The sequence below is a fragment of the Sarcophilus harrisii genome, chromosome X, assembly GCF_902635505.1.
Source record: "Sarcophilus harrisii chromosome X, mSarHar1.11, whole genome shotgun sequence".
NCBI classification, from domain to species: domain Eukaryota; kingdom Metazoa; phylum Chordata; class Mammalia; order Dasyuromorphia; family Dasyuridae; genus Sarcophilus; species Sarcophilus harrisii.
In genome coordinates, this window is record NC_045432.1 from 53,056,137 (window position 1) to 53,199,852 (window position 143,716).

A 143,716-nucleotide genomic window follows, 5' to 3' on the forward strand; every position below is an offset into this window, starting at 1 on the left:
CTGCAGACAAGCCAATTAGTTTTAATGCCCTTTACATTTCTTCTCCTCTCCCCTCCCAGGAGTTCCAAATGAATGCTACTCCTCTGGAGACAGAGCTGTTCGAAGCGGCATTTTGGAGGCCCGGGAACCCTGCTGGGGAGATGAATGCTAGACAGTCTTTCTGCCCATGACAGGCCAAGAGAGCCACAGTGGAGTGCCTTGCAAAGGCTCCCGACCTCATTAATTAGGCGGCCCTAGACAAATGACTTGATCTCTCTGAGCCCGAGTTGTTGTTTTTTTAATATGTAAAATGGGGGTAATAGAGTTTGCACCAAGAGACAGTATGGCATAGTGAATGAATAGAGATCTGGATTCAAGACCCGCCTTTGATCCTGAATGTGTGACTCTAAGCAAGCCACAAGACTACACACTAAACTGTAAATTGCAGAGCAGATATAAGTCTGCACTGGCAGAGGGCACTTCCTCACCGGAAATTCCCACCACCCAGGAAGTCACAGGGCCAGGGTCAAGATAAAATCACTTGCATCCCTTTCATCCTGGGGCTGACTGGATGAAAGTACTGAGCAGGCCCTGAAGACTTCTAAGAATGTACACCCCTAGAGTGTAGCAGAGAGAGGGCTGGATTTTGGGTCGGGGAACCCGGGTTCAAATTTGACTTTTGAGGCCCCCACCAGCTCTGAATTGATGATCCCCTGCAGAATCCTATACTCTAAACCTCCATGATCTCAGAACCTGAATCTGCCACCTCATCGATAAAGAGCAAGAAGCTCTCTGCCCTGCCCAGAGTCCCGGAATGCCCAGATCTGAGGCTGCTTGCCATCAGGACCAGCTTGTAATAGCTTTAAACCACACAAAGACTTTTGGGACACCCGTTCATATCCAGCCCCAGCCTGTTTTAATCTCCAAGCGTCCAGCAACGACCGTGCTTACACATCAGCTCCTGGGGGTCCCACGGGCATCCAAAATCCAATCCAATATGCCCATGCTCCAGCTTTCCATGTTTCCATCAAAGATTCCACCATCCTTCTTGTCAGCCGGGCTTGTAACACTGGAGTCATGCCCACTCCTCTTTCTCCTTCATCTTCCCCTCCATCCAACCATTGCCACATCATAGGAATTCTACCTCAACAGCAACCACTTTCTCCACCACCCTAATTCAGACCCATGCTACCTCTTATCTGAACTATGGCAATAGCCTCTGAATTGACTTGCTTGCTTCTACTTTCTCCCCTCTCCAATCTAGCCTCCATACATTTATAAAAACAATCTTGCTAAAAATCACAGGTCTGATGCTGCTCCTTCTCCTAGAATAGTCAGTGGCTCCCCCTTGCCTCTGGGATAAAATACAAATGTCTCAGCTTAACATTTTTAAAGCCCTTCACGGTTTCCCTACAGCTTATATTCAGACCGATTTCTCATTGCTTCCCTTCATATGCTCTCTTTCAAACTGAACCAAGCTCAGCATATTCCATCTCCTACCTCCATGCTTTTGCACAATATCCCTTGTGGAATACTCTCCCTCCTCATTTCTGCCTCTCCCGATCCCCTTAGTTCTTAAGCCTAAGCAACATGCCACAGGGGGACCTTACTTTTTGCCTTTGCCGTCGCCATCTTTGTCACCTTTGCCATCGCCCTGCTGAGTGGTCACAGTTTGGAGCTCGGGCCCACGGAACCTCTCAAGGAATGAATCAGGTCTTGGCTCTTCCTCTCGGAAATTCTTATTGGCCCAGTCTCTCAAGACTCTGACCAGTCGAACAATCCTAAAGGAGGAAAAAAGAGCCAGTGGTCAAAGTGGGCAGGAAATCCTGGGAGTGAAGGCCTCTGTAGAAAAAGCAAACTACATAGCTTTGTGCCTCACATCCTGAGTCTGCTATCAACTTACCTATGGGCCCTAAACAAACTGGGCTCTGGCCTAAGAGGATGCTCAGGCAGGATAGGGATTCTCTAGAGCCTTTGTTTCCTTGGAGAATGGAAACCCAGGGAAGTGGGTGGGGTTCCTGCTCATCTAACTTGTCCCAAAAGCAGCCCCAGCAAAAGTTCCACATACAGCATTTGGAGGGCTCCTTCTTTCATTACTGTGGGTAGGTCACAAATCCAAGGAGATAGTGGCCAAACTCCAGGCTCATGTAGGCCTACACTTCCATTTGGGCAGGGGAAGGGAGGGACCCGGGACCTGTGATCACAGAGAAAGCAGTCTCTGCAATAGCCTGCTCAGTATACCCAGGAAAACCAAGGGAAATCATACATGCCTTTTGGCATAGGTTTGGGGAAAGACAACTCTAACAGGGCAGCAGAAAATCATGGGCTTTTAATCTTCCAAAGTGAAGACATGGGATCATGGCCAGATGAGCAGCGAGCTTTTGATTTGACCTTCTCTCCCTTCCCACAATGTTTTAAGTCACTTGAGTCTGCAAATTAATCCAATTCTTGTTTCTTTATTTCATATCAAACCTTGCACACTTGTAACTTGTTCAGATGTTCACGGTGGGTGGGAGAAGGGCAGGGATTACCATAGAATGGGAAGCTGAGGACAAAAAAGCTTAGTGAAAGGGTATTCTCTTTCTCAAGAGATTAAAAACCAGTGGATGAGCTGGAAGTTCTAGGGTCTTGGTGCCCAGGGAGTCCTAGATCTCCCTTTTTACAGGAAGTTGCACTCTAAGCTTGACCATACCTTCGAAACCCCCCTCTACCCTGTTGGGGATTGTCCAACGCCGCCAGCCTCTGCAGCTCCGAGGAGGTGTCGTCGTCAGCTGCCGACTGCGGCCTGAGGAGGGAAAAGGGGTCAGCTTGGCAGCAGTGGGCTCCCGAGTCCCACCCAAATGCCAACAGCGGCTGCTTTCAGGGCCTGGACTCGAACCACAAGCAATCTCAGCAGGAGTATCTGCACAAGGCTCCTGGGACACAGATGTTTCAGGGCAAGAAGAGGAGAAAGGATTCTTCTTGCCATGGGTCCCTCTAAACCCCATTCCCTCTACTTCCCTCTTACCATTGCCATCTCACTGTACAACAAGCTGGGGTGGACAGAGGACCCATATTATATGTCCTTATGCCCTCTCCCAGCATGAGTCACCGGCAGAATAGGATGGAGTCATTGCTTTACACTTCCATCCTTTCAACAAGAAGTATCAGGGCCAAGATTATAGCCCCTCCCTGGACAGTTCCCTATGTAGTACCCAGGGAATCAAACCCTTGCCTGATCCCTGGACCAGGATACATGGGAGTTCCCTTTCCTAATTCCATTCATCCCAGAATTTTCTCCAGCTGACCTCTCCAAGTGATCTCAATATTCTGTTAGGATCCTTTGGGCCAGAAGTGGGTATGACTTGCCTGGGTCAGCCTACTTTCTCATAAGACCAGCCAGAGGAAAGATAACAAGCTTCCACAGAACGTGACCTCTCTGGGCCCGACTCCTGGATGACCATTGGTCTCTGTCCATCCTCTTAGACTTCAGAGTATTTTTTATCCAGTATTCCTAAGGAATGGGCCAGAATGGGCTTCCCTCCTCCTTCTCCCTGGAATCCTTCTAGGTGTCTCATTTTGCCCACTTCGACCTCATAATCACTAGCCAGACACCTCCCTCACTGTGACCATGCAGGCTCATCCGGCTGCTGACCTGCTGGTCCTATGTTCGGGCTCATCCTTGCCATTGGCTTTGACCGACGGGGGCGGGTGATGGTTGTGGTTATTGGCCGGAGAGCTCTTCACGCCATTCGTTTTTTCCGACATCCTCCATGTAAGGAACTCCAAGAAGTAGCAGACAGCAAAGAAGTACATCATCAATAGTCATCGATAACATTAAGGTCAAGCAAAAGGAGAAGAGCTGGGGATGGAGGAGTCCTGGAAGAGCAATACTAGTCAGGAACGGGGAGCTGTCCAGCTCCTGCCTAGAGCTCTTGGCCATTCCTCCTAGCATACCGGCCCTTCCATGGGATAATGGATCATGTGATTCATAGAAATGTCACAGGGGCTGGGGGGCAGGGAGAAAGAAATGGAAGACCCTTTATTAACCCCCAACTTGCCCCTTCCATGGGGTCCTTCTGCCCTGCTATGCTCCCTGCCTTCCCTACCCCAGCCCATTCCTGGCACAGAGAGTGTAGGGATCCTTCTCCAGCTAACTGTGGTTGCTGACATCGTTCCCATGGTGACCACAGGTTCCCCAGGCCCTGCTGAAGCCACAAGCTCCAGGGTAGCTACCACTCATTGCTCTCAGTGGGGCTGTGACACCTGGATAGCAATAAGAGACCCCAGGGGAAAAGAGTAGTTTGTTCCCAAACCCCCTCCCTCCTAAGGCTCCCAGAGGAGCGAGGGCTTGGCTTCTTGTCATGGAAACCAGGCAATGAAAACAAACCTAAACTCAAGTGTACCTGATCGCTCCGGGCCAGGCAATTCCATTGGCCTGGGCCTGACTGGCTTGCCTAGTTCTCCTCATCTCCTCCTAACCAACCCCTCAGCTACCCCTACATACCTTTCAACTATCTCAAACTCAATTCGACTATTACCACAGTTGAGACCTAACTTGAGATGAGGCTCATATGGGTTATGTCCTCACCGGGCCCTTCTTCCCCTTGGGGACAGATCCCTCTCTAGGGGCATCTGTACTCTGCCCCCCTCCCCCAGACCAGGCCATCCTCCTCCTTTTTCCCCTCCTCCAGACATATCCAAAGGTGGCCTTTCAGAGATGAGATCCTTGGGACACAGTATGATAAAGGGTTTAGAGTTCTGGACATGGAACCAGGAACATCTGGGTCCAAATATCACTTCGAGTATTTAATAGTTGTGTGACCTTGGGCAACTCACTTCACCTCTTCAGGCCTCAATTTCCCCTTGTGGAAAATGATCAAGCTGTACTTTGAGACCTCTTCCAGCTCTAAAGTCTATTATCCTATGAAGTGGAGAAAAGTCTCTTTTCAAGCATTCTCCCTCCTTTTCAACTACCCTTCAGGTTTGAGACCTAGAAACGGAGACCCGGATGACTGGGGCACGTACCAAGCTTAGTTGACATCCATATTAGCGTTTCCTTAAACGATTCCCCCTCCATGCCAGATGTCTCTCTTCTCTGCAGCCTTTCTGTACCCCTGTATGATATCCAGCTACATTCACTCACACAGTGCTTTGCCAAGATTTGAAACACAGAAATACAGAGCTGCAAAGGACCTTAGAGATAATATAATCTAGGGATGAGAGGTTTCTTTTTTTAATTGAGCATCAAATACCCACAGAAAATGTGCCCTTAATGACTATTTTCTTAATTTAAATGAAAGAAAAGATGGGGGGAAGCTTCTCCCTCCAGATCTAGTCCAACCTATATATTATACAGAAAAAAAAAGTGAGACCCTCAGAGAGACAGAGTCACTTGCCTGAGGTCATCTAACAAGTTAAAACCAGCCTAGACCTCGAATCTGTTCCTCCCAGACCAGTGCTCTTTCCTCCCTATGGCATGGGTGACCCCAAGAAAGAGGCATGGGAGCTCGGGAATTAGTGCTGCCAAATGCAAAAGACTTCAAAACCCGAACAAGAGACAAGAATAGATCAAGGAAGGGGCATATTTACCTGTGATGTGTATAGAGATCACTTCTGTGAGAGTTACAATGAGAATATTAAACTAGAGAGATAAAGGGGAAGGGAGAGAAGGAAATGATCACAGCCTATTTAATCATGAAAGGCAACTGGAATTAGCACAGATTTGGTCAGATACTCCAGCAATGGGAGAAAGAACAGGCATTCCCTGAGGCTAGAAAGAGGTGGGTTTAGATCAAATAAAAAGAAGTCCGCTATTACACTCTGGGAATCAACTTTGGCACTCATGGTCCCGGAAAAGCGGCAAAGGGGGGGGGGAGGGGAACAAAGCCATGTGAGGGAGTTTCAGAGTTAAGCCATGGCTGATCTACCACGATGAATCATTCTTAAGAAGAACTGGGGATGTCTGGGACGTGCTCCGAGGTTGCCATTGAGGAAGGTGGGCCTGCTAGCCTATGCTCGACTGCTTGGTCTGTCAAGGCCAGAGCTACTTGAGCTGGACCGGGAATCTGTAGTGATGCAGCTTTTAAGATTAGGCTTTGCTGAACACGGGCATTAGACTCTGCCCTTTCTGCTGCAGTGTCTGAGGAAATCGGAAGATCTAAATGGTAGCCTTTGGAGATGAAGGGGATATCCCATAAGGAAAGGGTTACTGGTTAACTGGGGTTGCAATATGGTGGAGGGTGGGAGGAGTTTCCCTTCCAAAAGCAAGACAGGAAGGGCATGGGTGGAAGGGGGGGGGGTGATCAGAGAACAGGCAAATATAGGAAGACCGAATCCAGGACTAACCAGGGGCAATTTAGCTTCATCCTTTTGGAACACTGAAATTTCCAACTGAAGCTCTATCCACGGTGCTGCCTTTATATAAAAAGTCAGGCTGCAGGTGGGGGTGGGAGCGGGGGAATCCTCTTCCTCTCAAGTAAGAAGTTTGGACATTAATAAGTAAAGCTAAATCTGGGGCGAGACCAAGCGCAGGCATTCAGTTGCTGGGATGCATTTCCTTGCTACTTCTGAGGGTGGGATTTGTTCTGCAATTTGCTACCAAATGCCATTTTCAAAGCCCTTTACTCTGGAAGCCCAAGGGGCTCCCAGTACCACTGGACTAGGGGCATCCCGCCAACACCAACCCCGTGGCCCAGTCAGCCCAAGAACCTTGCCGCCATGGGTGGGGAGGATCCCAAGAAGGTGGTTTTGGGGCCATTTGCCCTCCATTTGATGGGAGGCCGCTAACAAAGCCTTCATCAACTTCCTCCCGGATACAGTGAGAGAACAGAAAGCTGGGGAAAGGAGGATTAGAAGGAGGGATTAAGAAATCCAAGAGGGAAAAGAAATCAAGAAACAAAAGGAAAAGGAAACCAAATATCCTTGATGGTCCAGTACCAAAACTCTGAGCCCAAAATGACAGCACCCTGGGGGAAGAGATATCCATCTCCAGATTTGCTACACTTATTGGACTGAGAAGGCGGCTCTAGCTCTGCACATTTTGCTCACAGAAATGCAAATCTATACCGGGTAGATCAAAACACTCCCGAAATGTTACGGCTCCCTCACGAAATTTCTGTCTCATCCTGGGCCCTCCCTTCTTCCTGACCTGCTTCTATATACTTTCTGGAGATGCAGGCTCCCTCAGGAGATGACTTCTAGTGGTAGCACTGCTCTTAACTTGATGTGAGTCTTTCTCTTCTCTGGGACTCAGTTTCCCTCTTTGTAAAATGGGGAGGTTAGCCTGGAGTAAGAGTTCTTGATGGTTGTTTTGTGAGTCCAAGACCTCTTTGCCAATCTGATGAAATCCATGGACCTCTTCTTTTAAATGCACAAAACCAAATTCATGAAATTAAAAAGGAAGCCAATTATATTAAAATTCTAAAAATTAAAATATATGGATATATTTTCAACAAGATCATGAACCCCAAGTGAAGAGCCTTGAGACCAGATAGTACCTAAGGCTCCTTTTCTGGCCCTGGCACGGTGCAACGCCTTCACTTCCGGTCTTCTGCGTAGGGGAGGCAGAGGAGTCAACCGCTGACCCAAACTTGACTCAAATAGAATTGGGAAATGTTTGACAAAATAAATAAAAATACAGTATAACATAGATGATGTTAACATGGATTTCTAAGTCAATATGTGACCCACAGGGACTCTTAATATATGATTTAGTGTCCTCACCATTGGTCTAAAGTGTCTGGAGTTTAAATGGCTTTGAATAATTTATAATTCACTCCCTAAGGAACTATTAGAACCGTGGAACTCCAAAGGGTTGAGGGATTTTAGGGATTATCGAATTGAACACACACAATTTACGGAAGCAGAACTGTGACCTAGAGGTCACTGAGGTCGCCTCGTGCAGAACTGGGACTTTTAAGCCCAGGGCTCACGACTTCAAGACCGCCGCCTATTTTCCTTTGGAACCACATCATGCTGCTCCTCCACCTTGATTTTTTGCCATATGTGTGATGAGGGAGCCTCTGGGAATGAGCCCGGAGGGGACGGGGGTCTACTTGGTAGGAGAAAAAACAAAAAAGTGCTCAGTGCTGAATCCCTACCAAAGCAACGGTGCAGGAGATTTGCTTCCAGCCCAGCAAATTATATATTCAATCGAACTAATCACACTAATTGACTAATCACATCCCAAGCACTAGAATATAAATGACCCTGAAATAGTTCAATCGAGGCCCCCGTCACCGGGCAGCGGCCAGGGCTTGCTCTTCTATGGGCACAGCAGACGAGGAATATCTGCCTGGAGCGGCGAGCTATAGAAGGAAGTAAGGGGGGAAGCAGAGGGTCCAGAATATGAGGAGACCATCAAAAGGAAACTGTAGAAGCTTTGGGGAGGTTTGCAGCTCTGGTCAAATACAACAGAGCCAAACAGGAAGGAGGTGCTTACAGAAATCTTTCTGGATCTCAAATGTTTCTCTCTGTGTCTCTTTCCATCTCTATCCTATTGACTCTGTATCTCTTTCTCTCTGTATGTCTGTCTCTCTATCTCTCTCCTCTGTCTGTCTCTGTCACTGTCTCTCTGTCTCCCTTTCTGTCTCTGTGTATGTCTCTGTCTCTCCCTCTTTCTGTCTCTCTTCTCTGTCTGTCACCCTATGTCTGTCTCACTCCCTCTCTTTCTGTTTCTCTCTCTCTATTTCTGCCTGCCTCTGTCTCTGTCTCTGTGTCTCTCTCCTTCTCTTTCTCTGTCCTCTGTCTCTCTGTGTGTTTCTTTGTCTCCTCTTTGTGTCTCTCTATCACTGTCTTTCTCTGTCTCTGTCACTGTCTCTGTGTCTCCCTTTCTGTCTCTCTCTGTGTCCCTGTCTTTCTGTGTGTCTTTCCCTCTTTTTCTGTCTGGGTCTCTCTGTTTCTGCCTGTCTCTGTCTCTGTCTCTGTCTCTGTGTCTCTCTCCCTCTCTTTCTCTGTCCTCTGTCTCTCTGTGTGTTTCTTTGTCTCCTCTTTCTGTCCCTCTGTCACTGTCTCTTTCTGTCTCTCTCTCTGTCTTATGTCTTCCTTTCTGTCTCTCTGTCTCTGTGTCTCTCTCTCCCTCTCTTTCTGTCTGTCTCTCTGTGTGTTTCTTTGTCTCCTCTTTCTGTCTCTCTGTCACTGTCTCTCTGTCTTTCTATCATTGTCTCTCTCTCTGTCACTGGTTCTGTCTCTGTGTCACTGTCTCTCTCGCTGTCTCTTTATCTGTCTCTGTCTCTGTGTGTCACTGTTTCTCTGTCTCTGTCCCTCTCTTTCTATGTTTCTCTGTCCCTACATAGACACACACTCACACACACATGAAAATGACTTGATTTGGCCTAGGATTCTAACATTCAGACCCGGAAGGGAGCTCAGAGATCTCCTAGTGCCAGTTCTCACACTTTATTGTGTTCTAGACCCCTTGGTGTGGCAGCAGGTGGCACATCAGAGCACTGGGCCTGAAGTCAGGAAGACCCGAGTTCAAATTTGATCTCAGACACTTACTAGCTATGTGACCCTTGGCAAGTCATTTTGCCCTCCTGTTTGCCTCAGTTTCCTTAGCTGGCAAATGAGTTACATCAGGAAATAGCAAACCACTCCAGAATCTCTCAGACATGACGGAAAATTATTAATCACCAAAAGGATTCTTTGACCACTGTCTAGAGAACTCTGGGAAATCTCTTCTCGGAATTGTGGGTTTAAATTCATAAAAAGAAAAAAAAACTACACTGAAATAGAAAAGTCATAGACCTCAGGTCAAGAATCCCTAGAGTAATCTAACACTTCTCCCTTCATTTGAAAGGAAGAAGAGTGAGAAGGGACCAGCTCAGGGTCACACGGTAAACAGCAGAGTCCATTCAAGTATAGGCAGTGTGGCTTCAGTTCAGGTTTCAGAACGTTCGATCACCATGTCGTGCCTCATTGAACGGGAATGCTAACCTCGGCGGGCATGGGTGGAGAACTCATGGGACCCTGGGAGCGGGTACATGGGGTCATCATCAACCACATTCAGAGCACGTCCCCACTCCTTTGCTGTATATCCACTGACTTCAAGTGGCCCTTGGAACTTACTGAACTAAGAAAGCTTTGAATGGTACGGTGTCCCCAGGTCTGGGATAGCAGGAGTTTGTGGAAAGAAGCAGGAGAGGGACAGAAAGCCTCCCCGTCCCCACTGAACGCAGTTCAATTTCCCAGGGAAATGATGCTGTTCTTTCGTACCACCTGGGAATGGCTCTGAGAAGCTCCCTGCCTTGGAAATGACTTGTATGATAAGAGACTCGGAGGTCCTGATCTCACCTTAAGGCCCTTTCTCTTAAGTTAAGGGCACACTTGTACCTAGATACCCTGTCCATACACAGCTTGTTCGAGGTGGGCTAAGGGGAGAGATGGGAGCCACTGGAGAAGAGCACATATTCCTAAATACACACAGCATAATTCCATCTAGGTCCTTGTGGAACCTGCTTTCACAAAACAAATTCTCTGTCTGAAGGAAGTGGTCATCAAAAGCCAGTGTGGGGTACTTGAGAACAAGACAGACCCGGCCATCCTGTAGAGAGGCCTTCTCAGTATTGATGAATGAGATTTCCCACAAACCCCACTCCCTGCCTGCTCCTGGTCAGTAAGCCAGTCTTACTTTGGTACCACATTCGATCCCCTTGAGCAAATTACGAGGTCCATCCCTCAGCATCTCGGGCTCTGGGGGACAGTTACCTGGTTCCGTTGTCCCTGACTAATGAAGGCTCTCCCAGGCACCGTCATCAGGACATGGTCAGGTCATGAACTACCAGATACTTCTCACTTTGTGTCTTCTACTCAGGGCACGTCATCCCCAAATGGAAAAAAGGAGGCATCCCTTCTAGAGGTGATATTCCATGGTTCTATGACCTCTAAGGCCTTCTCTAGCTCTAATATATTAAGACCCATGGATTTCCTGAAAAGCCCCCCCCCCCCCATTCCCCAAGATGCTTACCTCTTCCTTAGCAGTCAGATAACCGTGGGAAATGAAGTATTATGTAGCCCTGACCAATATGCAAGTAGCCCTAAGGCGGGTAAGATCTTCACGGGGCACAGAACTGAGAAGGTCCTTGATGTCGAACCCTTGCTCCAGGCACCCCGGCCCTGATCCCGTGTCTTGGACACCCACCTCACCGTATCAGCACGTCTCCCGGACTTTCCTGCTGCCCTTTAAAATGGTAATGTTGGGGAGCAGCACGGAGGAACTCATTGTGGGAACGGCGCAGTTCACCAGGAAGATCTGAGGTCTGACCACTGCTGGGCGAAGCCACCAGGGAGGGGGCACGGCCTGAGCCCCGCCACGGGGACGGTTGTTGCCACTGGGGTGGCCCAGGACCCCTAGTGAGCTTCCTGACCCACCCAGAGTCAGTAGGGCAAACAGGCAGAGAGCTGGATAGCTTTCTGCTCTGTGCTGGCTGGCTGTGAGGGAGGCCCCTCCCGCCCTCCTGGGAGCTCTCAGTAGGTAGACTTCACAGGAGCTAATCATGCCCAGCTTTTTGTCTGGGGAATCAAAGGCAGGGGAGGTAACTAGTCTACACAAAGGGGCCGCTCGCTCCAAGGAAACTAGGACCACTGCCTCTGTTCTGCCCCCTAGTGCTTACTGGGCCAGGAAAAGGGATGGGGGTGGGCAAAAGAAACAGTCCACTTCCTTCTCTCCTTAGTGAACAACCAAGAAGAAGAGACTGGAAATGGAAGAGTGGCCCACAACCCAGGAGCGCCACCCCTGCCAGGGAACAAGGAAAATGATGGGCGTACTAGACGTGGTTTCTCCTCTTCTCCAGAGCTAAGGGAAACTACAGAAGTCACAGTTGGCCCCTGACCACACTACCCCTCCCCATCTTTATTTCAGCCACATTCCCTAGCCTTGTTTCTGGGACAATCTATAAAGAACCGGGAGGGGGGGGAGAAGGAAGTTTTTTTTTTTACAAGAACCTTTTGAAAGAAGGCAATTATTTTAAAGGATTTTAGAATAAGGTATGTCTTGAAGAACCTACCTATGATCTGAGTTACTCTTTTTAACAGCATGGGGTTTGTGCTGAGGAAACCGAGTCACTGCAATGGAAGGGTACAGGGACCATCAAGGGTCAGTTCCAGGAGAAAAGTGGCAGATTGGGGACGAAAAACAAGCCAGGAGTTTCTCCATTTCCTTCCTGAGGCACCAAAGTCCCAGACTATCAGGAAGTAGGCAAGAACTCAGTTTTTTTATTGTCCCAGAGTGTGGAGGACTTCAGTCGGCAACGCTCGCTGGCGGACAACATTTCTGAGGAGCTAGCTAGCTTCTTCCTCTTCCTGTCTGATCCAGAAGGAACAGCTGTACCTCTGGCTCTCTTCAGCTGAAACCCACTGAGGTAATTCATGGATTTGAGAGGGAGTGAAGAAGGCAGCCTCCCTCCCAAGCTCCACCTGACTGGGTCTGCCTGCTCCCTCCTTGAGATGGGAAGTGGCTGACCTGGCCCAGGATATTGGGTCCCTGAAAGACCTTAAGGAACAGGGAAGAGAGGCAGCTAGATGGAAGTCAGGAAGACCCGAGTTCAAATCCAGCCTCAGACATTTAATACGTATTAGTTGTATGATCCTGAGCAAGTCACTTAACCCCAATTGCCTCAAAAAAGGATAGGGAAGAAGCCATAGGAAAGCCCAGACAGTTAGCAAGTCCCTGCCTGTAGCTGGCCCAAGTCACAGGAGTACTTTCTCTAGGGCCACGAAGCACCTGTTTGTTTGCCTGTGTTTGGTTCCCAGCTAAATTGTTCCCCAGGGTGCATTGATGTTTCACAACATATTTTCAACTAGACTTTTCCTACACACACACACACACACACACACACACGCACACGCACACGCACATCAGCACATATACCCCAGGCAGCTTCCTCAGGAGACGAGGGGAGAAGGGTCAGGTTTGGGGACAGATGTATAAGCAGCAGCAACCCAAATCTCAAGGGAAGGGAAGGGAAGTTAAGCCAAGGGAGAAGCCGACTGACTAAAGGCCGATGGTCCTAATTTGGCTGCTTGCTACTGCCCTGGAGTGTTGTGTGATTTGGGGGATGGCCCAAGAGAAACCCACAAGCTAGATACACCTCCTCCTTTGGGTCCAGGAGTCTAAACCTGCAATGAACCACCTTCTCTGCTGCATTGATCCAAAGGGCCCTCTTCATCAGAAGGAGCCAACACACTAAATTCATGTGTGGAAAGGTGAAGAACTTAGAGATTAAGCACATATTGATCAGATTGTTCACTAAAGTAGCTCAGGCCCATAGGCCCCAGTCACGTGATTTTAGATGAGTCCTGGACTGCATTCCATTGTCCAAAGAGGGGCTTATGCGGCCGAAGCCGTACATCACCTTTGTCACTGCATTCCACTGACCGACTAGGGGAATAAAGGTTTATGTGACCAATCACACAGAGGGTGGGATTTGGGGGGTTCTTTGAAGCTGTAGACATTTTCAAGGGAGTGGCTCTCTCCTGCTGTGAATTTGGCTCCCAGACCAGAATGGGGTCCACTTCTCGAGATTCTAATAAATAATTCTGCTTTCTATGAGTGATCTCTGTAGTAGTCACTTTGGGTAGGTCTTTTTGTCCCAAACAGTTGGGTGCTCTCTGGGATGGGATCTTTAGGGGAGATGGCTGTGTGCACCCCGAACAGGGACAGGCATCCACAGAGCAGGGGCATCAAAGAGGAGACTCATTTGAGACAAGGGGAAACTGCTTTGCAGATGAGGAGGCAAAATGGGCTGGAGAAGAGGAATCTGTAAGTATGGAGGAAATGATGGTACTAATTCTGGCATTTCTGTTTCCAATGCCTCCACCTTCCCTTACCCCAGAAGAGAAGCAGGAAATGCAAAGCCTTGGTGCTCAGGAGGATAAAGGGGGCACTGGCTCCTCCCTGACTGCAGGGAGGTACTGACCACAGCAGGTATGAGACATGTGCTCCCACATTTACATCCGGGCAATCACTGGGGTGTCTGAGACCTGTGTGATGCAGTGCTAAGTTAGTGGCACCGGCCTGTACACAACAGCAGGCAACTGGCCAGTGGGTGTCCTGTTTGTCAGAGGACTAATAGGGCGGCCCAGTGACAAGTCCAAAAGGGAGGAAGGCCCCCTGGTATCAGGCCTTTCCAAAGCATTCAGGTGGACTTTACCGAGCTGCCATCAGTGGGGCATCTCAAATACCTGTTGGTCCTAGTGGACCATCTGACCTCTTGGTTGGAAGCCTCCACCCCCCTTGCCTGGGCAACTGCCTCAGCAGTCGTAAAAGTCCTCCCTGAGCATGTCACTCCAGGATATGGGTTGGTGGAGCAGGTAGATTCGGACCAAGGCCCCTGTTTCACAGCTAAGATCCTCCTATCTGTGGCCCAAGTGCTAGAAATATCCTGGGACTCACACACCCCATGGCATCCACCCTCATCAGGTAAAGTGGAAAGGACGGATAAGGAAATTAAACAGCAACTGACTAAATTGGGGTTAGAGACACAATTGCCCTGGACCAAGTGCCCTCCCCTTGCCTTATTAAGAACAGAACAAAACCCTGAAGGGATGTGGGATTATTACTTTATGAATTATGTATGGTCACCCTTATCCAAAATGGATTCAAAATTCTTCCTTGGATCCAATATTTGAGACCAAGGATGTATTTTTAAGGAAATATGTCATGTCTGTACTGCAACATTTGAAAACTTTATAACTAAAAGGACTCATTGCTCAGACTCCTCCCTTAGGATTCACAGGGCATAAGTTCTAGTCAGGAGACTGGGTCCTGGTTTGGATATGGAAGGAGGGCAAGCTGACCCTGAGCTGGGAAGGACTGTTCCAGATCCTGTTGACTTCAGACACAGTGATACGCACCAAAGAGATACGCACACATCATACTCGAGTCAAAGATCCCGTGGATGCACCAAAGAAGTGGGCAGTAGACACTGATCCAGGAACCTTGAAAGTGCGGCTGAAATTACAAGAAGCCTAGAAAAGACTGATGAATTGTGCATGTAAAATCTTTTTGACTTGTCTCATTTGGGGAACTTTCTTGGGATTTTGTTGGTACTAGATATTACATTTTGTTGAACTGTATTGTCAGGATTAGGGGTATTATATACTATTAGGAAGAATGGGGTGTGAACCAAACCCAAAGGGTTGGAGACTGTGCCTTGTCTATGCACGTATGATTTTATGTGGGTACTCCTTTTGTACTGGTACCTCGAGAGCAGTGGGGTATGAAAATACCTTTCAAACCCTGATCCAAACAATAGCCACTAGCTTTAGATGGACTGACTTGGATACGTGGGGGACCTGATCAACTTACACAGTGGCCCTGGGGTCCTGTTCCCTTGTCTCCGGCCTGGATATTGAGCAACAGGTCAGTGATACACAATGGAGCAGGTTTCTGCTCAGCAGAAGAAAAGCACCACTGGACTCTGACCAGTACAGTTTTAGGGAGATATTGCCTGAATCAGACTGGCACAGGGCCATGGATGGGAGAAAGTGAATGGACATGGACTCGCAGGCCAGAGAAGGGAGCTGCCATAGACTGCAGTAGGTACATGAATAGACGGAACCAAACCAGTATAACTTGTTATGATGGGTCAGTGCTTCGCTGTATCCAACATTCTAATAATAGTGAGGGGTGTGTGAGGAAAATGCCACCTGCCTGTTTAATCCCTGATCCAGAGGGACCCCAGATGTGGATTATGTGTAACCTTGAATAGCACAGCACCAGATTCAACTTACACTTCGATGGAGTGGAAATGGGAGAATAGACAACGCCCTGTTAGGAAAATGTTTAATAATTTCTGGAGCCACCAGGATCTAACTGGGGAAAATGATTGCACCTGCCAATGGGTAGTTGAAAATCATCTTTGGAGATGTAATTCTAATACGGGAGGAGAGTCTTAGGTCCCTAGGATGTCAGGTATTTTCCACCTTCAAGTGAACCCTTTATATTTTGATATGATGATAATCCTGCCCTGAAGGGGCATTATTGGATCTGTGGTGAGAGGGCTTATACCCATTTACCCCAAAATGGGACTGGGGCTTGTTATATAGGTATAATTAGACCTAATTTTTTCTTTCTCTCATCAATTGGGGATATGGTTATACGAAGATTTGGAAAGTGAAACACAAAGTGCCGACTGCTCCCTAACCCACATTGATACTTCTTTGACCCAGACAAATGATGCCAATGGGTGGGGACATGCCTGGCCTCCGGAGAGAATCATAAAGGAGTATGGACCGGCAACAAGGGCCCAGGATGGTAGTTGGGGGTACTGAACGCCAATATATGTGTTAAATCGGTTGATTAGGCTACAGGCAGTCCTAGAGATAATAACCAACCAAACCGCTCAAACCTTAGACTTACTGGCCGATCAGGCAACTCGGACAAGGGAAGCAGTGTTACAACATGGTCTAGTCTTAGACTATTTGCTAGTAGAGGAAGGAGAGGTCTGTGGGAAACTGAATTTGTCCATTTGCTGTATGCAAATTGATGATAATGGGCAAATTGTTAAGAAAATCACCAAGAACATCCCTAAGATTGCACGTGTACCTGTGTACAGGTTTGGAAATCTCCCTTTACAAATGACTGGTGGTCTTGGTTTGATAGTGGCTGGTGGAAACATTGCAATCAGTGGTATTATTCGGTTGCCACTATGTTTACCCTGTATGATTACATTAGTAACAAAAATAGTTCGGAGGTCACTGTCAAGAATCTGACAGACAGAGGATGCCATTAAAATGATGATTTTACAGAAGGAGGGATGGGAGGCGGTAGCAGGGGACGATCCAGATGAGGAGATCAACAAGCAATGTGTAGAGATGTTAATTGAATTTAACTACAATGTTAGTTCATCAGGAGGAAATATATATGAGTAACAGGGGGGATTGTGTGGAAAGGTGAAGAACTTACAGATTAAGCACATATTCATCAGAGACTGTTCACTAAAGTAGCTCAGGCCCATAGGCCCCAGTCACGTGATTTTAGGTAAGGCCTGGACTGCATGCCATCGTCCAAAGAGGGGCTTATGTGGCCGAAGCCGTACATCACCTTGTCTACTGCATTCCACTGACTGACTAGGGAATAAAGGTTTATGTGACCAATCACAACCTAGAGAGGGTGGGATTTGGGGGGTTCTTTGTCTGAAATGTATAGATATTGTGAACATTTTCAAGGCAGTGGCCCTCTCCTGCTGTGAATTTGGCTCCCAGACCAGGATGGGGTCCGCCTCTCGAGATTCTAATAAATAATTCTGCTTTCTAGGAGTGAGCTCTATAGTAGTCACTTTGGGTAGGTCTTTTTGTCCCAAACATTCATATCCCTGAACAATGATTCAGAAGAGCAGTCAGAGGGGCTGTTGCCGCAATGCTCTGAGAGGCAATGTTTGCTTAGGTCTCTTGTGGTGGTCTTTCCCTACTCCTGCCCCAAACAGGACAAGGTATCATCTCCCTTCCGACCCCCTTGAACACCATCACTGCCCACAATAAGACCAGTACAATTTGTGTCTTGAAATTATTTTAAAGGTAGCTTTTTCCATGGAACTTCTAGAGGTCAAAGGATCAATCTATGTTTGCTAATACAGTTTACAAGAACGTTTCCCCAATAGTCTTCCACCATTCATGCCCTCTAGGCATTCTGAGGGGCCAACTGCTTTATCTTCTCATCCAGAGCCATGTGTTAATAACACAGGCTGAGAGCAGGGCAGAATAGAGAATGAACTCCTTCTGCCGCCAACCGGTACACTTTGCCTCCAGGGCCTGCAGTCTCCCAGAGATCTTATGAAGCTGCAAAGAGAGAGAGAGAGAGTGAGTGAGAGAGACACAGAGACACAGACAGACAGACAGACATCACAGAGGGGTCAGTCAGGCCTGAAGCTGGGAGCTGCCAAGGGGGAGGGAGAAGGCCTGGGGGAGATCCCAATGGGGCTTCTGTGGCCAAAGGCCGGAAAATTAATATTCAAATCACCGTGACACAGGGGAAGCTGAAAGGAGACACTTGGGCACACAAAAGGAAAAGTGTACGGGAGCAAATACCAACAGAAAGTGGATCCCCTCTGGAGAGGGAGGAGAGGGATTCTTCCCAAGAACTTCCGGGAAACTCCAACTTCTTCAAGACCTAGCACTAGAGTTCCACCCCCTCCCCCCCCCCGCCCGGCATACCACAGGCTACCAGAAACTTAAGGAAACTGAGCCAACTTCCCTAAACCAGTCAGGTGGATCATCTGTGAGGTCTGCTTTTGCCCCACTCCCACCCTCACTCTTCCGCTCCCTAAATACCTAGCGACAGGAATTTTGGAACTCAGAGCAGCTAAAGGAGATTCAAATGTCATTGGGAAATATTTAACAAAATCAATCCAAAAACAATAGAACAGGGAGAACATTAAGTTTTCAAATGAAGTCGTGTGGCCCATGGGGATCCTTGTGGAAGGGATTAATGCCCCCCCATGTGAGTTGAATATCACTGATCTTGTTCAAGCCCCTCACTTTATAAATAGGGAAACTGGATTCATTTGCCCAGGTCATCAGATTAGTGATAGGCAGTACGGCTAAGTTGTGACCTCAGGGCCTCTGACTCCAAACCTAGTACTCTTCTCACTATAGCACATCACGTCCCAGGCAAAAAAGATAGGCCTTGCCTTGTTTTTGTTATGTTGAATGATGTCATCTTCTCTCAGGGAGCTATTGGAAGCAGATTTCAGGGAAATATAAGGAAGAACTTCCTAAAAATGAGAACTGTGCAACAATAGACCAGGCTGTTTCTTGAGATGGTAAGTTTTCCATCTCTGGAAATCTTTAAGTGGAGGGTACTTAGAATGGTTGAGAGAGAATTTTATTGTATGGAAGGATAGCTTAGGTCCCAGCTTCTTAAACTGTGCTATGAGACCCCATGTGGTGTCTTCTACCTGAATGTGGGGGGTTGTGAAATCATGATTTATATTAGTAAATGTTAGATTTGTGTATCTATTTCATATACATGTATACCCTGGGTAGCATAAACATTTCACAGGAGAAAAGGAGTCTTGAGTGGAAAAAATTTAAGCAGCTCTGGTCTTAGTGACCCCTGAGATCCCTGAACTTTCAGTGTTCTGCGTGTCTCATGAGGGGCTCCAGACTCCCCTTCCTGAGGTCATGAGTCCAATACGAAGCAGTAGGTCCAACCTGAGGCTATAGTAGCTTGATTTCCTCAAGGATCTCACCTGCTTTTTCATGGCAGTGATCTCCATCCCACTCATGTCCTCTAGGGCACCCTCAACAGCCAATCCTCTATCACGGGAACTGAGGAAATGACATAAAGACAAGATTGGGCAACTGTTTTCTTGGAACACAAGTAGTTCTGCGTGGGTGCAGGCCAAGTCTAGTTGCACCAAGCCAGGTGGCAGTGGGGAAAGGGGCTCGCTTCTTCAGCCCAGCTACAATTTACCAACTTCTGCAGCCCAGCTACGATTTACCAACAGCACACACTTCCTCAGTCAGTATGTGCTCATCAACAGAGAGGTGCCAGTTGTCATAAAAGCTATTGGTTTCTGGACTTAGACTTCAGCTCGCTTTCATTGTTGTGGAGAGCTACCCATTACTGAGATCATACCCAGAACATGCAAGCGATGGCCCCTGCCAGGAGGGATATGGGAACTGAAAGGGTGATTAGAATGCTTCCAGGAGCCCAGCTCATCACTAGGCCAGAAGTCCCCAGGCATGAAGAGTGAGTAACTCTCTCAGGCCAGGAAGTCAATCAGTACTGCGCTGATACAGGGCATGGAATCATCCATGGGGATTTCACTCCTCCTCTGAACAACACTTCTGTCAGGGAAGGGATTAGATGTTAGGCAGACTCTGATCCATTCACATCCTTTTGTCCGCCTCCCTCCCCTTATTGAACATGTGCGACTAGCATGGGCACTCTTGTTTATAATCCTAGATGGCAATATCTACCCATCCCAGCATTCTCCGCTGATACAAACGCTGATTCGACACCTTGAATCTTCTGCAGTGATACCTGGGAAGCGTCTCCCTGTTGGGCCTTTCATTGCTGAAAGGAATGCTTGGAAGGGAATCCATCATTGCAAGTAGATATGTTGACTTCCTGAACTAGAGGGCCCAGAACTTCTACTGTTGCTCTATGACCCCCTTGGCCTAAAGATGCTGTCTCTTCAGAAGCCTACTGAACAAGCCCCACTGACACCTTAACTCTGACCCTCCCCAGGGAGGAAAGGGCTTGCTTGGTACATAGATGAGTCCTAGAGAGCCTCAAGGAGCCCTCTGCATAGGGTCAAAGAAGAAGGCATCAGATGAGAATAGAGGAGCGGGTAGGGGGGGGGCGGGTAGAGACCTTATATAGAGGTTTTTAGAATCACACCAACCAAGGCAGGAATTTGCTAAAGACAAAATGCAAAGTTCATGGTGGGTGCGGATTTGAGCAGGGCTCCAGTCTCTGAAATCCACAGAGCCATTGGCAGTCATAACATGCAAGGTATTCCAAAAGTCTTACTGAAGTCTGAAGCTTTAATAGTTGTATGTAATATATATATATATATATATATATATATATATTCATTCTATTCTATTAATTCTTATATTGTTGTATTTATCTTAATTAATGTTTAATTACCACATTTATTATCTTAATATAGCATAATGTTTGTTCTATATTAAAATAATAAACATTAATCATCTTAATATGGAATAATAGTTATTATATATTTTCTATATTCTACATAATATATTATATGCAATAGCTATTAAAGCTTAAGACTTTTGGAACACCCCGTATGGGCATATCTAGGGGCATACCATTATCATTACCCCTAGGGTGTGAAGGAGTTGAAAACGACCTAATGAATGAGTGGGAAAACACCTGGAAAAGTCATAAGTACTGTGGTTTCTACTACTATCTGGTGCAACTTAAAAATTCATGTTCCTTTAAGCAAAATATATGAACTTTTCCATGTAAGTGAGTAGTATCCCCCCAAGAGGTCACACAGTGATTCTGATGATGCCCCGACTACGCCAGGAATCTCTTTGGGAACTGTCACCTTCAAAGCCAGTGTAAGAGGGACCCAGATGAAAATCTCTCCCACCACTTCTGACCCAACACTTGGGACCTGAGACCAAATGCTCCAGTGTGCTTGCCCACCTGAATCACCACACTTGCCTCTGAACATGTTTTGATTGGTCACCTTTAGGGGACAGAGATGGCTTGCTCCCCACACACTGAGTATGGCTAAAGAATCGTTCCTAAGGAGCTATCAGGGCCCCCTGGGGAGTGAAAATCGGGAGCCTCCTTGACACCAAGGAAGCCCTAATGAGGGGACACCACTCAATGCATGCCACTGTATAGGATCTGATATACTTGGTCTTAACAGCCTCTTTACCTGAGGGCCACGCCTCTGATTAAGCGATGGTTTCTAAGGTGAGCATTTCCCAAGTAGGTCCAGTTACCCAGAGGGCGGGAACAAGGGTTTACTGGTGGAACCAGTGCAGTCTTGACAACTTGACGATTCTTGCATTGTTGTAAGACCCTCCCCCCTGCCAAAGGAACACTAAAATGCACCTCCTGGCGAGAAAGCAGGACCCTGCATCCCAGCAGGGTCTGTCTGGACCCCACCTATCCCGTAGGACACTGCGGGGCTAGGTAAGGGAATAGACCAGCACTGAGATAGGAACTAGCACACAAAAGGGGGCCTTGGGCCTCTTTTCATCCAGCTGCTATTAGGAGGTGAGATGAGAAGTCTCAAAGGGGGTTTCTCCGCCCCTCTCGATTCCATAGTCATCAGTGTGGACAAGGAAACCAACCCAAGCAGAAATGGTTGACTTCAGGGAGCTGGGCTCAAGGGCCAGGAGCTATTGCTGTTAGCAAGCAGAAAGCTTGTTAGTGACATTATAAGGGACCCAGACTGGTCACAGTTGTATAAGCAATCTCTGAGCCTACTTGGGCTTAAAGGAAAACATTCTTTTGTTTCTCCTCTCCATCTTCCTGAATTCTCAAGACTGAGCAGTGATCCTAGTTGTCAAGAAGTAACAGGTAACAGGAAGGTGGCAGAGGATGCTAAAATTAAAGAAACCCCAGGTTCCAGGCCCCTGCTGGATTGGAGCACATGGTCCTGTGGCCTACCTCAAATAGAATGGTGGATACAGGCCGCAGCCATGCACAAAGCACACGAACACACATGTATGTGTGTTGAGTGTCAGCCAGAAATAACTAAGGGCCCAGGTCACCTGGGCTGCCCAAGGGGCTAGGAGATCCTCTGAAGACGGTGACAGAGCAAGAGCCCCAGGAACCACACTGTCTGGAAGACATTGTGCAGGCAACAGCTCCTGCCTCCCTGTGTGAAGGCAGGGAAGAATTCCCTCTTGTCTCTGACCTGTAGAACATACACATATACACACATACACGCACAAATACACAAATTGAAATTATTTTTCCAGAGGTACAAGGGACGTTTGCTCATTCTCTCTCTCTCTCTCTCTCTCTCTCTCTCTCTCTCTCTCTCTCTCTCTCTCTCCAGTCTCTCTGTCACTGTCCACTGTCTCTCTCTGTCTCTGTCACAGTCTGCTGTCTCTGTCTGTCTCTCGCTCTCACTCTTGCTCGCTCTCACTCTTGCTCACTCTCGCTTGCTCTCACTCTCACTCATTCTTTCTCTCCCCTTCCCCTGGCAGCATCAGATGCCAGGGTGGGCCAATGAAGTGTGGGCAGCAGAGGTCTCTCTACTGGCCACAATCCTACCACCCTCAGCGTGGCTGCTCCAGGTTCCTCAAAGGCAGGATCAGGCCCAGCCGGGGCCAACTTCCAGGAATGATAGGTTTAGCAGAGCTGGCCTTTGTGACGAGGAAAGCAAAACTCAGGGATGAGAAGAGAACAGCACAATAAAGCCTATGGAGCAGACTTAGAGACCAGCTGTAAGAAAACCTCCCAGTGTGGGCACCAGAACAGGAGTGGAGATAAAGAAAACCCTTTGGAAGCCAGGATGCAGTGCTGTTGGGAAAAGGTGCTTCCTCATGGACTCTTTCATTGGAACTCAGCTAGGTGGATGCCCCTCCTCCTCCACCTCCACCCAGTGAAATATTTGTAAAGCACTTCACACTGCTCCTGGCACATAGTAGGTGCTATATGCAAGCTGATTCACTTCCCTCCCTCCCTTCCCTCCATTCTACAAATGAAGAAACTGACCATGGGAGAGATTACAGGGTCATAAAGCTAAAGACAATATAGCTTAGACTCTTATGTCCTGACCTGCATCCCCCTAGTCCTTCCGCCACCATATTATGAACAATTCCTACCTGACCGGAAGATACATAGCCAAGGATTAGAAGGAACACTCCATTAGAATTGGGTCCACAAGCCTAAAATCCAAGTATGCTTCAGATCACCTGAGAGGCAAGCACAAAAGGGGACCCCCTACTATCCTGACTCTGGGATGGAGAGGGCAAGTCTTCATTCCCAGCCTCAGGGAAGTAAGGGCAGCTGAAATACACAACTCACTGTTCTCAGAGAATCTTGAAGCAAGTACCCGCAACCTTCTCCTTCGGAACGGTGCCTCAGCTGAATAGCTGCACAGTGGAGCAGCTGCCTGGCTTCAGGTAGGCGAATCTGAAACAATCTCAAACAGTCCTGTCTGGAGATGGGGTATGGCCTAGATAAACTCCCAGGCTTCCCCCAACCCAGTTTTTGGATTACAGGAATTTGATCCCATCACCCCCGAGAAAGAATAAAGATGCACATTGTTGTCTCCCTGGGTTAATTCTAATTAGAACAGTAACTATGTAACAAAGGGGAGGTCCTGTGATTTCAGCACACCAGAAACTCCTGCTTCACCAGGCCCGGTCCAGATAGAACCCGGAAGCAGTGAGAGCTCATGAGTCACAGAATGAGCTCTCTCAGCACCACTGACACACAATCATGGCTCAAAGCCCAAATTCCGCAAGTCTTGCAAAAGGGCGTAAGTCCCAGTGTCCTGCAGAAACACCAATGGGAGAGAGAACAGGGAGGCTTTTGTATGGGGCTGGGGTAGGGAGGAAGGAGGGAGTGACTGGGAAAAAGAGGCCCCTTTTCCACCAACAGGAACTAGAGTGACATGTCTCCCTGTGAGTAGTAATACACACACACACACACACACACACACACACACACACACACAATGCAGTGGTCAATCAAAAGGCAGTGGCCATTGACACAATTTATTTCCTGCTTGATTTCTCATGAATATTGAGTTTGGGGCTAACAGATGATCAGCCTGGAATGCAATATCCACACAGCCGAAAGTTTAAGCACAATTGTTTTTTATGTTGTTAGATGAAATCCACAAATGAAAAAAAAATTTGGTCCATTTCAGACACTGGGGCACAAGTTTGTTCAAACTTCTTTGCTGTCATTCAAGTTTCTCCAGATTCAAGGGGCTCCCCCCAACCTTTCTATCCTTATGTCACACTACCCTGCTCCCATATTCCCTACACTCCAAGCAGGATCTCCTGGTCTCTTTGGGCATCCCTCTCCACAGTCTTCCTCAGACACTTGATTCTCATTGTGTTTTCCAAATTTCAGTCTTGAGAGCACCTGCTCCTGCCAGGCCTGACTTCCCCTATAGAATTTTAGGCCAGGGAACCGACTTTCCTTTCTTGGGAAATCTGCCAAACCCAGTATGCTGGACAACTTAAAACCCACTTTCTTCTCCTTCTTTATCACAGTCTACCATGAAGCAGCCCCTTCCCTCAAAGGTTCCCGCCATCTCCACACCGACAACCACTTCGGCTTTAGTCAAAATCAGGTCCCAGAGACTAGTCTCCTCGTTAACTTCTCCCACTTCGGAAAGAGGAATTTGAGACAGAAGAACAGGAATTAGAGAGGAGCTGCTCTGAGCTGGGCACAGGGAACGTTCTGGCATATGGAGAAGCCCCCATCACTTAGGTACCACTTTCCCCAGCCTCCCCAATTCCAGCTCTTCTCATAATTCCACCTCTCTTGCCACCAAGTCTGCAGGAGAGGCTTCACCTAAGTGTCTTCATGAACAATCCCACTCTAGCTCCTCCTAGAAACATGTATTTGGGGACTGTGTAGTACCACGCCATCATGTAAATATATCTTATCTTTATGGATATTGTGCGTTATATGCATATTAGGCATGTGTCTATAGCTAGATATTTCCACTGTCTGTCTGTCCATCTGTCTCTGTCTCTCTGTTTCTCTCTCTCTCTCTCTCACACACACACACACACATATACTGACACACACACAACTACCACCCAATTTCCCACATATATGTGTGGGTGTCAGTATATATGTCTATGTACCATTTATATATATTGCATATGATACCCATATTTACATACCATTTCCACCCAGATATGTATGTATGTATGTATCTATCCATCTATATATGTGTATGTTCATGCCAGTGCATTTCCTCCTTATATATGTATTATGCATATGTCTATGTAGAATCAGTGTGCATATGTTCATGTACAGTGACACTCTCTCCCAAATATATATGTGTGCATATACATATGTATAGACATTTATTTACATAATACCACTCTATCTTCACCATAAATATGTATGTGTGTATATACCCTGACTTTGCCCATATATTTGTAAACATATATATGATGTCACTCTACCTTCCTTATATTTGTATTATGCATATGTGTATATGTACACAATGCTATTCTATCTCCCATGTGTGTATGTATATATCTACAAATGGCAGTCCAACCCCCGATGTGTATAAAACCACATGTGGATATATATGTATGTGTATATACAATGCTACTTGATCTCCCTCTTATATATGTGTATGTGATGTCTCTATATCTTTCCTATATATGGATACAATGATAGTGTATTTTCTTCATATATGTGTGTAAATATATACACACACAATGCCATCTTCCTTATATGTGTGTGTGTGTGTGTGTGTGTGTATATATATATATATATATATATATATATATATATACTTATTTCTATATATGTATATATACTAGAGTCCATCTCCCTTACACTTATTTACATATACATATATAATACTACTCTATGCTTCCAATATCTGTTTCTAAATATATACATGTCTATGTGTATGTGTCTGTATATACACATATAATACATATTCACAGAATGACAGTCCATCTCCCCCATATATATTTGTGTGCATGTGTATATAATGTGACTTTATATCCGCTTCACATGTGTGTGTCTGCATATAACCACAATGCCCCTCTTTTCCCTCATATGTGTGTATGTATGTGTGTGCATACAATGCCCCTCTATCTCTCCCGTATCTATTTTAGGTACATCTCTGTGTGTATATACACAATATCAGTCTATCTTCCCCATATATGCATGTTTATGTGCATATATAATGACAGTCTATCACCACATGTATGTGTGCATATATGTTGAGATCGGTAGATAATGGTACTATCTTCCCCGTGTTTGTGTATATGTACACATATACATACACATATACACACAATGCTGTTTATCTTCTCCACGTGAGAAGATCTATGAATATACATGTCAATTATGCAGGGATATATACAATACCAGTCCATCTTCCCCGTTACCAATTTTAAGTAAATATGTGTGCATACTCTATCTTCTCCATCTCTATTTTCATGTATATATGTGTGTATAATGCCAATCCATTTTCCCCATGCATATATGTATATGTGTGTGTGTATATATATATATAAAATGATAACCTTTGTCTCTCCAGATCTATTTTATGTATATGTCTATTGTGTATCCCTATACATGAGACAGCACAGTGAATAGAGTGCTAGGCCCAAATTCAGCAATACTCACCTTTTGGGGTTCAAATGTGCTCCCAGCTCCCAGCCCACCAGGCCTCAATCATGCTGAGGTGGTCAATGCATGAGGCCCTACATGGCAGTCGCGGTCACAGTCTTTCCTACGTGTACTCTGGTGCAGACACCGAAGGCCTCGAGTTTTATCACTTGGGCATTTTTCTCCTTTGCTCATGTTGTTATTGCCTTTCCCACCCACCTGATTCCCTGCCTGTTGAATCCAGTCCTTCCAGCTAGTAACAGCCTCCAATTTTTCCTAGACTTCACACCAGACTTTTCTTATACTTCAGGCCTGAGCTTACAATAATAACTAAAACTGCTTAGCACAGTGCCTTGTATGCTGGTACACAGTAAGCATTTAATAAATGTTCATTGGGCTACTTGACACTTTTCAAACTGTTTTGCAGCCTCACGACAACTCATCGAGGCAGGTATTATTTAACTTTTTATCCACATTTTAAGTTCAGAGAGGTGGTCACTTTCCCATGGTCACAAAGCAAGCAATTATCAGAGACAATTTTTTAACCCACGTCTTCTTGACTCCAAATCCAAAGCTTTCTCTATCCAGCCATACTATCACCAAAATATTATTTTATAGCTTATCTGTTTTTATATCATTATCTTTTTTGAAACTTATCTTTCTGAATGGGTCATCAATCAATCAAATTTACTAAGTACCTACTACGTGCCAGACATTGAGCTAAGGGCTGGGGATGCTAAAAAAAAAAGGCAAAACACCCCCAAAAACAAAAAATCCAGTCCCAGTCCTCAAGGAGCTTACAATCTAATGGGGGGAGAAGACAAGCAAACAAGTATATACAGTGCACAAGATAAATGACAAATAATGAACAGTGGAAAGGCACTGGAATTAAGAGGGGTTGGGAAGACTTCCAGTAGGAGATGCGATTTTAGCTGGGCCTTAAAAGAATCCAGAAAGATTATCCCAAGCATGAGGGACAGCCAAATAAAATATCTAGGGCAGAAGGGAGTGTCTTGTTCATAGAACAGCCAGGAGATCAGTGGCACTACATTGAAGAGTCATGCAAGGAATAAGGTACAAGAAAGAAGACTAGCAAGGTTGGAAGAGGTTAGGTCATGTCCCCCTATCAAACTGAAAGCTCTTTAAAGACGGGTACTATATCTCCTGGTATCTGTACTTTGTGCTATACAAAGTAGATGCTCATGAAATGTTTGCTGAATTGAAAACACTCCTTGGTATTTAATTTAGGATCACGGCAAGACAAACTTGGAGATTCAGCCTCCAACCTCCTATACCTGGGTCCCATCAACCTCAGTGGCAATGGTAGTAAGCTCAAAGCATGTCAAAATCCAGGTGGGCAGCAGGGGCCTACCCAGAGTACCTCATTGCCTTCAAGGATCAAAACAGAAATAATAGTTGGAAAAACATCAAATCAAAAAATAACTGTTCAGGTATTTGAAAAGAGAATTATGGAGATGGAGTGTTTTCAAAGAACACTAGATGAAACATTCTGAACAACCACCTCTCTCATAGATGGTGAGCTACTCTCTCAATTCATGATGGTGGGAATTAGCTTAGGACACCTGGAGAATCTAATTCCTAGAGAAAAGGACTTTATCTTAAAGGTCACTATACCCAAAAAGAATTGTACTAATGTATTCATCGCCTTCCTTATGTGCAACCACCAGGGCTATCTTCCACTCATGGTAAACTCCCCGAGAGTAGAGTTGTACTTTACGAACTTTTGCTGCTATTGTAATTCTATGTAATTCTACTCACTTCCCAGGAAAGCAGGCATACCATTCTCAAAAAATCATGTGTCAGCTCCTGAAGGCCAAGATCAAGGTTCTTGATCAACACAGCTTTGCGGCCTCAGGGTCAGCAAGTCAAAGTTCATCCCTGGAAGTTGTGAGTACAGAGGCCAGAAACAAGGGTTTCATTCCACTTACCCTTCATCTGGATACACTGAGCCTTCATTTGCCATAGGGATATTCTTACCACTGGATTTATTCTTCAGGTATCCTTTGGTTACCAGAGAGAGCTAGGGTCCAAAGAAATTTAATGAATGAGCAAGAGACCATGTTTTAGTGATTCCCACCTGCCCTTCTTCCTACAACAAGAGCATGTGGGAAAGCAGCCTTTCCCATCCACCCCCAGCCCCCATGGTTAGGGCTGGTGCTCCAACATAACCTTCCTCTTTATCCCAAATATATCAGCTATATACACCATTGTTTGCATGTGGTCTTCTTCAGTGGAATTTTTACTCTTTGAGGGAGAGGACCCTATTTTTGCCTTATTTTTGCTTAGCGCAATCTGGGACACAGATTAACAGATGTTTATTGGCTGACTGATGATCATTTCTCCCATTGTCCAGATCTACATGTAAGGGAATCGTTGATGGCTTGAGTCTTAGGCCCTTTTGTGAGGGCTATACTACATGTGTGTGCATACATGCACAGTTAATAATCTAGCAGAATATAGTAGTAGTAATAATTCAGTAGAATATAGACTACATGAGAGAACAGTCTGTGAATTAAGACTTGAAAAATCAATCGAAGCCAGATCGTGGAAGGCCTCAAAAGTCGGACTAAGAAGTTTATGTTTCGGCCTAGGGGCTAGAAAGAGGCCCTGAAGATTTCTGAGCAAAATGTTGTATATCTTGGACAGATTTGAGTGTCTGTGGGAAGGATGACATGGAGAAGCAATGAGATCAATTAGGAGGCTCCAGCCTCCAGTCCAGTGTCTGAGTTAAGGTGGCAGCTGTATACAAATGTTCCTAGATACTGCCACTGATACCTGGAGAAAAGGAAATATCCCTGAACTATTGTGTAGTTAGAAAGGATAAGATCTGGCAACCAAGCGAATATGAGAAGGAAGAAGAAAGGGAAAGGTCCATGGTTGACCTACATGAAAAAGGAGTGTGCCCTGGAGGCCACCAGTGGTAAGGCTCACAATTGAGTGGGAGCCTTACCAAGGAGGCCCTGTCTCCAGAGGGATTTCTTGCTCTTTGCTCCATTGTTCCCTTTTACTTTGTTTGAGGAATAGCAATAACAGTAATAGCTAAAGTTTATATAGTACTTATTATATGTCAGGCACTATGCTAAGAGCTTTACAATTATTTACCGCATCGAATTTTCACAACAACCCTGGGATGTAGGGGCTATCATTATGCCCATTTTACAGATGGAGAAACCAAAGTGGACAGAAGTTGTGTGTTGCCCAAGGTGAGAAAGCTAGTGTCAAATTTGAATTCAGATCTCCCTGCCTCCAGGCCCTGCGCTGTACCACCTCTTTCCCTAGCAACTTTTTCCATTCTTTTTTGGCCTTCTTCAGCCTCATTCTACTGTTTTTCCCAACTACTTTCTGAAGCAGGTCAGCCAGAACTGGTTGCCAAGTAATCTGACCAAGCTGTTCGTATGTATTAATTAGTCCACAAAGGTGGGCCTCAGCTCTGGCTCACCTTTCTATTTCCTTAGTAACCCCACAGAGGGTCCCAACACATCCTAAGCTGTGAATACATTCTTTCTTAAGGGAATGAAAGGCACAATGGTATGTAATGAGTGAAAAAATGGGCAGATTCCATAGAGCAAATATGGAGCAAGATTCAGGCAAAAACACCAATTTTCTATCAGTACAAATTGATTATATTTAGAAATCTTTACAAGGGGCCAACCCCCAAGTAACACACACATACACACACACACACACACACACACACACACACACACGCTTCATCGCTACATATACTTGCTGGTAACATCCATTTGGTAGAGCATTCCAAGGGCTGTGGGTCAAAGAACACAACAGACTTACATGATGTGTGACATAGGGAAGAATTTCTCAATAACCCAGGATTTCTCAGGTTGCTTTTGTCTTGTAAAGACCCTGAGGGAGGAGACATATTGGAGTCATCATGGGGACATTTTTTCCTAAGGTACCCTCTTCCTTAATTTCCTCCAATTCTTCCTCCACTTTCTAAATTGCCAAGTATTTTAATGCCAGGGCCTTTTAGAATGGGTCACTGAGCCAAAATGGTATCATTTCAGAAATGAGGTTGACTTCTATACCACAGGAACCCTATACCCAACCATCCTTTTGTAGAATGAACTCTAAGGTCCCTTTGAGTTCTAAATCAACGAACCTATGAACTACAGACTGGTGCCTTGGGCTTGGTGCCAAGGCCTTGTTCTCACTGAGCTGTCAGAGGGATATCTAGTCTGTGTTCCAGGGCCAATGATGCACTGATAAGATTTCCCACCTAGATTTCCCATCCAGTGCCATTGGAAGAAAAGACCCCACTTAATTCTACAGGTGTCCAATCCCAGATGTTAGAAACAGATATGGCATTATTGTATCTGGGGACTCTATGGTTTCTAGAACCCAGGAAATAGCTAAGGTTTTAGTACAATGGGAGTTCCTGAGACCATGGGTTGTTGCTCTGTGTGTATGGGTTTGTGTGTGTGTGTGTGTGTGTGTGTGATAGCCCCATTGTCTAGCAATGTTTTTCACATATTGGATATAAAAAGTATTTGTAGAATAGAAACTTTACCAGTTTTCTTGTCCTGATATTACTAAAGACAGTTGAGAGAGGACTGTTAACAATGTCCAGGTAAGAAGCAGGAACCAGGATGTTGGATGTGTAGGTTAAGTTCCGTTGCAGCTTGTTACTCCAAATGAGTCTTGCTTCATCTCCACACTCTAGGGAGAAGAGAGAAGGGTTCATTCATTCGTGTTGCTGTTTGGTCCCAGTCTCAATAGGGCATCAGGGGGTCCCAACTGAAACTCTAAGAGCAGTGGTTCCACTGTGGCTTACACAGTAATCACAATGACTTGTCAGTATAAGGCACAAAAGCAATCTGTTGGGTTTCTTCTGCCCATACCTAGGCTGATCAACAAAATCCCAGAAATCCCAGCTGGGTTCTTTCCCCCTATATCTAGAAGCTACTTATTGGCCTTTGCAATCAGCCCTTGCCATGACCAGAGCTATTCGGAACACATCTGGGCCTATCTCACTGCTCACATGGTTTGGAAGGGATGGGAGTCACCAAGTTGATTTACCGAGGTGGAAAACCATAAGACTTACCAATTATTCCCCTTGTCTCTCTTCCCTACAAACCCCTGCTGTCATCTGAACTGCTGACTTTAGCTAAGGACCCCTGCCTAGATTGGGCCAACTGCCCCTCCCCAGAACCTTTAAGTCTTTCAGGTCTTTCCATGTACCCTATATTTTATATGCTGTCTTCCCAACTTAGAGCATGGGTTCCTTAAGAATAGGGGCTGTCTTGTTCTGTTTTGCTCCCTGAAGCCTAGCACCATGCTTGACAACTAGAAGTATTTAAAAATGTTTTTTTTTAATTCATTCATTCATTTAGTGCCTCAATTTGACAACTCCACCCTGCATTGGCAAAATTGGAATGATATAGAAGCTCAGTCATAGACTGACTCAGGCACAGTTTAGGGACTGGCAGACAAACTGAGGCCTCAAATGAAGAAGGTTCAGATGGAAAGTTATATTTAGATAGGGAGACATCTCGAGAAACATGACACCTTTGCCATTGAAATCTCTAACATCCCCATGTAAAAGGGCAGGAAGCACCACTTGGGGCAACTGGATTTTGACCAGGAAAACTTGGGTCTCAATCAGGGCTCTGGAACTTACTAGCCACATGTCCTTGGACAAGTTAATTTACATCTCTCACAACTCTGTTGATAGTTTTTTGTTTTTTGGGCTTTTTTTTTTTTTGTAAAATTACGATAATATTGTGTTCAGAAATGACCTGTAGAGATGCAAGAATGATGTGGCTATGAGAAGGAAGATCTTGGAGTAAGGAATAGGGAATTCTGCTCATGATGTCTAACAATTGACCCAGCTAAATCAGGGCCCTTACCCTTACATCTAAGTGACTGTGGGGAAGTTATTTAACTGCTAAAGTATCTCAGGTAACTTGCTCAGACTAAGTGATAGGCAACTACTATTCTGCATTAGGGGATGTAGTTGACACTCCAGGAGTGCTGAGCACCCACAAAACCACAGTTTCTTAAAGAGAAAGAAAGAAAAAAAAGGCTATCAACTAATCTGCTGGGATTTTCATAAACTCAAGTAAGACCAAATAAAAAGTGTCACGGCTTAATATCATTAGGTTACCTCAGTCTCGAGGCCCTGAGAGACAACAGCTGCAAAGCACCACAAAATGGCCGCCCAGGAAACCTGGCAACATTATCTCCACCCAGCCCTCTTCAGCCCACAGCCAGGTCCAGTCCCTTGCCTCTATTGGGCCTTCTCTGATCTCTTGACTCAGAAGTCACGTTCCTGGGCATTCCCACGGTGAGCCTTTGAATGGCCTGGGGGAAGGGGGAGCATAACCAGGGGAGCCACCCTGGTTATGCTGTCCACCTCAGCTAGAGCCCCTCTGTTGGCTCAGTCCAGCTGTCCGGCAGATGCTGCAGACTGCTTCTCCTGAACCAAATACCCAGTGATTACAAGGCAGCAGCCACAACACCCCTGAATCCCCAGCACTTCTTGCTGGGGGGGGGGGGCTAGCAGAACTATTCTAAGCTGCACCCTCCTCAATTCCCCCCGCCCCTGCCCCCCCCAATTTCTCTCCGCGTAGCTTGGAGGCCACAGGGGAGGGGAGGGTGGTTGGGGAGGGGGCAGAAGCATGACTCTGTCTGGCCACTGGGGATCTCATTATAGCTCAGGGAGAGACGTCCGAGGATACTGAATGGCAACACTGCCACCAAGAGGCCAGTTAGCCTATTGCTAGGAGTGCTGCTCAGAAGGCTTCCTGGGCCTGCCTCAGGCTCCCTCTCATCTGCTGCTTCTGCCTTCAGGCTCCTGGCAAAGACACTGAGATGGAAGGTGTTAGGTTCAGGGATCTTCGTTGCTTAGAGCTGGACACCTGGGTTTTGCAGAACTGGCAGGAGAACAGAGGGCTTCTTCTTTTCCCTTACCAGCCCCTGGGCTCAAGGCCTGTGGGTAGATCTAATAGGAAAGGAAAGAACCAGCAGTATTATCCCCATTCCTCATGGCTCCCCACAATGAAAGGAGCTTAAGTTTCTCTCGCTCTCTCTCTCTCTCTCTCTCTCTCTCTCTCTCTCTCTCTCTCTCGTGAGTGCACATGTGCCCACACACACACACGGAGCTGGGGGATTTTCTGTACTCTTACCTCCCATCAGAATGCGATCAGAAATACTCATGGAGAAAGACAAAGGCAGATTGTCGGATATTCTCCTGGCCTCCTCATTATAGAGCCCACCAGTCCCCTTCAGAAGGCTGAGGATTTGTCCATTTTGATTGCTGCTTTCTGTGAACTTCAGATCTCCCCAAAGGCGAGATGAGCCCAGAGGCCAGGATGAGGTGAACATATCTCCTCCTGAGAAGAGGGAGCATATAAGGAAGCCTTTCCCATCACCTTCCTACATGATGATGTGAAGATTAGGGTAAGGGATCAGCACACTTCTTGAGCCAGAAAACCACTTTCAGCTCTAAGTGCAATCTACTCAGCTAAAGGGTTGCTGGAAAGGGATGGGAGGACCCTGTAGGCCCTCCCCCAAATCACCCAGAGAAGAAGAGCTGTGTCCAGCTCATGTTCTGGAAAAGTCAGAGCTTACCTAGTAAAAAGCAAAGAAGAAACAGATGTATGCCATTGGTTCCATGGGTTCTTTCATTGGATAGAAAAAGGAGAGAAATGAGATATCCTTCCTGGTCATAACTATCCATTTTATCTGGTTAGGGCCTGCTTCTTTCCCTCCAATCAACTCACTCCTTCCTCGTTAAGGCCCAAATTACAAGCGTGAATTCTGGAGTACAAGCAAGCCTAGATATAGGCCCAGACTTGAGCCTCTCTCACTGCTTAAACAGAATTAGATGGGGCTCAGCCTATAACAAGACTGCGCCTAAGCCAAGAAGTTCACATATCCAATAACATGTTCAGAAAGAGAAATTTTTTTTCTAGTCAAAACGTAGCACCCCGCCTGCCCCTCCAAAAACTACTCCAACCTTAGTTGAGGGGGTTGAGGATCCAAAAACTCATCTTTGAGGAGCTTAGACTAGGGCCTCCCTCCCCCTTCCCCTTCCTCCTACTCCAAAATGGGAAATAAATTCCATACCTCACAATATTTTTCCTTAGAAGTCTAGAGCGGAACTTCCCCCTCTCCTTCCTGCCTCCAATTTCCTACCCTAAATATTCTCTCCCACCCCCAACAACCTTTCCTCAAGAAACAGGATTGGGAGCCCCTCTTCTTGCTTTCTGTCGGAGAAACAAATGTACCCCAAGTGTTTTTATGAGGAAACCCAACTACAGAATCTCCTTTCCCCCTTCTTTCTTTCTTCCTGCCCCAAACAGGGAAAAAATACCCTCTAAGGATTTTTATGAAAACTTATTATCATAACTATCACCTACCCTAAAGTAAGGAGCAAATGCTCCCCCAAATGGTCGTTTTTTTCTCCCAGGAAATACCGAAGCAAGATCTTCCCCCATCTTGTTCCTCATGTCTTTTCTCAAAATGGAGAACAGATGAGCTGCAATAGTCTTTTTTCAAAAGATTATACTAAGGCCCCGTTTTTTCACTATTCCCTGCCTCCTGCCCTAGAATGGGAAATAATAATCCCCCAAATATCTTTCCTGAGAGGACTGGAGATATCCCCTACTTTTCTCTCTTTCTTGTTTCCAATCCCAACATGGGAAACAAAATCTTCCCAAGAGCTTTTCCTGAGGAGACAAGACTGGGATCTATTTCTAACTGGTCCGCTCCCTGCTTCTAATCAGCTGCCTCAAAATGGAGAGCAAATCTCATTGTTCCCTGAAAAAACTGTTACAAAGGCTTTTTTGTCCCTTTAATTCTATCTCCTTCCACTGGGCAGCAGACAAGTTGGTGCTGCCCAAGTGCCTTTTCTGAAGGTGACTTGAATTGAGACTTTTTTACTCTGTGGCAGATGGTGGTACAGTGGATAGCACCCTTAGCCTGGAGTCAGGTAAACCTGAATTCACACATAGCCTCAGACACTTCCCAGCCCCTTGTGACTCTGAGCAACTGACTTCACCTCAGTTTCTTCATCTGTAAAATGGAGACCAAAACACCTACCTCTTAGAGATGTAGTGAGGATCAAATGAGACGAAATACATAAACCACTTAGTATGTTACCTGACACATAATTAAACACTTAATAAATACTTATTTCCTCCCTCAGTTTTTGCTGTTCTGTCTCTAGAACAGCAAATAAAGACCCAAGCATATTTTTGAGGACACGAAAGCAGAATTCCTTCTCCTCTTCCTCCCCATCCCTCCCCTTTCTAATTTCCTACTGCCTACTAAAATGAAAACAAATATTTATTCATTCTCTTCTAAGTGAGGGGTATAAACCCCTTCCCCTCCTTCATCTTACCATTATTTTTTGAGGAGACTGAACGGGGGATGCTCACACTCCCTTACTGCTGCCTCAATCTAGCACTAAGATAAAAAATAAGCCCCCCATCACATTTAGACTACAATCTCTTCTCAGAAGACTGGAACTACCCCTAAAAACACATCTCTCCTGCCAATTCTTGTCTCCTGCTCTAAGACTGGGGGGGGGGGAAAGAAATGTTTCCTTCCACAGCCTTTTCAGAGGAAACAAGACACTCTATCATCCCCATTCGCTGCTTCCTGTCCCATTGCTAGGATGAAAATTCCTGCCAAATATAATTATCTGAGGAAACCAGATGAACTAGGATCATACTCAATGCCACTGATTCCCTTATCTTTTATGATCTACCTCAAAAAGGAGAATAAATGTTGAAGTCTATACTAAAGAGATAAGGTCAAGTCTCATTTCTTTGCTTCCTTCTCTCCCATGCCAGAATGCCTCCTAATGATATCAGAACATTTCTTCCTACTCCAAAACGGGGAGAGAATATCACTAAGAGGCTTTACTGAGGAGATAAGGTCAAGTATCATTTTTTGACCCTTTTCATTCACCACAGAGTGCCTCCTAATAATAAGAAAAGCCCTCTCTCCGCTCCCAAATGGGGAGCAAATATCACCAATAATATTGTCTGATGACTCAAGGTCAGGTCAAGTAACATTTCTTTAACTTCTTTTTTCCACAACAGGGAGACTCCAAATGATATTAGAACACCTTTCACCAAACCCAAATGGGGAACAAATATCTTCAACAATCTTTCTAAGGTGACCAGGTCAGGTCAACTCTCATTTTTTATCCCATTTTCTCCCACCCCAGGATGCCTCCTTATGAGATTAGAACCCCTCTCCCCACTTCCAAATTGGGAGCAAATATCACCAACAGACTTTTCTGAGATCATATCAGGGCTACTCTGATTTTTTATCCCCTCTTCTTCCAAGCTAGGGTGAATTATAATGATGTTAGAACCTATCTCCCCAGTTGCAAATTCAGAGCAAATATCACCAATAATGTTTTCTGAGAAGACCAGGTAAAGTTTCATTTTTCTCCCATCCCAGAGTACCTCCTAATTATATTAAAACCTCTCTCCCCACTCCAAAAGTGGGGAGCAAATATTACCAACAGTCTTTTTGAGGTGATCAGGTGAGGATAAGTATAATTTTTGTATCCCCCCTTTTCCCCCACTCCAGGTTGTTTCCCAATGATATTAGAACCCCTCTCCCCATTAGCAATTTATTGAAAGATAGTCAAGTCTCATTTCTTTGCCCATAATTCTCACACCTCAGGTAGCCTTCTCATGATATCAGGACCCTGCTCACCAATTCCATCTCTGCTTGGAGCAATCTACCTCAAGATGGAGAAGAAATCCTCCTCTGAGGAAACTGGACTAAGAACTTTTTCAACTCAAACACATTTTCTTGCCCCAAAATGGAGAGCAAAATTCCCACATACACACACACAGACACACACAGACACACACACACACACACAGACACACACACACACACACACACACACACACACACACACACACACACCAGTCTTTTCCTGACGACACTAGGAGCTTTACACCCTCAATAGTGTTTACTAAGGAGACTGAACTGGACCTTACCTCATATTAGTCTCTGGCCTCAAGATGAGAAATAAAGGTGCCAAACAATGCATGAATTTAGGCCCGGCCCCAACCTTATCATAGCAATGCCTGTTATCTGCTTAAAATGGAGAGCAAACGTGCCCCAAACAGGCCTTGTCTGAGAAAGAAAGGACTGAGAACTTACCGCCTCAACTTTGTTCTCTGAGGAGACTAGACTACTCCTCCTATTTCTTCCTCAGCTGCTATCTTCTCCCTCAGAATGGAGGGAAATGTCCTTCAAGTCATTCCTGAGGAGAAAAGACAAAGATGCAATTTTTACTTCTTCCTCTCAACTTGCAACTCGAGAATATTCTCCCCACTGACATATTTTGAGATTGACTCATGATCATCATTTCTAACTCCCAAGGCTTTTCTCAGGTGACAAGACTAAAGGCCTTCTCCCTCCTTCCCTCTTTCATACCTTCTGACTCAAATTGGAGGGGATATATTCAACAATCATTTCTGAGGAGAATGAACCACAAACCTCTTTTGTCATCCCCACCATGTATACTGGCTCTCCCCAGTAACATACTGAGATTGACTTGGGACCCTCATTGCTTACACCAAAGTCTTTAATCAGGTGATAAAACGACCTCCCTTCTCCCTCTTTCCCTCTTATTTTCTAAATGAAAATAGAGGCACAATGTTCAACCAACACTTTGGAGGAGAAGAAAATATAAACCTCCATTTTCCTCCAAACCTTGTGTACGATTTCTTGAACCTTCTCCCCACTAACATGTTCTGAGGTTGACTTCTGACTCTCACTTCTCACTCCCAAGGCTTATCTCAAGTGACAGGACAAACACCTTTCTCCCTCTGTCGCTCTTTCATGTCTTCTGACTCAAAATGAAACAAAATGTCCTTCAAGTCATTTCTGAGAAGCATAAATTTCAAACCTCTTTTCCTCGCCCAGTGTATGGTTTGGAGAACCTTCTCCCCAGTACCATATTTGGAGACTTGCATCTAACTCTAACTGTGGGTCTCCCAAGGCTTTTCTCATTTTATAAGAATAATGCTCTTTTCCCACCATCCATTTTCCTATCTTCAGACTCAAAATGGAGGGAAAATGTTCAACAATCATTTCTAAGGTGAGCAAATTTCAACCTGCTTTTCTCCTCTTCATATGTACTGTATCTAGAACCTTCTCTTCATGAACATATTCGGAGATTAACGTCTGAGCATCATTACTGGACTCCCAAGGATTTTCTCACGTCACAAGACAAAAGGCCTTCCCCCTCTTTCCTATCTTCTGATTCAAAATGGAGGGAAAAATCCTTTAAGTCATTGCTTTGGAGAATAAATTTCACTTCTCTCTTCTTCTTCTCACCACCTACGGATTCTGCCTCAAGAAACTTCTTTTTAGTGACATACTGTGAGACTTACTTCTTACCCTCACTGCATGACCCCTAGACTTTCATAAGGTGACAAGAATAACACCCTTCTTTCTGTTGCCTTATTTCTTTTTTTTTTTTGCTGAAAATGGAGAGAAATGTCTTTGAACTCATTTCTGAGGAAAATAAACTACAAACATCTATTCTTCTCCTCATCATGTACTGTACTATGCCTCAAGAACTTTCCTCCAACTGACATATTCTGAGATTGACTCAAAACCCCAACTGCTAACTCCCAGGGCATATCCCAGGAGACAAGGGAAAAGTTCTTGCCCCTCTTTCCGACCTTCTGAGTCGAGATGAAGGGAAAATGTTTAACAAAATCTTCTGAGGAGAATAAACCACAACACTCTTCTCTTCTCGTCACCATGTGGACTGCTTGGAGAAGCTTCTCCTCAGACCCATATTCGGAGGGTGAAATCTCAGACTAAAGGGTGGCCTCCCAAGGCTTTTCTCAGGTGAGAAGACTGAGGCCATTCTCCCTCCTTCCATTGTGAATATCTTTAGGGCCAAAATGGAGGGAAAATGTTCAACAATCATTTCTGAAGAGAATAAACAACAAACCACTTTTCTTTTCAGCCCATGTGTACAGTTTCTCTGATTTTCTTCTCAATGACATATTTTGAGATTGACTTCTGACCATCATTGTTGGTTTCGCAAAGTCTTTATCAAGTGACAAGCATTGCAACCTTCTCCCTCCTTCTGTATTTCATATCTTCTGTATTAAAATGAAGAGAAATGGCCAAGTGGCTTCTTCTTAGAATAAACGGCAAAACTTATTTCTTCTGTGCACCAAGAGTACTGTTTGGAAAATCATCTCCTAATACCATATTCTGAGATGGGGATGTAACTGTAACTGCGGGCCTACCAAGGCTTTTCTCATTTTATGGGAATAATGCCCTTCTCCCTCTTTCCATCTTTCCCATCTTCTGAATGAAAATGGAGGGAAAAAGTTCAACAATCATTCCTAAAGTGAGTAAATGTCCAACCTCTGTTCTTCTCATCACGTGTACACTATCGAGCACCTTCTCCTAAAAGACATATTCAGAGATTGACTTTGACCATCATTGCAGGCCTAAAAAAGCTTTTCTCATTGTGAAAATTACATTCCAGATTGGCATCTAAGTCTAACTCCAGGCCTCTACTGCTGATCAGAGAGACATATTCTCAAAGAAGCGAAAACTAAAATTGTAATGGAAATAAATCAATTTCTGGAAGGCATGCCAAGCAGCACTCACTCTCTTAATTAGGTAACATTTAAGCTCTTAATTCTGTCAAGCATGTCATCAAGAATGCAAATCCTGAAAGAAATAGCTAATGTGTAATATAGTGAGAAAGTCTTTCCTGGGATCCTAGACTTTGTTAAGAGTTATAAGGGACCTCGGTAGCCATTGAGTCTAATCCACAACCCAAAAGAAACCCTACAACAATCTATCTCGTTAGTGATCACCTAACCCCTGCTTGAAGACCTCCAGTGAAGAGGGACCCACCACCTTCCAAAGTAGCCCATTATATCAATGGACAGGAAGCCTTTCTTGACATTAAGCACAAATAAGCCTCTCTGTTACTTCCATCCATTCTCCTAGTTCTGCCCTATTAAATTTTGTCTTAGAAACAGCCAGGATCTCTTTGGAGACCACCCAGCTTTGTGTCATTGGCAAATTTGATAAGCACGGCCTTTATGCCTTTTTCCAATCATTGATAAAAATGTGAAACAGTAAAAGGCCCAGCACAGATCCCTGGGGGCCTTCCACTGTAGATCTCCTTCCAATTTGATGTGAAAGCCTTAATTATAAATAGGATTTGAGCCCGGGGTTCTTTTGATCACAAGCCTGGCTCTCTTTCCACAACTACACCACACTAGCTCAGACTATCTTACATAATACCTTGGGAGATGGTGGAGGACAGAAGGGACTGGTATGCAATGATCTATGGGGTCAAGACATTACTGAATAACTACAACATAACATAAGACTACTTCTATCTTGGTATCTTTCTCCTTAGACTTCTCTACACTTTGGAGAAGCAAGAGCCCCTCTTTAAGCCTCCACTTTCTCTGATTTGCATCTTTGCCAGGCCAGCGGGAGCTGCAGGGGATAGATTCCTGGAATCAGGAAGACACGAGTTCAAATACCATCTGAGACACTTACTAGCTGTGTGATGCCGAGCAAGTCGCCTCACCCTAATTGTCCAGTTTCCTCACCTGTAAAATGAGCTGGAGATGGCAAACCACTCCAGTATCTTTGCCAGGGAAACCCCAAATGGATAGTGAAGAGTCGGACAGGACTGGAATGTACAATGAAATAGCCCATGCAAAACTTGCTCCCCCCATCCATCCCTTTACTAAGAAATTTACTGTTTTAAGTGGAATTAACACTCCTCAGTTGGAGCCCCCACCTACCTCCCCAGCTTTGTTTTCTTCTGCCCCAACAAGCAAATGATTTTCTAGTCACCATACGTGGGCTAGACTTGCCTCGGTACCTTTGTTGAGACAGTTCTGGCAGCTTGAAATGTTCCCCAGCTCCACCTTAGTTTTGGTGACCCAGGTTAAATGGTGTCTTGGCCCTCAAACCTCCTCTGATCTCCCTAGATGTCTGCTATTGGGATTGGTGCCCTAATATTACTGTCTTTCTTCTTTTCTTGACTTGATAATGTCTCTGGGGTCAGGAGCTGGACCTTATTCGTCTCTATCCTTCCCTCCCACCCCCACCTTCTGGACCCCTTCCCTGTGGCACGCAGCAAAGGGTCCTGCCCCATAGAACGAATGCAAAGACACCAGGCAGCAGGTACAGTACTATGAACTTTATTTAGAAGCAAAACCACAGCAGAAAATTTCACTCAAAAGCGCGTTGTTCCAAGTATCCCACCAATGAGTAGAAAAGGATGAGTGATGTCATGTAATGGCTCCCTCCTCCACCAACGCCTCGTGGGGCATAGCGGTGTGTTCGACCCTAGGGTCTCAAAGGCTGTGGCCGGGGTGGGGGTGGGGGGAAAGAGGGGGAACAGAGCCTGAGCTCAAGTAGGCTTAGCAGGCTGGAAAGGCTCAGAGGCTGGGCCCAGGTATATAGACTGGGCATCTTTTCTCTGAGGGGCTTAGCTCCATAAGGTAAGCCACTAGGGAATGCATTCTTTGTTGGCCACAGCGACTCACGGAAACCATATCCTAAGGCATAAAAAGGCTTCAATCTGCACTGGTAGACGGGAAGAGGGTTACTCCTCGCAGAACACAGAATGGAGCTCTTCCCCTCACTAGGTAACAGAAATAATTTACACGCGGATTGCACTTTACAAAGTACCGTCACATGTCATTTGATATGAACCTCACAACAAACCCTGTGAAGGAGATAGGGCGAATGGGATCTTCCCCATTTTATAGATGTAGAAATCGAGGTTCACAGAAGGGAAGCAATTTGCTCACGATCACACAACTAGGTGCCAGGTGAACACAAAGTGGAGAGGGGGCAAGGGAGCACAAAATGGAGGTCAGGGGCTAGAGCATAAAATCGGGGTGGCATGTATGCCCAGAAAGCACAAAATGGGGGCTGGTTGTCAGAGAACACAAAATTGAAGTAGGGTGATCAGAGCACAAAATAGCAGTAGGGGTAGATGTCAGAGAGCACAAATTGGCAGTGGGGGTGGGTGTCCGAGAACACGAAATGCGGGTGATAAAGGAAGGCAGGGATCACAAAATGAGGCTGGGGGAGATCAGAGAACGCAGAACTGGAGTAGTGGGAGAGGTCAGAGAGCACAGAATGGGGGTAGTGGGAGAGGTCGGAGAGCACAGAATACGGGTAGTGAGGGTGGTCAGCGAGCACAAAATGGGGGTAATTCGAAAGGTCAGGGAGCACAGAATGGGCATCGTGGGAGTGGTCAGGTAGTACAAAATGAGAATAATCAGAGACATCCGAGAACAAAGAATGGGGGTGGTGGGAGAGGTCGGAAAGCACGGAATGGGCATGGTAGTCGGAGAACACAGACTGCGGATAGTAGTCCGAGAACACCGAATCGGGGTGACGTGGGAGCTCCGACAGCCCGGATGGGGGCTGATACTCTGAGAACACCGAATCAGGGTGTCGTGGGAGCTCAGAAAGCCCAGATGGGGGCTGGTAGTCTGAGAACACCGAGTCGGGGTGACGCGGGAGCTCGGAAAGCCCAGTAGGGGGGTGATAGTCCGAGAACACCGAATCGGGGTGACGCGGGAGCTCCGAGAGCCCAGATGGGGGCTGGTAGTCCGAGAACACCGAATCGGGGTGTCGTGGGAGCTCAGAAAGCCCGGATGGGGGCTGGTAGTCTGAGAACACCGAATCGGGGTGCCGCGGGAGCTCCGAGAGCCCGGAGGGGGGCTGATAGTCCGAGAACACCGAATCGGGGTGCCGCGGGAGCTCCGAGAGCCCGGATGGGGGCTGATAGTCCGAGAATACCGAATCGGGGTGTCGCGGGAGCTCCGAGAGCCCGGTAGGGGGGTGGTAGTCCGAGAACACCGAATCGGGGTGTCGTGGGAGCTCCGAGAGCCCGGTAGGGGGGTGGTAATCCGAGAACACCGAATCGGGGTGACGGGGCAGCTCTGAGAGCCCGGTCGGGGGGTGGTAGTCTGCGAATACTGAATGGGAGTGGAGGGAAAGGTCAGAGATCACAGAATGGGGGTGGTAGTCCGAGAACACCGAATGGGGGTGGCGGGGGAGCTCCGAGAGCACAGAATGGGGCTGATAATCCGAGAACACGGAATGGGGGTGGCGGGGGAGGTCCGAGAGCACAGAGTGCGAGTGGTGGGGCATGTCAGAGAGTACAGAATACGGATGGTACAGGAAGTCGGAGAGTACAAAATGGAGGTGGTGTGGGTGGTCAGAACACAAAATTGAGGCAGGGATGGGTGTCAGATAGCACAAAATGGGGGGGTCAGTGGAGGCCAAAGAGCCTAGAATGACAGTAATGGGGGAGGCTAGTGAATCCAGGATGGTGGTGGGGGAGGTCACAGAACGGTAATAAGGATGTGAACGCGTGATGGGGCGGTCAGAATGCAAATAACGTTGAAGGTGGGCCCAAACGACAGCAAAATGGAGGGAAGGGGTAATAGGAAAACAGAAAGCTGTCACCGTGGTCAGGGCGAGGGGGAGGTGGAATTGGCAGCTGCCTTATCTGAAGGAAATACAAAGGGGGCTGGTTCTTACAAAGGTCAATACTGTTCCTTCCCTCCCCCCAAGCAGTACCGTTCAGAATAAGGCATCAGAAGTTCTACCCTTTTGCCAAAGAGAAGAGGCCCCGGTCCAAGAGAAACCTGTTTTTAGTAGCAGAGGCCCAAGGTGCAGGCTGGGAATAAAGAGTGAGCTATCACTTCCCCAGAGGGGTTATCTGCTGGGCGGCGTGGATTCACTTTAGTTGGCCTTGCGCAGATGGTAGAAGCTCTTCACGGTGCGCTCAACAGCATGGTCCAAGTTGACCAGTGGCTGGTAGCCCAACAGCTTCTTGGCTCGCTCACAGCTGTAGTAGTGGTACGTGCCAGCCAGTGCCACTCGCATGGGTGTGAAGGTAGCCTTGACCTTGATGAGAGGACTGATCACCATGATCACCAGAGACAAGAAGAAGGCCAGGTAGTAAGCCAACCAGTAGGGGATCTGGTATTTCGGAGCCTCGTAGTTCAGGCCTGTTAGAATACGGGACAGGAAGGCCCAGAAAGGGACCGGCTCGTCATTGGTGATGTGAATAGCCTAGAGAGGGAGGGACAGAAGGGGAGAGAGGGGGAGAGAGAGAGAGAGAGAGAGATATTGAGATTAAGAAAAAGCAACATAGATGGCAATTTCAATGGATTCCAGGTTCACCCAATACTGCTTCTGCTTCAGATCACAGAATAGTGTCTTTTTTTTTTAAATTCCACAAGATCCATTTACAGTGAAACTATATCCGGCAAAATTTCTCCTTGAGTGAAAGTATTTCAAAACCCTGCCAAAAAAGCAGGAAGTGCAAACAGAATACACATTAGAAAGACACTTGTCAGGATATCAGCATAGTGACATGTAATCTACCCAAGTGTCACACTTTATATCTCTTCCTTTGTAATAATTTGTGGTAGAAACGATCTTTCTTTCTCTTTTTTTTTTATAATAGTTTTTTGTTTTTCTAAATCCATGCAAAGATAGTTTTCAAACTCACCTTTGAAAACCTTGTGTTCCAAATTTTTCTCCCTCCCTCTCCCCCACCTCCCTTAGACAGCAAGTAATCCTATACAGGTTAAACATGCACAATTCTTCTACACGCATTTCCCCATTTACCATGCTGCACAAGAAAAATAAGATCAGAAGAGGAAAAACCACAAGAAAGGAAAAAACCAAGCAAGTAATAAACAACAACAGCAAAAAAGGTGGAAATACTATGTTGTGATCCACATTCGGTCCCCACAATCTGCTCTCTGGATGCAGATAGTTCGGTCCATCACAAGACTATTGGAATTGCCCTGAATCACCAAGAGCCAAGGCCATCACAGCTGATCATCACATAATCTTCTTGTTACTGCATACGATGTTCTTTGTTCTACTCCATTTAGTATCAATTCATGAAAGTCTTTCCAGGCTTTCCTGAAATCAGCCTGCTTGTCATTTCTTATAGAACAATAATATTCCATTACTTTCATATACCATAACTTATTCAGCCATTCCCAAATTAATGGACCTCCATTTAGTTTTCAGTTCCTTGCCACTACAAAAAGGGCTGCCACAAACATTTTTGCACATGCGGGGGTCCTTTTCCTTTTTTTAATGCTCTCTTTGGGATACAGATCCAGGAGAGACACTGCTGGATCAAAGGGCACATACGGTTTAGTAGCTCTTTGAGCATAGTTCTAAATTACTCCCAGTTTTCCCACATCCCCTCCAACATTCGTCATTATCTTTTCCTGTCATCTTAGCCAATCTGAGAGGGGTGAGGTGGTACCTCAGAGTTGTGTGAATTTGCATTTCTCTAATCAAAAGTGATTTAGAACATTTTTTCACATGATAAGAAATGGCTTTAATTTCTTTGAAAATTGTTCATATCCTTTGATCATTTATTAATTGGAGAATGGCTTGCATTCTTATGAATTTGAGTCAGTTCTCTGTATCTTTCAGAAATGAGGCCTTGATCAGAAATAGTGGATGGAAAATTTTTTCCCAGCTTTCTGCTTGCCTTCTAATCTTGACCGCATGGGTTTTGTTTGTACAACAACTTTTTAATTTAATATCATGAAAAGTTTCCATTTTGCATTTCATAATGTCCTCTAGTTCTTCTTTGGCCCTAAATTCTTCCCTTCTCCATAGATTTCAGAGGAAGTCTATGCCTTCTTTTAAACTGCTTAAAATATCCCCCCCTTTACATCTAAACCATGAACCCCGTTCGACCTTATCTTGGTACAGGGTGTTAGATATTGGTCAATTCTGCCATACTATTCTCCAGTTTCCCCAGCAATTTTTGTCAAATAGTAAGTTCTTATCCCAAAATCTAGAGTCTCTGGGTTTATCACAAAATCGTGTCTTCTATCCCCAAATCTTCCATATCCCTAATGGAAGCAACTTGCTAGAGAGAGAGGGGGGCCTCCGTAAGTTCAAGGCTGAGAATGAGAGGACCTACCTGTCCACACAAGCCGGAGTCTGAGGAAAGATGTTCTGCAGCCAAGATGTGGCCATGGACCACGTTTTCCACAAAGGTGAAATCCACTAAATTCTTCCCATTCCTGCAGGAACAAAAGTAGAAGCTTGACTTTGTATCTGGAACAGATAATTCGCACTCAGACCTTGAGGTGCCTTGGAAGTGAGGGCCTATCAAAGTGGCTGCCTCTCTGGGTTTCTGAGATGCTGATGGATTTCTGTGCCAAAGCTAAGGCTCTCCAGAGCCACATAAACAAGACCCCTAGGCAGCTCCACGGCTGGCCTGGCCAGCTGTCCTTGTAGTCTTACTATACTTCATTTTGCTCCTACTCTCTAGTTTGAAGGAAAAGCCCCTCTCTGATGTACCCCTTCCCAGACCCTGGGGCTGAAGCCAAACAGATGTTTTGCTCCTCCTTGTACCTTCGACCCTTCCCCACTCCCCATCAAACTCCTTCCTGGCCCTCCACAGAGACATGATCACCAGCACAGCATAGAGGAAGACCTAAATTCCCATCCAGCCTCAGATACTCAGTAGCTGTGTGACCCTGGGCAAATCACTTCACCCTGTTTGCCTCAATTTCCTCACCTGTGAAATGGGGATAATCACAGCACTTACCACCCAGGGTAGGGTTGTCATAAGGATCAAATGAGAGATTATCTGTAAAAACCTTAGCACAGTGCCTGGCACATAGTAGGTGCTTGAGACCTGCTCGTTTCCTTCTTTTCCTGTTCCCCAAAGTAAGAGATGAAACACCAGAGGGGGGAATAAGCAATCTAAACCGATGGAAGGAGGAGGAGGAGGAGGAGGAGGAGGAGGAGGCGGAGGCGGCGGTGGAGGCGCCGAGGCGGAGAGGGAGAAGACAGAGGGCTAGGGAGGAAAGAATTCAACAGAAGTCAAAGGTTGGCCGCGCAGCATTAGAAGGAATCGGGAGGAAAAGTGAAAGCCCCAAACCCCCAAACTGGAAACAGCTGAAATATCTAACAATAGGGGAATGGTTAAATAAGTTGTCATACATTCATGCAAGGGAATACAAGAAAGTAATTAAGTCAGACAAGTGTGTGGAATACAAAGAAATCTGGAGAGACCTTTATGAAATAATCCCGAGCCAAAAAAAAGCTAGAAGAAAGGAGTCAACTCCAACTGGGCCAAGGGAGAAAAAGTGAATGAGAAGGAACAGACAAAGGATCCCGCTGGGGATGAGGAGGAAGGGACAGGAATTCATTTAAATGGAAATAGCTCTGCTTCAGCTCTTTGCATTACAGTTCAGCCTCAGTTTCTTCACCTGGAAAAACGTGGGCGTTAAGACTTTACGACCTGGCAGGTCCTTATCAGATCTAAAAGCTGGAACAATGTGTTCAAAGTGAAGTTTTTAATAAAGCATTGAAAAAAGATGAAAACAACAACAAAAGAGAAGGGAGGGCAAGAAATCTCAAAGATCTGGAACTTAAGGTCTTTTGGAAGTTGACTATGCCTCTCCAGATCCTCTGTGGGGGTCTCCCAAACCTGTTCGGCAAGACTGGGCTGGATGATGTCAAAGCCCTTCTCCTGTTCTAAGAACTGCGTCTCTTGAGCCTAGAATCTTGGGGTGGGTTTTATTTTGTTTGGGGAGGGGGAGGGTGGGCGTCCAGTAGTGACTTATTTTTATCTGTGATCTTCGCAAAAGGATCACATTTGGATGCCATTCTCCCCCCACCCCCCCACCCCTCCACCCCCAGTCAGTACCTAGAGTGCTACACAAAGAAGTAAGCAATATACACAAAATAAATCTCTCCTGGAAACGAGACAATCTTAAAAGCCCTCAGGCTTCTACTTTCAAAAATCTTTCCAAAAGGGTAAGATTCCTAGAGAACGCAGACGATCACACACATATATGATTAGCAGAGAACTTTTAGCAACAATGAAAAAAAAGTAAGTAAGAAGATATCACAACTTCTGGTATAGCCAACTATAAAATCTTTAGAATGATTTAGGAAAGTACCAAGAGTTCCTAAAAATCCGAGAGAGAGGAATAGACAGACTTTCTCTTAAAAACAAACAAACAGATTACCAAAGAAACCTACAACAACTTTTTCAAACTAACAAACAAAAACCCCAGACCGCTGCCCCTCCCCCCCAAAGCAAACAACTATTCATTTCATTTTTCTTTTAAATTAGCAAGCATTCAGTAGCTACCTTTAAAGCAGGCTTTCCATAGTGCATGACATGCAAAGGGATGCTTTGGATGATCAGATCAGCAGGCCCCTTGCTCTCTTCTTTTTCCACATTACTTATGCCTCCTAGGAGAGGCGGTGTTAGCAGAGCAAATTGAGCACTGGCCTTGGAGTCAGGAAGACTTGGCTTGGAATCCTACATCAGGCACTTCCTAACTGCGTGATCCCAGGCAAGTCACGTTATCTTTCTGAGACTTGCTTTAGCCTCATTGGTGACAAGGAGATAATAAAGAACCAACCTCATGGGGTTGTTAGGGAGGTCAGAGGGAGAGTTCCTTATGCAATGGAAACTTTATGTCGACTCCATTATTTATTTATTTCTTATCATTATTTATTTGAAATGTCAACTTTTATTATCCTGGGTTCTGGTACAGGACATAGATTCCAGTCTGGGCTCCTTTCCTTAGGAACGGCAGGACTTGGAACTTCTCACTTAATTAAGGTTCCCCATCGGTAAAATGGGCATATTTTTTATCTTGGGGACTCGGAGGAAGATTAAATACAACAGTGCTGTGAGAGCACCCTAAAAACTGCAAAGTGTTCTGTAAGGGCAGAAAAGTAGTAGGGAGGGCAGCAAGTAGAGGTAGCAGTGATGTGGAAATATGGTGGGAAGGAGTAGCCGCTAAGCTTACCCAATCATAAACTTCATTCTGCCACTCCTGGCTGCCTCAACAAGGATGGGGACCAGCTGCTGGTCTCTTGGGCCAAAGATGCCATGAGGGCGGATTGCTGTGGTTAAGAAATTACTGCTGGGTTCATTGGCATTCAGCACCTCCTAGGAAAACAAAACAAAACATCAGAGGGCATCGACAAGGCCTAGGCTCCGTCCACAGATGGGAGAAGCCATTAGCATCTGTGGGGCAAGAACAAACCTTTAGCCCAGCACCCTCTCCATTATGGAAAGAGGGGCAGGCGGAAAAGACTGAAGTAGCACTGTGGATCACCTGCACATCCCAAGTCAGGAAGGATAGGGCACAATGGGGAAAATCAAATAGGGAAAAGGTAAGGCAGGCTTTGGGTTCTAAAGACAGAAAAGAGAAAATCTGAGGTTTGAGGGGCCACTGGCTCCATGAGTCAACAATGAGAAGTGGCTGCCAAAGTCAGGGACTTTGGGATTAATAGCAGTAAAGTGTCCAGGCTGAGAGAAGTTCTCATTCCCCAGATCAGAGTTTGAAAGAGATGCTAAAGAACCCTTGACAACCTTTTGGAAAAACCAGGCGTGCCAGGTGACCTCAACCTTCCCGCCCCTCACCCTACCTCAGGACATTTCTGAAACTATACAACTGAGCCACAGCTAGTTTCCTTATGCTTCACAGATGGCAAAGTCTTCCCTAGCCGGAGCACACACAGTAAGGTGCATCAGAGAGTATGTCAGATCTCATGCCCGAGGACCTGGGTTCAAATCCTGCCTCTGCCACTTATACCCAAGTGAGACATCTCTGGGCCTCAGTTTTCCCCTCTGGAAAATCAGACAGTTGGGTAAATGAGCTCCAAGGTCCTGTCTGGCTCTAATCTAAGATCCATTAACATCATTAGAGATTCCAGGCAGCAAGACACGGGCTACTCTGCGCTTCGGCGTTCACTGAGGGGCTAGCCGGAGGCCAGAGAGAAGCCGGGCGACAAGGGCCAGCCATCGTTCCTAAAAGAAATCTGGCAGTCCACGCCGTGAGAATGGGACCGGTGGTTCGGCCCCCAAGTTACCTGGCTCACACAATCTTTACCACTCGCAAAGCAGGCCTTAACTATTTTGTTTTGTGGACGTCCCAGACCCCTCTGGCTGTCTGGTGAAGCCTCTTGACCCCTTCTCAGAAAAATGCTTTGGAAACGCATCAAATAAAACACACAGGCTCACAGAGGAAGCAATTATGCTGAAATACGGTTAGTGAAAAGCCAAAGCCCCAAGTTGCCAGGCCCCGGGTTAAGAAGTCCTGCTCTAAAGGGAGGGCCGGGAATCAATGCATCTTAGCTTCCAGATGGTCCTAAAGAGAGAGAGAGAGAATCCTGGCTCGCCTGGCCTCTCGGCACCCGAGTCTCCCTTTGGAGGAACGCGGGGATCCAACGAGACGCCAACCTCTGACCTTCTATCTTGGATCTATGTTCCTGTGGACAATGTCCTTAAAAAGTCACCAGCTTTCCGAGTCCCCAAGCTTAGAGAGGATCTTCCCCCCATTCCCCACCCCCCCTTTCCCCCCATCCAGCCTGCGCCATCTCCCTTCTTGACTATGGATGGCAGATTGGATGGGAGTTTCTCAAACCTGTTCTGCCAAATGGAAGCCCTGGGAGATCCTCTGAGACGGCCGTGATTTCTGCTCAGCGGCATCGAACAACACCCAGAAACCAACGGGGACCCCTCTTTCAACCCCATGGAAAAACGGGGCCCTACTCCATTTCCAATCCTTGGGCCTTATTTCTTAGGCACCACCCTCAGTTTTCAACAGGTTTCTGAGTCTTGTCGGCAGAGGGGGCGGAGCGGCTCGGCTAAAGGGGCAATGTGTGCTCAAGCGTACCGTCAGGGGCCCCTCTCCAAGGGGCCTGCCCCCGGTCCGCAGCCAGGAGGGGCCCTGGGGCACCCAGAGGGGCAGCCTCTGCGGCCACCTCCCCCAGCCGGCCCGGCAGGGCCTAGGTCTTATTTGTTCCCTCGGGGAGGCTGGCCTGTCGAGTTTGCAAGTGGCTTTTTTCAAAAATAAAGAGCAGACCGAGGACTTGCTTTGAGAAGGGCGGTAGGGCTTAGGGGGGGGGGGGGGGGGGGGGGGCGGGGGGGGGGGGGGGGGGGGGGCTGGGATAGGTAATTCAGTTCCAAAGCCACTGCTGCCGGTGACTTCGCTGTCTCAGCTGCCAGCTGCCTGCTTTGGGGGAACTGCTTTATTGATACTCTTTTTCCTACCTCCCTGTGACTTCCCAAGGATTTGTTCCCTCCCAACCCTCCCCCGCAACCAAATCCTCCCCACTTGGAACAAAGACCAACAAGTAAGAAAAACAAATGAGAGCCGGCTGCTTCTAACGGGCTTGCCTCCACATCGCCGCCCCCCCCCCTTCCCCATTCCCCCCCCCCCCCCCCCCCCCCCCCCCCCCCCCCCCCCCAGCCCATCACTTCTCTCCCTATGGAGTGGAGGGAGCAAGCCAGCCAGCAGGCGAGCGATGGGCGCCTCTGATTTCCCTTCCTAACCAAGTAAATAACTTACACGTGTTACCCACACGGCTGATTTTACATTTCCTAGAGGGAGGTGGCAGCACTTGGGGGTGAGAAGTTTCCCCCTGAAATCCAGAGGGCTCTAGCCTGCCAAGGGGAGGGGGGAGAGGAAGATGTCTCAGGCAGACTCAACCCGAAGACCCCGGGCGGGGCCCAAGCTGCTTTAAGGGGCCCTTCCTGCCTGTTCCCCAGCCGACGGCTCAAGAGGGGGGTACATACTCTCTCCTGCAAGATCTTGGTCTCAGTGTAGTAGTCGATGGGTTTCATGGCATACGGGAGGTCCTCAGTCCCATTCTTGATGTCGACGCCCTCAAAGACGACACTGGCACTGCTGGTTAAAATGAATTTCTGCCAAGATAGAGAAGATGCTTTTTGACTGAAAGAAGCAGGAGTGATTCCTGCTGGAAAATTCCCATTTGCTCACTGCTCGCTCCTGGCGGGCCCCAGTGCTTACCCCGAGGCTCTAGCTCGTCTTTTCACTGTGTCCCCCACCCACACACAAAGGAAGCGCACGCAATGGGCAGCTGAAAGGGAACCCGTTCACCTCTAACTACGTTTTGCAGATCTGTGGATTTCAGGCCCCGATCTAGGAGAAGGCACACTGGCTGCTTTCCCCACCTTCTAGCTTTCCGTCAATCCCGCTCTCTCAGAGGTCAGCACAGTCTGCACCCACACAATTTAGCATTTCATTAGAGGTCGTCCTGTCCTGTTCCTTAATTGTTTCATGTGCCTGAGCTTTGCCTTCCCAAGCAGACTGTAATGTCCCTGCTCTTAAGAGCCAAGCCTTCTCCCCCCCCCCCTCGCTCGCGCTCTCTCTCTCTCTTCCCAAGCCGACTGTAATTGCTCCGCCCCCACCCCCCCAGCCCTCCTCCCCCCCCCCCCTCCGGCTCTGAGTACAGAGCAGGGGCCCGGAGTGGGCACTTAATAAACACTTGTGGGCTGGTTAATGGATACACAAGCTGCCATTAAAGGTAGAATTGCAAATCCCCCGCCCACGCTCCTTGCTGGCTCCAATCCTTTTTATTTTATTTTTTTATTTTTTTGCTTTAAGTCCATGAAGAGGGATGGCAGTCAGTCCAGAGTCCAGAGATTTAAAGCCAGAAGAGACTCAAAGACCATTCGCTTTGACTTTTTTATTGTACAAAGGGGTAAACTGAGGCCTACTGAGCCGAAGCCCACCCAAAGTCATACCGGAAGGAGCAGTCTGGATCTTCTGGCTCCAAAGAGAGCACTTTTTAGGCTCTTTTTAAATTTGGAAATTCAAAAAGGGGCTACAGAAATAGATGGTCAGTTTGTAGGGTTCCATCACTCGCCCCTCTTCAGTCGCTACACAATAGTTTTCCAATTAAAAAGTGACTGGGCTTTGGGAGCTGGACCCTCTGCAGAGTATGAACCCCAAAGGGGCCATTTCGAAGTCAGCTCTCCTGCCATAATTATGGCCATTCCCCCCCCAAGGGATGCTGATAGGTGGCCACAGGACCTGGTCCTTAAGAGTAGGGACCTTTTCATTTTTCTTACCGGTATCCCTACCTGGTATAGTGCCTGGCATATAGTAGGTGCTCATTAAATATACATTGGGTGATTTATTTGGACTCATCTGAGTGAATGCCATAGTGTTCAGCTGGTAAGGATGTTGGGATTCAGGGGTGGAGGAGATCCCTCAAACGACAATATTCCGGAAGGGTTCCCTCACATCAGTAAGAACAGGAACAGAAACTGACCGGCTTAGTTCAAGGCATGGCCTTGGGGAGGGGCTTGTGAGGGGTGCAGGAAGCATAGGCTCATGTGGAAATGCATAGTAGGACAAGATTGGGAAATGGTAGACCTTGGTGCGAAGCTAAGAGTGTGTGACAGAATAGCACAAAGGGAAACTGAAAAGACTCTTTGAAGTCAGATGGAGCCTTATGGCCTTGAAGGCCAGTCAAAGGAGCCGGTTCTTTATCTGGGTGGCAAGGGACAAGCATGGACATTTTTTGTCTTTTTTTTAAACCGGGCAGGTTAATGTTCCTGGATCTTAGTAGGATTACACTGTCATCTCAGCACAGTGCCTGGCACATGGTACTTAGTAAATGTACAGTGATTGACTGATCTGTGTGACAGAGAAAGAAAGGGGATGAGTCTAGTGGGAGACAGAGGGTATTCCACTAGTCTAGGCAGAAGATGGTGAGGGCCTGAATTCTGGCTTGGCTATTTACTATCTGAATGAGTCCGGGCAAGACATTTCCCCTTTCTATGCTTGTTTTTTTACTTGGAAAAAAAGAGGGTTGCACTAGAGATACCTTCCAAGAATAAATCTATGACTCCACAAAATAATTCAAGAACACTTATTAAACTCCTACTGTGTTTCAACAAGCATTTATCAAGCACTTATTGTGTGCCAGAGCACTCCACTACAGTATGTTCTTGTGTTAAGGTACTAAGGGTCCCACAAGGCTCCACCTCAAAATCTTTGGGCCAAGATCTAACACCCTTAAAAGCTGTTCAATACACTTTGAGATCAGACACAGTCCACTCTTTTGAAGCTCACAGGCTCACACACACACACACACACACACACACACACACACACACACACACACACAATGCTTCTTGTTACTAAGCAGAAATACTTCTTGTTACTAACTGCCAGAAAGAGGTACAGATTGCTCAGTGAGGTCACAGGGGAAGGTAGCAATTTAGGGTAGGGGGTGGAAACTACAGTGAGCAATGAAATAGTGGGTCCCAACCTTCTCAGCCTTCCATAGTTTTATGCCACCCCCCCCCTCTCACCCTGGCACCCCTTGGTGGTATCTATTGATCAAGAAAACACATGACAATATTTGGGACCCAAAAGGAGGATTCTCATGGCGTGGCGCAGGCAAAAATTCCGTGGCCATTCCCTTCCCATCTTCCCCTATCCTCCCCATTCTCATCCCCCAGCTTCAGGAATTTGATAGGCGTATGGGAACCTGGATCTGGTCATTGTGCCAAAACCACAAAGGGGCAAGCAGAAACACTTAGTGCTTCTCTTTTTAGTGCAAGATACAGTGAAAGTCCATCAAGAGAGGACTGGACATTCTACAGATTCCACTTTGCTCGGGGCAAAAGATGAGATAGCCACCCATGGTTTATGAGCAATAAAACAGTAATAACTTTTCCTATTGTGAAAACCCTTTGAAGACTGAGACAACTATCCAATGAGGAAATGCAACTCTATTTCCATTTTACAGATGAAGGAACTGAGACTCAAGAAGCTCAAGGAGCTTGCCCAGAGTCACACAGTTAGTGTCTATGATAGGATTCGAACTCGAATCTTCCCTACTTTCAGCCCTCCGTTTCTATTCTAGTCTATTCTATAAGAAGTCCAGCCAGCTTCAAAGAACTCTGCTAGTCTTATTTGCCCTCCTAAGAGGTACAAACTGGTGGCAACCAGAAGCTTTTCAGGACAGAAATGTCCCAGCTCTTTAGGGTAATTAAATGGGCTGAGAAATTAATTTCTCTTGTTTTTGGAATCAGAGCATCTATCTGGCTTCAGATCCTAGCTCAATTACAGTCTGTCTACCTGTAACTTCAAGTCACTTTTCTCCGGGCCTCGCTGGACTAGAAAACCTCAAAGGTCCTTTCTCATTCCAATTAGTCTGAGGTGACTACAGCACAGACAGTCGGGGAAAGTGGCTCTGGCTGAGTCCCTCCAGGAGCCCCCTCCAGCTTGATTTCCTGCGAGGGCCTTGTCCCATTTAGGCTCACTGCCTATAGCAAGCCTCACCATTACATTGCTCATCCAGGCTAGGGGCTAAACTCACATGGCCTGTGACCCCCACCTCAGCAGGTCAAAAGCAAACGCATGGTTTCGTAAAAGGCAGACAGCAATCACTTGTTATGGGTCTTTCATCTGAGACCAAGATAATCAAATGATCACACACTGTCAAAAAGAACCCATTAGCTACCCTTGAACTGCCAGAGTTATCGCTTAGCTAAATCAAATACAACTGTCCTTCTCACTCTGTTCTCCAGGAAAGTTGCCCATCTAGATAAGCAGTGACTTAGAGAAAACAATTTTTCAGGTTCCCCCCCAAAACCAAAACAAAAATCCCGAGGAGGCATCCAGATAGAGTTCAAGGGAAAACATGGCCCAGCATGCAACACTGGACAGGACACTGGATTGGGTCAGGAAGATTGACTTCAAACGGCTGTGTTGCCCTTACTACATCTGTGACCTTGAGCGAGCCTCTCTCCCTTTCTGGGCCTCCATTTCCTTCTCCGTAAAACAGAACAGTTACATTCCTTTCCCCCTTTGTATTAATGATCTTATATGTAACTTTCTGCAAGATCTCTCCCCGCTGTGAACTTTTATTTCCTCCTCTGTAAAACAAGAGAGAACAAGAAGCCAGCTCCACCTCAAAATCTTTGGGCCAAGATCTAACACCCCTAAAAGCTGTTCAATATACTTTGAAAGAAAGCATCAGTGCTCTAGGCTGGTACTCTGTACCTGAACTCCAGCCTCTTTGCATGCTTCGATGACTGTCTTGGTGCCAGTGTAGTTCACTCTATAAAAGAGCTCCTTATTATCAGAAGATGGTGCCGGTGACGCACAGTGGAAAACTGTCTTCACCCCCCTCAGAGCAGGGTACAGATCCTAGATGGGCAAGCAAAGGGAAGGGAAAAAGAAAATCAAGCAGTAGCCTTGGTCTTCTGGATGGCTAGAAAGCCCATTCACCTTCTATGCTCCTCTCTCACATTTCTGATGTCACTCTCAAAGGTCGAATGTCATCGAGCTTTGGTCTTAGGGAGAGGAGAGAGGGCCTAAGTCTTCCAAATTTGTCAAAGCGCTGAACAAACTGAACATTTCCACATACAAAGGAGAGCAGAAAAAAAGAGGATTGTACAAAACTGCAAATCTCTCTTACATACAGCTTGCTTTTCCTTTTAAGCATAGAACAAATTCAATGCATAACTTTGAAAGTTATCCTGTGTTTCTTTCTGGCCTTCAAGTTTTTTTCCTTTTTTTTTTTTTTTTTTTTTAATGATAGTACATTTTTATTTTTCAAAATACACGTGAAGATAGTTTTCAACATTCACCCTTACAAAACCTTGTGTTCAAAATTTTTCTCCCTTCCTCCCTCCCTCCCCTAGACAGCAAGCAATCCTATGTAGGTTGAACATGTACAATTCTTCTCAACATATTTCCACATTTATTATGCTGCACAAGAAAAATCAGATCAAAAGGGAAAAAAATTAGGAAGAAAAAACCAAGCAAGCAAACAACAACAAAAAAGTGAAAATACTATGTTGTGATCCACGCTCAGTTCCCGCAGTCCTCTCTCTGGGTGCAGATGGCTCTCTCCATCACAAGAGCATTGGAACTCGCCCGAATCACCCCACTGTTGAGAAGAGCTAAGTCCATCACAGTTGATCATCACAAAATCCTGTTGTTGCTGTGTAGGATATTCTCTTGGTTTTACCCCCTTCACTTAGCATCAGTTCGTGTAAGTCTCTCCAGGCCTCTCTGAAATCATCCTGCTCATCCTGCACTTCTTATAGAACAATCCTATTCCATAACATTCATATACCATAGCTTATTCAGGTATTCCCCAACTGATGGGCATCCACTCAGTTTCCACTTCCTTGCCACTACAAAAAGGGCTGCTATAAACAACTTTGCACAAGTGGGTCCCTTTCCCTCCTTTATGATCTCTTTGGGATACAAACCAAGTGGAGACACTGTTGAATCAAAGGGTATGTGCAGTTTGATAGCCCTTTAAGAATATTTCGAAATTGTTCTCCAGAATGGTTGGATCAGTTCACAAGTCCACCAACAATATCTTAGTGTCCAAGTTTTCCCACATTCCCTCCAACATTTATCATCTTTTCCTGTTATCTTACCCACTCTGAGAGCTGTGAGGTGGTACCTCAGAGTTGTCTTAATTTGCATTTTTCTAATCATTAGTGATTTAGAACATTTTTTCATATGACTAGAAATGGTTTTCATTTCTTTGTCTGAAAAATTGTCTCTTCGTATCCTTTGATCACTTATCAACTGGAGAATGGCTTATATTCTTATAAATTTCAGTCAATTCTCTAAATTTTTCAGAAATGAGGTGGCCTTCAAATTATTAAATTGTCTATATCAGTGGTTCTCAAACTTTTGTTTTCAGTACCTTTATCCTATTAAAAAATTATTGAGGACATCTCCAAAGCGTTTTTGTTCATCTGGATTATATTTACAGACATTTACCATATTGGAAATAAAAACTATTTTTGAATTTGTAGACCTTCTAAAAGGGTTTCAGAGATCCCCAGCATTCTCTAGACCCTACTTTGAGGACCACTGGCCTATACCCTCTGACCCAACAACACCAGTATTAGGTCTGTTTCCAAAGGTGATCAGGGAAAAAGGAAAAGAACCTCTATGTTCTCTAGCAGTTCTCTTTGTGGTGGCAAAGAACTGGAAATTGAGGGAAGCCCATCAATTGGGGAATGGTTGAATAAATTGTGGAATATGGTTATGCTAGAATACTACTGTGGTATAAGAAATGATGAGCAATATGCTTTCAAAAAAATCAGGAAAGTCTTGCATGAAGTAATGAAGAGCAAAATGAGCAGAACCAAGAGAATACTGTACACAGTAACAACAATATTATTTCAAAAACAATTTTGCAATGATCAGGAGTAGAATTTATTAGGGGAAAAAATTGGGGTAGTAATCATTGATCTCAGACAGTGTCAAAATTTTAAAAAAGATTAAATCAAAAGAGAACTCTACATTCCGTCAAGCGTATTCATATTTTTAGATGTATGGATATCTATGTGCATAGGCATATGTGTGTATGTGTATGTGCATGCACAGGTGTGTATATACATATGTATACATAAATATATCCATGCTTAACTGTAGCCTGCTTGGAAGAAGAGAGGGGGGAGGAAAGGGGGAAAAAGAATAAAGTAAAAAGTGTACAGCAGATAACAAAAGGAAACCTTCAAGGAAGCAATGAAAAGATATAGTTCTGAATACAATGTCTTGTACTATAAATACTTTCTTGAAATGGAAATTTATTGTTACATATTTTGAATCCTCCCTGGTGTTCAGCTGGGTACAAGATAATGTTTTTTTTTTTTCTTTTTCTGTCTTTCTTTTTTGGTTTTTTGAAATTTTGCATTTAAGCTTTAAATAAGTACACTTTAAAAAAGACAACTTTGAGCAAATATGGACTATTATAAATGGCCATTTTGACTATGATAAACACCCAAATTAACTACAAAAAACATATGAAAGAAGATGCTAAATCCAGAGAAAGAATTGATCAATAGAAGTATGCACAGAATGATTTTATACATACATACATATTTGTGTCTAAAGGTGCCAGAGTGGGAAAGAGGGAAGGAAAAAAAAGGGAAAAAAGAAATTTATATGATAACTTTATTATACACTTCAAAGGAATAACAAGTTGTACACAACATATTTGCAGTTTTATGTGCAGTCACCTTTTTTTATTAGACTACATTGTGAAAATGCTTGTTTCATTTTAGAAATTAAAAACAAAATAAGTAAAAAAGCTTTTAGATGCTTCAATGCCCTCTTTCCTTTTCTTTCTGGCAATTCTATTGCTAGTCCCTTTTTCCTGCCCCCATTGAAAAAACAAAGCAAATCCCTTAAAACATATGTATAGATCAGCAAAACAAATTCCCATATTGGTCATGTCCCCAAATGTGTGCCTCATTCAGTACCCCGAGTCCATCACCTGAGCAGGCTTCGCATCACCTTGAGAGTCCACAAGCACGATTCGGCCGTGTAGCGGATGTCTCGTTAGTTGGGCCGGTCCACCTTGGGGTTATACCCAATGAAAGCTCATCTTTTCAGTGGGGTTTTCTATTTCAATTAAGGGCTCTCATGCTCATGTCACACAATTGTTCCAGCCCCCATTAAAAAAAAAAAAGACCATAACATACCACAACTACTCCTCTCCCAGACGGCAGCCATAGATCTTGCTGCCTGCACCACACCCTCCTTGGCTGGCTGGGCCCATGTCTTGCCCATGGCACTCACAACTCTAGGCACTCTCTAGACAGAACTGAAAAGCCTGGCCTTTGGGGGCTTCCACAAGGAGACGGCTGGATATCTGGGAGATAACGGGGGCTCGGGCTCGTATGAGACAGAGTTTAGCCCAGGATCAATTCACTGAGTTAGTTAACATTGCCACAGTGGGAAATGCTCTAGATCCGAAGCCATCTCATCCCCACTCTGGTACTTAATTATTACCTGTGTGACACTGGGCAAATCACCTTCCCTCTCTGACCCTCAGTAATTTTCTCTATGAAATGAGTCGGGGTACTAGGCAACCTCTGAGGTCCTTTTCAGTTCCAAAACCTATAGGCTCTAGAAAAGAATGTAGAGTAAGCCTGACTTAAAGTGGCTTCATGAAGCCCTAAATTCAAATTTTACCTCAGATGCTTATTAGCTGTGTGATTTTGGACAAATCATGTAACCTCTCTGAACCTCAGTTTCTTCATCTATCAAAAGGGGATGTTAATAATAGTATCTACTTCACAGGGTTGTTGTAGGGCTCAATTGAGATTGATATATGTAAAGTGCCTTGTAAACCTTAAAGAGCTCAAAAAATTTTAGTTGTTAGGATGATGATGACTAAGTTGGAATGTGGGAAGAGCACCGGTCCCACAGAGCAATCAATCTTCAGGCTTGGGGCGAATCTGGGAGCACAGAAAACACACAGCAATTCCTGCTAGATTTTAGGGCCTTCTGAGACTCTGAGGTCCAGGAGGAAGGCTCTGGTCTAGGGGAACTGGTAACGGGATCATGCTAAGTCTGTGTAACTAGCAGTAGCTAGACAGAAGAGATTAGAACATGTCCGAGCCTCCTAATCCAGGCTGAACTAGATTTCTTTTCTTCAAACCTGTCTCTCCCCTCCCCTGGTGTACAGTTTCAGAATTCAAATACCCTCATTTTCTTTGTCAAGAGATCCTAGGATACACAGTCCCCTGGGGTCTGAAGTGTCTAGTGGCTATGGGGAAAAGGCAAAGAAGTGAAGGGAGGTACCAGAAGCAGGCTCCAAGAAACAGTGGGAACAGTAGTAGGAACAGAAGAGGGGAGATAAGGAAATGAATTGGGGATGGAGCAGGGCAGCTCCTTGAACCTAGGATCGAGTTGGTTTCAGGTCTCAGGCGGGGTTAAAGCAGTGCTTTAAAGGGTGGTGACAGACCTGAGGCCAAAGGGCAGAGGTCACCTAGACAGAGTCAAAAAGGAGAAGTGGGCGGTGCACTTTAGAGGTGACTGGCTTCAGTGCCAAGATTCCTATCGTGCCTCGATTGCTCACAAGAACCCACCTGGCTTTCAGACCCCTTGGGAACTTGCACCGAGAACAAAAAGGACCTGAGAGGTCATCGGCGCCAATGTGGCCCTGATCCTCTGACGCAGCAATGGACTGAACAAAACCTCAACTAAAGGGCTCAGTGCCATTCACAAGTGAGGACCCAAATGGAAAAGATCTATAGAAACTCAATGCTAGATTCAACAAGATCACTCAGATAGCATCTCCCTGGCTCCTGAGGATCTGGGGTGGACAAGTGGAGGAGGCTCACTGGCACGGTACCTTTTTGTTGCAGAGGTCTCCCAGGAAAAACTTCACCTCAGGGTTCACAAACCCTTGCCGGATGTCGAAGACGTTGACCGCGTAACCTCTGGCCAGCAGCTGTTCAACCAAATGTTGGCCCAAAAACCCAGAGCCCCCGATCACAGTACATTTCTTGACCTGTGGACACAAAAAAAGCTCATGGAGACAGACAGACGGGGATGACAGTGGACAGAAGTTGTGACATTGAGAACCACTGACCTCTCAGATGTGACTTGGGTTAGTGACCCTGGTGCCAATGGAAGGAGACTCAATTTGCCCTCTCACTAGAGGCACAGACGGGATCTGCATTGGTAGGGATTACAGATCTGATGATTCACTGAATTCAACTCTGGTTGGCTCTGATGAACAAGAGATATGCCATGTTTCCCTGGCAGAATGTACACCCATGGGAGACAGCAGGCAGTTACTCTGAAAGCAGGTGAATTATCTCTGACGATGACAGTGCCAACGCCAACAGAAGGAGGAAGACATTCTCATTCCTGATTTCGAATGCCTCCCCCGTTCTCCCTTCCTGTGCACCTTTATGCCAAAGGAAGCTGGCACTCCAACCAGAGGATGCTCTTCCAAAAGGAATCAAGTAGAAAGCCTGGTCTCAGTGGTAGCAGGGGCGGGCAAGGGATAGAACGGGCAACTTTGAACATGCCACTTAGCCTCTCTGTGCCTCAGTTTACTCATCTTCAGATGGAACAGTATTAACTGAGTCTCTCTCTCCTGAGATTTTAGGGTTAGGGTGAATATGGATTAATGAATCAACAGTTGTTCGGTGTTCTGCTATCTATTCAGGTCAGGGGCTTTACTTTTTTTCTCCCCTGAACGCTGAAGAGCCGAGCTTATCGTATTAGCAAAGCACTCTATCGATTCCATTTGGCTTGGGCAACATCAACAATTTGTCAGCTAAGTCCAACTCTGAGATTCTTGTTGCCGGCGGCTGTGTACGGGAGAGGAACTGCATACGGAGAGCAAAGATTCTGACTATGGGAAGAAAGTGCAGAGAATAAAGCGTACCCCACTCCCCCAGCCTCACTTGCCTCTCAGGGGTATTTCTCCAAAGCCGCTTTCGAGACCATATCTACATTTCACTTCTTTATCGTATCCAATCCCTCATTTCTTGATCTCGCAGCCAGCCAGCAAAGTCAAGGATTGGTAGAGGTTGGGGGAAGGGAGACTCAGACTTGAGATAAACTCCGCTCCCCACTCGAGAAACGCCAGCTCCCAGTCACTTTGAGTAATGCTTTGATTTTCAACCCTATTTTGTCGCTTATCTCTGAACCGCACCCAACGCCTCTACACAAGAATTATTGACAGGCACCCCAGCCCTCTCCAGCACCAGAGCAAGTCTCAGGTTATCAACAGCACTGAGCTGATAGAAGGGCAGTGGGGAAGGATTGGGGGGGGAGAGCGAGTTGGCTTTGGTTGATATTCCCATGTAAGTCAATTTCAGATGGACTTAGTCTCTCTTCTCCACTGGTTAAAGGGCTGGCTCTCTCACTTTTTCAAAGGGAAATCCCCTTTCTTGACATATCAGGTGCCATCTCAGCATATTAGATATATGAACCCTCTTTGCCATGCTACATTATGATGGAATGTTTCCTGATCACCACGCAGGGATTGAGACCTGACGCCAATTAAAAGTTTTCTGCTAACAGCCCAAATTCTCTTTTTATAATGGTATATACTGTGTTGAATATTACTGAAACAGATAGGGATCCTGGCTGCGGTTTGGAAATCTGCATGCTCCAGAGAGAGACGCTCACAGGAATGGGATCTGAGCTGGAGACAAAATGGCAACTGTCTTCAAAGAGAATACTTTCAACTACATAGCTAACAAGTGGCCATAATGGATACAGAACATCACCATTTGCCAGAGCCATGAAGGATGGAAAAGGGGGAATAGGCTTACACACTAGGAAAAAGCACTGGGGTTAGAAATGAGGGGAAAAAAAAAAAAAAAAAAAAACACCACACCCAGATTGGAAACAAAGCACGTGAGGTTCACAAATGGACTTCCCAGAGAAGCCAAGAACTCCATGTATCTGAGGATTTTCGGAAACCCCCATATATCTACAGTTTCATTCACAGCAGTACAGGCCTAGAGAGGAAAGAATGGACTCAGCAGTCTCCGGACATGCCTTCAGATCCTAGAGGCTGTGGTTCGGAACATCTCAGCATGACAGTCACATTCTTTTGCTCCTAAGGCTGGCTCAGCTCTGCCTAGACTGACTGACATGACTACGTTTTGGCCATCACGTACATAAAGTATTTTGCAAACACCAAAACACGATTGAAATGCCACCCTATGTTATTATCAGTTATTATTTCAGATGAATTCCCTCGAAACCCCCTCCTCGGTGGAGGTCGGTTCTGCCCACGTTCATTGGCTTCCCCGGTTTCTTTGTATTATTGCCTCGAGGGATCTGAGAGGCGGTGACGCTGTTGGAGAAAACAACCCATGGACCTGGAGTGGCAGCTCAAATCTGACACTCCCACAGCTGTGTTCCTTCGGCCAAGTTACTCTACATCTCCCAGCCTCAGTTTCTTTATCTGATATGATGAGGATAACAAACAGCATTGACCTCCCGAGATCAAATGAGACACTGTACAGAAAGGGCTTTGCCAACCTGAAAAACCCCACTTAAATGGCAGTTTTCATTATGATAACCAAGACTCCTTGAGTACAGGTTAGTTTTCTCCTCCCCATCGCTTTCACCAAAATCAAGGCTGATCTTGTCTAACTGGCTGCCATGATGAATGAATGACACACGCCTCTCCAAATGGGCCAGACGCTTATGGAATCCACTGCTCAGAGACACCATTACAACCAAATCCAACTAGGTAGCCAACAGTATGTTTGGGGTCATCATTACATCCTCTCCCGGAGATATGTTTTATGCCCCCTTCCTCTAGTATCTCAATGGCCCCTAGTTCCAAGGCAACATGGCCAAATGCCACCTCGCTCAGGCGGGCCCGGCACTTAGTCAATTCTCCTGTCTGCCAGATGTGATCATTATTACATTTTTTCCCATTTCTCTCAATTCTTCTTATCAGTACCCTGAGCATTTGACTTCAGACTCAGGCAACGGTAATTTCCTGAACGGCTCTTTCTTCTTTTATTGACTCTCGGAACAGTATCAACTGGCACCAAGCTCATTTTCAGTTATCTTCCCGAACCATCTTTGTCTGGGCTGGGCTGCTTGCGCCAACCTCTCCTCACAGGCTTGCTGTGAGGAAAGGGCTTTTAAAATCAGAACTCTCATTTAACCCTGAAATCCCCTCTTCGGCTCTGTGCTCTAACTATAAATCCTCTCGGAAGTAGGCGGGTACAAGACTTAAAGACCACCACGGCCTGTCAGAACGACTCTTACGGTGACCTCACCTGACAATGTATCCACCATTCTGCCCTAGCAGACCCGCACCACTCTGCCAAGAAGAAGAAGAAGAGGGTGGTCTCTGTCATCATCTGATCTCCAGAACCAGTTATTCACAGTATGGTTTCATTTGAGCGGTCTTTTCATCTACGTGCCTGGGAGCTGGTTAACTGCTTTACCGTCCCTGGGTGTGTGGGTCAATGGCCTGCTGAGGTACCCCCCATCCCCTTACCTGCTGCTGGTCACTAATGTTTTCTGCCACTTGTTTTTCTTCAGGCTTGGGCACCATATGCTCACCAATTGTGCTCTCCATTTTCTGTTCAAATATTGGGTCCAGTCTGATGACCAACTTTTCTCTTCCTAAAGACAGACAGATGTAGAGACAGACATTGAAACGGTGACAACCCCGAGGCCTTCAAGCACCAGCTCCCTTGAGGTTCCTCAGACAGGCCTTGGGAGAGGGCCCGGAATATCTCTCAGGTCCTCTGAGAAGATGGCCGGCATGCTACGCGTTCCCTCCGCCCCCGACATACACAGACAGACAGACAATCAGACATGATCCTGGCTGCCTTCACAGACACCGCAGAGCCCTAACTAGACCTGGGAGAACATGCCATCTCATGCCAAATGAAGAACTTTGCCAGACGAGCACAACCCAGGAGACTGCTGCCTACATGTTCTCTTTTATGGGGAGTGCAAGGGCTACACGTCGGCCAGGAGAAACACAGAAACCGCACTTGGTCACCATCTCGCGCCCGAGGCAATGGGAGAGTCATTGGCCAACGGTAAGGAAGATCGGCTTCGATCGAGAGATTCCTCTGAAACTGGCCAGAAGTCCACTCGGGCGTGCTATGGGTCCAAGCGAGTGACCCCCTCATACTGGCCCAGATGGCTTCCACATGCTAGTACAGAAAATCTCTTAATTTGGGACTTAGCATCCCATACAAACCAAGAAAACCGATCTGTCCACTGGAGGTCTCTCTCAAGTCAAATACACTGCCTTGCTAGGAGGTCACAGGAACAGCTCTTTCCCCCTGCTGGCTTAGGAGACACATTACGGAGATTCTAATGAAGGCTTTGGGAGGCAGAGCTGAACGGGATCCTGGCTCAGCCACATGTCTGTTGTCTGTGACTCTGGGCAAGCCACGTCCTGTGTCTGGGCCTGTTTCTTCATTGGGGTTCTACTAGATGACCTCTGGTGTCCCTTCCAGCTCTAAAGCTAGACTGCCATGACTTTGGACACCATGCACAAATTCTAAATAGAGGGAGGCTTGTATGCACAGTGGGGGTGGGGGTGGCGGTGGTAGTAGTAGTAGTAGTAGTGGTGGTGGTGGTAGTGGGCCTGGGAAGTGCTAGCAACATAGAAAGGAACTGGTTTCTCCAGGTTCTCTCCCGCTAGTCATTGGCTAAAGAACATTTTAGAAAAACTAATTACCCCTTCCTGCCAAAAATTGGGAATGTTAACATCTGGGAGGGAAAAAAAAGGAATTGTGATCTCCAAAACTTTCCAGGAAAGTTTTAGAGGAAGGATAGTCACCCTGGGTAAACAGAGGCAAAGGATGACTTTAGTTTGACTAAAGTCATCTACAGGCTATGAAAAGTGTTTTTTCCTGTATTAGAAGTCCTTTATCAGTAACCTTTGGGACTTAAACATTTAGTGATAGAAAGTCTAGCTAATCCTAATATCCTTGCCATCCGCCCCCCCGCTTCCCCCCCAAAAAACCACCCTTCTTTAAATCAGGATTTCATTAGTAGGGAACTGCTGCTAAGGCAACTCTCTCCCTTATGCCCGTAGACATCCCTGGCTACTCTTTCATGCTCAAGAGAAGTTGCCAGGGCCCCCAGTCCGTATGTAGCAGAAACAGGATTTGAGGTCAGGATGTGTAGCTTTTGTTTCTGCAAGGTGGACCACTGCCCATTTTACTACAATGACCCTTCCAACTCCTTCCATGATCTGAAAAGCTCTCTAATCTGGAGATGGGAGGGTCCTCAGAGGCCATCTGTGCTACCCCCGGCCCTTCTTATTTTATAGTAACGTGCCCAAGGTTACAGAGGTTACATGCCAGAGACAGGATGGAAGCCAAACCCTTGGTCCCTAAAGCCAGTCTACTAGGCCTCCCCACCATGTGACTTCAAGCTAGGTTCTCGGGAGCCAAAGGAGCTGACCCCCTTTTTTGCAGATCCTCCAGGATATAGATACAAGAAGTAGGTGATAAGTTTGGGTCAAAGGATCAGGATCTGAGCTGACTTCTGATTTCACTGGTACTGAGGACTCTGGGATGAGGAAGCTCCCTTCAATGCAGCCAGTGTAGGCTGGCACCTTCTGAAATGGCCCGGGCACACTGCAAAAGAAAGGTGATTTACTCAGGGTCACACAGTCAGAGGGTGTTAAAGATAGGGCTTAATTCCAGACCTTCCTGCCTTTAGGAAGATTCTCCTCTCACTACGCTAAGAATAAAAGCTAACTTAGTAGATTTAATGAAATGGCCAAGACTAGAAACAAATATTGGCTCCGCAATCTGACTGCTTTCTGGGGGAGGCTAGGCGGCGTGTGGTGGGAAAAAGCGCCAGGTTTCAAGTAGGAAGGACCTGAATTCGAATTCCAGCTCTGCTCCTGAATGACTTTAGGTAACTCACTTACTTCTACTTATGTGGGCCTTGGTTTCATCATATTTGTGAACTTTTTTTTTTAAATTAAAGGTTTGCATAATTACATTTCAACATAATTTATTTCCTTGGTAATTCTACACATTTTAGTTTGTACATTTAAAAACCTGCATCTGAGAAAGAACTCCATAGGTTTCTTCAGACTGACTGCTCAAAGGGTCCAGGATCCACAACCAAAGTGAAGAAGCCCTTTCCTAGAGCAGTGGTTCTCAAAGTGTGGCTCAAAGGATCCTGGGGGTTTCTGAAACCCTTTCAGAGGGCCTACTAATTTAAATTTATTTTTTATTTCAAATATGGTAAATATCTAAACTCATCAACAAAAAAATCTTTGGGCAGATCCTCCAAGTATTTGATAATATAAATGTAAATTATATATATATATATATAATATAAAGGGATACTGAGAATACACATTGGAACCATCAGCCTAGAGCAGTGGTTCTCAAACTTTTGTTCTCAGTATCTTCATGTTGTTAAAAAACTATCGAGGATCTGTTCAAAGAGTTTTTGTTCACATGGGTCATATTTATAGCTATTTACTATATTAGAAATAAAAAATAATTTTGAATTTGTAGACCCTCTGAAAGGGTTTCAGAGACCCCAACAATTCTTTGGACTACACTTTGAGGACCATTGGCCTAGAGTCTCTGTCAGGCCCCTTCCAACTCTGGCTTCTCTAAGCCTGGGCTCCTTCCTTTGTACCCTTACTCTCTCTGTACAAAATTGTACGTGGCACCCCCAACAGGCTGCTTCCCCTAATTTTACTTTACTCTCCCCTAAACTCCACTGCCAGACCGCTCTTTTCAGTATCTCTGGCTAATAAAAATTTTCCTTTGGTAAATGAAAAAAACTGTGGTCCCAGAGACATACTTTGTTTTGGGGGGAGGGGGGACATTAAGTGACTTGTCTAGAGTCAAATTGCTAGGAAGTTTCTGATGCCAGATTTGAATTCAGGTCCTTCTGCCTCCAGAGCTTCTGTTCAATCCCTATGTCACATAGTAGCCTTGAGAGCTATATTTTCTTTCTGTTTATTTTGCCAAATACATGACGAAATAGTTTTCAATATTCATTTTTGTAAAGAGAGCTGTACCTTCAAAAGGAATAGATCTTCTTTTAAAGGCATTCCTGTCATAGGAGAAACAAAGACAGAGATAGATAGAGACAGAGACAGAGAGAGAAAGAGAAAAGGAGAGAAACAAATGAAGAGAAAAAGTGAAACACAGAGAAATAGAAATAAAGAGAAATGGAGAAATAAACAGAGAAAGAAAAAGAAAAACAGAGAGAAACAGAAATATATAGAGAAATGGAGAGAAAAAGTGAAATGGGGAGAGTAATGGAAAGAGAGAGAAATAGAAATGGAGGGAGAAATGAGAGAGAAAGAGAAACAGAGAAACAAAGAAAGAGACAGAGAGAAAAAGTGAAACAGAGAAAGAAATAGAAATGGGGAGAAACAGAGAAAAAGAGAGAGAGAGAGAGAGAGAGAGAGAGAGAGAGAGAGAGAGAGAGAGAGAGAGAGAGAATATATGTGTGTTGGGGTTGAGAGCAATGGAGAATGAAAAACACAGAAATAGAGAAACACTGAGAAATGGAGAGAAAAAGAGAAACAGAAAGAGAGAAAGAAAGAAATTCAGAAAGAAAAAAGAGAAACAGAGAAAATGAAACATACAGAGAAAAAGAAATAGAGAGAAAGAGAGAGAGGGAGAGAGAAATAGAGAAACAGAAAGAGAAAGAAACAGAGAAATGGAGAGGAAAAGAGAAAGACAGAAACAGAGACAGAGAGAAACAGAAAGAGAAATGGAGAAAAGAGAAATACACAGAGAGAAATGAAGAGAAAAAAAGAGAAACAGAGAAAGAGGGAGAAATAGAGAAAGAGAAATGGAGAGAGAAAAAGAAACAGAGAGAAAAGGAGAAGAAACACAGAGAAATAGAGAGAAAAAGAAACACAGAGAAATAGAGAGAGAAACAGAAAGAAAGAAAGAAATGCAAAGAGAAAAAAGAGAAACAAAAAAGTGAAACATATGGAGAGAGAAATGGATAGACACAGAGAAAAAGAAATAGAGACAAACAGAGAGAGGGAGAGAGAAATAGATAAACAGAAAGAGAGAGAGAAACAGAAAAAGAAAAACAGAGAGAAATGGAGAGAGAAGAAGAGAAACAGAGAGAAACAAAAAATGAAACACACAAAGAGAGAGAAATGGAGAGAGAGAGAGAGTGTGTGTGTGAGGTTATGTGTGTTGGGTTTGAGAGCGATGGAGAATGAAAAACACAAAAATAGAGAAACACTGAGAAATGGACAAAGAAAAAGAAACAGAGAAATGGAGGGAGAAAGAGAAATACACAGAGAGAAAGTGAGAAAGAAAGAGAGAAATAGAGAGAGAGATGCAGAGAAAGAGAAATAGAGAAACCAAGAGAAAAAGAAATACACAGAGAGAAAGACAGAGAAATGGAGAGGAAAAAAGAGAAAGAAAAAAGAGAGAAATAGAAACAGAGAGAGAAAAAGTCAAACATAGATATGGAGAGAGAAACAGAAATGGAGAGACAAAAAGACACACAGAAGTGGAGAGAGAAAAAGAGAAACAGAGAGAAACAGAAATGCAAAGAGAAACAGAGAAAAAGTGAAACACACAAAGAAAGAGAAATGGAGAGAGAGAGAGTGTATGTGTGTGTTGGGGTTGAGAGTGATGGAGAATGAAAAACACAGAAATAGAGAAACACTGAGAAATGGAGAGAGAGAGAGAGAGAGTGTATGTGTGTGTTGGGGTTGAGAACGATAGAGAATGAAAAACACAGAAATAGAGAAACACTGAGAAATGGAGAAAGAAAAAGAAACAGAGAAATAGAGAGAAAAAGTGAAACATTCAGTGAAAAAGAGAAATGGAGAGAGAGAGAGAGAGAGAGAGAGAGAGAGAGAGAGAGAAAAAGAGTGAGTGTGCTGGGGTTGAGAACGATGGAGAATGAAAAACACAGAAATAGAGAAACATTGAGAAAAGGAGAAAGAAAAAGAAACAGAGAAATGGAGAGAAAAGTGAAACAGAGAAATGAAGGGAGAAAGAGAAATACACAGAGAGAAAGTGAGAAAGAAAGAGAGAAACAGAGAGAGAGCGAGAGATGCAGGGAAAGAGAAACCAAGAGAAAAAGAAATACACAGAGAGACAAAGAAATGGAGAAGAAAAAAAGAGAGAAACAGAGAGAGAAAAAGTGAAACATAGAGAAACAGAAATTGAGAGGGAAAAAGACACACAGAAGTGGAGAGAGAAAAAGAGAAACAGAGAAAAAGTGAAACACAAAGAGAGAGAAAGAGAGAGAGAGAGAGAGAGAGAGAGAGAGAATATATGTGTTGGGGTTGAGAGCGATGGAGAATGAAAAACACAGAAATAGAGAAACACTGAGAAATGGAGAAAGAAAAAGAAACAGAAATGGAGAGAAAAAGTGAAACAGAGAAACAGAAAGGGAAATAGAGAAATACACAGAAATAGAAAAATGGAGAGAAAAAAGAGAAACACAGAGAGAAATAGAAATGGAAAGAGAAACAGAGAGAAAGAGAAAGAGAGAAATACAGAGAAAAAGAAACAGAAAGAAAGAAACACAGAGAGAGAAAAAGAGAAAAACTGAAAGCCTTGGAGCCAGTCAGTCAGTCAACAAACATTTGTTAAGTGCCTACTGTGAGCTAGGAAGATCAAGGCTCAAGTTCTGCCCCTAACACATACTGGCTGTGTGACCCTGGGCAAATAATTTCTTCCCTGAACCCTCTAGGCCAAAGGTGTCAAATCTGCCAAATGCTACCAGCCTACAGTGAGCCTTCTGTATGGTTCAGTGGTCCCATATTTTTTGAGTTTGAGCTATGGCTCTAAATTGCAGAAAAGATGCTGATCTGCATTGGGAAAAGGTGTTTCCCTTCCTGGGAGTTATCTATATCAAAAAAGGGCCAGACTCTATCTTATTTGTTCTTTTTTTTTTTAAACAAGGCAATTGGGGTTAGGTGACTTGCCTCAGTTCACACAGTAAGTGTGTGTCTGAGTCTGCACTTGAACTCAGGTCTTCCTGCCTCCAGGGCCAGTGCTCCACTGTGCCACCTAGCCACCCCATCTTATTTATTTGTATTTGACATAGAAGAGTAAAATTCTTATATGACAGCACTAATGTTATTTTGTATAATTCCATATAATAGGTATTTTTTGTTTATATATTATAATGATCACAAACCCATCAAAATATGAAATATTGGGGTATAGACACATGCAGTAAACTATGCTGGAATCTCAAAAATCTAAAGTGTGACAGTTCCACCAGAGAAGTTAATACTTGTGTTTTTTACACACCATGCATAAAGACTAACAGAATGAGAACCTAAGTATGGCAATGGCAGCCATGAAGTGAAATATGAAGAGAGCTAGAAGAAGGCCTTTGGTGTACTGGACAGGTCCTCTTCCTAAGGCACTTATGGGAAGACAAGGACAAGAAGAATCCCACAGGATAGGAAGGCACGGCTCAGCTGCAATCTGCATTGGAGCATGGAGTGCCCAGAGCCATAATCAGGAATTTTTTTTGCACACAAGCACTGTATACTGCCCAGGACAAACAAAGCCCTAGGTTGGGGCGTGGCAGGGTGAGGAGCAGGGAAGGCCAAGAAAATCAGCCTAGTCTACTCTTCCTATTTTAATTACTTAACTAATTCTTTGCCAGCTTCTGTATAGCTGAAGTGATCTCAAAATTTGGCACTTTGGGACGAAGACTAGGTTGCCCCAACTTGGTCGTGACTATTAGAGCAACATGGTAACGACAAATCTGGGATACTTGGAAAAGCCACCGTGGGACTTTTTTATCCATTAACAAAGAATGTTTCTTTTAGCCAAAGCTCGGATTCTTTGATATAAGACACAAACCGTGAAATCCTTTCTGTGTGGGAGAGCACAGTGCTGAAATTCTAACTGATGCCAATAGGAAAATGGGAGTGAATAGATGAGCTTTATACACAAACATTTTACAAGTGAGCCTATTGTGAAACATCAGGTCAGTTGTTCAAAGTACTACCGAGAGTACATTGCTATGCTGCCCCCATCCCTCCCAGAATATCTGGCCGGAGAGCTAGCTACTCTAAGAACTGCTACTTACTTGCCCATATCCCACCAAGTGTACCTAGTGGCCCCAACTTGCACATGGCCCAGAGGGGAAGGCATCGACCAGGCGATCACTTAACCAGTGCATCAAAACAGTCCCAGACAGTCCAGCCCTGAGAACCAAAATTTCCCAATTAAATGACCCCCCTGAAGCCCAACAGGCAAATCTACCATCTTAAGCACTTCCTAAAATCAGCTCCCCCCTCCCCCAAGTCCAAAAGACTGCAGCTGGCCTTGGGACTAGGAGAGACCAACGGCCTTCCACCTACATGATGTAATGCCCTCTTTTAGAGATAGAGGCCTCAGGGTCAAAACAACATAGGCCATAATTCTATGGACGACCTCCACCACTCAAACATGTAGACAGCAGTGAAATTTGTGGTTTACATTTGTTTGGGGTCCAGACCTTTGATTTTTATCAGTCGATAGAGACTTTCCAACGTGGAAACTTCTTCCCTTGATGCAAACTGGCAAGCAGATTGCTTGCAAGTTACGGTCTTAAAGAGATGCCCAGTGACCCGTCCTGAATTCAAGTAATGGCGACCAGGATGTACGTAAGGGCTTCCCCATTCCAAGGCCAGACAAGCCCATTCTACTGTACCATGATATATGTCTAAATACCACATGCTTCACTTTAGTATTTCAAGGGTCTCGGCACCCCTGAAAAACCTTGCGTTCCAAATTTGTCTCCCTCCTTTTCCTCCATCTCCTCCCCAGACAGCTTATTAACTGTTCTCCGAGAGTCGCCTTCATCGCGCTGTGGCCGACCAGGTGCGGAGCCTCTGACCCTAACAAGGATGGTCTCAGGAACCCACGGACACACTCAGAGTATACTGTGAGCACAGAGACACAACATATCCGGCGCACACACACCACAATGTGAAGCCCCCTCAAAGGGCAGTACCTGCCACACCTTATCTCCCATTCCCCAACTCTTGTTGACGCGACCTTTGAGAACTGAAACTATGAGAAGGTATAGGAGGAGGAGATTGGATATCACACGTATATTTTTTTTTTAAAAAAGTTTAAAAGCCACGCCTCTAACACGATATTCCTGAAGCAGAAAATCCATTCAGCCAGGCTCACATTCATTTCATTGAAATGGCAAAAGGAGGCAAGTCCACCCTATTTTGATTAGGTCAAGTAGATCTCAATCAAGCTATTAATACATTATTATCATCACCACCACCGTCATAATCATCATCATCATCACCATCATCATTACCATTATTAGACCCAAGATTTGTGATTTAACTGGTATAGGAACTCCCTCTACTTCTTGACTAGCAACCACCAAGGAACATAGAACCTTTGGGAATAGTATAGATCAGAGGCAAGAAGTCTGGCCAACTCGTAGGCTACCTCTCAACTGTGTGTGTGTGTGTGTGTGTGTGTTTGCTGAGGCAATTGGGGTTAAGTGACTTGCCCGGGGTTATATAGCTAGGCAGTATTAAGTGTCTAAGGCAGAATTAGAAATCAGGTCCTTCCGACTTCAAAGTCTGTGCTCTATCCACTGAGCCATCCAACTGCTCCTACTGCCTCTCAATTCTTTAGGATAGTTAGAAACTCCCTGCTTAAATAGAAACTGCCTAACTAGCACTGGATCTCCAGCCTCCTTTTTGATGTTATCTCTTAAGTTCACAAAACTGAAGCCTGTTCCATTTAGACCAGTGCACATTCATTCACATAGGACAGCTAGATGGTGTTAGACCTGCAGTTAAGAAGCCCTGAATTCAAATCTGACCTCCTGACATGTACTAGCTGATCATGGGCTTAACTAACTCCTTAACTAACTTAACTAACACTTACCTAACTCCTGCCTCAGTTTTCTCATCTGTAAAAGGTATCTGTCACAGCATCTTACTAGGTTGTATAAGGATCAAATGAGCTAATATATACAGATCTTCAAGTGCCAAATTATTGTTATTCTTGTCGAGTCATTTTGGTTGTGTCCAATCCTTCATGACCCATTTGGGGCTTTCTAGGCAAAGCTACTGGAGTGGTTTGTCATTTCCTTCTCTAGCTCATTTTATCTTATTTATTTATTTTTAAATAACAGCTTTGTATTTTCAAAATATATGCATGGATAATTTTCAACATTCACCCTTGCAAAACTTATGTTCCAAATTTTTCTCTCTCCTTTCCCCCCACTTCCCGTAGGTGGCAAGTAATCCAATATAGGTTAAACATGTGTAATTCTACACACATTTTCACATTTATTGTGTCTAACCCATTTTACAGATGAGGAAACAGAGGCAAAGCTAGTAAGTGTATGAAGCTGGATTTGAACTCATAAAGATGAGTGTCCCTGATTCTAAGTCCAGTGCTTTATTCATGGCACCACCCAGCTGCCCCAAAGTACTACATAAGCGCCAGCAATTATTTGATGTTTCTCAGAGTAGGCCGATAGGGCTCGGTAGCACTGGATTTGGAGCCAGAGGGTGTGGGTTCAAATCCCAGGCTCTACCACTTACTGTCTGTGTGTCCCTGAGTAAGTCACTTAATCTTTCTGGGGTTCAGTTACTTCATTTGTAAAAATGGGAAGAGGAGGGGAAGGGTTGGACCCAATGGCCTCTGAAGCCTTTTGGCTTGAAATCGAAGTCCCTGGGATCTTGGGACCCATCTGGGAATGCTACATGTAAGACCTGGGTCTTCTTGAAATGCCATTTTTCTGGGGGCTTCTCAGTCTCCAGAAACTGGCTGTGACGCAGACAGACTAAGGGATTGGGGGGAGGAAATACCAGCAACACAAGAAGCTTAAGTAGAGAAAAAGTGACTTCTCCCAGTCTTCTAAGGCCTAAGATTTAAAAACTTTAAGTGATTTTTTTCCCTTAATGAAAATAATTATAGGGGAAAAGATGAAATTCATTCAAGCCCCTCTCCCTAGTCACAGTACCCCATAAATGGCAATTTGGAATATTTGTGAGAAAAGAAGAAAGGAGATTCCCCAAACCTCACCACAAAGCTCTGCAAGGGAAGCCCGTCACCCTCGATCAACTAAGGCCCAGATTGAGGTTAGCTTGACCAGAGACACCCAAAGCTAAGTCCGAAGCTGCTGTTGGGCTCAGTTTGACATCTGATCCTTAGACCTACTTTTCATGATGAACCGGAGGAAAATAAAGGAAGTCGGGGAAACAATAGAAATAGCCAAGTTTGGCGCTTTCTTTCTCTCAAATGATCCAAACCAGCCAGTTACCCCATTTTGCCAATGACTATCCTTAAGGCCCCAGAGACAAGCCTCGGGTTCCGGGAACCCGTCCTCCCCCCTTGAATTCACCAAGAAAGTTGGAAACACAATGCACAATATTTTCAACCTTGACAGTCAGCTGCTGATATTGCAAGTTGAGAAGTCCCTGAAGAATACAAAGTACCCAAAGTTAGTTACAAAGGTAGTGGCCACCAGAGAACAGCTGGTTTCCTCCCGGACATTTTGATAAACAACAACTAGCCCCTGGATAAGCAAACAAAGTATTCTTTTTCCAATGCCAAACACTATTGCATATTCTTCAAAGTTACCAAGTCCCACTGAGCAAGGAAAAGATTATGAACTTAAAGAATGTTATCTCTAAGCCAGGTAGTTCTCAGCGTTCCCCTCGCTTCCCCCTAACCCCAGTAGGGAAAAATATCACACTGGAACTCCCTACCATTCTTTCACCCTAATTTGTAGCAAGCTGCTATCAGGCTCAAACTAAACATTATGGGCAGCCTTGAGAGTGGAAAAAAAAGGGACAAAATGGAGGGTGGGAGGAGGGAAGGAAGGGGAGCTTTCATTAGTTTGCAAATTGGGAAGGGGGCTCATGCTTTCCAGTCAATTCCATGTGTTGCCCACCTTCTCTGCTTAGTAAGAGGGGAGGAGGGCTTTTTGCCTTCCACATTATTTTCTTTCTTTCTTTTTTTTTGGCTATGTTTCTGTGTCTTTGGAGAGACAGTGGTCAGTTTAAAAGGAAAGGATGGGAGAGAATCCCACTCCTTCTTCTTCTCACCACAGATCTACCCGGGGAAATTGAGACCCGATACCCAAGGTTTATGGTTGCCAACAGAAACAAGCCCTCCAGCCTGAAGGCGGCAAGTAAACACATTTACTGATCAAGAGGGACCTCAAAGGAGTTGAGTGAGCTCCCACTCCCCAAAGAAAAGATTTCTCTTTTACATTTCGGCAAAGTTCCTCTCATCTGACCTGTGCAAATACAGGCAGGAAAAGCCTTTTGTGAGAGAAGCAAAAAAAAAAAAAAAAAAAAAAAAATCAAAATACATCAGGAGTGTTTTCCTACACAGGCTGGGAAGAGGTAACCGGGACCCCTCCTTGCATCTTGGAGTGGAGAATCAACTTCTCTCCAAGATGTAAAGAATGTCCCAAACAGTGACTCCCCTCGCCACAGAGTTCTTTCAAAAGCCCACAACCAGTGGCCCCGCACAACTCTTGTGAAAGGCCTCTCAAGGGGTGATGCAGCTGGGAAGAAGCAAGGAGAGAGAGAAGAGCAGCTTTTTTTCTGTGCACATACTAATTGGCATAGTTGGTACATTTCTTTGAGAAGCTGCTGCAAAGCAGGAGTCCTGGGAAAAACAAAATGAAGGCCTTTCTCTCCAAATTCAAATGCAGAACACGTAACAGAAAAACTTCCCCAATTAGTATTAATGATGCAAATAACGAGGCGTTTGCTTTTTTGCAAAGCTGCCTCTCCACTGTTACCTAAGAAACCCGGCTTGAGCTGGTCCCTATTCTCACGTGCGTCAGCTTGAGCCAATACGAAAACATACCATTTTTTATACAGAAATCAGCAAAATGGAATATTTTCAACATGGCTCCCGGGGGAACTAGTTTCTCAGAAATTAAAATGGGGGATACTGTACAGACAGGTCCAAGGATATATTAAAATAATGACATCTTCAAGAAACTCAGGATTTACATTAGAACAGCAAAGGAGAAACCAGAAATGAAGTAAAACTAGCCGAGGAAACTGAGGTGTGGAGGGTTGGAGTGATTTGGTGCAGGAACACAGCTGGTCGATGACGGAGCTGGCATGGCAACCCAGATCTCCCCTGCCTGCCAAGTCACTGCTCTGGTCATTAGATAGATCACCTTCCTCCCTTCCCTCAACAATCCAGAAAACACAAAGCTAGCCAAAACACTCCTTGCTTTCAAAGGCTCAGAGATTTCAAGAGCTCCTAAATCCTCTAATCCTGTACTTTTTAATTTGGGGAGGGGGATGCAGCTTGCTTCTGAAATAGTTCAATAACTGGATTTCAACAAAATGATTCCCTTTATGATCAATCTTATGGCATTCAATATAGACTTCATCACACTGCCACAGAGCTCCATGACACAGCCGGAGTAAAGAACCCCAACTCTAGTGCAACCACTTAATCTTCCAGATGAGGAGACTGCACCCCAGACAGGTAAAGTGATGGGCCCGGGTCACAGGAACAACAGGTAACAGAGCTGGGATTTAAATCCAGGTCCCTGACTCCAGATCTGGTACCTTCTCCACTGTACTATGTATGGTTGGTCTCATCTGGGCCCTCCAGCCAGGGCGGCCCGATGAGCGAAGTACCCAAAGGTTCCCCCCCTCCATTCCCCTTAGGAGATGGGCCCACAACAGTGGAGTATCAGGAGACAGCCTGTATTCCTTTTAAGATAACCTGACTTTGCCTCTGATTTTTTTTTTTTGGGGGGGGGGAGGGTGGCATTTCTTCCAGCATTTCTTTGTTTTCTTTTCCATCATCCCACCCCCGCCCCCAACCCTCGGCAACCTGACTTTCGTTCTGGTTGCTCCACTGAGGTGAGTGTAGTAACTCTTCCCAGCTCTGTGACCCTGGGCAAATGACTTCTCCCCTCTGGGTCAAAATTTCCTCATCTGTAAAACGGGGATAATAATGCTGACATTCACTTACCTCACAAGGCTGGTGTGAGAAAACAGAAGTCAACATAGAAATGTGAGTAACGGTTATTACTACTCACCTAAGATCACTCACCTGTAACCACCTACAGCTCCGGACAGCAGTTGGATGTTCCCTTTTGGGTCTTTGCCACAGCTTCTTAAAGCAAGCCCACGAGCATCATGTTTGCTTGGGTTTCTTATGTTTTCTTTTGAATATATTTTTCTATTTCTCTAAATATCCTTATATGATCTTTGTGGATTTCTCTTCTATTTCCCTCTCCCTTCCTCCCCACTGAGGATTCAATTCAACCCACTAATCATTTATTAAGCTTTACTTTTTATGTAAGACGCAATGCTGGGTCTCAGGTTACAAAAATGAAAGATGCGAGTGTGAGTGTCCCTGTTTTTCAGGAGCTTACAATTCAGTGATCTGGGGGCACAGAATGGGAAGAATGCAACTACATCAATAAATACAAGTCAGAATGAGGAAGATACAAAGGTATCAACCGACACGAGTGACTGGAAAGATTTCCATCTTCCAAGATTTGATCCCAGACTTTCCATTAAAAATTTTTTTTTTGGTTTGTTTTTGCACAACAGTATTTATTGAAGGTCATGTCATTGAACCTGTCAGCAATTCATCATAAAACTAATACATGTCTTGAGAGAAGATAGCATGAAATATTAAGGATTAGAATGTAGCATTAGTATAGAATATTGGCAGAGGGAAGAGAGGGAGGAGGTAGAAGAAGGAATAAAAAAAAAAAAAAAAAAAAAAGGAAACAGAAAACCCTTTCTTTGGGAAGATTATAAATTAGTTCAACGTTTCGGGATGAGGAACCTTGGAGACCATAAGATGGGAGAACTGGACTTGGAGGTCAAGGCCCCACCCCACCATTTGACAGAGGAAGAAAATGAGACCCAGAGAGGGGGAGGGGCTGCTGAAGGTCGCAGCCAGCGTGTCAGCAAGGTGACAGAAATCATAGCATATAATCCAGTTCAAATCTTGTGAAAGCAAAGGCTATACAGCCCCTGATTTATCAACCCCATTTCCAAATGACCCACATAGAAAAAGAGCATTACTAGCTGCCTTCTACGCTGGCCCGCTCCCCTCCCCCTGCAAGTGTCTACTCTGGTTGCCATGGGAACTAGAAAAACCTTGGCGTTTTCGGAGGCCCTGTGGGGTTCCAAGGGCCTTTTCTTCCCAACAGAATCTATGGCTCTGCCTGGTCTCAGCTCGACTTCCCGCCCCACCCGATAAGGGGGACCCAATCCAGACCCGGTTGGGTCCGTGGTGATAATCTAATCCCAGATCCCCCCCCCCCCCACCCAGACCCTTCCAATTTATTGCATGTCCCCTCCAGACTCACTCCTGTCATACTCCTTATCTACCCAGCTCTCCTAGGTCCCCTAATTTTTATGGGCAAGATCTCACCATAGCTGGGGGAGGGGGGATTGCTTGGGGGGCACTTCAGTTATTAAGATCTACCATCCACATCCATTAATCAGCCCATCTGATTCTCACAATTCTATTCACTGCAGACATTAATTTTGAAGTTGCTATTATTACAGGACCAGAGGACTCTGGACATTGAGCTAGAAAGACGATGGAGGTCTAGCACATTCTCTTCATGTTCTAAGTGGGCAAACTGAGGCCCAGAGAGGTTACTGAGGTTTTACTGAAGGTCTGGGAAGTGGGATTTGAGGGGGGAGGTGTCAACCAATCACCAAGTATTTATCAGTACGCCAGCTACTAGAATTACAAATACAAAGAACAAACCGATTTCTAAAATCATCTAATCCCAGAGAGGGCCAAACCAGTTTATAGCACTCCCCAGTGTGGCCTGAACCAGATTCAAATGTCATTGGGAAATATTTCACAAAATAAACAATACAATAAAACAGAGATAACATTACATTTTAAAACTAAGTCAATATGTGGCCCCCCAGGGGATCCTTCTGTAAGGATTAGGATCCAAGGGTGGTCTTCCTTTTACAGATGAGGACAATCGAGGCACTGAAAAAAAGCAGAGCGAGCTGCCTGTGGTCCTGCAGTTACTGAGCCAGGCAATGGAAGGAATGCTGGATTTGGAGTCAGCAGAGGTGGGTTCAATTTATTTACTAGCTGTGTGAGATTGGACAAGTCCCTTTGCCTCTCTGAGCCTCAGTTCCCAAAGTCCTTCTTCCAGTTGTAAAACCATGAGCCTGTAAATAAAGGGCTGAGGTGGGCGCTAAAGCCAAGTCTTTGAGACTCCAAGTCTAGCACCTCAAAGTGACATTTGTCTTAAGGGGCCTTGAGTGGTGGTTAAGGATAGAAGACTTGTAGTACAGCCATACGGGATGGGAAGACCTAGCTCTAGCCTCCTGGGAAACAAACCAAAAGCTACAGGGAGAAGGGAGCTGGCTCCCAGTCAGACCTTCATTGTGGGTCCCCAAGAGGCAGCCAGACTCCAACAAAAGGGACAGTCTGGAGCCACCAACCAAAGGGCACATGTACACTGATGTATGGGGGCGGGCAGAGGACCAGGGGCCCCAACCCGAAATACAGACAGCACTAGAGGGTGGAAGGCCATCCTTGGATGGACTCTATGTTTCCCTTTCTTCTGGAGAGCTTCAGTTCAAAGTCCAGCTCTCGGGTGACCTTCCACCTGTCGCTTAACCCCTCTAGGCCCAAGTGTAAGAGCCAGTGCCTTGGGTTAAATAAACTCTAAGATTCTTCCCTCCTCCAAATCTAGGACTGTCCACAGGTCTCAGAGAACAGAGACCACAGTTTATAGTCAAAGGGATCCGATGCTTGGGAATCCATGCCTAGATGTGAATCATGTGCAAGTTTGAGGAGCACACAGATTGTGCTACCGCCAGATTTCAATGAGGTCCTCACGCCCCTTTCAATACGCCCCCAATTGGGATAACTCACAGATCTATCAGAACAATACCTATGGCATTTAGCTCCCCAGGTCCAGATGGGAGAACCTCTGTAAAGGGTTTTACAATCTGGACAGTTGAACAATCCTTTACAACAAATTCAATGGCATTGAGTCTGGTGGTTTTGCTAAATGACGGAAAAATAACTCTCAAGCTGTAAAGTCTTTTCTGGACAATGACCTCTGGCAAGCAAAAGGCCCAGGTCGTCCTATGAGATGGGGCAGAACAAGCTGTGCTGACCCCTTGAGTCAGGGATCTGTGATTCACCCCTCGCCCCCACTGGCAACTGGGGGCAGAGGAGGAGGAGAGAGAGAAAAAGACAAGACGCAAAAACAGAACGAAAGCTCAAACCCCCCCCCCCCCCCCCCCCCCCCCCCCCCCCCGGTGGAAGGCAGAGACCCCTGCCTGCCTTTCCCCAAACTATCAGAAGGCAAGGGTGGCACCACACAGTGAGAAGGAGCAGGCCAGCCATCCCTAGACCTTTAATAAACAAATAACTAATTAGCACATTGTGGATATGCAAATGTCAGAGCTAAAGAGCCTGGAGAACACTCAGTCCCCTGCAGTCTCTGGGTTCACATTCCAACTGTTTTAGAATTGTAAGAAAGGCCCCTTTCTTAAAGGGGAGCATAGGGGTAAACTTCCAGCCAGTTGTGGGTCTTATCACCAGTTCAGGATTACTCCTCAGCCAAGTTAACAAAGTCTCTAAATTCTTTAGAGGTAAGCCAAGGGAGGGGGAAAATATCAAACACTTGGAGCTGGAAGGAGCTTTAGTTCAACATCATTTTACAGAGAAGGAAACCGAGGCTGACAAAGCAAAGTGAACAAAGTGACATTTGAACCCATTTCCTCTAACTTCCAAATCGGTATTCCTTCCAACCTTACCTGGTTGGCTTTGGGTTACAAATTTTCATTTGTAACTTTTTGAGTGAAAGAGACAGAGACAGAGAGAGACAGAAACAGAGACAGAGAAAGACAGGGGAGAGAGAGAGACAGAGGAAGAGAGCGAGAGAAATGGGGAACTCTGGTGGGACTAATAAGAAAAACAGCTCTGAAAGCAGGAAAGAAAAGGTGTTTTCAAAGGCTAACATTTTAGCTCCCCAAGGTCTAAGTGTAAGCAATTACAGCAGTTTGGCAGCCCAGAGGTATGTCCAAAAAAAAAAAAAAAGTAGAGGGGAAAAAATGGCATTTCTTTTCTTTCTTTCTTTTTCTTTTTTTTTTTTTTTTTAAACTGAGTAGGCCAAGGCTTTCTACAGAGTGACCATCTTTCATTTTTGTCCCAGAGGCCTTGGGGCACTGTGATAAGGGAGGTGAGATAACATGCTTCACCCCACCCCCAACTACAAAGGAAGCCCATCAGATATCACCTCCCAATCAAAGCCGGCCATTTCTAGGAAAGTGAGACAAAGTAAACTAAATGCCCTTCCCCTAGCAGGAAGATTATGGGGGAGGCTTTGGCAGGCTTGCTCCTCCCAAAGGCTAAAGCTATTTGGGAAGGGGGAGGGGATAGAAGTGGGACCCGGAGGGAGGGGGGGAGGAAAGAAACATCTCTTTTAGTACCATCCCACTTGCTTCCTTTTTTCCAATTGTCTCTTCTCCAGCTCCCATGGAATGAAACTAGTGAGACCTGGTAGGCTGAGGTGGTGAGAAAGATCCCTAAAGATGGAAGAACAAGGAGTAAGGTAGCTATAGCCCCTTAGTCCCATTTTCCCCTAGTCCTGGCAGAAAAATGACAATTATATTGTACAAATCCCTTTCCTTTTAAGAAGACGAGAAATCAGATTCAAATGAATATTCTGAGCAGCCTTTTCCCTCTTTTTAAAGGGGGAAAAAAGTCAGAAAATGCAGGGAGAAGGACAAAAGGGACTACTACCACTCGCTTTGCTCCATAGAAAGGCCGAGGGCTTACGGGAATTTCAAATCTGTCTTTTTTCCTTTCTTTTAAAAATCCCACACTTCTAGTATTTACTAAATGGCAAAAAAAAAAAAAAATTAAAAAAAAAATCCAAAAATTGTTTATGTCCTTTTTCACAAGGCAGTAATAAAGTTATACAACATATCTCATCTGGATTTTGCTACCACTGAATGGAGCCTTGTAATCACCTCATTTTGTTGTAAGTATAGCTTTGTTTTTCTGGAGGGCGGGGTGGGGGTTGGTTTGGTTTTCTTTACCCAGAACACTTCATCTAAATTTTCCCATACTGAAATGGAATTGTAATTTCATCAGCCTGGATGTTCCCTCCACTGGTGTATATGGCAAGTTACCCTAACCTTTTCTTGTTTTGTGTGATTCTTAACAGGTGGTCCATCTTCTATGCTAAAGGCCAGACATCATGAAGATATTGTGGGGAACCCAGACTGTCCTGAGTTTCTGATGTTTCTTAATCAAAAATGGTGATCTGTTGCCTGAGTCTCCAGCTAGTTCTCACGGTGAGTGTGCATGTGTATGTTTGTATTTGTTGGGGGGGGGGGGCGTCGGGGAGGATGGCAGGGTCAGGGGATGGTAAAATATCATTAGTTCCATTTTTTCCTGCCTCCCATTTCTACCCTTTGATGCCAACTGGCTAAATAATAGAAATGTTAGGTGAATTTTTGTAAAACTTAGAACATGTGGTCTGCTGTGAGAGATGCTGATTTCGAGGCAACGCAACATCTCTCTGTGCTCACAATGTCTGCCATGATACCCTGTACCTAGTAATAACCTATGGAGTGTATCACCAATTCTGAATTACACTTCTACCAAATTAATGGAGTTTTCCTACTTACTTAAGCAGCAGAAGTAAGCTGTAAGAAAAAAGAACATTAGTTAAGAGAAAACAGAGCTAGCACAGCCAGAAAAAAATAGGCGCAAGACCCCGGATGCTGGGGATAAAAACAATTCAAACAATCCAATCTCTTACTCTCAAGGAGTTTTCAATCCAATCCCCTAGAAAGATAATAAGCCATATATACAGATAATCCAAACACAAGTTAGGATGTTATCACCACACCGAAAATGCAATAGAGTAATGAAAAATGAATTGCTCGACATGGGGGGAAGAAGGTAGAGGTCAGGAGGAGGTGGTATTTGAGCTGGAATTTGAAAAAATGGGAGGATTTTCAGAGCTAAAGAGGGAGAAGAAGCAGATCTGGCGATAGCAAATGGCTAGTGGTTCAGACTGACTAGACTGGGGGGAGGGGAGAGGAGAATGATTATGAAATTAGGCTGGAGGGGAGACCGAAGAGCTGACAGGTACTGAAAGCAAGGGGAGAGTATTAGGAAAGGGTGTGGCGAGCAGTATGCAATGCTGCAGAAAGGTCAAGCGCCCACTGAAAAGACACCCTGAGCCTTCGGGGAGGGGAAGGGGGGAAGAACAGCGGCCAGGGTAGTCAATCCATTTAGGAGCTTTGCAGAAAGGGGAGAGATGCAGAACAGCAATCTGAGGGGATGGCAAGATTATGGGATGGATGGAGGGGGAAGGGAATGGCGGAGATCTGAGCCTGTCTTTCGGGGGCAGTGAACCCAGTAGAGAGGGAGGGGTTGAAAATGTGAAAGCGGGGTAACCTGGGGGGGGGGAGTGAGTAGTCCTGGGGAGTATGATAAGAGAAGCAAATGTTGCACTGAAATTAGAAGGCATGATTTTGTAGTGTATACACTTAGCAGGATCCCCTAATTTCCTCCAAAGAGCTCCAGGTATCTTGGTCCGACACAAAAGGCTTCGCTAACCACCACATTTAGCTAATCCTTGATGTCTGCCCGGTAATCAGCCCTCTCCCTTTCACTCTCTCCATCTCCATTTTCCAGCCTCAAGCCACAAACTCAATTTCCCCCCAGGGCACTAAAGGTACACACACCCTAAAATCCAAATCAAAAGGCTCGAAGGGCCTTCAGAAATCCACCCAGAAACTACGCAGACAACCTCCATTCGAAGCTAAAAGCAAATTTTTTTGGTAAACAAGTCGAGGTTCATTTTCTTCCCGGTCCTAGCCTCGTTGGCATGGCAACCAAAGAGCCCTTTTCTATTGTTTGGTGAAGTCAGAGCCCAGTCCAGTGACAGCCCAGCCCTGGCAGCAGCCTTTTTTTTTTTTTTTTTTTTTGCTGCTTCTAATAAATATCCCTTGGTTCTTTAGCTGATCATCAGGGCTTAGACAACGAGGGAGAATCTCGTTAAGAATTAGGATGGTGGAGATCAGAGAACGTCAGAGCTGAAATAGACCTTAGAGGTTCTCTAGGCCCTGCCTACGTTGACAGGGGAGGAAACTGAGGCCCAGAGGGGTTCAATGACTTGCCCAAGGTCACACAGGCAGGAAGTGGCAAAGCTAGAATTCGAACACAAGCTAGATTAATTAGAGCAGTTTGCAATTGAAAATTTGAGAGAGGGAATCGCGTAAAAGAAGCCTGCGCGGGAGAGGTGGGGCGGCCAACCAGGCAAGGAAGGCAGACTGGCTCCCAGATTCAGCATTAAGTCTTTAAGGAGCCCCCCAAAACCTCAGGGCTTGAGGCACCCCAAATTATCCAACGCCATCGTAGTCAGGATGCTTGCGAGAGCTGACCTCCAGGAAGCCTGGCCTCGCCCACTACCAAAAGGCTCCCTCCGGCTCCCCGTCGGGCCCAAGTCCCCCTCCCTGCCGGGCCCAGGTCCCCCTCCCGCTCCCCCTGCCCATCTCGCCCCGCCCCTCGTCCCTGACACCGGCCAGACGGCCTCCAGCAACGACTCTTACTCGTCACTGTAAGGGGTCTGGCAGCTCCGCTCCGGCCCGATCGTCCGGGGGGGGGTTCTGGCTCCGGCTCCGGCAAAGGCTCGCTCCCTGGCTGGGGTTACACCGTGAATTCTAACTTCCTACGCTTCCCTCGGGTATCCACCGGCCTCCAGCCAAATAGGCAGAGAATCGGCCGAGGCTTTCCCGGCCCGCCAATTGGCCCGGCTCCCCACAGGTATAGCCAATCGCGGACTGAGCCCGCCTCACGTCGGATGTCACAGGTCTATCCCCCGGGTGCGTCCGAACCCCCTAGCCTATCGCGAGCAAGAACCGACTTAATGGACGTTCACCTTTCAGCCCATAGGAAACACTAAAGAGACACGAGAAAGAGCCAATGAGAAACCAGACCTCTGGCTTCTGTAGGATGATGTCGATTCCCTCCGCTCCAGTGAGGACCTGATCTCGAGCTCCAGGGGCGGTGGGAGCAGCCGCAGGAGGGGTGTGTGTGTGTGTGTGTGTGTGTGTGGGTGGGTGGGTGGGTGTGCGCGCGCGCGCGCGCCTCTGTGTGTGTGTGGTTTTGTGTGTGCGCGCGCGCCTCTGTGTGCCTGTGTGAGTGTGTCTCTTTCTGAGATCAGAGGGGCGGAGCCTAAACGCAAAGGCGCGGGCGGGGCGGAGTCAGGGAGAGAGGGGGCGGAGCGACAGGGTTTTAGTTGCTGCCTGAGGGGCTTCGAGACTCAGTGTCTGCGCGTTAGCTGTCGGGAGCGGAGGCATGGTGAGTGCGGCTACTCCCCCTCCTGCCCCCCAATTCCCTCTGGATCCCACTCCGTGGCCCGGCCGGGCCGTGGTTTTGTCTTTCCCTTGGCCCTGGTGGGGAACTCTCTTCTGGCCTCCCTTTCCCTTCCTGCCCCCGGTGCCCCCACCGCCACCACCTCCACCACCTCCGCTGCCGCCGCCGCCGCCTCAGCCCCGGTGGGGCCTGCTCCCCCTGCGCCCGGCCCGGAGCCTCGGCGTCCCCACTGTGGCCTGGCCCCCCGAGCGCGGGGACCCCGTTGCTTGGTCAACCCCTTGGTCTGTGGCCGGGCCCTTCCCTGCCCGGCCTGCCGGCCGCCCAGTGGCCACCCGGCCCCCAGCCCGGCCCATCGCCCGGCCCGCCTCTTCCCGACCCGCTGCTCCCTCCCTCCCCCCTGACGGGATCTGGTCGGCCTACTTTCCCCCACCCCAGGCCAGGTAGGTGTCGAGCGGTCGCGCTTTTCCCCCTGCTCCCCGATCCCCCTCCATCCCTCCCCTTGGTTCTCCCCATCTCTCCCGCTCCCTGCCTCCGCCCCCTCCCTTCCCTGCCGCCGCCTCCTCGGCTCCCGCTTCTCTTGCCGCTCCTTCCCCCCCCCATCCTTTCCTTGCCTTTGCAGATCCCTTGGGCGCTCAGCTTCGGGTGGGCCCTGGGGAGGGCGCGGTTGGGGGGGGGCGATGAAGGGGGGCGCTGCAGCTTCGGGTCCTCGGGGGAGCTGGGTGTGGAAGGCGGGGGCGGGGCACGGGAGGACGTTGTCGATTGCTATGGGGAGGGATGGGGGGCGGGGGCGGGGGGGGAGAGGGGGCGCTACTGGCTGCCTTAATTTCTCCAGAAATTCACCGTGGGCTAATCTCGCTCAAATGGAATGAGCTTTTACTGTTTCATCTTTGGGTTCTAAGCGATTTCTGATGTAAAAAGAGCCGTTTCTGTGGGGTGTCTCTATTGATTTGAATTTCACTTGGGAGGAGAGATGTATTTTTTACATTTGGTTTTAAACAATCCTCATAGTGGGCTTTGAGCCTCCAGCAGAAAGGCAAGGTACACCTGTTTGAGGTCTCTGAAATGCTATGCTATTTGGCGTTTGATGTGGGCAGCATCATGGTTTTCCTCAGATTTAGAAATGGCTGCCAAATCTAAGCGGGAGCAAAGAAAGCCCAGCAATTCCCATTTCTGTGAACAGGTAGCTCTGGAACTTTCCATCAGAGCACACTAAAAGATGGGTGCCGAATAGGGGTCCTTGCACGTGAGTAAAACGGTTAGGCATAAATGCGATAAATAAAATGCAAAGGGACTAGACTTAAACTCTCCCAGAACTCCCCAGGGGAGGAAAAGGGGCAAAATAGTATCATTTTTTTTAAAGCGTTTGTGGGAATAGCTGTGTGTGTGTGTAGACAGATACTGAAACATTGTTCGAGTGGGATTGCCAGTTTCCTTCTCAACAAACACAAACAACAACAACAACAACAAAATAAAAATAAAAAGATTCACTTTCCCACCGAGATTGTTACAATGTAGCAGGTGCAGGTCTTCCCTCCATTTGTAATTCATTTTCAAAACAACTGGGTGTATTCTCTGTTAGAAATGGTCTGGTGACAAACACGGTTTGAATCCTGTGATGGGGTCTTAGCAGAAACTATAGATCACAGGAAGGAGAAAGCTCTAAGATTTTGGGGAAATGGAACACAAAATTCCATGTGAAGATTTTATCCTGGTGACAAGGCTAAAATTCAAAGGAGATGAAAAATATGAATATTTCTTTGATACCACTTTAAGTAAAATTGTGAAAATGCTTTTTAAAAAAATTTGCAATCCTATATCCCTGCGATGCAATTTAAGATCACTTGTTCTTTATTGTTGTTTTAAAGGCCAGTACCATCAAGAAGCCAAACCTGGGCTCCGCCCCCCCAAGAAAGAAGATGGGACCCAAACCTGAACTCACAGAGGAACAGAAACAAGAAATTAGAGAGGCATTTGATCTCTTTGATACAGATGGAACCGGGACAATAGATGTTAAGGAGCTCAAGGCAGGTTTATTAAGTACCAACTGTAAGCACTAACCTGGGAAAAGCACAGTCCAAGAGAAATAATTAATTACACATAATAAAAAAAAAAAACCCATCACTGTCTCTGTTTTCACCCAGTTAAATTATGCTGAAATATCACTCCTCGGGGTGGGAAAGAATAAAAGGGGATCTGGTGACCCTGGGTGTTTTCTTTCCATTTTAATTCCACCTTTCCATTTCTGAGCTGATAACACAGTATTCTAGAATCGTCTTTCCTGCCTCCTTTTTACCCCTCTCCTCTTTTAACCACTTCGCTTTTAACTGCATTCCCTTTTCTGCCCAAAGTGTTGGTCACAGGTATTATTGTACCGTTCCATTTTTTTCTGTCCCCCCACCCCAATCCTGTTAAGTAAGGTGAATTAAAATTGTGATTTGCTAAATATTAGAAGCTCCAAGTCACCGTGCCACTTTTGCCCTTAGGTATTTTTGGGACTTCTGTCTTTTGTTGAAATAATTATTTAGTCTATTTTTGATGTAGGTGGCCATGAGAGCTCTGGGCTTCGAACCTAAGAAAGAAGAGATTAAAAAAATGATATCAGACATTGACAAGGAGGGGACGGGGAAAATCAGTTTCAATGACTTTTTGGCTGTGATGACTCAAAAAATGGTAAGTCAGCCAACACGACGGGCATATAAGCTCTATGTAGCAAAGGACATCCAGGTGTGAAGATCACTCTGTCAAAATGAAGCTCACTAAGATAGGAGGGCCTAGATCATGAGATCCCAGATTTAGGGGCCATCTGGTCCACGCCCATCATTTTGCAAATTGGAATAGAGGTTGCTTCAGATTGAAAAGCAGGAGATGTGAATTCTACTCCTGTTCTCCTGTGACTTGAAGAAGTCAGTTTTGCCATCTAAAATAAGAGAAGGAATAAATATTTGCCCCTACCACTTTTCTATCTAATTATTGTCATGGTAACATTTTATAGTTTAATGGCAGTTAAATCTGAATTTTTGGGACTCAAGAGCTCATATATTGTTGTGTCTTAGTTTTGACATATATACACAATTACAATCACTTTAGGAAATTTCACAGGGGGAGTTTTAGTGATGGTAGATTTCCACAAACCTGAGTAATGTATTTCTCTGACTGGAGGCAAAGGAAAACTAGGGAAGATAGCACTCAGGCTAACGGGGTGGTTCCGAAAATCCTATGATACCCATGCACTGCCCAGTGGACACAACCCTGCTGTTTGTCCTCAGAATCAAGAAGCCCGGGATGGCTTTTATCCCTGAGAGGTTTATATCCCAAGGTAAAGGCCAGACCTTGGTATTTTTGTGGGGTGGGAGCACTGTTCTCTCTGGTCATGCTCATTTAATGAAACAGGCTGTCAACCTGACGAATGAATAGGGGTTATAGTTTGCTTGGTGGGAAGGATAAAAGCATGAGAAAAGATAGGAGAGTTTATCATTTTACAACAGGGCATTCTATTGCTTTTATTTTCTCCACATTTCTGTAAGAGGACCTTAGGGTAACTACAAGTTGCTAGGACTGAGATCCTTCCTTTCTTGTGTGTGATTTAATTTGCAAGGCTGAAAAGGATACCAGAGAAGAAATTCTGAAGGCTTTCAGACTCTTCGACGATGATGAAACCGGAAAAATCTCCTTCAAGAACTTAAAGCGTGTGGCCAGAGAGCTAGGGGAAAACCTCACTGATGAGGAACTGCAGGTTTGTTGTAGATGAGTCTGGAATCCCACGTTCTTGGCTTCTGGCTCTGTGGTAGGTTTTCTTTGAGAGACCTTCAGGTCTGGACTGTTGGGTACTTTGCTCACCACCTAATAATTTGTTTTGTCCAGCTTTTCCCTTACCTATCAGTTGGTAAGTATAACTAGCTCCCGATCCTAGGTCCTCATTTGCTACCCATGCCTCCTATCTTTATCGATTCTGGCTTACCCATTTCTTAATTTTTCTTTCTCGGTAAGTTTATGTGCTAATATGTGTCAGTGAACTGTGGCCATGATGTGAAGGAACTGGAGACTTAGTGTAACATTAATAGTCTTTTCATTAGACTAAGGTGGTCACTTTTGTATTTCTAGCCCCTACCATGGTGTCTAGTAATTAAAAGGTTTTTTAAATTAGCTTCCTCAGTTGGGGGAAATGCTCTTGTCCTAACCTGGCTCCCAAACAAATGCTTTTGGACAAATTGAGTAAATCTTCCCTTTTTCTCTGATCTATAGAGTCCTGGCCCTTAAGGAGGGTGGGGGAGATGATAGCCATCCCGGGGCCTGTGTTTATCACCTTTCATTTATACTTTCGACACAATTTAAACCTCGGTCTTTGACTGAAGCCTCTACTGTGTATTGTACTCTCTTCTTCCTTTTCTCCATCTCCCTCTCCCCGCAAAAAGTTGGGGGATGGTGCAGTGGGAAGAGATTACTTTCTAGCCAGGTGACGTGGGTTCTCCCAGTAGATTTTAGTTTGTGTTGCTTTGGGCAAATTGTTGAGTCTCTCTGGGATTTCAGGTTTTCTCATGTGTAAAATGAAAGCCTTGGACTAGATAAGCCCCAAGATCTCTTCCATATCTCAGCCCTTAATATCCATCATGCTATATCCGACATTATCCCCATCTTACAGATGGAACCGGTGTGACTTTTTGTCGCCCCGAAGACCATTCGCTAGATTTGGTCCTCTGCTTCCCCTCCTTCCCCACCAAACCTCAGTGCTGCTTTGTTTGTTATCGAAACCCTTTTACGTGACCTTCTTTAGATGTTTCCCGGGTCAGTCTAATCTACCACCTCCTGAATCCTTACAGGAAATGATTGACGAAGCTGATCGAGATGGTGACGGAGAAGTCAATGAACAGGAGTTCCTGCGGATTATGAAAAAGACCAGTCTGTATTGAGATCACGGTATCTCTTCCCCTATTGCAGGCACATGCAAATAGATGTACCGGTTATGAAGGTTCCTTGTTTTCCTTTTTTGAGGTGTCACTATATAAAGTACATAGAGGCTGATTTTCCCCCTCCGCTAATTGAGCTAGATAATCCATTGGCAAATACCCGATTCAGTCCAATCTTTTCTAAAGAATTTAAAAATCATAATTCTAGCTAAAACACCTTGTTGATGGATTTTCCAATTGAGAACCCACTAGGCTTAAGGATGGGGGCCTTAAAGTCCTCTCCCCCCCACCCTTTTGCTTGGTATCTCTTCTTTGGTTCATTTACTATTACACCAAATCCCAGAGCAAAATTGAAACATCATGGCCACCAAAGTGGGAACAAAGAATATCTCCTTTAAGGTGCTGGTTCCCTTTATCACCTTGCTTCATCATCTCTTTCCCCCTGCCATGCTCAGGTGTATGATACAGCAAGATCATGTGATTGGCTTGTAGGCCACCATTCCAGGCCATTTCCCCCCTCCCTCTTCCATTCACCCCTTTGATTTTCATTGACTTAGCTCTTTTAAGAAGAAACTAGCTTACCAACTTCTTCGTTGTGTCTGGAAATACACCGACATACCTGTTGTCTCGTGGAGGGCTTGGACTGTTCCATGGCATCACCCTCTCCAGTCATCTCTGGGGTAGCTGCATCTAGCTCATCCACTTTGTGTGTCATCCTGGCAAATGCTCTTTCCTTTTCCCAGGCCAGGCCACCAAATGAAAAAAGCTAAATGTAATGTTAGCCTAAGAAAATCATAAATAGCATAGGTTGGCTTAATACTAATGTTTAAAAAAAAACACACACAGATAAGCATCTCCTTAGTTCATAAGCTTTAAGGGCTTAGTTGCTTTGAAAATTGGGGTGGGTGGGGTGGGTCGTGTTTCAAGTATTTAGCAAAGCCGTTTTCCCTTTTCCCCACTTGGATAGAAGGGAACTGGCTGTTGTTGTCTTCATTAGAAATCTAATGTAACCGTGGCCATTTTCTACTGATTTTGTCACAAGTTCCTCTTTACTGGTTAGCTCCAAGAACCTTTGGTTCTTATTAGTCCGTGAATCGCTCCTCGGATGTATGGACACCGACCGGAGAGTGTCCCACATGGATAGTTTTGACACACTGCTTTGTAACTCCCAGTGGTCTGTTCTGTGTTGATGCTATTTATTTTCTCGTTGTGAATAAAGTCTTTCTTGTTTTAAAATTCTGGCCTTTGACTACGAGTTACTTGAATTTGGGATGTCTATTTGAGCCGTGATATTGAAGGCAGCTTTGCAGAAGGCTTTGGGCAAATATTACTCAAGCTGGGACTTCCTACTTGCTTGGGGCGAGTGACTCCTTTTGTAGGATGAGGGGACCCCGGTCTAGGATGGGTACTCCCCAAAAACAAGAAAAAGGGAATCCTAGAGTTCAGACAGCTGGTTTTAAGTCCCCAGGAGGGTAGAAAGTACACCTCTGGGGGTCTAGGCTGTCTGATCAAAAGGTGAGCAGCATGAACTGTGCTGGGCCCTCCATGGGTCTCTGAGAGCCCTAACACAGGGCCTCCTTGCACACTACAAATAGAAGGTACGCCATGTTGAGTCTTGGCATTGAAGGAACCTTATAGAGAGAGTTCCTCTAAGTCTCCCTGCTTTAATGCTTATTGTGGGAATTTTCTGATGTAGTATCTTTGGTGGCGGGTGGCCATCTTTTTGGGGAACCTCAGAAAAGGGCGGCCTCCATAAAGCCACCAATCTGCCATTAGAACCTTGCGTAGAATTGCTTGAAAATAAAATTTTACTGCTAATTTTGCTTTTATGCAACCTATGTGTCTTCTACTTTCACACCAGAGAGAGTTCTCTTATATTAAGTAGGGTTTTTTTAGGAGAGGAAAAATTGTGAAGCAGAGCTAACTTGGGTGATAAACAGACATCAAACCTGGACAAACAGGAGGGAGGGAGCAAAGATAAAAAGGAGCTAACATGGCTTGCCTTGCCCGGCAGCCATTTTTGAAAGGGAGGAGCATAGCAGGGTGAGTAGAGATTGGTGGTCAAATCCTGACTTGACAGCAGGCGACTCCAGCAAGTTACTAGGCAAATTGCAAATCTGGCTCACTACTATACCTTCCCTTCCTCCCCAAACTCCACCAGAATCCCCTCCCGCGTGTGTGTGCGCGCACACACACACACACACACACACACAGAGAAATTAGCAGGCCAAGCTGCCCAAGGACATTGCAATCTCCCAGAATATAGCAAGAAAGATGCTTTTATTTGGATTCTTTGTAAGAGCAGATTAGATAAGTGGTCAAAGAATGTGAACATGCAGTTTTCAGATGAAGGAGTTAACGCTATTAATCATGAAAAACAAAAGCTCTAAATCACTGCTGACCACCTCCTATCTTTCAGATTGGCTAACGCAAGGAAAATGATGGATGTTGGAGGGGATGTGGGAAAACTGGGACACTAAGACATTGTTGGTGGAATTGTGAACTGATCCAACCATTCTGGAGAGCAATTTCAAACTATGCCCAAAGGGCTAGCAAACTCCAGGCCCTTTGATCCAGCAATTACCATAACTAGGTTCGTATTCCAAACAGATCATAAAAAAGGGAAAAGGACCCACATGTGCAACAATATTTGTAGCAGCTCTTTTTGTGATGGAAAAGAACTGGAAATCAAGGGAACATCCATCAATTGTGGGGGGGTGGGGGGGGGCGGAAGGGGGGAGGAGATGGCTGAACAAACGATGGTATATGAATGTAAAACATGACTGTGCTATAAGAAATGATGGACAGGTGGATTTCAGAAAAATCTGGAAAGACTTAGGTGAACCGGTGCAAAGTAAAGCAAAGTGGGCAGAACCAGGAGAACATTGTACACAGTAACAGCCACGGCGTGTGATGATTAACTCTGATTGACTTAGCTCTCAGCAATACAATGATCCAAGACAGTTCCCAGGGACTTGTGGTGGAAAATGCCATCCACAGCCAGAGAAGAACTATAGAGTCCAAATGCAGATCAAAGAATGCTATTTTCACTTGTTTTTTGGGGGGGGGGTTGTGGTTTTTCCCTTTTGTTCTACTTCTTATTCCACAACATGACTCATGTGGAAAGATGTTTACATGATTGTACATATACAACCTATAGCAGGTTGCTTGCTGTCTTGGAGAGGGGGGAGAAAAGGGAGGGAGAATAGATTTGAAACTCAAAGTCTTATAAAAAATGAATGTTGACAATTATATGTGTTATTGGAAAAAATAAAATGCTATTTACCCAAAGAAAAAGCAGGTTAAAGTAAGCAGAAAAGACACAAGTGAAGACACAGTATAGGTTGAAACAATCAGAAGATGGATCCAGTGGGGGTACTTACCACACACACACAATATACATACATACATATACATATACACACATCCAGACACATATTCATACAACATTCACCCATTTCTCCATTAGACCCAACAGGCAGTGGGAAAGGTAAAAGTAGACAGATTCTGAACTTTGCTTTCAGAAGGGCGCTTCTTATTCTCGTGGGGTCAGGATAAAGTAGTGACCCAGGAATTGGGGTCGATGTTAGGCCATTCTTGAATCTGGCCCCTGAAGAAGGTCGCCAAGAGCCGTGAAGCGTTCCCCAAGCCTGACGGAGAACTCCTCAGAAGGGACTATCAGAGCCTAGGGTGTGCCGTTTAACAGGGTGCCACCACTTAAGGAAGTGAGTGAGTGCCTGAGACGGTGGGTTCCCATTTGTATAAGACTCCTGGGCCCGAGACCGAAGGGTTCCATTCCTTTCTCTTCACGGATGGCCGTGGAGTGTTTGGCCGTGTACTCAGAGATGAGGACATTTATGATCCAAATACTTCTGCGAGTTCTTTGGGGGAGGGTTTAAATGAAGCCAAAATGAGCCACAGAGGAAGCCATCCAAGCGGAAAATGTCCTGAGAAGTCTGGGGAGGGGGCCCTGACTCTAAAGTGCCCAACCAGCTCACAGGGAAGCTCATTTTAAAGCTATTTCAGCAATGGCAGGGGACCCAGTGGCTGTCCGCCATATTGGGCCCATATGGTGCGGCATCGGTGGGACTCTGAGAGGTGTGGCCATGCTCAATACAACTACCCCTGAGGACCTGAGAGTGCTGCAAAGCCCTCTGGGAGAGCGCTGGCCAACTATCACTTTGCTAACGTGGCCTCTCTGGGACCTCCCGAACCAGATCCTTGCTACTCTGTTTGCCAAAGCCCGATGATCTTTGCCCTGACCCCCACAGGGGTTACCGGGAGTTTTGCCTAGCCTTGTGGTGCTTTGGAGAAGCTTACCTTTCTTTGGAGGTAGCAGGAGGCTCTGTCAGCTAAGGTGGACTGGGGTGAGGGTGGGGGAGAAGCAGTTTACTTTGTTGCCCATGTCTCCCCCATGGAACTTGAGGCTGACCTTAGAGATGATCTCATTCCCACAATCTCTTTGGCCTGGGAGGATTTAGAGGCCTGCCCAAGCTCACAGTGGGGGAGGGCTGGGCTGCTACTTCAGGCCTTCAGACAGGGCCCTCCTTCCCCCCTGCACCAAATGCTGTCATTGCATTTGGGGGCTGTGGCATTTTAATCTTCCTCTTCCTCATGGCCTAACTTCCTATTTTAATCTCAGGTGCCACTTCCCCCCAGCCTATCTTCCCCTGTTTTCTGTTTCCTTGCCCCATTGAATCCCTGTTCCCTCTGCTTATGTTCACTTTGCTTTTCTGGGACTCAAGTTTCTTTCTCTGCAAAAGGAGGGGCTTAGACTAAATGTTCTCTGAGGCCCCCTCCAGCTCAAGTTCTAGGACCCTGTTTGTGATCTTTGGCAAGGCACTTGATCTCTCTGGGACTCAATTTTCTTCTCTGGAGAATGGAGTTGGATGGTCTTTGAGTTCCCTCCTGACTGTCTATGCTTCTCTGTGCAAACGAGGACATTTTCTTTAACCTTGGCTTCCATTTCCTTCCTTCCTTCCTTCCTTCCTTCCTTTCTTTCTTCCTCTCCTTCTCTCCTTCCTTCCTTCCTTCCTTCCTTCCTTCCTTCCTTCCTTCCTTCCTTCCTGCTGAAGCAATTGGGGTTAAGTGACTTGCCTAGGGTCACACAGCTAGGAAGTGTTAAGTATCTGAGACTAGATCCTCCTGACTTCAGGGCTGGTGCTTTATCCACTGTGCCACCTAGTTGCCCTGGCTTCCATTTTTTTCATCTGCAGTTGGACTAGATGATCTAGATTCTTCCCAGCTCTAGTTCTCTATGGTCAAATATTGTACCATTCATGAATGGAGAAGCAGGTGATGGGAAATTCTTTGTCAAGCCCCATGTCCCAATTTTGGATTTGGAAAAGGTCATCGCACCTACCCAGAGGCCCCCTTGAGAGAGTCGAAGAGGAACTCTGGAGGGCAAGGTTGGCTTAGCACTTCTTGTTCCTATTTCCCGTCACTGGTGGTCACCGACAGGGTTCTGACTGCCAATCAGTGCCCTCCTCCGGCTGCACAGTTCCCATCTTTCTCCCCTTCTGCTTCCCTGGGAAGAGGCAGCTTTAGTCATTCTTTTCAGGTTCCACTCAATGACTTGGGAATGAAAAGACCGGACCCGGAAGAAATGAAAGGCAGAGAGGAGAGAATCACAGTCCTCAGTGTGAGCTTTCTTTGTTGGAAGCCGGTCAAAAGAGCTAGTCTGTGATGCATCAGGCTTCTTTAAAACTGGCCCTCTGGCATCTGGTAGCATTGGGAGTTGGGATGTTTACAAAACAAAGCAAAACAAAACAAAACAATTTTAGAAGATCTCCGGGCCAGATATTCATCTACTAGGTGAGAGAGTCTGTCTGGGTTAGTTAGAGCTTTCTCTCAGCTCCCTCCCTTGTCACTTGATGACACTCCAAAGTTAAAGAAAATATTGAAAATCAAGTTTTTCCAACAGCATATCTGGGGGGGTTCTGATGAGGTGGATGTTGCTCCCCATTATTTGACCGAAAGAGTTTGAAGTAGAGTGGGACGGGCTTCTTTGCCCTCACAGAGAGGAGAGGCTCCTGGGTAGGATCGTGGATTGGAGGAACTGAGGAGCGGGGTACATTCTAAAAGGAAAAAAGAAAAGGTGGCTGCTCCAGAACCTAGGACCCGGCAGGACAGCTAGATAGAAGCAGAGAAGGCAAGAACGTGGGGGAGGAGGAAGCGGTTGGAGTTGATGGAAGGTGTCGGTCATTCAATTAAGAAAGGACTAGGGATCGGGGAGCAGCTTGGAAGTAGGCTACCGGAAAATGCTCTGGGGGCACAGCGTATCATGGAATTCAGGGCAAGACCCGGAGAAACTAGTCAGGGAGGCCCTTGCTTCATCATACATCGTTTTACAGATGGGCAAACTGAGGCCCAAGGAGGGAAGACAGCTACTCCAGGATCAAAGCGATGGTATCAGAGGAGGTATTTGAACACAAATCTTTCTGGTTCCAAGTATAACATTCTACATACTTCACCCTACTGTTTCCTTCCTTGGGGACCAAGATGAAATTACTTTTGTGTGGCCATAGGGCCAGAGAATTCAAAACTAGATGTCTTATGCCCAGAGATCTTGTGTTCTGTCCATTTCATCTCATTGGCTAAGGAAGAAGGGAAGTCTTACTATGCCCCAGCCTTATTGGTGCATTAAGTTCTATCAGATGGGATTGAAAGATCAGCCTCTCACAATGGTTCATGGGATCATAGATTTCCAGCTCGAAAGGATCATAGATGAAGAACTACTCTGAAGCCACTGAGTCCAACCCCGCTTCATTCTTATTGGGCCAACTCGGACCCAGAGAGGGAAAGGGACCTGACTAAAGTCACAGGGGCAAGAAGCTTCAGAGGTTAGGTTTGAGAGAGAAAGGAACGTAGGCAGTGTCACCAGCAGGATTTGAACTCGGGGTCTGGGACTCCAAAACCAGTGTTCTTTCCACTTTCTGTGCAAGGCCATCTCTATGACATTCTTGCCAACTAGCAAAGTCGTGTCTCCTTCTTAGGAGGGTGAAGGGCCACTGATGCCGAAGCCTTTCCTTGGCCAGGCACCGATGCAAAACAAAGGGGTCAGAAGGGGAATAGCGACGGAATTGCCCCAAAAAGAAGAAAGAAAAATAGGTCATTGAAATAGTTTTTTAAAAAATTCCCAGAGAACAGAAAGATAGCCAGAAAGAAACAGAGATAAGGAGGATGACGTTGAAAGTTACAGATTGAATTTATTACAGCCAGCTCCTGATTAGTGGGAGGAAAAAATCCTTTGGATTCTATTGAGCTGGAATTCATGACCATCTTGTGTATAATTATCACTTCAGATAGGGCAAAGTTAAATTAACGGGGTGACTACTTCCAGGGATTCCTTGTTGGCAATAATCGAGACCTGGCTGTAGGACCTGACTTCAAAGGAAAGGCAAGGTATATTTTTTTATTATTTTTCACATATTTTATTTTTTCCTCAGATGATGTTAAAATAATTTTTTAAAAACATTTTTTAAAGTTTGAGCTGCAAATTCTCTTCCTCCCTCTCTCCATTCCCTCCCCCCTGCATCTGGAAAACAATCAATCTGATGTAGGTTATACATGTGCAATCATGTAAAACGTTTTCATATTAATCATTTTGTACAAGAAGACTTGAATAAAAGAAAAAATGATCACAAGAAAGTGAAAAATAGCTTGAAAAGCAAGGTGTATTAAGGGCGATTTATGTTTCGGGTGCCATCTTCCTTTTCTCTTCTAGTTTGTTTATGGAAATGCCCATTTTATTCAGTCTTGGTTGAGTTGGGAATTTTAAAGAAGAAAAGCAAAGGAGAAAAATCTATGTTCCCAAGACTAAGAAACCCTTGGGCCTGTGAGGATAAACAGTTTCCAGACTCATCACTTCTTCTGTTTGGAGGACCAGGACCCCTCAGGTCACAGCTAATAGGCACTGTGCGATTTGAGATCATGAAGGACCCTAGGGCAGGGAAGACATTAACATGTGACTTAGAGGTTCAAATGTCAGCTCACTGGCTGAGTTTGGGGATAACAAATAACATCCCAGGTTTTCCTCCTTCAGCCCGACTGGCGAAGCTTCTAGGATTAAGGGAGTTACACGTGCCAATCGAATTTCAGATTGAATCAAGCTGGGCTCACCCCTTGTCTTCTAATTGATTTGGTTAGACGCATCTGGATTTCTGTTCCCTCCTTCCTCCCCAAAGGGACATGATGAGTGGCAGAGGGGACCAAGAACCTCATGCCAGTGGCTCCCTGGCATATCAGCAGGATATTGGCTGCAGAGCGAGGATCCCAGGGGAGAGCTTAGAAACTGAGGTGAGGGGTCAAGGTTCTAGGGAGGCAAAGCAATTTTTAAAGAAATGGGCACACGACAAAAAGCTGTGGAGGTGAGGAGCAAACGCAAACCCTCTCAAAGGAAGTGGAAGGAAAAAAAGCTGCAATGGCTGGCTGGGATGGGTTCCACACCCCCTATTAGCCCACCTGACTATATAGGCTGCAGATGCAGAGTTTGGGGTTTGGAAAGGACCTTGGGGACCACTGAGTGTCCCTTCTTCATTTTACAGATGAAGATATTGAGGATCAAGGAAGGGACCTCACTCTGCCCCAGGTAACGGTAACAAATCAGTGGCAGGGATAAGACTGAAACCCAGACCTCCTGACTTCACAGGTCAAGATTACTTTCACAAGAAACCACACGGTTTCTAATGTGGAAATTATCTGGGATTTCAATCTTGGACTTATTCCATCCAAATGTGGACCCTGCCTCCTAAGCCAATATGTCGGTCTGCGTATTGTGGCTATAGAGCATAGAATCACAGCGGCTATGTCCGAGCAGCAGCTAGGGAGATTCTTGAGTTCCCTAGCAACAATGCTGAACCTGAGGTGTTGCTAGGGAAACACAGAGATTTCCATAGCTACCAACACTCCAAAGAGCATCTCTGTCCTTACTGTTGAATATAAGTGGTATCAGCAGATCAGGGGTGAGCTATAGACCTCTCTCCTGCTCTTTAAAGGGGCCTGTGGAGGATGGGCACCAGTGCGTTATAAGCAGATTTTCTAGTACAGGGAGGCGAGGCAAGCATTTAGAGTGGGGACCCTTCTTCAAAGATTTGGGAAAACACATTCATCCTGCCCCCCCCACCCCCAAGAGCAGAGAAAATAACCATCTGATTTGGAATGTTGGGGAGGAGGGGGGAATCTGAGTAGGTGAGTACCTTACACAAACTCACATACATTTCCTTGCCTTGGACCTGATCTACCCATTATTCAGGTTGGAGCTTTTAAAAAGTTTGCTCATTTAAAGACATTTCCCTAAATTAAAAATTATTCTTTTACAGAGAAAGGCAGTGATTGAGCAGTCGCCTCTTGTATACCTCCCCCATACCGGGCCAATGGAGAGAAAAAATTCCCCAATTGTGCTGGCTGAGGACATTTCAAGTTCATATTATCCAGCCTCAAATGGATCCTCAATGCAGTAAGATCGTCCTTTTATTCTTCCCTAATCAATTCTGGAGGGCAGTCGGGGGGCTCAGTGGATAGAGCTCTGGGTCTGGAGTCAGGAAGAACTGAGTTCCAATTTGGCCAGACATACTCATTAGCAGTGTGACTAGGCAAGTCCCTTAATCTGTTTGCCTCAGTTTCCTCATCTGTCAAATGAGCTGGAGAAGGAAATGAACTGTCACCTTTACTAAGAAAATCCCAAATGACAGTCTTGAAAAGACTGCGTAGAATTTCTTACATACTAAAAAACACCCAACAGTATAAAATGGAATCCCTTTGTTTGATATACAATCCTCCTTTTTGTTTTCTGCTGGGTATATGGAAATGCTTATTTTTGTGTGTTTAAGAGCAGAATAAAAATAATTTTAAAATTTTGTTGTTAGTTAAAAAAAAAAAAAAAAAAAAAGAAAACCCCAAATGGAATTACAAAGAGTTAGATGCAACTGCATAAGGAGAACTAGCTTTCCACAGAAGTGATTCCACCTTTCTTTCCCCTCATTTTCCTTTTTGGACCTCTTCTTAGCTGAAGAACTTGCCTCTCATTCTACTAAAAAACTGAGGCTATCTGGCATGAAAGCCTTCTTCCATTCTCTTCAGCTCAAAACTCCTTTGCCGGCACACCTCGTTTTATTGGGCTTTGCTTTATTGCATTTTGCAGATACTGCCCCCTCCCTTTAAACAAATTGAAGGTCTGTGGCAGCCCTGTGTTGAATAAGTCTGTAGAAGCCATTTTCTCAACCATATGTGCTCACATTGTCTCTGTGTCATATTTTTGTAATTTTAACAATATTTTAATCTTTTTCATCATCATTATTATTATATCTGTAATGGTGATCTGGGATCAGGGATCTTCGATGTTACCATTGTAATTGTTTTGGCTTGCACGGACCACACCCATAGGAGCTGGCAAATTTAAGCAATAGATATTGTGTGTGTTCTGACTGTTCCACTGACCAGCCTCTCTCCCCTTCACTGGGCAGAGACAGAACAATGTTGAAATTAGGCCAATTAAGAACCCCACAATGGCCTCTAAATACTCAAGTGAAAGGAAGTGTCGATCGATTCCCCAAACTTCATCGTCTTATTTTAAGAAATTATCAGTCACCCTAACCTTCAGCCACCACCCTAAGCAGTCAGCAGCTGTCAACATCGAGGCAAGAGCCTCCATTGGCAACAAGATTATAATTCTCTGAAGGCTCACATGATGGTTAGCATTTTTTTAAAAAGCAATAAAGTATTTTTAAATTAAGGTATATAAATTTTAAAAGATATAATATTATCATACACTTAATAGACTACAGTGCAGTATAAATATAACATTTATATGCACTGGGAAATAAGATTTGTGTGACTCACTTTATTGCAATATTCATTTCATTGTGGTGGTCTGGAAGCAGACTGACAATATCTCCGAGATATGCCTGTATATCATTTCCTACTCTCTCCTCCTTCCTGTCAGTCTCTGATAACGATATGACTTTTTCTTTGTCAAAGCCAGCCTGGCTACATATGCCCTTGATTCTTCATCTCCTCCAGCAGATAGAATCTTCAATCATCCTCTTTCTTTTTTGAATCTTCAGTCTTTCCCTACAGTTTTCAAACATGTTGATGCTCCCCATTCTTAAAAAAAAACCTTCACTAGACCCTACCGTTCCCTTAGAAAATCTCTCTCTTTTTTCCCTTTCCCAGACTCCTTCAAAAAGTTGTCTACACTTGCTGCCTCTCCTTTCTCTCCTCTTATTCTCTCAATTCTTTCTAATATGGCTTTTGACATAATCACTTAACTTAAACTGTTCTTTCCAAAATTACCAGTGATCTTTTTATGAATTTAGATGCTAAGGCATATATGTTTAATATTTTTCTTTTAAGAAAATCTATTTACTTACAACATTTGCTTCTTTTTAAATTTTGACTTCCAGATTCTCTCCCTCCCTCTCCACCTACTGAGAAGGCAAACAATTAATCAATTATATATGTGAAATCATGCAAAACATATTTCCATATTAGCCATATTATGAAAAAGCAAAAAAAAAAATCCAAAGTGGGAAAAAATTATACTTCAATTTGCACTCAGAGTTCATCAGTTCTCTCTTGAACCTTTGGTTGGATATGCTGCTCCAAAGTTTGATTTTTTTAAAAAGGTTGTTTAGAGAGGAATTCTGGGGTCCAGCCTGTATTCTGCCATCTTGGCTCTGTCTATAAGTTTAATATTGATAATAGCATATAGATTTTTTTTTTAGTATAGTGTATTTTCTTGCTTATTTCTTTTTATACACTGAATTTTTTTTTTTTTTTTTTTGCTTTGTTTGATAGCATAATTGCAACCCCTGCTTTTTAGGAGTCATCTGATATATGGCAAATTTCATTTCAATCCCTCATTTTTCATTCTGTATATCTTTTATTTTTAATTGTGTTCCTTGTAAATAATGGCTTGTAGGGGGTTTCATTTCTTATTCAATCTGTTACTTTTTTGATTTTATTAGACTGATTAATCCATTCACATTTAAAGTTGTGAAAGTTAAACTTAAATTTTCCTTCATTTCTCTTTTAATAGTGTATTTTTTTTTCAAATTAGGATTTTTTAAAAATCCTTTCCTTTTGGAAAAATACTACTTTGTTTCTAAAATTATTTTTCCTTTATCTACTTTAAGGCAATTCAATTTCCATTGGTTTTCTTCTCCTCTCCTCTCTTTGTTATCTCTTGCTCTAGTTTTAGAATTTTGTTATATTTATTAATTCCTTATAATCTAAATTCCTAATTCTTCCTCTCTATTTCCCCCCCACCCCCAGCCTTAGTAAAGTGGCACAGCGGATAGAGAGCTGATCTGGACTCAGGAATCTGACCTCCGATGTTTACTAGCTATGTGATTCTGGGCAAGTTATTGAACCCCTGTTTGCCTCAGTTTCCTGATGTCTAAAATAGGGATAAGAGCACCTACTGAATGTTGAAAACTATCTTTGCATGCATTTTAAAAATAATAATAATCTTTTATTTTTCAAATAGTTTTCAACATTCACCCCTGCAAAACCTTGTGTTCCAGATTTTTCTCCTTCCCTCCCCCGCTTCCCTAGACAGCAAACAATCCAACATAGGTTAAACATGTGCAATTCTTCTGAACATATTTCCACATTTATCATTTTGCATGTATTTTGAAAAATAAAAAGCTATTATTATAAAAAAAGAAAACTAATCAGACAAAAAATAGCACCCTATATTCCAGAGATGTTGTGAGAATAAAATGAGATAATAATTGTAAACTGCTTGGCACAGTGCCTGACACATAGTAAGTGCTAAATAAATATTAGCTATAATTATGATTATTAAAATCCCCCTTTCTCTCTCTTTCAATTGGTTTTGTTTGTTAGTTTCAAATTTTATTTTCTGTGCTTTTTTCTTTTCTTTTTTTCTCAATAGTATTTTATTTTTCCAAATACATGTAAAGATAGTTTTCAACATTCATTTTGTAAGATTTTGTGTTCCAAATTTTTCTCCCTTCCTCCCTTATCTCCTTCCTCCCAAGACAGCAAGCATCTGATACAGGTTAAATATGTTGTGCCTTTTTCTAAAAAGGATTTCTTTCCCTCATTGTCTGCCTTATTTATTTTCCCTTTCTGTATTTTATAGAATTTTATTATTCAACTCATGGCCCTTCTGCTTTTTTAATTCCTTCTTTAGTTTTTTTCTCATAGAATTAAAGTTTCTAAGATACCTACTTTAAGTTTGCTCTTTTAAATGGTTTTAGATCGTGTAGCCTCCCCCCTCTTTTTTCTGTTGTGTCTCAATCTCTGAAGTGTCAAATCTTTCAGGAGATACAAGATAGTATTGCACAGGGCATGGATTTTTCAATATTTTAATTATGCCCTTCATTACTGCCTTTTGACCTCTCCATAACCATTTCTCTTCATTTGCCATGAAACATTCTTTCAGGGTTCATATTCTTCCACTCTTCTGGGCATTACTTGCTTTCAGGAACTCTGATTCCCCTTCTCCCGAGATAAGATGATGTCCATGGAGGCAGAACAAATTTCTTAGACCCAGTAGGTTTGCCAAACACCAAATCCCTGCTGATTAGACCCATTGGAAGGTCTTTGGTTCCCATTATTGAATCTTTCTCCTTCCATGAGAGAATTATTCAGTGGGACCCTCTCCACCAATGAATTAAGAATTCTCCCTTTATTTCCCCATTTCCATCCTTCCTTTGCCACCTCGCCCATTTCCAAAGATTATGGAATTATTTTTCTTATTAACTTTTGACTTGATTAGGGTACTATATCATGTATTCTTCTCTCTATATTTTTTTAGTTTTCCCTTTTTATAGGTCCTACCATTTTGCAGTGTAGTCTCCACAAACAAAAACAAACAAACAAACAAAAAAACACAATTAACTTGTAGGCAGAGGTTTAGTCTGATGTTTCAGGCCTCCATCACTTCTTTTTAATTTTCTTTTTCACTCTTATCTCCTTTATTGCTCACATTATTAATATTACTACAAGCTTTTACACAGAAGTTTTTACTTCAATATATAGTCACAAACATACAAATCATTAATCCCAGGAAGTGAAAGACTCATGCATCACCTCAGTTTTTTTTTTTTTTTTTTAAGAGGGGAAGGGATTAAGTTCATAGTTTAGCTTCATTCTCAAAGTCTCAGTTTCAAGTTCGAAACCATCCTCAACCTATCAGCTGCCTTTAACAGAGTTGATTACCCTCTCCTTCTGAAAGAAGGAGGATTCTCTTTTTTCTCTGTTTAAAATTTTAAAAAGTTATTTTTCAAATAAACTACATTTGTAAAATTGTTCTTTGGACTACCCTCTCTCCTACAAATGGAAAAAAAAATTTAAAAAGCTAATCTTTCAATACATATCTACATGGTCTGGCAAAATATACCTTCATATATTAGCCATGTACAAAAATGCATTTCTTTCTGAATTTTAAGTTCATTACTTTTCTGTCAGGAGGTAGATGTTATGTTTCATCTTCATTCTTTTTGATTCATGGTTTATCCTTACATTTATCAGTTTTCTAAAATTTTCAAAATTTGAAACTTGTAAAAAGTTTAACTGTATTATTAACATTTTCTCTATTGCTTTCTTTTAAAAAATGTTCAGTCAGCAAAATCTGTTTTTTCCTCATATATTCCCTCTTGAGAACTAGAGAAAGAACATGTATAGTGGATCAAAACAAATTTCTACATTGGCCACATCCAAAAAATAGCTATTTGTCTCATTTTGCACTCTGAGTTGAACTCCATTAGGAGAAGAGTAGCATGTTTCACCATCCAATCTTTTGAGTCATTTGGTCATTGCACTGATGGGTGTTCCTCATTTTTTTCAGAGTTTGCTTTTTTAAAATTATATTTTCTGCCATTGTATAAATTGTTCTCCTGGTTCTGTTCACTTCACTCTAAATCAGTTCATACAAGGCTTCCCAGATTTCTTTGCAACCCTTTCCATCACTTCTTACAATACAATAATATTTCATCACATTTATAAACCAGAACTTGTTCAACCATTCCCCAATTTATGGATACTCTTTCAGATTCCCATTCTCTGCCATCTCAAAAAGATCTATCTCTACTTATATATCCTTAGAGTTTGCTTCTCTTGGCAATAATAATACTTCCTTTAATCTACCTTTCCTCCAATTCCCCTTTCCCCCTTTCCTTTCTATTTCCTTGTTGAGTTAAATATATTTTGGTACTCAATTCTGTGTATGTGTATTATTTCTTTAACTAGTTCAGATGAAAGTGAGGTTGAAGTGTTAGTTATTCCCCCACTCACTCCTCCTTGTTTGTACCAATGTCTGTGCACCCCAATAAGGTGAGACAATTTTTCCTGACGTTTCTCTCCCCCCCAGCATATTCCTCTTCACCTCTCCATCCTTTTCTTAAGATCACCAGGATATAACAGAACCACTCTCAAGCCTTATTTAATTAAACTACCTTTGTAACTCCTGATGATTATGGGACTCAGAGGTGACACGTATATCGCCTCCCTATGTTAGAATGTTAACCATTGTTAGCTAATTAACAACTATTACTCATTCATGTTTACCATTTTATGTTTTTCTTAGCTACTGTGTTTGAATGTCAAAGTTCTTGTACAGCTCTGGTCTTTTTATCAGATATATTTGGAAGTTCTCCATTTTGTTAACGATCTGTTTTGGGGGCAGCTAGATGAGGCAGTAGATAGAGTACTGGCTCTGAAGTCAGGAGGACCTGAGTTCAAATTTGATTTCAGACACTTAACATTTACTAGCTAGGTGACCTTAGGAAAGTCACTTAACTTTAATATTTCTTCCCAAAAAATAAAGATCAGGTTTTTTTCTCCTGCTGCACCATATTCAGTTATTCTTGACTCTAAATCCATGTTCTTTATTTTCTAGAAAAACATATTGCAAGTTTTCTGCTTCTTTATAGTATTGGCTGTTAAATCATATGTGATCCTGACTGTGGTTCCTCAGTACTTGGATTTTGGCTTTCTTTTTGGCTATTGGCAGTAATTTTTCATTTTCTAGAAACTCTGGATTTTTGGCTACGATATTCCTGGGAATTTTCATTTGGGGGTTCTTCTAAGAGGTAACCAGTAGATTCTTTCTATTTCCACTTTGTCCTTTGTTTCTGAGATCTGGACAATTTTCTTTTTAGGATTTCTTGAACATGGTGTTCTAGGCTCTTAGTTATGAGTTATGTTTTCTAGGTCAATTGTTTTTGATGTAAGATATGTTATGTTTTCTTCTAATTTTTTAATCTTTTGGACAAAACAGTTTCCTTTTCTGGGCCAAGGTCATATTATCTATAAAATGAAGGGGTTGTACTGTGTCATCTCTAAAGTCTGTTCCATGTCTGAATCTCATGGCCCTATGATTTGGGATGATGAAAATATGACTTTTGAACAAACAACAATCCTTCCTATGATGTCCCTGACAAGTAGCCATTAAGTAACCATTTGTAACTTTAGTGTCACTTCATTTCAACAGGCATTTTTTTTTGAAGGGAGTATGGTACCATAGAAAAAGAAATGTATTTGAGGTTAAAGAACCTGGCTTTGAATCCTGCTCTGTCACTTATTTTTCCCTTTGTGATCTTGGGCAACTTCCTTTTTCTCTCTAGATCTCTGTTGCCCTATCTGTAAAATGGGAGAGTTGGGCAAGGTGGATGAAAAGGCCTTTGTTGGCTCTACATCTTTGAGCTTATGATTCTGTTTAGTGCTCACTATATGGAGGGCACTGTGTGACTGCCAAAAACAGAATGGCAACCCTTCCCCAAATCCCCTGCTTCAAGGAACTTATATCTTGGGAGGTACCACATGTACACAGATAATTAAAGACAAGATAATTTGGGCAGGGAGAGCACAATCTAGTTTTTAGGGAGAACTCTGAAGAAGAAAAGGTACTTGTGTGGAGCAATGTAGAGAATTAATGATTCAAAAAAATGGGGGAATGGAGGCGTACATTCCCGGCCTATGGGGACAGCCTGGGCAAAGACTGAGCGACCCAGGATACCCAATAGCTAGTTTAGGGAATAGTGAGTAGTAGGGACACAAAGTCTCTAAAGGGAAATCATGCGAAATCGTTCCAAAAAATTAGGTGGCAGCCAGACTGTGGAGGGCTTTCATATGCCAGATGGAGGAATTTCCATTTCATCCTAGAGGCAGCAGGAAGCCACTGAGGATTTTGGATTCATCAACAAGTTTTTATTAAGTACCTACTGTGTGCCAGGCACTCTGCTAGGCCTTGATGATGCAAGCACAAAAAATGAAACAGTCCCTCTTAATGAATGTTCTAATGAGGGAGACAAGTACATATAGAAATGTATACAACATAAATTAAAAAAAAACAAAACAACTGGTGGGATTTGAACTAGTGAAGGAATACAGGGAAACTAGAAGCCAAAAGTGAGGAGAGAGGGCATTCCAGACTAGTTTAATCCAGACAGATTAGCCAGTGTAAAAACCCCAAGGTGGGAGATGAAATACTGTGTGTAAGAACCAGAAAGCAGATAAGTGTCATTGGAAGAGGGGGGTGGCAAAGTGTGAGAAGGATTTCTGCCGATGTGGATGTTACCCCGGTTTCTCCTAATGGTGCCCAGGTTCTGCTGGGTCCTACCAAGCTGGAATGGGGTCAGTACAGACAGACCTCAGGACTAAGAGGATGGGGTCCATTTCATTACCATCAACAGCAGAGGGGCAAAGTACCTTATTGGTGGTAGGGGGGCTCTCAAAGACCATTTATTTTGAATCAAAATCAAGATGTGAATAGAAAAGTAACAAGATGGGTTTTCTTTCATGGCTTATAAATGGGCCCTGAAAGAAAATTTTAAATGACACAAACCATCTTCCTTGCTTAACTCTTACTCAGCTCTGCCCTCTGGTGTCACTTGGGATGTTTTACATCTCTATCTTTCAACATGACAGTCTTTTTGGCTAGCTGATGAGAACAATCAAGGCCTTCTGTCTCCCTCACCTTAAATATCACAAGCTATGGGCTTTGCAGAATCGACACCCCGATGCCCCCACCCTACATATCAGATGCTTCCCTCTGCTTCTTCTATACCTGTTTTAGCATCTCAAATCATTGGATTTTAAACTGGAAAGGATCTTAGAGATCATCCACTTCAGTCCTCTCCTTTGATGTGTCAAAAAACTGAAGCCCAGACAGGTTAAGTCACTTGCCACAGGCCGCATAACCAGTAAGTTGCAGAGTCCCAGAAGGGTTGTGACCTGTGCTTTCGGAGGCAGTGGCAAAATGACACACCTTGGAAGTCCTAAGATACAGGTGTAGAGCTACAAAATGGGGACATTCCTTCCCATTTACCAATTGTCTTCTTTTTTAATTTCAAAGTAACAAGCAAAAACTAATGACTTTAAAAAATCCACTTGCAAAAGTCAGAACGTGACGTTTGCTTCTGGCACCATTGTCTTCAATGACACTGGGGGCTTCAATCCCAGTGAGTGCGTGAGCGGCTGTCATCTGGGCTTGTAGGCATGTTTTGATATGAGTCATGTGTCAAGGCACTGATTGACAATGGAGCTTTAACAATGCAGGAAAGCCAACTCTAAGGAGTGGAATGGCTTTGCCAACTGTGTTTCAACCATGGCTGGGGTGGGAAAGGGAAAAAAATCATTGTTACAAAGAATCCTATACAAATCCCCAGCTAAATTGCATTCTGGGATGCTGTGGGTCCCCTACCCTGGTCTGGACTGTGCTTAGAGGGTTGTTATTTATTTATTTGTTTTCCTGAGAAGCTCATGCTTCTAACAAGTGAATTGCCAGACCAGGACTCTTTCCTTGCTCAGACACTAACACTCATATGCATTTATATCACTTTCATGGCCATTTCCTGCAAATATGTCCACTCCTGTGCTGGGGGCCTTTCTCCATCCCTCTTGATTCTGCAAGGATCCCAGTGCAATATTTGGTCATTCAATAGGTAGTTGGTTTTGTTTTCATCACATAACCAGTCCATCTCTTCTCCCCTCCCTCTTTCCCAATCTGTCTGTGACTTCTCCATAACTCCCTTTTTGGACTGTATTGCAGCCTGCTCATGCCCATCATGTACTTCTTCATTACCCTTTAGCAGATCCTTAAATTTAGTTCTTCAGAGATTGAAGTGTTTCATGATTTGCAGCCAGACTATTACTAATATTAAAAAGATGGGTCTTTGTTTCAGGAAGACGTTTAGGGTCATTTAAATAACTTCAGAGTTTTCTACAGTAATCCATCCTGCGCTCCAATAGTTCAATTCTTGGCCCAATTCATTATGTGTTTATAATGTCTATGCAAGATATGTATAATGAAGAATAAGCTTTATGGGTTGTCCATTCAGCCACACATCATATTATGCAATGATAGGCATTTTTCGTCCACTTAGTTTTTCCTGTATGGATAGTGAGATTTATTTCCTTAAGTATAGCTCACTGGTGTCCTTATAAACAGAGAGACTAGCTCATTTTTTGCCATCTATGTTGTCTTCATCTGTAGCCACCCTGGCTACTTTTTTCAGAATATTCTCTTTTATTACCAGCCTTCCTATATTGTGATACTCAGAATAGAATGTAGTACTCCAGATGTGGCCTGAACAGGATTGTCTCTTCCCTCCTTTCAGAAAGCATATTTCTATGAATGTAACCAGAGTCCCTGTTAACCTTTTTTTTTTTTTTTTTGGCAGTTAGCTGATATGGTGACTAGAACACTAGGCCTGGAGTCAGAAAGACCTGAGTTCAAATCCAACTTCAGACACTTACTATCTGTGTGATCCTAGTTAAGCCACAACTTCAGTTTGCATAATTATAAAATGGGAATAATAATGGCACTTGACTCCCAGGGTTGTTTGAGGATCAAATGAGGTAATAATTATGAAGTACCTAGCGCATGGTAAGTGCTTTCTTCTTTCCTTTACTTTCTCCCTCCTTCCTTCCTTCCCTCCTTCCCTCCCTCCTTCCCTCCCTCCCTCCTTCCTTCCCTCCCTCTCTCCTTCCCTCCCTCCTTCCTTCCTCCACTCCTCCCTCCCTTCCTTCCTTCTTTCCTTCCTTCCTTCCTTCCTTCCTTCCTCCCTCCCTCCCTCCCTCCTTTCTCCCTCCCTTCCTTCCTTCTTCCTTCCTTCCCTTCTTTCCCTCCCTCCTTCCTTCCCTCCCTCTCCCTCCTTCCTTCCTTCCTTCCTTCTTTCCTTCCCTCCCTCCTTCCTTCCCTCCTTCCTCCCTTCCTCCCTCCCTTCCTTCCTTCTTTCCTTCCCTCCCTTCCTCCCTCCCTTTCTCCCTCCCTTCCTTCCTTCCTTCCTTTCTTCCTTCCTTCCCTCCTTCCTTCCTTCCCTCCCTTTCTCCCTCCCTTCCTTCCTTTCTTCCTTCCTTCCTTCATTCCCTCCCTCCTTCCTTCCCTCCTTCCTTCCTTCTTTCCTTCCCTCCCTCCTTCCTTCCCTCCTTCCTTCCTTCCTTCCCTCCCTCCTTCCTTCTTTCTTTCCTTCCTTCATTCCTTCCTTCCTTCCCTCCTTCCTTACCTTCCTCCCTCCCTCCCTCCTTCCTTCCTCCTTCCTTCCTTCTTTCCTTCCTTCCCTCCTTCCTTACCTTCCTCCCTCCCTCCTTCCTTCCTTCCTTCCTTCTTCCTTCCTTCCTTCCTTCCTTCCTTCCTTCCTTCCTTCCTTCCTTCCTTCCCTCCCTCCCTCCCTCCTTCCTTCTTTCTTTCCTTCCTTCCTTCCTTCCTTCCTCCTTTTCTTTCTTTCTTCTTTCAAACTCCTGGTGTGTCTCAGTGTCTAGATCCAATGCAAAAATGATGAACACATCACCCAAGTAGTTGATGAAATGCTGATCAGAATTGGAATATGGACAGAGTCCTGTGGCACTCCTCTAAAGACTTGCATAGATTTTCTAGTGGATAGAGTCCTTTGGTAGTATGGCAGAGTAGGAAGTGTAGCAGATTTGGCCACGTTTCCCCTTGCAACCTTGTATAAGTAATTTCACTTCTAGGATTTCAATTCCCAAAGGAACTGAAGTAAGGGATCTCCTGGGTCTCTTTGAGTTTGAATCCCATTCAACTGCCTCCAACTTGTCCAACTGCCTTATTTTACAAGGGAGGAATATGAGGTCAAGAGAGGTGAGTTTATTTTTTCAAGGTGAGACAGGTAGCAAATGGCAGAGGCTGGCTTCCAACCCAGGTTCTCTTATGGCAGATCACTGCGTGACATTAATCATGGCTGACATTTCAATAGGGGCTTCTCAAGTTTGCAAACCACTTTAATTACATTTGATCTTCATAACAAATGGATGGAGGAGATGCTTGCGGGTCCTATTGTTTCTGTTTTACAGATAAGGAGATTGAGACCCGAAGATGATTGTGTCCACATAACCAATGAAGGTCAGAGGCAGGATTTGATTATTTTCCCTTGATTCTAAGCCCTTCCCTTTATCCATTCCCCATCCTGCCTCTGCTATCACTGTCCTTGGAGGCCTCAGGGTGAAAGAGTCTAGCACAGGCTGTCCTACTAGAATGGAAAAGGCAGTCACATGACTATGGCCCCTTTCCTGGACACTGAGTTGACATCAAGCAGCCTCCTGGAATAGAAAACTACAAGGGCCATCTAATTCCCCTTCTTCAGGCAGGGAAGAGATACTGGCCTTCGCTTTAGAGAGGAGGTGCCAGTGATGTGGAGAAGGGAAGAAGACTTGGCCAAAATCTCTTATGCATTTCATGCCAAAGCGTGGGTGGTGATGAGACATTCAGGGACTCTGAGACCACAAGAGGAACAAGAGGTTGTCCTTGGTTGCCTGGATGAGTCCAGGACATACAGCTCCCCCCAGGAGGGCTCCAGCCTCTGCAGGTGCTTCTGCTCCAAGCTCCTTGGCGGGGCTCCCATGAACATTGAGGCAAAGTTCAAGGAAAGGAAAGGAATTCAATTTCTTCTTTTTAAAAATTGTACCAGGTGGTCTTTGGTTAGGCTCAGTGAAGAACAATTTGTTTTATTTCTGTCCCCCAAAGGAATATAGATTTCACAGAAAGAAATTATCATTTATGTCATTCTTTATTTGAAATTAAATTCCAGCTGGCAGGGATGTGTGTGTGTGTGTGTGTGTGTGTGTGTGTGAATGTGTGTGTGTGTGTATGTGTATCAGTATGCTTTTGTGTGTGTCTTTATATCTGTATGTGTCTGTATGTTTCTGTGTATGTCTGTGTCTTTCTGTGTGTCAGTATGTGTACGTGTATGTATGTCTATGTGTTAATATTTGTGTGTCTCTATGTATGTCTATTTCCCTCTGTGAATCATTTTTCTGTGTGTTGGTGTCTGTGTGTATCTATATCCGTGTGTGTCCATGTATGTGTTTCAGTATGTGCATGTCTGTGTGTATCAGTGTTTGTGTTTCTGTGTGTCTATGTCTGCCAGAATGTGTCTCTGTGTGCATCTGTGTGTGTCAGTATGTTTGTGTGTGTATATCTGTGTGTATGTCTGGGTATCTGTATGTGTCAGTATGTTTCTTTGTGTCAGTGTGCATTTGTGTGTCTTTGTGTTAGTATTTGTGTCTCTCTCTCTATATATGTTTCTCTCTGTGTCTGTGTGTATCTGTGTCCGTGTGTGTGTCCATGTATGTATGGCAGGGTGTCTCTGTGTTAGTGTGTGTTTCAGTGTGTATGTGTGTGTGGCTTCTGTCAGAGTTTGTTTTGCTGATCCAAGAAGATTTTTTTACTTTTTTCTTGCAAAAGCTGCTAATTTGTAGGAAGATTTTGACTTCCCACAGGCTTTGGTAATGAAAATCCCAGTCCTGCACAGTAGTTGCCGGTTTGTGAAGGCCTTCACATGTGGTATCTCATTTATATACCCAGCAGCTCTGTGATGTAGGAAGGGCAGGGGTCGCTATTATTATTTGGCCGATGAGAAAATGGAAGTGTATGGAGAGTCCTCTCCACATGAGTTTCCTCCTCTGCTGGCGACCTCTGAGGTCTCTCCCAGCCGGAGAACTGATCCACTACTGTCTTGTCCTGTGATCTTAACTTGCTCAGTCTTTGAGGACGTCTACCTGTCATTTTCCAGAGGAGGATATTGGGGCTTAGAGAGGGGAAGAGACTTTTTTGAGGTCACAGAGCTGGTCAGTGACAAAGAACAGAATCAAAAATAAGATAAGTGCCAGGGCTAGGACTTAGCATCACGCATGGCATCTACTTGGTGCTAAATGGATGCTAATGGACCGATTGACTTGAACCCAGGTCTTCTGACTCTTAGAGAATGATGAAGGAGGTGGTCTCTGGTGTGGAGAGTCATGTCCCTTTCCAAATTTTGGAAAACAAGCATAGTATATGGGCTGAGGCTATCAAGTTCAATCCCATTTTAAGAGGTGGAAACTGAGGCTCAGAAAAGTTGAAGTAATTATTACACAATAGGCTTCAAACCCAAGTCTTCTATTTCAATCCAGGATCCTTGCCACTATACTAACTTGCCTCCATTTTCTTTTTTCATCTCTTCTAAGGGAAATGGAGGAGTGGGATAGATTGCTCATAGCTCAAAGCATCCAGATGGGCTGGATTGGACAAAGATTCCACAACTTGCAGAACAGAAAAAATAATTCAAGTTTTTTAGGATCTGTGAGAGAAAAACTGAAATGAGGGACTTCTTTTTGCTCACATCCCACCCAAGGGCCAGGAAATGTTCCTTTTTCTGGTGAGCTGTCTGTGGTTCTGGCCATCTGGCTCTGTCCCCAAGGATACTGGAGCTCCTGTTGCCCATGCCATTGTCTTGCCCTGAAGAAGGTCTGTGCTAGTTAAATTCTGAGGGAATGGCAGCAGAAGAGATATAACTGGCTCCATTTATATGCAAACTTTCTTAGCTAATGCTTACCCGGGGAGGCATCATGGGTCAACGGAAAGAGGATTGAATTTTGGGAACCAAGAGAGCTAAGTTATGATTCTTGGCTTTGCTACTGACAAGCTGGGTGATGTCTGCTGAGTCTCGTCTCTCTGGGTCCCAGTTTCCTTCTCTGTAAAATGAGATTTGACCAGATCAGGAGTTCTTCACCTTTATTGTATCCTGGATCTCTTTGGAAGACTAGTGAGCCCTCTGGATCTCTCCACCAAATTATGTTTTAAAATGTGGATGTTTGACTTGCCTATTTAGCTTATGTATATGTCCAAAGGGATATGTTTAAATTCAGGGTGTAGGGAGGCTGACTAGATCTCTCAGAAATCTCACCCACCCTTCTCTAAGGGAGATTCTGATTTCTGCTTGGAGAGAAGCAGGAGGTAGAACCATGAGGCCAGTCCATTCTATTCTCTCCTGAGAGGGGATGCTGGACTAGACTTATATCGATCTGGTTCCTAAATATTGTGAGTCGAGGGTAAGTGAATTTGGGGTTATGCAGTTTTCCTGATCTCTATAATAAGGAATGGATACCCTAGGGTGTATGTAAAAGCTTGACTACCTTCCCACCTGCACAAAGACCATCACAAATTTGGAACAGCAAATAAACCCACTTATCCAAGCTGGCAACAGGAAAATAAGAGAAGTTATGCAGATTAGTATATATAGACAATACACAGAGTGAATGAGCTTTCCCACTGAGAGTGAGCATCTCAACTCAACCAAGAAAGAGCCCCTAATAACACTCAAGGGGAAATTCCTAAGTCTCTAGTGTGACAAGCCGAAAATCAGCTTCACGCTCAAGGAAGACACATGGTCTTCCTCCTCAAGGATTTCTTTAGTCAGGCAGATGGTATTGCAATGAATATGAGTTCAGAAGAGCTGAGTTCCAAATTGACCTTGTGTATTAGCTATGTGACGCTGGGCAGATCTCTTAATCTGTCTGCCTCAGTTTCCTCAACTATGAAATGAGGACTGCAACAGCACCTACCTCTTAGGGTCGTGGTGAATATCAAATGAGATAACATTTGTAAAGTACTTAGCCTAGTGCCTGGTACATAGTAGGTGTTTTACACACACAAACACTACACATAATACATATATACACATACATAGATATGCGTTTATGTATGTATGTATGTGTATGTTTATTTCCTTTCCTTTCTTTTTCCTTCTGGGATCTTTTTATGAAGAGAACCTGGTACCATGTGTGTCCTCTTAAAGGTCAAATCCAGAAAAAAAAATCTCCTCTCCCAAGTTCTTGCCATCTCTGCCCCTCACATAGACAAGCATAGAACACTGAGTAATTATTTTCTCCACCAAAGAGGAGAGCCTTATGCAAATGTTCAGGCTCCAACCTCAGGTGCATCAAAAATGAAATGTATAGGATTCCAAAGGAACCCAATTATATTGAAACAGATTCATTTTCCCCCCATACAAGTTCATGGAGCTATGAAATTTAGCCACAGACATCTTGGGATGTCTGTGGACCCCAGGTCAAGAGCCACTGTACTTGAGAGTTTGATAGTTCCTCCTAGGGCTAACATTCTCTATTGTAATAAAATTAAGAAAACTTTAAACTGTAAAAGAAAAGGAAGGCAGAAAACTGCCCATTTGTCCATCAAGCCAGTTGCCACAGAGAGTAGCCATAACAAAAGATGATCAAAAGTAGAGAGAGTAATTTACAGGGGACCAAACCCAAGAAATGAGGGAGCAATATAAGCTATGGCCTCGGATATGTACACACAAATGTACCAGACTGAATTAGAGCTTCACTAAGACAAGAAGTAACAATAAAAGCATACCAAGTTGCTCTGGAAATCAAGTCTTTAGACTCAGCTGAATGACACCCCAGGGACTCAAGGGTAAGGTGGATCTGATTTCAGAGCCATTATCAATCCTCTTGGAGAGGAGGAATGGGTAGGAGTTGGAAAAAAATCAGTTTAGGTTTAACCTTTCTCAAAGTAGAATATACAGCTTGGGGAGGCAATAGGTTTCCCCTCATTGGAGGTCTTTTAGCAAAGGCCAAATGACTACCTGTGACATATGTCTTAGAGCATGTTGACTACACTAAAGCTTTTGACTGTGAATCACCACAAAATATGGCAAGGCCCCAAAGAGATGGGAGTACTGGATCATTTTATTTTTTTCCTGAGGAAACTGCATGTGGGCCAAAAAGCAATAGAGCCAAATATGGAACAACTAATTAGTTTAAAATTGAAAAAAGGAGTATGACAAGGCTGTATAGTGTCATCTTGTTTACTTATATGAAGAGGACATCGTGGAAAATGCCACATTGGACCTTAAAATCCAGAATTAAAGTTTCTGGGAGAAATATCAACCATCTCAGATTTGCAGATGATATCACTCTGATGGCAGAAAGTGAAGAAAAATTAAGAGGCCTCTTGATGAGAGTGAAAGAGGAGAGTGTAAAAGCTGACTTAAAGCTTAACATAAAAAAAGGTAAGATCTTAGCAAGTGGTCCCAACACTTCCTGGCAAATAAAGGGAGAAGAAATGGAAGCAGTATCAGGTTTTATATTCTTGGGCTCAAAGATCACTGCAATCACAGATTTGCAGCCATGCTCTCTGGAGGGGCAGCTATGAAAAATCTGGACAGTTTACAAAAAAGCACAGACATCACCTTGCAGACAAAGGTCTATATAGTCAAAGCTATAGGTTTTTCCTGTAGTAATGTATGGCTGTGAGAGTTGAACTATAAGAAAAGCTGAGTGCTGCAGAATTGGTGCTCTCTAGTTGTGGTGCTGAAGAAAACTTTTTTGAGTCCCTTGGACAGCAAGGAGAGCAAAATAGTCAATATTTAAAGAAATTAACTTGATTATTCACTGGAAGGTCAAACAGTTTGAACCTCATAATGAAAAGACTGGACTAATCGGAAAAGACCCTGATGTTGGGAAAGACTGCAAAAGGAGAAGGGGATGGCAGAGGATGAGGTGGATAGATGGTGTCATGGAAACAATGAGCTTGAATTTGACTTCAGTAGATAATGAATGACAGAAGGGCTTGGTGTGCTGTGATCCATGAGGTCACAAAGAGTCGGACATGACCAAACAACAAAAATGGCACAGAACAGGCAGTCTCATCTCTGAAATACTCTGATTCTGATTTTGGAAAATATGAGACATGTTGGAGCGTGACATGTTGACTATACTAAATCCTCTGACTATGTGGATCATAACAAAATATGGCTAGGCCCCAAAGAGATGGGAGTGCTGGATCATTTTACTTGTTTCCTGAGGAACCTGTATATGGGCCAAAAAGCAACAGTTAGAACTAAACATGGAAAAACTGATTGGTTTAAGATTGGATAAAGGATTATGACAAGACTGTATATTGTCACCTTATTTTCTTAACTTATATGCAGAGAACCTCATGAGAAATTCCAGACTGGAGAGTCAGAGAAAGGAAACTGCTGTTCTGATTTTTATAAGATAGAAAATATAATAAGAGTCTTCAATCCATAATTTCTAGTGGAGTTCTAGAACATATTAGGAAAGGGATGGCTAAGACACATTTAGAAAAAGCAGCAATGACTCCACATCTAACTTCATTAAGAACAGACTCACCTTCCTGCCAGACTAACTTCATTTCCTTTTCTGAAAGGATAGTAAACAGTTAGATCAGAGAAATATTGGTCATGCGGTCAGGCAATAAACCTTTTTAAATGACCACTGTGCTGGGTACTAGGTATACAAATATAAAAAAGAAAGATGGTCCTTGCCCTCAAGGAGATTACAATATGATGGAAGAAAACAAAACAAAAAAGGAAGTTGAATCGGGGTGGGGGGGCGGGGGAGAGGTACTTGCCTCAGAGACAATCTAGTTCACTGAAATAAGGAGAATAATATAGGAATAATAGGAAATAAAGAGATGGCTAACCTCAGATCTCTCTTTACATATAGGCTTTTGGAGGAGTTTATGCTCTACTCTCTAGTCTTCCAAACAGAGGCAGAAGTTATTGAGAATACTGATGAGATATGAACACCATCTTGCAGGATGGTGAATTTCTTGATGTTGAGGAATACTATAAACATGATAAACCATATTCATAGCAAATAATAAGACACATAATTATAGCAATAAATGCTAAAAAGGTTTTTGACAAAATTTAACATGCTTATTTTTGCTTAAAAAAAATCCGCTAAAAGATATAGGAATGAATTAAATTTTCCTTTATGTGATAAATGGTGTCTATTTAAAACCAAGAACACACATATGTAATAAAGAAAGGCTGGAGGCATTTGCAATAGAATCAGGGGTATATCAAGGATGCCCATTGTCACCAATACTTTTTTTAACAGTGTCCGATACATTAGCTATAAGACAAAAAAGAGCAATTGAATGGAAAAAAAACAGATGAAAAGAAAACAAAATGATCACTTTTTAAAGATGTTATGAGTCTATAGACTCAATGAAACAATAAATTTATCTAAGTCATAGAATATAAAATAAATCTGTATAAATCAGCAGCATTTCTGTGCATTATCAACAAGACATCAAAACCCAGAAGAGACAGAAATTGAGATTCCATCTAAAATAAAAATAGAAAACAAAATACTTGGTGGCCATAACTACCAAGCTTCATGAGAATAATACCAAATTCAACTACCAAGCACTCAATGGAAATAAAGACAAACCATTAAACTTGAACTCCTTAAAAGGGGGACTGGTTTTTTTTTTTTAACTTTTCTTTGAATCCCTAGTACCGTACAATGCTTGGAACATATTATTGATTAATAAATGCTTGCTGATGTGTTGATTTGATAGACCTAAAAAGATGGAGAATATTAATTGCTTATGGATTGGCTGTGCCATTTTTATAAAAATAAAAATATTATCTAAATTAATTTACTTATTCAGTTCTGTATCAAACTAACAAAGGATTATTTTGGAGAACTAAAATAATAATTATGAAATTCATCTAGTGAAACAAAAAAAAAAAGCCAAGAGTCTCAAGGGAAACAATGAAAAAAAGTGGGAAACAAGGGTTCCTTAAATTATCAGATATCAAGATAACTACAGAGCAGTAATCATCAAAAGAATTTGGTACTGGTTAAAAAATGGAGAAGTCTAGAAAGCAATTTGAATCTCTTCCCAGAAAGTTAACAAACCTTACATATCCTTTGATTCACCTTTACCAATTTTAGGTCTATTCTTCAAAAATATGCAAAAAACATTTATAACAACTCTCATAGTAATAGCCATAGATGGGATACCTATTAGGTAATGCCCAAATAAATTATGATATATGAATATCACGAAATATTATTGTGTCATTAAAGTATGATGAAATGGACAATTTCATATGAACTTGGAAAGACCCTTGCAAACTGATATAGATCGAAGTGAATATAACTGGAATAACCTATGTAAGGTGTCTCTCATTGCAGTTTTAAAGTTTAAAACTGCACTGAAACTTTTGTGATATCCTATATAATAACATTATAGAGAAAAAATAACTCTGAAAAAAACCTCTGATCAAAATCATGATAAACCATGAGTCCAAACAATGAAGATGAAACATGTTTCTCATCTACTAACAGAGAGGTGATAAAATTATCATTTTTAGATCATTTAGATGGTCATTTAAAAGGAGACATACATTTTCAGATATGGTTAATGTAGGAATTCGTTATGATGGACTATGTAGATATGTACTGAAGGATTTTTTTTTAAGTTTGTTCAATGGGGCTGCAGTGGAATGGAGTAGCAGGAGGAACAAATTAATATAAAAATCCGTGTGATTTAGTGAGTCATTCCCCAAATGATAAATTGCCAAAGGATATTAACAGGCATTTTTCAGATGAAATTAAAGCTATCTATAGTCATATGAAAAAATGCTTTAAATCACTATTGATTAGAGAAATGCAAATTAAAACAACTCTAAGGTACCACCTCACACCTATCAGATTGGTTAATATGATAGAAGAAGAAAATAATAAATGTTGGAGAGGATGTGGGGAAATTGGAATATTAATGCATTGTTAGTGGATTTGTGAACTGATGCAACCATTCTGGAGGGCAGTTTGGAATTATGACCAAAGGGCTATAAAACTGTACATATTCTTTGATTCGGCACTGTCTCTACAGAGTCTGTATCCCAGAGAGATCATAAAAAAGGGGAAAAGGACCCACATAAACACAAATGTTTATAGCAGCTCTCTTTGTGGTGGCAAAGAACTGGAAAATGAAGGGATGTTCATTGATTGGGGAATGGCTGAACAAATGGTGATATATGAATGGAATGGAATGTTGTTGTTCTCCTAAGAAATGATGAGCAGGCAGATTCCAGAAAAGCCTGGAAAAAAATTTCCAAATCCAGAATAATTTGAAAAATACAAATTAAAACAGCTTTAAAGTTTCACTTTGCAACTATCAGATTGAGAAAGATGATAAAAAAGGAAAAGGCAGATGTTAGAGAGGCTTTGGGAAAATAGAAACATTGATACACTGTTGATAGAACTGTGACTTGGTCCAGCCATTTGGGGAAACAATTTGGAACTATGTCTCCAAAATCACTTAAACTACACACACTTTTACCCAGACTACTTGACCTATATGCCAAAGAGATGAAGGAAAGAGAGAAAAGACCAATATGAACAAAAATATTTATAGTAGCTCTTTTTGTGATGGCAAAGAACTGGTTGGCTAAGGGGTGCTCATCAATTGGGGAATGACTAAATAAATTGTGATGTTTGCATATTCTGTAAGAAATGACAAAGGAACTGTTTCTAAGAAACCTGGGAAGACTTGAATGAACTGATGCAGAGGGAATTGAGCAGAACCAGGGGAATAGTTTACATAATAATTACAACATTATAAAGGAACTTTATGTTACTGGAGAACTCTGATTACCAAATTAAATATTGTATTTTTCTTTTCTTTTCTTTTTTAAAAAAGGGACATTGAAGGGAGGAGAGGGATAAGGAAAGAATAGCCAAAAAGGAAAGAAAAAGAGGATAATTGAGGTATTTCTTTAAAAAGTAAAGAAAAGAGAACAGAATGAAGGCCACCAAGAAGCATAGACTGGTAGAACAGCTTTGAAAGCTAAGTTGAGTCAACAAACATTTATTAAGCAGCTACTATGTGCCAGCCACTGTGTTAGGTGCTGGAGTTACAAGAAAGGCAAAAATAGTCCATACCCATAAGAAGCTCTGAAGTCTAATCGGGAAGACAACCTATAAACATCTATGTATAGACAACCTAAATACAAGGTAAATTGGAGATAATTAACAGAAGGAACAACCAGCATTGAGAGAGATCAGGAAGTCCTTCTTGCAGAAGGTAGAGTTTTAGGGAAGACTTGAAGGAAACCAGGGGCAGAGGAGCAATAGAGGAAAGAGAGAATTCCAGGTTGAATTTATTATTTGTTTAACAAGAAAACACAAGCTGTATACGATAGGATTTGCAGTTTCTGTTTTTCTCCTTATTTTGCTATCTGTGGAAGCAGATTAAAATTCTCCTTTTAAATTTCTTTAGAAATATTAAGAACTAAATTTTGCTCCAGCTTAAAACTCTTTCCTCTTTAGTAAAACAGATAGAACAAAAACTAAGGACTTTCTTAGGGAGATAGATTAAGGGTAATAACCAAAGTTAATTCTTCTTTAAATAAGAACACTGTCTCTTCTTCTTTATCCCCAGAAATGACTGATGCTAAGATGTCACCTTTTTTTTTGGGGGGGGGGGAGGAATTAAGTGACTTGCTCAGGGTCACACAGCTAGGAAGTGTTAAGTATCTGAGATCAGATTTGAAGTCAGGTCCTGCTGACTTCAGGGCTGGTGCTCTTTCTACTGTGCCACCTAGCTGCCCCTAGGACATCACCTTCTTAATTGAGAAAACAGCAAGATATGATTTAAGCGGCAAAGTTATTTGGTTACTTGAGTATTTTGGAATGTTAATCCCAAATTGTATTTTAATATATATTTTCCTTATTTAAGGTTTCTATAAATTTCACCTAAAATTGTCAGGGAAAAAAGTTACATAAAAGGACAGGGAGATTATGCTAATTTTGACATCTCCAAACTAGATTAATGTTCAATACATTATGTTCAAATAATGTTCAAAACAATTGTATTTGTTCCTGGTGGATTTGTACCTAAAACATAGATATAGTGCAGTATTTTTTTTGAAATATATATATTTTATTAGCTCTTCTCAGTAATACGCTGATCTAAGATATTTCCAAAAGACTCAATGCTGGAAAATGGTATTCACATCTAGAGAAAGAACTATGGAGTGCAAATGCAGATTGAAACACACTATTTTCACTTTTTTGTTTTTTTTCTCATGATTTTTTTCCTTTTGTTCTGATTCTTCTTTCACAGCATGACTAAAATGGAAATATGTTTACATGATTGCATCTGTATAACCTATATCAAATTGCTTGCTGTCTTGGGGAGGGGGGAGGGAAGGGAAGGAGAAAAATTTGGAGTGCAAACTCTTATAAAAATGAATGATGAAAACTATCTTTACATATACACATATGAGAATGTGGATTTCATTTGATGTTTATTAAGTTAAGGATAAAAATAAAATGTTAAACTTCAGTTTGGTCAACCATACTCCAACTAATGGACATTCATTTTGTTTCCAGTGTTTTACTGCCACAAAAGTGCTTTATAGAAGATTTTGCTGCATATGGGGTCTTTCTATCTTTGACTTCTTTGGTGTATGTACCCGGCAGTGAAGTTCCTGGGTCAAAAAGTTTTGAACACCTTAGTTACTTTTTTTCGCATAATTCCAAATTATTTTCCAGAATTACTGTGCCAACGCAAAGGTCCACCAACGATGCATTGGCGATTAACTTCTTAGACTATGGTTCACCATCCCATATAGAATCTCATAATTTAATGTGAGGGGTCATGAAACTATGATTTATTCTCATTCAATGTTTGATTTGTATATGTAATATACCTATAAAGCCAGGATCATGTAATAATTTTTGGGGTGAAAAGGGGTTGCCAGTGGGAAAAGTTTAAGAAGCCCTAGATTAGCATACCTAGGCTTTGCTATTTGCTTGATACTTGATCTTCCAACTTGATATTTTGATATTCTTGATATTTGCTTCTCACTCCATAGGATTCCAGAGGCTGAATTCACTAGCCTCACGGAAGTGGATTAGGATTAGGGTTATGTGAAGCATTATCTTCATGAATGAATTAAATGGCATTTATTTGGCTCTTCAGTAGCTGTTGTAAGTCTTGCAACATTTCCAGGCTGTATCTTCACAGGGTTTTTTGACCAAGGATGATGTCTAGAGGAAATTACAATTTCCAAGACTCTTAGAGTATTGTCATTGGGGTCTGAGGGATGATGGTCAAAACTGTAGATTTGACTTGCTTGGGACATACTGTCTCCTTTCTCTCTTTCAGGATGCCTTAACAATTTCAGCTAGGCTGGCTTGCCTGCCCTGCAGGTGGCAGTTGGTTGGCAACAGGTGAATATCAATGTCCCCTCACCTTATTAGAAAGGTCTCTAAATTTTCCCCATCATATATGAATTACTTGACCTTGGTTTTAGGTTTATAATATTTATTAAAATAGTATTATTAATATTATTATATAAAAGATTATTAAATCTTTGTATATAAATATTCATGTTTATTATTATAGATATTAGTCTTTATTATAGTAAAGAAAACTCAATTTATTCCTCTGCTTTCTAATGTTTTTAACAGAAACAGGTGCTGGATTTCACTACAAGTTTTTTCAGCATCTACTGATTTAATTACATCCTTTTTGGTATTTTTTCTTATTAATATGATTTAGTCTGTAACTTTCTTTTTATTGAACAAAGCTTGCATCCCTGGCATAAAGCCAGCCTGGTCATGTGTATAATCTTCTTAATATACTGTAACCTTTCTGTTAATATTTTATTCACATATTTTTGTGTCAATGTTCATTAGAGATATGGATCTGTAGTTTCTTTCTGTTTTGTCCTTCCCTGGATTAGGTATAAGAGCCATAGAGATCATAGAAACAGTTTTGAATGATTCCTTCTTTTTCTATTTCTACCAATATTTTATAATTCTAGAATTAATTATTCTTTGAATGTTTCATAGAATTCCCTTGTAAATCCATCCAGACCAGAACTGCTTTTTTTTTTTTAAGTAACTTTTTATTGACAGAGCCCATGCCTGGGTAATTTCTTACAACATTATCCCTTGCACTCACTTCTGTTCCGATTTTCCCCTCCCTCCCTCCACCCCCTCCCCCAGATGGCAAGCAGTCCTATACATGTTAAATAGATTACAGTAGATCTTAGATACAGTATATGTGTGTAGAACCAAACAGTTCTCTTGTTGCTCAGGGAGAATTGGATTTAGAAGGTATAAATAACCCGGGAAGAAGAACAAAAATGCAAATAGCTTACATTCATTTCCTAGTGTTCTTTCTTTGGGTGTAGCTGCTTCTGTCCATCACTGATCAATTGAAACTCAGTTAGATCTTGTCTTTGTTGAAGAAATCCACTTCTGTCAGAATACATCCTCATACAGTATCGTTGTTGAGGTATATAATGATCTCCTGGTTCTGCTCATTTCACTCAGCATCATTTCATGTCTCACCAATCCTCTCTGTATTCATCCTGCTGGTCGTTTCTTACAGAACAATAATATTACATAACATTCATATGCCCTGATTTACCCACCCATTCTCCAATTGATGGGCATCCATTCAGTTTCCAGTTTTTAGCCACTACAAAAAGGGCTGCCACAAACATTCGTGCACATACAGGTCCCTTTCCCTTCTTTAGTATCTCTTTGGGATATAATCCCAGTAGAGACACTGCTGGGTCAAAGGGTATGCACAGTTTGATAACTTTTGGGGCATAATTCCAGATTGCTCTCCAGAATGGCTGGATTCATTCACGACTTCACCAACAATGCATCAGTGTCCCAGATTTCCCGCCTCCCTTCCCACATTCCTCATTATTTTTTCCTGTCATCTTAGCCAATCTGACAGGTGTGTAGTGGTATCTTAGAGTTGTCTTAATTTGCATTTCTCTGATCAATAATGATTTGGAACACTCTTTCACACGAGTGGTAATAATTTCAATTTCATCATCTGAGAATTGTCTGTTCGTATCCTTTGACCGTTTATCAATTGGAGAATGGCTTGTTTTCTTATACATTAGAGTCAATTCTCTATATATTTTGGAAATGAGTTCCTCTAAGTTCATTTATGAGTGGTTCAATTTCTTTCTCTGATACTGGATGACTGAAATCAGTCATTTTTCATTTGTCGCTAAGTACTCATCAATCTCTCCTAAGTTATCGCTTTTGTTGGCATATTAATTTTACAAAAAAGTTTTTGAGAGACTTCTTTAATCCCCTCTATAGTTGTTTTGAATTCTCCTTTTTCATTTTTTTTTGTCCAATGGAAAAAAAGCAAAAGTGATGGAAAGAAAGAAAAAGGGGAAAAAAGAAGGAAAGAAGAAAGAAAGAGATGAAGAAAGGGAGGCGCTTGAGTGAATGATCTTCCTCGGGCTGGGAACCGTCATCGGGGCACCTATATCTTGGGCTCTCCAGTGCCCGGCAAGGTGTCTGAAATTCAATGGTAAACTCACGCTCGATACAAATAATTAAAAAGAAAAGAAAAGAAGAGCAAGGGCCCCGAGCTGGGAGCCGGGAGAGCCGGGCTCCGCTGTTCCCTTGCTGTGTTCACACTAGCTAAATGACTGAGCTTCTCAGGCCTCAGCCTACTCACCTGCAGCGCGGAGGGCCCAATTAACGGCTCTCGAGGCGCCTTTCCCGCCCCACAGTTCCCAAGTTCTGGATTCTTCCACGAGCAGCCGAGGCAAGCTCTTCCGGCGCCAGCAGGTGGCGCTCTGACGTTGCCGACGGGGCGCCCGGCAGGCCTTGGCCCGTGTCAGTCCCAGAAATGCAATGGCGCCCGGGCTGAGGGGCTTCTGTGACGAAAGGGGAAAGGACCGAGTAGGGGAGGGGGAGGTAAAAGGCCTCCGGGAGGGCCCCTTAAACTGTCCCGAATGGTTTGGCGGCCGGGCTTGTTCAGGGGCACGCGGGGGAGGGAAGGGAAAGGCATCTTCTTTCGTCGAGGGGGCTGCACGGGAAATGCGAGGCTCCGCTCCGGGCCCCAGGCCCTGGCCGCTCTGCTCTTGCTTTGTGATCTTGGCAGAGTAATTTCCCTCTTCTGGGGTCTCAGTTTCCTCCTCTCTAATGATGAAAGGACTAAACGAGGTAATCCCTAAAGTATCTTCCATGACTAGCCCCTATATGCGATAAGGCCTCTTCCCCCTCGCCTTCTGCCCTCTCCTTCTCTCTGCCCCCTTCTCCCTCTCTCCCTTCTCCTTTTTGCCCCCATTGTCCCCCACCTTTTCGCTGTCCTCTCTTTCCCCTTCCTTCCTTTCCTTTCTCTTCACCCCTTTCTCCCCTCTTCTCCCCCTTCTCCTCCATTTTCTCTTCTTCCCTTTCTCCCCTTCCTTTTCCCTCTTCCCCCTCCTCCCCTTTCTCTTCCTTATTTTCCCTCTTCTTTCTTCCTCCTCCTCCTCCTCCTCCTCCCCTCTGTTCCCTATCTCCTTTTCCCTTTTCCACTTCCCCTCCTTCCCCTTCTCTTCCCTTCTCTCTCCTTTCTAACCCCTCCTTTCCCCGATTCCTTCTCCCCCTTCTCTTCCTTCCTTCTCCCCGCTCCCCCCCCTTCCTTGTGTGGAAGAAGTGCTTCCAGGCAGTGCTGAGGGACAGTGAGAGAAAGGCTGGTGACATCTTAGCAAGCTACTAATAAAATCAGTGCCTTCCCAAGTGTTAGACCATAGTTTCTGACTTCCGTCTGGGACTTTCTGCAGCTTTTCAGACCTATAGATCTTGTTTGAGGCACTTACGATAGCAGTTTGATTTGAATATCAATTTATCTAAATACTGAAATCAAGCTTCCAAGGGTGGTGATGGTGGTAGTGATGGTGTGTGAGGCAGAAATCTCTCTGCCCATTTAAGGTGTGCCTGGGATTTGGGTCCTGAGGAGAGTGAGGGACCACTCCTGAGGGCCCCTTGCAGCACCTGATGGGGGCCATCCCTTAGGTAGAAACAACCTAGACCTACACATTTCTGAGAGCATCAGGCATTAGAGCTAGGAACGACTTCAGAAATAAATCATCTTAATTCAGCTCCCTATATTTTTCAGGTGAGAAAGTTGAGGTCAGATAGCCAGGAGGCAGCAGAGCTGGGATTTGAATTCAGGTCTTCAGATTCCAACCTATGAATTCAATACTATACTATGCAGTAGGGGTTCTCTTGTTTAAAAAAAATTAGAGTATATTTTTCAGTTATCAAGCATTTCACCCATCTCATTTTACCCACATTGAAAATGAAAAATACTACCCTTGTACAGTGGTTCTCAAACTATGGTCTAGAGAATCCTGGGGATCTCTGAAATCCTTTTAGAGGGTCCACAAATTCAAAGATAGTTTTTATTTCCAATATGGTAAATGTCTATACATATAATCCAGATAAACCAAAACGCTTTGGAGATGTCCTCAATAATTTTTAATAGGATATAAAGATGCTGAAAATAAAACTTTGAGAACCACTGCCCTTGTATCAGACATGCATTGTCAAGCAAAATAAATTTCCACCCTGGTATGTCCAAAAATCGATGTCACAATCTATATCCTGAGTCTATCACCTCTCTGGCAGGATATAGGTTGCATGCTTTATCATCGGACTTCTGGAATCATAACAACAACAGTAATATTAAAGATTTAAGTGACTCCTCCTCCTGATTCCAGTGTTCTCTCCCCAGCACCATGTTGACCAAAATTCTCAAGTCTTTGTCTTTACAAGGTTGTTATTGAATAAATTATTCCCCAGGTTCTGCTCACTTAACTCTGCATCACTTCATGAAAATCTTCTCAAAATTCTTTCCAACTTTCCCTTTTCTTATTTCTTATGGTACAATATTATCCCATTACATTCACATACCATTTGTTTAGCCATTCCCCAAATGATGGGGATCCCCTCAGTTCCCAATTCTTCGCTGTAACAAAAAAGCTGCCGTTGTTATTTTGTAATTTTGAATCCCTTTCCTCTTTGGTTTTCTTTGTGTACTGGGTCAAAGAGTATATACAACTTGGCAATTGTTTGAGTATGGCTGCTTTCATGAATGATTGCACCAATTCAACTCCATCAATATTGTATCAGTATGCCTTTCCATTTAATATTTTCTTGACCCTTCCCTCTGTCAGACAGTTGGGGACTAAGGACTTAAAATGAATCTTTGAGATATTCAGTAAAGTTATTCAGTAAAGGAAGTCATATCCTCCATTACCTGCATTTATACATCTCTCCCTCCTGCATGTCAGCACTTTGCTACGGGCCTTCAAAGAACAGCAAATTGTTTCCTGAAACTGCAGGAGAGGAACCATAGGCACACACCATGTGAGTAGAGTCACAGTTGGACATCCTAATCTCTGGCTGCTGCGCAAGGTCTCTTGCTATGGATGGCAGCATTATGGGAGCACAAGATTTGGAGTTGGGTGATCTGGCTTCAAGTCCCAACTCTGGCATTTGCCAGATTTTGGCCAAGCAAATCCCTTCTTGTCTTGGGGCCTCAATTTCTTTTTCTGTAAAACAAAGCAGTTGTATGAGGTGATGCTACCATTCTATGATTTTGTGAGGAATTTCTTCTGGAAGGAAGGAAGGAAGGAAGGAAGGAAGGAAAGATAAAAACAAACATTTAATAAGCACCTACTATGTGAGAAGCACTTTACAAATTTTTGTCCCATTTGATCCATACAACTACTCTGGCAGATAGGTGCTATTTTTTATCCCCATTTTGTAGTTGAGGAAATTGAGGCAGGCAGAGGTTAAATACCCAGCTAGTAAATATCTGAGTCGGGATTTGAAGTCAGTTCTTGTAGACATCAGGCCCAGCATTCAAGCCACTGTGGCCATGCAGGTCTCAGTTTCCTCAATAAGATGAATGGGACTTTGATAGTCTATTATCCTAAATCAATCCCCTTGTAATGATAACTACTGACATCCTCAAAGCTCTTTAAGGTTTGAAAAGTGCTTTACATATATTATTCCATTGGATTCTCCCAATCATTTCATTTGTAAAAAGTAATTCACTTTGTCTCAGGCTCAGTTTGTACAGGGCTCTGTGTGTGTGTGTGTGTGTGTGTGTGTGTGTATGTGTGTGTGTTGTCCTGAAATCCCAGTTAGGAATATTTCCTAACATTTAGGCAGAGGTTGCTTTCTCTGACTAACTTTACATTTATATCTCTCCCTTGTTAATGCCTGGTCTCTTGGCGGTTGAGGCAAAATTCAATTTACCACAAATGGTTGGATAATGTGACTGCATATTATAATATCTTCAGATGGATGGCCGCCTGAGGAGGAAGTTGAGAAGAGAGCTGCGCCTTTCTTGGGATTTCCCCCAGCCTGGCAGTTCTGCCTTTTTTAATCTTCCTTCTTCACAAGCCAGAAACAAACCTTTGCTTCTCCTAGGTGCCAGAAAGCCAGATACTCTCGTTTCTGTAATTTCTCTCCTTTCTAGTCAATCCAAAGCTTATATAGAGGACCCAGAGAGCATGAGGAAATTTCCCATCATCCAAGGTTTCTAAAGACTTTTCACATTTAGTCTAAGGTCTTTTGATTGGTTGATTGAGACATTTTCCACCTAGTTCACTAGAATCACAGGTAAGATGGAGTGTGGCTGGTTTCAATTCCCTTAGTTATAGGCCTCTATAGTTTCTCTCTTTTGTGATATAGTATGTCTCCCAGCTTCATCATTTAGCTGAAACTGCTGTCTGCCAAGTTATTAATTATCCTTGAATTGTTTGGTCCAACAGCCTTTTCTTGGTCCTCAGCTTTGTGACTTCTAGGCAGTCAGTGACACTGTTGATCACTTCTTCCTAGGTTTTCGGGACACCTTTCTCTCCTGGTTGTCCTCCTACCCATCTGACGACTACTCCTTAGTCTGCTTTGCTGGATCTTCATGCAGATTAAACCTGATAAAAGTGGATATCTCTTCAAGGCTCTCTCCTGCAGCCTTTTCTTTTCTCCCTCTATTCTATTTTGCATTAGCTCCCATCAATTCAATTATCACCCCATTCCAGTCCATCCTTCACTTAGCCATCAAAGTGATCTTCCTAAACTCAGATCTGGCATCAAACCAACCTCCCTATCACCTCTAGGACTAATTCTATTTGGCATCCAAAGCCCTTCATAAACTGCCTATTTAATCCTCTTATTCCCTACAACACATGACTCTCTAATGCAATAACAATGGCTTCCTTTGCAGTTTCTTGAATATAAAGCTCCATCTCTTGACTGTGGGCATTTTCACTGGCTATCCCCCAAGCCTGGAATGCTCTCCCTCTTCATCTTTGCCTGCTGGCTTCTCTGCTTTCCTTCAAGTTCCAGCTAAAATCCTACCTTCTGCAGGAAGCCTTTCTGACCCCCTCAGTGCCAGTGACTCTCTCTGATTGCTCCTGTTTATTTAGCTTGTTTGTACACAGTTGTTTGTATGTTGACTCTGTTGTTACACTTGGGAGTTCTTCCGGGGCAGGGACTGTCATTTATCTTTCTTTGTATGCTTAATGACTGGGACATAGTAGGGACTTAATAAAGACTTATTAACTGAATGACAGACATAATGTTTACTTCCTGACACAGAGTGAGAGACCAAAGATGCAGGATGAGCCCCTTTTTTTTTGGACTTAGCAAAATGGATATTATCAAAGGTGGGAATTCGTTTAGCTTGATTAGGCATATTTGCTACCAGCATTTTCTTTTTTTCTTTTTTTCCCTCTAACTGAAGAAGGGAAGTGGGATATATATATAGAGAAAATAAATGCTTGCAAATTGAAAGAGTTAAGTTTTTTATAGAGGAAAATGCCCTCATTTGGAATTGGTAGAACCAGAAGGAATTGGCCTGAGTGCTAAAAAAATGGACAGGACTGGTTGGGGATTAGGGCCTGTAGTCACTTAGGTTCCAGAAAGGAAGGGAACCATACAGCCATCTGCCCCCGGCAAGTGCATGGCTCTGCTTGTGCCAGTGACCCCTACAGAACTTAGCCAATGAGTTCATTCATTGTCTTTGTATATCCCCAATGCCTAATACAGTGCATGGAACAGTGTAGACACTTAATAAATACTTGTTAATTTAACAACTGATGTTCAGTAGCTGCCAGCGTATGTGGTGGATAGAATGGTGGACTCAGTCCTTTTGCTGTGCAATCCTGGGCAAATCTCAACCTCTCTGAACTTCAGTTTCTTTTTCTGTAAAATGGGACTTTGGTGGTGTTTAGATAAATGATGTATATCAGATATTTTGGAAACCTCAAGGCACCATATGAATGTCAGCTATTTATATTATTAACCCTCCTCAGGAGATGATTGGCTGCTTTTCCTAACACGAGCTTTGCTCCTAAGTAGCAGATACCAAGCATCGATTGGGCACTCAGCAAACACTTGATAAATTCCCTCTGATTTGCCTTTGTATTTTAAATACAATTGGGAAATAGTCCCTGCCTTTTAGGAGCTTATAACATTTTTATTATTTTTTAAAATGTCAGTAGAATTTTATTTTTGCAAATATATGTTAAGATAGTTTTCAACATTCATTTTTATAAAATTGTGTTCCAAATTTTTTTCTCTCCCTCCCTCACCTCCTCCCTCCCCAAGAGAGCAAGCAATCTGATATAGGTTAAATATGTACAATCCTTTTCCATATTTGTCATGTTGTGCAAGAAAAATCAGACAAAAAAGGAAAAAACCATGAGAAAGAAAAAGTAAACAAACAAGCAAGGAAACAAAAAAGGTGAAAATAGTATTGGGGACTACATTAAATCCCCATAGGCCTCTCTCTGGATGGAGATGACTCTCTCCATCACAAGTCTATTAGAATTGCCTTGAATCACCTCATTGTTGTCTATCACAATTGATCATCACATCATCTTTGATGTGATTGGATTCTCCCAGTGATCTCATTGCCATGTACAATGTTCTGATTCTACTCACTTCACTTAGCATCAGTTTATATGAGTCTTTCCAGGCTTTTCTGAAATCAATCTGGAGCTTCCATTCTAATGGGAAGATAACACACACACACACACACACACACACACACACACGTGTGTTTTTCTGTGTGTATGTTGTCCAGTTATTTCAGTTATGTTTGATTCTTTGTGACCTCATTTGGGTTTTCTTGGCAAAGACACTGGAGCAGTTTGCCATGGACTTCTCCAGCTCATTTTACAGAGGAGGAAACTGAGACAAACAGGGTAAAGTGACTCTCCCAGGGTCATACAGTTGGTGAGCGTCCAAGGCCGAATTTGAACTCATGAAGATGAGTCTTCCTGATTCCAAGTGGCATTCTATCCATTGTGCCACTTAACTGCCATAGATATATATTTCAATGTGTAATATATAAATATGATAATTTTATATTACCATAATATAGTATATAATTATTATAAGATTATAATTATAACATTATAAAATATGTATATACCCAGAGAATAAATATAAAAATAAATAATCTACAAAGTCGTTTGGGAATTGGGGGGCATCAAGGAAGATTCCCCATAGTATTTATTACGTGCCAAGCATTCTGCTAAGTATTGGAGCTGCTCAGAAAGACAGAGGAGAATTCCTACCCTCTAGAAGCTCACAGTCTAATGGGAAGACAATGTGTTAACAAGTATGTTCAAACAAAGTCTAGATAGGCTAAAATGGGGATAATCAACAGAAGAAAGACACTAATGTTAAGGGAGATATATGGGGAAAGGCTTCCTGTTGAAGAAGGGATTTTAGTGGAGACTTGAAGGAAGCCAGGAGGTAGAGATAAGGATTGAGAGCATTCCCGGCAGTTGGGCCAGCCTTTGCAACACCTAGAGGTAGGTGAAATGTCATGTATGAAGAACAGAAAAAAAGTCTAGCAGGACTAGGATGTAGCGTGAATAAAGGGGAGTAATGTGGCATCAGTCTAGAAAGAGAGACTGAAGCCAGATTGTGAAGGATTTAAATGCCAAAGAGAAGCGTTGTTTATCCTGGAAGCAGCAGGGAGCCATCATAGCTTCTTGAGTTGGTGAGTGACCTATACATGTATATGCTCTCAGAATATCAATTTGGTTGCTGTGGGAAAGATGTGGTGGAGAGGAAAGAGACTGAAGTCAAGTGATTTAAGAGGCTATTGCCGTAATCTAGGTGAGAGATGATGAGGGCCGCACATAGGACAATGACTGTATGAATGGAGAGAAGATAGAAGAAGTGGGGGTTTTCTTAGACTTCATTCTCTCCCCTCTCCCTTCCACAGAGGAGTTCTTTCATCCTCCTCCTATCTTCTTCTCCTATCCTTATAGCTCTTATTCTGCGTAAACCACTCTTTTTTTTTAATAGTATTTTATTTTCCCAAATATATGCAAAGATAAGTTTTCATCATTCACCCTTGCAAAACTTTGTGTTCCAAATTTTTCTCCCATTCTCCGTCCTCCCTCCTCAAGATAACAAGTAATCCGATATAGGCTAAACATTTGCAATTCTTCTACGTGTATTTCCATATTCATCCTGCTGTGCAAGAAAAATCAAATCAAAAGGGAAAAAACATGAGAGAAAAAATAAGCCAATAAACAACAATGACAAAAAAGTGCAAATACTAAACTTTGAAAGCCACCCTTTTCTAAGGCTACTACTATTGACCATGGAGGCAAGAGATCTGAGTTCCAGTCCTGACCCTAACATTAACCTGCAGTTAACTTGACCTTGCAACCTGGATCACGCTGAGTGCAAGTTTAAAGAGGCAGATTCCACCTCAGTAAAGGACATGACCTTTCCAAAGAAAAATCAAAGCTGTTCATGGCTCCTTCTGGAAGTAGTGAATCACTTGTGACTGGCAGTGTACAAGCCAACACTGACCAGTGACCTTCCAGGGAGGACATTAGGCTGGGTATCTTCTGAGGTCTCCTTTAGCAATGGGCAGCTCTTTTCAGGTTCATTCCAGGCTTCTGGCTGCCCAGCTAACTCAGCCTTAGTGAGAGCTTCTGTGTGCAGTATAACTCATTATTTTGCTTGGATTTTGAGTCCAGTTTAAAAATATATTTATTTCCTAGGGAATTGCAAGGGACCTGGGAGGTTGTCTTGTCCAATCTTCTCATTTTATAGGTGAGGAAACAGAAGTTGAAGAAAGGGAAGAGACTTCCCAAGATGCCCTGGATTTTCTAGCTGAACAGTTATCACTCTTGGGACTTCAGAAAACTCTTGGGCTGAAGTCAGGAGGGGGGACCAAGGCTTGAAATGGAAGGAACTTCCATCCAGTGAAAAGTGTTTTTTGAGACCTAACCCTCACCCTAGTTTGTTATGAGATGCCTGCCTCACCATGGTGGTTGCCTTGTCCTGGGGCCCAAGTTTAGGTGTACCAAATCTTGCAGCTCAGGAGAGTGGGGAGGAGAGAGAAAGGAAGAAAGAGAAGAGAGAGAGAGAGAAAGACAGACAGACATACAGAGACAGACAAAGACACAGAGACACATGAGTCCTTTTCCCTTTTGTATGATCTTTTTGGGATATAGGCCCAGTAGAGCTGGATCAAAAGGTATGCACAGTTTGGCTGTCTTTTGGGCATAGTTCCAAATTGTTCTCCAGAATAGTTGGATCCGTTCATAACTGTACCAGCAATGTGTTAGTGTCCCAGTTTTCCCACATCCCCTCCAACATTCATCATTATCTTTTCCTGGTGTGTAGTGATACCTCATTGTTGTCTTAATTTGCATTTCTCTGATCAGTAGTGATTTAGAGCATTTTTCATATGACTAGAAATGGTTTTAAATAAATGCTACTAATCATTTTAGGGAAAACTTCATTTATTCCTATGCCCTCTAGTGTTTTTTTTAATAGGAATGGGTGTTGGATTTTGTCAAATGCTTTTTCTGCATCTATTGAGATAATCATATGATTTCTGTTAGTTTGGTTATTGATAGAGTGAATTATGGTGATAGTTTTCCCAATATTGAACCAGCCCAGCATTCCTGGTATAAATCCTATTTGGTCATGGTGTATTATCATGGTGATAACTTTATGTAATCTCTTTGCTAATATTTTATTTAAGATTTTGGGATCAATATTTATTAGGCAAATTAGTCTATAATTTTCTTTCTCTATTTTGATCCTATCTGGTTTAGGTCTCAGCATCATATCTGTGTCATAAAAGGAATTTGGGAGGACACCTTTTTTCCCTGTTTTTTCCAAATAGTTTGCATAGTCTTAGTTTTTTTATGTTTGGTAATACTTGCTAAATTTAATGTGTTTGGTAATTTAAATGTTTGGTGAAATTCACATGCAAATCCATCTGACCCTGCAGATTTTTTTAGGAAGTTGATTACAAGATTACATCTTAAAGTGGGTCTTAGATTTGATGAGACTTTTTCCCCAATAAGAAGACACAGAATCCCTCTAGTTCTTTAAGTCCTTTTTCACAGGTGTTTACAAGGAGGCTTTTCAGAAAGACTGGTTCAATTCACATCCCTACCAACAGTACATTACTGTGCTTGTCTTCCCCATAGTCCCTCCAACATTTGTTATTTGTTTTTGTCATCTTTGCCAACTCGTGGATATGAGGTGGAGCTTTAGTTGCTTTAATTTGTATGTCTCTATTAGAGATTTTGGAGCATTTTTTCATGTGATTGTTGATAGCTTAGAGAGTTCTTTTGAAAATTGCCTCTATATCTTTTGACCATTTAACTATTAGGGAATGACTTTTGTTTTTAACAATTGAAATAAGTTCATTATATATCGTGGCTAGGAAAGCATTATCAGAGAAAGATGATGACTTTTCTGCTTATTTGTTGCCGTTCTAATTAACTGCATTAGTTTTGTTTGTGCAGCATCTTTTAAATTTAAAATAATAAAAATTATTTCATGTTATTTTTTGTAACCTTCCCCTTCCTATAGAAGTGAACTAATACTTGATACTTTATTTTCTTATGATGTCATCTTTTATGTTGGTGTCATATCCATTTGGAATTCATCTTGGTTTATTTATTTATTTTTTTGCTGAGGCAATTGGGGTTAAGTAAGTGTCTGAGGTCATATTTGAACTCAGGTCCTCCTGACTTCAGGGCTGATGTTCTATCCACTGTGCCACAACCTTGGTTGTTTATATTAGCTTTTTTGTAGTTGACTGGAATTGGAGCTAAAAGGAGTGCCCATTAATTGGACTAAATAAAATATAGTATATGAATATAACACAATAGTATTCTGCCTCAAAATGGCAAAATGGGTTCAGAGAAATTTGAAAGACTTGCATGAACCAATACAGAGTGAAGTGTGCAGAACAAAGACAAGAATTTATACAATAACTACAACTTTATAAAAATGAAAAATCTGGAAAAGCTTAATAAAATGACCATACATGATTGAAGATAAAGAATGTTATCCCGTCCCTGATGGAAAGGTGATAAACCCAAGATGCAGAATGGGCATAACCAGTATGGAAATTTGATTTGCTTGATTATGCATATTTATTACAAAGGTTTTCTTTTTTCTGTCTCAATGGGGGAGATTTACGAGGGGCAATTTCAATTGGAAAAAAATTAAAAATGAATCCAGCTCTATATTCATAATAACCAAATTAGAAGGGAAATAGGTAATTAGGGAGGAATGGCAGCAGGTTTCTCTGATAAAGGTCTCAAATCTAAGCTTTAAATGAATGGATTCAAATTTATAAGAACAACAATCATTCTCTAATAGATCATCAGAGAACACGAGTTGAAATGAAGATTCTCAGAGCTTATACACACACACACACACACACACACACACACACACACACATATTTATAGCAGCTCTTTTTGTAGAGGCAAAGAACTAGAAACTAAGGAGATGCTAAAACTTGAGGAATGGCTGAACAAATTGTGGAATATGGATGTAAGGGAATATTATTTTGTCATAAGAAATTACGGGAGGGATGTTTCAGATAAACTCTAAATTAGTATGAACTGACACAGAGCTAAGTGAGCAGAACCAAGAGAACCATAACAACATTGTAAAGATAAACAACTTTTAAAGACTTAAGACCTCTGATCAATGAAGTGACCATCTAATGTTCCAAAGGACTGATGACAAAGTATGTTTCTCACCTCTTGACTGAAGAGCAAGGGACTGCAGGCACAGAGTGAGATTTTTTGGACAGCTAATGTGGGAATTTATTTTACTTGACTATGAAGATTTATCATAAGGATTTGCTTTTCCAGGGGAGGGGAAGGTAGGATGGAGACAAAATAAATGCTTCTTAATTGAATAATAATAGCATTTATTTAGCACTTTATGTATAGATAGATAGATATTATCTCATTTGATTCTTAACTCTTGCATCTAGCACTCTCTTCATTATACTTCCCAGTCACCTTTAGAAAAAAAAATAAAGCAAAAGTTACATTTTAAAAAATCCAGGAAGTGTAGATGTGTTTGGGAATGGAAGAGGCCTTTCTAGGCTTGTGAAATCCCAAAATAATTACTTATCCCATTGGACTGGGTTGCTAGAGTACTGAATGGACCTGACATGCAGGAAGGAAGGAAGAAGGGAAAGGTGAAAGAGAAAAAGAGAGTAAGTGGAAGATAGTGAGGAAGGGGGCAATGAAACGCTAGTGTTTCCATTTCTCTTCCTTAATTTTTACTAAATTAGAGAAGTGAGCATCGGTACTAGCAGTCCATCCTAAGGACAAGCACCATCATTCTTCTGAATTCAAGATGATTTGAAACCACTTATTGTATCAGGTCTGGGCACTGAATGGAGGAGAGGGGAAGGAGAAGATGGAAATAGCCTTCAATTAGAAGGTTGTTAACACTAGGATCCCCTCTCAACTCTGCTAACTCCCTAGGAGACATTGAGTATATAACACAGAGGAGCATACTGAGTCTCATAGTGGTTTAGTTATATGCCATTCAGTGGAGGCTGGGATGGGAGGTGGCATTGGGAAAGAGAAGCCTGAGTTCCTGGGCTCCTGGCACTAAGAAAGCAGCCCTAATGAGAATAGGAAGGGAAAGAACTGTCTTATTCCTTCAGTGTGGAAGCATTGGGGGTATAATATTATTTGGGGACTTACTTCTTTATTGAATTTTGCTTTGTGATCATCATACCTGGAATGCTGTGGGTCTGGGAATCCACAGAGTACTTACTCAGTTGGAATTTGAAGCTTTAATCGTAATTGCAGAAACATAGAAAGCAGGAACATCAAATCCAGGAATCAAATTCTGCAGATAGTCATGTTTCTTCTCCTTTCTTTGTTCAGAAAATGCCTGTAAATTGCAGGTTTAAGACACTGACCCTAAGAGATAGTCAAAAGAGAAGCAATCACCTTCCTTCCTGCTTCTATTGCTTTACCCTATTATTGCTCTCCCTCTTCATTTTGTCCCATCTATCTCATTCTCTTCTATTCTTCATTGACTCTCTCCATCCTTCCTTCTTTAATTTCCCCTCCTTTCCTCTCTACTTCCCTTCATTTCTCCCCTTTTCTTCATCTCTTCTCTTCATTCTGTCATCATTCATTAGTTCCTTCCTATCTGTCCCTCCTTCTTTTTCAATCTTTGTCCATCTGTCATTTCCTTCCTTTGTTGCTATTCCCCCTTCCCTTCTATGCTTCTCTATTCTCCTTTCCTTCCTTTCTCCTGCTCCATCTTTCCCCCATCTTCCTTCCTTCCTTCCATTTTCCTCTCTCTCCCTACCCCTCACTTTTTCACTACTCTTGTGTGAATATACATTTTTATATACATGTTATATATGGGTATTGATGGACGGGATCTGTGATTTAATTGGTATAGGGCAATCCTAGTGGACGAGGCTCCCTCTACTGATGCAAGTTGGTACTTTCTCTAAAGAGTTGCTTATAAATATAAAGTAATTTTGGGTGGGGAGACCTGAATAGGGGGTGGGAGGGAAACTGAAAAGTCCTTCTGTAGGAGGTAATGCCTCAGGTGTGCTTTTAAAGGATAAGATAGCACATTCTTTCATTTGGTCCTTATGATGCTCAAATAAGATGTAAAGGACATTACAAATCCTGAAGTACTATGGAAAGGATTGCTTGGGATGGTGATATAATCCTGCGAATAATTAACACAGACTGTGGAGCTTAAGGTCCTCTCCAATTTGATGTTAATGACTCTAGAAGGTAAGAACTGCCCAATTCACTTACATATACCCCAGCCAAATCAATTACCATAACCAGATCAGGGCCCAAATTTGCACCATGTCTCAAGGCTTGAATTCTCCCTGGAATACTCTCTGACACTTGTTTTCTGCCTGTTAGAAGCTGCCCTATTCTTTCAGGTCCAGTCCAAATGTACACTCTTTAAGAAACTTTCTCCTTCTCTGAACTCCCATAATTTTCATTTCTTCTGGTAGATATCACACTCTGCACTTAAGTGGCACAAAGGATGGAGTGCTAGGCTTGGAGTTCCAATCAGACCTCAGACACTTATACCTGTGTAACTTTTAGCAAGTCACTTAACTACTTTCTGTTTCAGTTTCTTCAACTTTAGAATGGGTATAATAATAGTACCTACGGGCAGCTAAATGGCAAAATGGGATAGAGTGGAGTCAGGAGGACCTGAGTTCAGATATGGCCTCCTACACTTAATACTTACTAGCTGTGTGATCCTGGGCAAGTCTCTTAACTCCAATTGCCTAGTCAATTCTCTCTCCCTCCAAAAAAGTACCTACCTTGCAGAGTTGTGATGATCAAATAAGATACTATTTGTAAAGCATTTAGTGCTTGGCACATAATTAGTGTTTAAGAAATATTTGTTTCCTGCTTGCCTTATACTGTAGTTATTTGTGCATATATCTCATCCTTCCATTTAGATTGTAAGCAGCTTGAAGGCAGGGACCTGTATCCCAATTCTCTCTCTCTTCCAAAGATAAGAACATCTTAGGAGTGGAAAGTGTGCTGATTTTAGAGTTGGAGAGCTGAATTTGAATTCTGGCTCTTCCACTTACCTATGTGAGTAAATCATATTTGAGAAAATCTGTGGTCCTCAGTTTCTTCATTTGAAAAATAGAGGAGCTGGACAAGATGGTCTCTAGAGGCTCCAGTTCTATATCTAGGATCCTAGGGACTGGAAGGAGAAGGAATGAGTATTTATATACTCATAGGATTCTAACCCTATGGTCCTATGAATGTGTAAGATGGAGAAATTAAACCAGGCCCCATGACTATCCTTTTGTATTTCCTATAGGTCAGCTCAAGGCCACTACTCTTGGTCTAAGAAACTCAGGGCTAGGACAATTATAACTATTGTACTGGGTAGGCAGCTCTTCTAAAATCAGGTTTCCCTAGACATTAAAAAAGGAGAGAGTCATAATCCATTAAGGTAGGCCTTTGTTGAGGACCCTGGGAAAACTGGATATTGGAACAGAGCAGCTGACTCGAGGCTAAGCCAGAAGTTAGCACCTCTAGATTAAGCATTTACCCTATTGGTTGAGGATAGTGGTCTGTATATGTGGTACTGTTCTGCTCAACGATTTCATCTAAGAGTTACAAGAAAGCTAAGTTGGCATGCTTACGTAATTTGCAAATCATATGAATCTGGGAGGGATAGCTAACAAATTGGATGAAAGACTCAGGATCCCAAAAGATCTCAACAGGTCAATTCTAGTAAATTGCAATTGAATTGGGAAAAATATTAAGTCTTATATGAGGGTTAAAAAAGTAACCATCTTAATGCAGATTAGGAAAGACTTAGACTCTTACACTTAGATCTAGAAGGGACCTTAGAGTTATGGCTAGGCAATAGCTTGTGTGATCCAGCTGTGGCAGTTTTAAGAGATTGCAAGCATAATAGGAATACTATGTAGCAGCAAAAAAGTTAACTCATGTTGCATTCATAGTTATTAATAACTTATAGTTATTAATATTAAAATTGCATTAATAATTATGTCTTATGTACTGATAAAATCACATCTGATGTGTCATATTCAGTTCTGGGTTCCACATTTGCTTTGGAATACATCGTGTTGAGGCAGTTAACAAATCCAGGCCAAGGTGAGCACTTTGCATACAACACAGTGGTGGCACAGGGGGGCTTTATCAAGGTGGCAACTTTTTTTTTTTTGAGTATTTAATACTTTATTTTTTCCCATTTATATGTAAAAATAATTTTAACATTTGTTTTTTAAACTTTTTAGTTCCTAATTCTTTTCTTCCCTTTCTTCCCCCCCCCCCAATTGAGAATGCAAGAAATTTCATAGAGGTTATACATGTGCAGTCATGAAAAACATATTTTCATCTTAGTCATATTGTAAAAGAAAACATAGACCAAAAAATTCAAGAAAAACATGATAAATAGTGTTTTGATCTGCTTTCAGACTGTTGGTTCTTTCCCTCGACGTGGATAATATTTTTTTCATCATGAGACCTTAGAAATTGCTTTGGATCGTTGTATTGCTGAGAATAGCTAAATCATTCAGTTAACCATTATACAATGTTGCTGTTACTGTATATACTGTTCTCCTGTTTTCACTCACTTCACTTTTCATCAGTTCATATAAGTCTTTCCAGGTTTTTTGAGAGCATCCTGTTCATTTCTTATAGCACAATAGTATTCCATCCCAATTGTATACCATAACTTGTTCAGCCATTCCCCTAATGATGGGCATCCCCTAAATTTCCTATTTTTTGAGGGTGGCAACTCTTTAGCACAGCAGATAGGAGATTGCAATCCATTTTTAACTCAGTGGGATTTCAACTCAGGGAGTTGCTTAACTCAAGGAGAGCCAAAACAAAATGCCATGCCCGATTGAGACAGACCTTTCCTGAA

At 43.6% G+C, this 143,716-nt stretch overlaps 4 protein-coding genes across 6 annotated transcripts in view; 1 reads left to right on the forward strand and 3 right to left on the reverse strand.

The window, feature by feature from the left end:
- Positions 1-3,729, reverse strand: part of CNGA2 (cyclic nucleotide gated channel subunit alpha 2) — a 7,373-nt gene extending 3,644 nt beyond the window's left edge. The window contains exons 1-3 of the mRNA XM_003774834.2: positions 3,614-3,729; positions 2,672-2,764; positions 1,590-1,760 (exon numbers count right to left, since the gene is read on the reverse strand). Of these exons, the coding sequence (XP_003774882.2) occupies positions 1,590-1,760; positions 2,672-2,764; positions 3,614-3,726 (377 nt within the window). The 5' untranslated portion in view covers positions 3,727-3,729. The remainder of the gene's footprint in view (positions 1-1,589; positions 1,761-2,671; positions 2,765-3,613) is intronic.
- A 13,727-nt stretch (positions 3,730-17,456) lies between these two features.
- FATE1 (fetal and adult testis expressed 1) lies at positions 17,457-34,093 on the reverse strand. The gene is made up of 8 exons (XM_031945068.1): positions 33,895-34,093; positions 31,278-31,426; positions 28,678-28,769; positions 28,024-28,096; positions 23,429-23,536; positions 21,321-21,553; positions 19,149-19,227; positions 17,457-17,736 (listed from the first exon to the last, which is right to left on the reverse strand). The coding sequence occupies exons 1-8, from the start codon at positions 34,091-34,093 to the stop codon at positions 17,605-17,607; spliced, it is 1,065 nt and encodes a 354-aa protein (XP_031800928.1). The 3' UTR covers positions 17,457-17,604.
- A 10,354-nt stretch (positions 34,094-44,447) lies between these two features.
- On the reverse strand, positions 44,448-86,648 carry NSDHL (NAD(P) dependent steroid dehydrogenase-like). Its single transcript, XM_031944915.1, has 8 exons — positions 86,447-86,648; positions 65,390-65,517; positions 61,751-61,909; positions 56,635-56,781; positions 52,386-52,514; positions 49,609-49,751; positions 46,749-46,851; positions 44,448-44,857 (listed from the first exon to the last, which is right to left on the reverse strand). Exons 2-8 carry the CDS (start codon positions 65,468-65,470, stop codon positions 44,525-44,527), a joined length of 1,095 nt encoding a protein of 364 aa, XP_031800775.1. The 5' UTR covers positions 65,471-65,517; positions 86,447-86,648; the 3' UTR covers positions 44,448-44,524.
- CETN2 (centrin 2) lies at positions 83,206-93,357 on the forward strand. Of its 3 annotated transcripts, XM_023506984.2 has the most exons (7): positions 83,206-83,427; positions 83,781-83,859; positions 84,046-84,175; positions 89,078-89,236; positions 89,754-89,882; positions 90,808-90,945; positions 92,030-93,357. In XM_023506984.2, the coding sequence occupies exons 3-7, from the start codon at positions 84,137-84,139 to the stop codon at positions 92,117-92,119; spliced, it is 555 nt and encodes a 184-aa protein (XP_023362752.1). In that variant the 5' UTR covers positions 83,206-83,427; positions 83,781-83,859; positions 84,046-84,136; the 3' UTR covers positions 92,120-93,357. The 3 variants fall into 3 exon arrangements, with proteins under 3 accessions (XP_023362752.1, XP_031800776.1, XP_031800777.1); XM_031944916.1 differs by lacking the exons at positions 83,206-83,427; positions 83,781-83,859; positions 84,046-84,175 and adding an exon at positions 87,065-87,197 and having other exon boundaries at positions 92,030-92,504; XM_031944917.1 differs by lacking the exons at positions 83,206-83,427; positions 83,781-83,859; positions 84,046-84,175 and adding an exon at positions 87,086-87,652.
- Positions 93,358-143,716: the final 50,359 nt, after the last annotated feature.

Bases quoted from the DNA above. Each gene is read 5' to 3' on its own strand.
- CETN2 (XM_023506984.2), top strand. From the start codon at position 84,137: ATGGTGATCTGTTGCCTGAGTCTCCAGCTAGTTCTCACG. The intron at 89,237-89,753 runs GCAGGTTTATTA...TTTTTGATGTAG, and splicing joins TAGATGTTAAGGAGCTCAAG to GTGGCCATGAGAGCTCTGGG. The intron at 89,883-90,807 runs GTAAGTCAGCCA...TTAATTTGCAAG, and splicing joins CTGTGATGACTCAAAAAATG to GCTGAAAAGGATACCAGAGA.
- FATE1 (XM_031945068.1), bottom strand. From the start codon at position 34,093: ATGTTCACCTCATCCTGGCCTCTGGGCTCATCTCGCCTTTGGGGAGAT. The intron at 23,537-28,023 runs GTATAGGAGGTT...AGATTGTTTCAG, and splicing joins CTGAGGTTGATGGGACCCAG to ATTCGCCTACCTGAAGCCAG. The intron at 21,554-23,428 runs GTGAGTTGTGTA...CCTACGGGATAG, and splicing joins TTCAAGATTCTCTGAGAACA to GTGGGGTCCAGACAGACCCT.
- NSDHL (XM_031944915.1), bottom strand. From the start codon at position 65,470: ATGGAGAGCACAATTGGTGAGCATATGGTGCCCAAGCCTGAAGAAAAA. The intron at 52,515-56,634 runs GTACAGAGTACC...CTATCTTGGCAG, and splicing joins GCAAAGAGGCTGGAGTTCAG to AAATTCATTTTAACCAGCAG. The intron at 49,752-52,385 runs GTATGTACCCCC...TTGTTTTCCTAG, and splicing joins CCAAGATCTTGCAGGAGAGA to GAGGTGCTGAATGCCAATGA.